The sequence below is a fragment of the Heterodontus francisci genome, chromosome 6 (assembly GCF_036365525.1).
Source record: "Heterodontus francisci isolate sHetFra1 chromosome 6, sHetFra1.hap1, whole genome shotgun sequence".
In the NCBI taxonomy this organism is placed as follows: domain Eukaryota; kingdom Metazoa; phylum Chordata; class Chondrichthyes; order Heterodontiformes; family Heterodontidae; genus Heterodontus; species Heterodontus francisci.
Genome location: NC_090376.1, coordinates 114,887,501 through 115,031,679, shown reverse-complemented (window position 1 = coordinate 115,031,679; position 144,179 = coordinate 114,887,501). Strand labels below are relative to the sequence as shown.

Genomic DNA, 144,179 nt, shown 5'->3' with positions numbered 1-144,179 from the left:
CTGGAAATCTGAAAGAAAACAAGAAGTGCTGGGAATACTCCACAGGTCTGGCAGCATCTGTGGAGAGAGAAAGAGAGTTGATGGACCTGATTTTATTCCAGCAGTGGGTTCCCGGCGGTGGGCCAGAAGGCGAAACACCGCCTCAATTGGCCTGGGGTGGAAAGGCCTTCCCCATCCCGGACAAAATGTAACAGGCCAGGGCAACATTAGCAACAGCACCCATTGCCATTGCCATTTTTGTCATCCAGGGAACTCTGGATTTGTTTGCCCTACCTTTCCCCTTCCATCCCCGCCTCCCCTGGGATCGGACATCCCCCTCTTGGGTCAGGGGCTGGACACCCTCTTCCCCCTGGTGTTGGGACTCAAACCCCATTCTGGCATTGGACCTCTCCCCCACCACCAGGGTTATAAATTGGAACTGCCTGCCCCTGTAACCAGCTCCTGTGGCTTGCTCCAGGGTGCTCGTGGCCCATATGGAAGCCAGGCCTATCAGTCAGGCTGACTTCCAGGTGGAGAACCTGTCAGGGCCAAATAATGCACGCTGGGGAGTTAAAACTCCACAGCATTTGAGGAAACTTAAACTTCTGGGTTTCCCTTCTGAAACTCTGCTCCCCCTGTCTATGTAACTCACCCTTATTAATATCCAGGCCATTATTTCATGTTAAAATATAACAGCAGGACAGAAGGACGCAGGAACAAACCAATATAAGGCCAATTTTGGACTGTCAACAGTGTTCTTCTTTACACAAAGAGTGATCAACACATGGAATGGATTTCCAGGTAAGAGCAACTGCCCTGGAATCATTTTGGCCACTTAAGGGCCTCAATTGGCCTGGAGCAGAAAGGCCATCCTCAGCCTTTCCCACCCTGGACTAAATTCAAAGGCATCGGGAAGGCAATGAGCACGCCACCCTGTGCCTTCCTATGGAATTTAATGGGCCCTGCAACCTCTGTTCCTGTCCCTAGGGGGCCCATAAAATTCAGCCCAAAGATTGGGAAAATGTAAGTGGGATAACCTTACATTCCTAAGAAATGCCCACTTCTTCCCAACCCTCAAAAATATGTTATTGCCAGGTTTTACCAGGAATTTCAGTAGCAGGCAACTGGTCCTTTATGACATCATTGGGGTGCCTTACGGTAGCAATTTCCACATTCTAACTACTTTCTAGGTAAAGAGTTTTCCCCCAAATTCGCTATTGGATTTTTTAGAGACTGTCTTACATTTATGGCACTTAATTTTGGTCTCCCCTACAAGTCTTCTCTACATCTACCTGTAGAAATGAACCACAGTGCTTGGTTTGCTTTCTTCATGGCCTTATTAATCTGTTTTACTACCTTTAATGATTTGTGCATTTGAACCCCTACATTCCTTTGCTCTTCTACCCCATTTAGATTCTTATTTTGTAAGGAATATATGGCCTCCTTATTCTTTTTACCAAAATGTACCTCCTCAATATCATTACAGTACATATCTGGATATTGGACTCCTCCAGACTACCCAGATTTAAATGTAATGTAAGGACATAAGTGGGAACTCATTTTGATGGTAGTGTTCTACTAGCTTCTAGTTGAAAGCCGATTCACTGAGGTCTCTGTCCCTACCACTTAGTAGGAGGACACAACATGCAGGGAAACTGCCTGGTAGCTGCTAGGTCCTTGTAATCCCCAACATTGCTATTCCTTCTACAATGTACTTAATATTTAATTCTGTGCTTTCTCCTCCTCATCCCCGTCCATCTGTTGCAATGAAAAGAAAAAAAGGGAGGAAGATGAAAGACTAGCATTTATATAGCACCTTTCATGATCAACAAATGTCTCAAGCACTTTACAGCCAATGAAGTAGTTTTGAACTGTACTCACTGTTGTAATACAGAAAATGCGGCAGCCAATTCGTACACAAGATCCCACAAACAGCACTGTAATAATGAGCAGATAATCTGTTTTTGTGATGTTGATTGAGGGATAAATAATGGCCAGGACACTGGGGATAACTCCTCTTCTTCAAAGTAGTGACTTGGGATATTTTATGTCCACCTGAGAGACAGACAGAGCCTTGGTTTAACATCTCACCCAAAATATAGCAGCTCCAACTGTGTAGCACTTCTCACTCCTGCACTGGAGTATCAGCCTTGATTTTTGTGCTGAAGTCCTGGAGTGGGACTTGAATCCATGACCTTCTGATTTAGAAGTGAAAGTGCTACCAACTGAACCATGGCTAACACCAGTGCTCATGTTGGATGTTAGATGGGAGAGTTGACTGTTTCTGTCCAGTTGTATGGTGCCCTTTGGATACAGCTGGTGGCCTACCATGCTCTCCTTCCTTCTTGAAGACAGCAGATGCTGCATAAGTACATCTATGGATACAGGTCCTTCATTGTCATTACATGCACTATATTTGCTTGCACGCAGTTGTTGTACAAGTCATAGAATGTCTAATAGGTACAGCCACCACATGCCAAGATGCGGGACAAGATACAGATTCAGTGTGGGCAAAGACATGTTTAAGAGAAATTCCAAGAAGTATTTCTTTAAACAAGTCATCAACAGCTGGAACAGGTTGCCAAGAAATCTGATTGAAGCCAGGACTCTGGACTCATTAAAAGCAGAGCTAAATGTTGTAATGATAACAGTAGGGTTGATAATGTGGAAGGATGAAATAACATGGGCCTTGTTTCCATCAGATCTGTCGAAGGTTGAGCCTTTTTGTTATGTTTGAGTTTTACCTCTAAACATGAGAACAATGTGGATTGTGGCGTTAAGGCCAAGATCAGATCAGCCATGATCTTATTGAATGGCTGAGCAAGCTCAAAGGGCTATATGGCCTACTCCTGCTCCTATTTCTTATGTACTTATGATCCGATCCATGGAATTTGCTTCCTGCAGTAGATTCACAAACTGTCTCCCATCATGCAGGTAAAATGCCCTCTGAAGCACTTGGGATATTGCCCTACATTAAAGGTGTTATATTAGTGCAAATTATAGTTGTTGCATGCTGAATGAGCCCTGAACCAGGAAAATAGATCAGTATCATGGTGGGTTGAGGCAGAGAGCAAATGTCCCATTTGACACACCTCTGGTACTGAACCCACCTTAGAGAGAAATTTAAGCCTCCGGGGCGAATTTTATAGACCCCCCTGACCTTGGGGGTCATGGTGAGGGCAGGGGTTGGAAAATGCCCCGGGAGAGACCCGCCATGGACCTTGACACCGGGATGGCTCAGCTCGATATTGACGGCTGCGGCGAGTCCTTGTGCTGGCAGCCCCCCTGCCACTCGGCACTGGGAGCCCAATTTAAATATTTAAGTTAATTTAAATAAACAAATACCTTTTCACTCCCGCCGTCTGTCCCGGTGCGATATTGGTGCCAGTGGCCAGCACTCTCGTGCCTTCATATCCCCAAAGACTGGTGCGGAGGGGGGAGCAGGTAAGTTTCTCTCTGCGGGAGGTGGGGGAGCGGGGTCACGGTCATATCATTGGTTTAAGGGATGGTGGGAAGGGATAAATTGTAAAATTGATGCAGTTTGTGGGGGGAAGGTCAGGTGCACAAGCTAAGTGTTTTGGTGGGGAGAGGGCAGATAGTTAAATCTATGGTTATGGGGGGTGTGGGAGAGGGACAAGATCAATTTATTTAATTTTTAGAATCAATCTCTCTTCAAATATTTACATTGAAATGTAGGGCTTGAAGCCCTATAAAAATGGCGTCAGCACCTGCACAAAGGCAGCTGACGCCATTGCCAGGGACAGACAGTATGCCTCCTCCACATCATCGAGGTGGGTGGTCTGCCCTGGCTATTTAAATGAGCCACCACACTTAATATTGCGGCGGGATTATAAATATTGGCCCTCCATCTCTAGTTGTCACTACAACCAATCCTAGTCCCAGCCAACAGTGACACCAAAACTTTACTGAAGATTGAGTAAGACAAGTATGAGATCATGTTTACTTTACAATTACCACTTTTAATGTGTTTTGTAGTTTTTCATAGACAAATATTTAGATATGTATTCAGCATTCAGTATGTCTTTATTCCAACTTAAAATGGGTTCACTGATTAGCAGATCCTTTGAATAGAATACTAACAGAACATAAATTACAGAAACCCATCATTTGATATGTAAAATTCAAACTACAGACATATGCAAAGTAATCATCCAGCCCTGTGGTTTGGGCCTTTTCAGCACATTGTGCAGTCACAGTTGAATGACACAGTCTGCTTAAGAATAGCTGCCATAGTTCTGATCAGCAAACTATGTGGTTTTTAATAAGTACTGCTTCTGTGGCGAGGAAAATAGTAGAGAGATAAACAGATGTTGACATGCAGGCCTGTGACACTGGAACTTGCTAGCCACATTCTATTACTGTAAGCTCATATTTCACTTGACATTTGGTGACCTGTTTTGGGTAGCTCCATGTCATGACCTACAAAGATCATAAATATTTTGTAAGAATTGTGTTACTTCAAAGTACTAAGTCTTCACAAAGGAAATGAATGACACAAAAGTTACACTAAAAGAGGAGAAGGAAGTTATGGACAGGATAGTAATAAATAGAGAAGATGTACTAAAAAGATTAACATTATAGCAAGCTGTCAGGGTACCTAGGAATGCATCCTAGGTTGTTGAAAGAAGCAAATGTAGAAATAGCAGAGGCGTTAATCACAATCTTTCAGTTCTTATTAGATAAGGAGTAGTGCCAGAGGACTGGAGGGAAGGCTACTGTTACACTACTATAAAAGAGAGAGGGATAAATCAGGATACCAGACTAATCAGCCTAACATCAGCAGTGGGGAAGTAATTAGAAACCAATCTCAGGGCAAAATAAATTTTTGTTTGGAAAGACATGGCTTAATCATGGATTTGCAAATTGCGTTTGACTAATTTGATTGAATTCTTTGACGAGGTAACAGAAGGTTGATCAAGGTAGAGTAGTAGATGTTGTATATGTGGACTTTCTGAAGGCATTCAACAAAGGGCCACACAGGAGGCCTGTTAAGAAGATGAAGCCCATGAAATTAAGGTCAAAGTAATGGTATGGATACAGAATTGGCTCAGTGACAGGAAGCAAAGGATGGTGGTGGGTGAATATTTTTCAGACTGGGAGGTGGTTTGCATGGTATTCCCCAAGAGTCAGCTTTTGGTCCATTACTGTTTTCAATCTTTCTTAACAACCTAGACTCAGGTGTATGGAGCAGCATGATAAGGTTTGCAGAGGATGCAAAACTTGCCAAAGTAATAATGAGGATAGTTGTAGACTTCAGGATGACATAGATAGGATGCTGAAGTGGGCAGAAGCTTGGCAGATGAAATGCAATATGGAGAAGTGAGATGGATGAACCATCCATGGCTACTAAGAAGGATAAGGATGGTATTAAATTGAAAGAAAATGCATAAAATGTTGCAAAGATTAGTGGTAGGCAAGAAGATTGGGAAAATTTTAGAAACCAGCAAAGGATGACTAAAAGAAAATAAAGAGGAAGAAAATAGATTATGAGAATAAACTGGTAAGAAATAGAAAGACAGACAGTGAAAGCTTCAACAGGTATATAAAAAGGAAGAGAATATCTAAAGTAAACTTAGAGAATGAGATTGGGGAATTAATAATGGGAAACAAGGAAATGGCAGAGAATTTGAAAAAGTATTTTGTATCTGTCCTCATGGTAGAAGCCACTAAAAGCATCCCAAGAATAGTAGAAAGTCAGGGGGCAAAAAGAAAAGAGGAATTTAAAACAGTCATTATCACTAGAGACAAAAATACGAGGCAGACTTATGGGTCTAAAGGCTGACAAGTCCCCAGGACCTGATGGCCTGCAACCTAGGGTCTTGAAAGAAGTGGCTGCAGAGATATTGGATGCATTAGTTGTAATTTTCCAAAATTCCCTAGATTCTGGAAAGGAATTGGAAAACCACAAACCCATTCGAGAAAGGAGGGAGGCAGAAAGCAGGAGACGAAAGGCCAATTAGCCTAATATCTGTCATTTGAAAAATGCTGAAATCAACTAAAGTAGTAGCAAAACAGCAGGGAGATGGTGACATAGTGATAATGTCACTGTAGTAATCCAGAGGCTTGGGCCTTTGCCCTGGGGACATGGGTTCAAATCCTGCCATGGGCGCTGGTGGAATTTTAAATTCGGGGGTGGCACAGTGGTTAGCCTCACAGATCCAGTGACGTGGGTTTGGTTCTAGGTATTGCCTGTGTGGAGTTTGCAAGTTCTCCCTGTGACTGAGTGGGTTTTCTCCGGGTACTCCGGTTTCCTCCCACATGCTAAAGACTTGTGGGTTGATAGGTAAACTGGCCATTGTAAAAAATTGCCCCTAGTGTAGGTAGGTGGTAGGAGAATTGAGGGAAGGTGGGGATGTGGGAAGGAAAATGGGTTTAATGTAGGATTAGTATAAATGGGTGGTTGATGGTTGACACGGACTTGGTGGGTCAAAGGCCCTGTTTTGGTGCTGTATCTCTCTATGACACTTAGAAAATCATTATACAACCAAGCAAAGTCAGCATGATGTTATGAAAGGGAAATCATATTTGAAAAAGTATTAGAATTCTTTGAGGATGCAATGAGCAGGGTGGATAAGGGAAACCTGCAGATGTAGTGTATTTGGATTTCCAAAAGGCATTTCATAAGGTGCTGCATAAAAGATTACTACACAAGATAAGAGCACGTGGTATTGGGGGTATTATATTAGCATGGGCAGAGGATTGGCTAACTAACAGGAAACAGATTTGGGATAAATGGGTCATTTTCACACTGGCAAATGGTAACTAGTGGAGTGCAAGAGGAATCAGTACTGGGGCCTTAACTATTTACAATCTATATTAATGACTTAGATGAAGGGACCAAGTATAATGTAGCCACATTTGCTATTGATACAAAGACAGGTGAAAAAGCAAGTTGTAAGGAAGACCACAGGGCTGAATTTTAGCGTCGGGGGAGGGACCCCGAGCAGGGATGGTTTCCGGGTCGTGAACCCGCCCACCTGTGGGAAATGGAAATGATGCACAATATTCATGGGGATGACTCCTTAATTGATATGGAGACGGGTTTGCCATCCAGTTAGCAATCATGGGAGTGGGAACGGCGGCAGGAATTTAAAATATGAGTCCGATTTAAACAGACCACGGCAGCCAATACCGTGGCTGCTGTTTAGTTTGATCTGCTGTCATCTCCAAGATGTCCCAGGAGAGTTGGAGGCCTGGAACCCAGAGCAGGGCTGCCTCCCTATTCTCTGATGCAGATCTTGAGGCTGTGTTGGAGGCCATGAGCTAGAGAAGGGAGATTCTCTTCCTGGACGGTAGCAGAAAGGGGACACCCACACAAATGAAACAGGCCTAGCAGGACATCGCTGTGATTGTGAGCGGCAGAAGTGTCACTTGGAGATCCTGGATCCAGTGCCCGAAATGGTTTAATGACCTCATATGCTTTGACAACGAGTGCCACTCCCAATCCTCAGGACAGATCCCTGAGTGTTCACCCTCCATCAGACACACAACCAGAGGAGCCTGAGGCTGCATGCTGCTCCTGAGCATAGGAGGAGCACATGCCCAGGGAACGTAATGACCCTGAGAATGGCTTAGAGCCATAGTGCAGCTGGGGACCTGTCACCACTGAGACATGCAGCTGTTAATGAATAGCAGCAAATCACATTGATCATATAGGACAGCAGCCTTATCCTGCTCTCTTTTGTCCTTGCAGGAGAAACGAGCATGTAATGCATGGAAGAGGGTCCAAAAGGGAGGAGGTGTCCGCTACATTCAGGCGATAACACTCAAGGAGGATTGAGTGATGGAATAGCCAGGATCGCTGACCAGGAAGTAGTTGGCAAAATGGGCAATCGTGGTGGAGATGGTGATTAAAAAGGGCAATACGCTCATCAAGTGGGTATATTGCACTCCACTGTGTCTGACAGCATTGTTGTGAAGGAAATCAAAGGTTCCTCCAGGGTGAGGGCAAAGCCTCTGGGCAAGTATGAATCCTTCATTGGTGGTAAGTGTTTAGATGTTCCAGGCTGTGTCATGAATGGATGTGTTACCACAGGTTTCTCACACGGACTTTCCTATCGTTCCCTTCATTCTGGGTCAAATGGACTCAGCTGAAGCGTTCCTGAATCAATGACTAACATTCATGGCATCCTGTCGAGACCTTCGCTCCTCATCCAGTGCCCCGCCACCATCTTGTGCAATCTCGGTGTTCAGCATCCTCCACCTCCGCCTCCAGTTCCTCCACCTCCCTTAATTCCTGTTCCTCCTCTTCCTTGAGCTATCTGATTCCATGTACTCACTCTCCACATGGTCCACACCTTTCTAGAGGGCCATGTTATGGAGAGCGCAGCAGACAACCACATTGACTAAGGCCCTGCAGGAGTTTATTGGAGGGCGCACAACCGGTCCAGGCACAATGACCTGTTTAATGGTTATCCTATTGAGCAGGTGGCATTGGTTCTTTTGCCTCTGTGCCACTGTCTGGGGCTCCCAGAGAGGTGTAAGTAGCTACCACTTCAAGGGATATCCCTTCTCCCCTTGGACCCATTCATGCACTTTGGGGGATGGAGTGAATATCTGAGGCAGCCTGGACTGGCAGAAATATGAAAAAGTTCAAGGCCATAGTGACTTTGACAGCACATGGCAAAGCATGGCGACCAGTGCTGTGAGGTGCAACATCTTCAGCGATGAGGGCACAGATGTCTGTGACCATCTGCCTGGTGAGTCGCACTGGGTCTCGGTCATGTCACAGTCGCTCCTGCTTTAGCAGTAGATCCTATGCTGAGGGTACAGCCTCCATTACTTTCCTGCCTCTCGTTCCTCTTCCCTGCCCTCCTGATGCCCAAAGTTCTGTCCTTCCTGCAGAGGGTGTTGCCCCTCATCGCCACTCGGCCCAAAATCTTAGAGTCGTAGCCCCATTGTCAGCTGCTGCCTTCCTTGTGGTTAGCTGGTTGTCCAATTGACCTTGGCAGCCTTGCCCTCTTTTCTTCTACTGCCACGATGCCATGAGAGCAACAATCCCCTCACTGCCTGAGCACTTGCTGCCAACTCTCACCGGCCCCTGCGCAGTGCAAAGGGCACCTGTTTGTCAACATCCAAGTTGGCCTCTTTGCCATTTAATCTTCTATGGGTTCGGGGCAATTCTCTGGGGCGGCCATGATTGGTTGTACATTCTGTACCTGCCTCCCTTCATCTGGTCTGTCCCAGACAGCAGGATGTAGCCCGTGTGTTCCCGTGAAACTCTGAACACCCTCTCTTAATGAGTTCTCCAAGCACTTTAATTGACCTTTATGGGGGATGTGGTGGGAACATGATCCTGCTGTCCCTCCACCCGAGTGAACATAGCCAGCATCGGGAACAACGTTGGGAAACTGGTAAGCCAGTCAGAGCCGATATTTTTGGGCCCCACCGCCAACATTCCCTTTCCCAGCAGGGCCCAAAATTTTAGCCTAAAGGGTCTGTAAAGGGTTATAGATAGGTTAAGTGAGTGGACAAAAATTTGACAGGTGGAGTATAGTGTGGAAAAATGTGAGGTCATCCACTTTGGTAGGTAAGCACTTTGGTAAGCAAAATATTATTTGAATGGAGAGAATGCTACAGCACAGAGGGACCTGAGTGTCCTCGTACATGAATCACAAAAAGTTAGCATGCAGGTACAGCAACTAATTAGGAAGGCAAGTGGAACTTTGGCCTTTATTGCAAGGGGAATAGAATATAAAATCAGGGGAGTCTTGCTACAACTGTACAGGATGTTGGTGAGACCACACCTAGAGGACTGTGTATAGTTTTGGTCTCCTTATTTAAGGGGCGACATACTTGCATTGGACGCAATTCAGAGAAGGTTCACTATCCCCTGGGATGAAGGGGTTGTCTTATGAGTGGCGCAGTGGTTAGCACCAAGCCTCACAGCTCCAGTGACCCAGGTTCGGTTCTGGGTACTGCCTGTGCGGAGTTTGCAAGTTCTCCCTGTGACTGCGTGGGTTTCCGCCGGGTGCTCTGGTTTCCTCCCACAGCCAAAGCCTTGCAGATTGATAGGTAAATTGGCCATTGTAAATTGCCCCTAGTGTAGGGTACACTACCATAGTGTAGATAGGTGATAGGAGAATGGTGGGGGTGTGGTAGGGAATATAGGATTAATGTAGGATTAGTATAAATGGGTGGTTGTTAGTCGGCACAGACTCGGTGGGCCGAAGGGCCTGTTTCAGTGCTGTATCACTCTATGAGTCTATGAAAGGTTGAGCAAGTTGGGCCTATGCTCATTGGAGTTTAGAAGAATGAGAGGTGATCTTATTGAAATATAAAAGATTCTGAGGAGGCTTGTCAGGGTAAAGGCTGAGATGATGTTTCCCCATGTGGGGGAGTCTAGAACTAGGGGGCAAAGCTTCAGAATATGGTGTCACCCTTCTAAGATGGAAATAAAGAGGAATTTGTTCTCTCATAGAGTTGTGAATCTTTGGAATTCTCTATCCCAGAGAGCTGTGGAGGCTGAGTCATTGAAAGTATTCAAGGCTGAAATAGATTCTTGAACTACAGCAGATTTCAAGGCTATGGGGAACAGGCAGGAATTGAGGCCAAGATCAGATCAGCCATGATCATATTAAATGATGGGGTTGGCTTGAAGGGCAGTATGACATACTCCTGTTCCTATTTCTTATGTTCTTCTGTTGTAAATGATGCACTTTGGAAGGACTAATATAGAAAAGCAGTATACTATAAATGGCATGATTTTGAAAAGTATAAATGAGCAGAGTCCTTAGTGTCCATATGCACAAATCCTTAAAGGTAGCAGGGGAAGTTGCTAACGTGGTTAAAAAAAAAGCAAATAAGTCACTTGGATTTATAAATAGATGCATAGAATATAAAAGCAAAAGGTCATGCTAGAATATTCTAAATTACTGGTTAAACCTCCATTGGAGTATTGTGCACAATTCTGGGCACCAAAAATCAGAAAAGATGTAAAGGCCTTAGAAAGGGTACAGAAGAGATTTACCAGGATGTTCCTAGGGATGAGGAGAGGTTGGAGAAGCCCTTGTAACAGGAAAGGTTAAAAGGTGACCTAATAGAGGTTTTCAAGATGATGAGCGATCTTGATCCAGTAGATAGAGAAAAACTATTCCCTCTGGTGAGTGGGTCAATATCCAGAGGTCATACATTTAAAATCAATGGCAAAAGATCTAGAGGGGAGATGAGGAGAAATGTTTTCAGTAGAGAGTTGCCGGGATTGGGAATGCTGTACCTGAACAGGTGGTGAAAGCTGATTCCATAAATAATTTGAAAAGAGAGTTGGACAGGTTCTTAAGGATAAGGTTATGAACAAAAAGCAGGGATGTGAGACGAAGCACAACTCTTTCAAAGAGCTAGCAGAAACATGATGGGTTAAATGGCTTTCATCTGTACCATAAGTTTCTATGATTCTATGAAAGTGCTGTGGCTCATAAATCGTCAACAGTTAGGACCCTGGGAGGAAAAGTCTGAGAGAAAGGGATGGAATATTTTACAAGATAACTTTTCCAACTACCTGACCAATCGCTATGAATGCAAAATATCACATGGCACCTCAGAAACTGAACCACTCCTATCATGGTCGGAAATTGATGTTGATCTGAGAATATAAAGCTTTAAGATGTCCAAATGCAGACATATTTAAAAAAAAGATTTTGCCTTTTTCTACAGGTCATTACATACTTTCTCGTTTGTTGTGTTCTCTCCTCCTTTCTCAAGAGAGATTAAGTTTTATTCCAGCCTTAAAACAGGGTTATACAAGCTCCTTGGGAGCAGCTGCGACTAGTTACTTAGGAGCTGGCTTAAACTGGTTTTCAGAAGCTTGAATCAATTGTTTTTCAGAAAGTATAACAGAAGGGCTTCCTCAGTGCTGTTTTGTTTGCACTGAATGCTGCTTTGAGTATACAGAGTATAAAGTGGGAGTTTGGTGAGTGTGGGGGGTTTGGTGAGGAAAGAGCTCCATTCTTTGTTTTTCTACCTTTTTTCAGCCTCCAGTAGCTTGCTTTTTCTTCGATACAGGGTAAGAAACTGATTGTTGAGTAACTGGTAAGTTATTCTACTTATTCTAATTGTAATAAATAGTTTTTAAAGTTACAGTATGGCAGGTCAGCTCAGCCAAGGGTTGTGGTATGTAGGAAGTTATGGAGGCACCACGTGTCATAAACAAACACGTCTGCAGGACGTGTCACCGGCTGCAGAAGCTTGAGCTCTGGATTTTGGAACTCAAGCAGAAGCTGGAGTCACTGTTGTGCATCTGCGAGGTGGAGGACTACATGGATAGCATATTTAGGGAGGTGGACACACTGCAGGTGAGGAGCATGCAGGCAAAGAGGGAATGGGTGACCACCAGGAAGTCCAGGAGAACCAGGCAGGTACTGCAGGAGTCCCCTGAGTTTATCTTGCTTGCTAATCGGTTTTCCATTTTGGATACTGGTGAGGGAAATGGTTCCTCAGGGGAGTGCAGCCACAGCAAAGTTCATGGTACCATAGATGGCTCAGCTGCACAGGAGGAGAAGAAGAAGAGCAATAATGATAGGGGATCTGGTAGTCAGAGGATCAGACACTCTTTTCTGTGGCGGTAAACGTGACTCCAGGATGGTGTGTTGCCTCCCTGGTGCCAGGGTCAAGGATGTCATGTAGCGGCTGCAGGACCTTCTTCTGGGGAAGGGTGAACAGCCAGAGATCGTGGTCCACATTGGTACCAATGACATAGGTAGGAAGAGGGATGAGGTCCTGAAAGCAGATTTCAGGGAGTTAGGAAGGAAATTAAAAAGCAGGACCTCAAGAGCAGTAATCTCAGGATTACTCCCAGTGCCATGTGGTTGTGAGAATAGGAATAGGAGGACTGATCGAGTGAACACGTGGCTGAAGAATTGGAGGGAGGGCATCAGAGTTCTGAGGCACTGGGGCTGGTTCTGGGGCAAGTGGAACCTATACAAAATGGACGGGCTACACCTTAACTGGACCGGAACTAATATCCTCGCAGGAGATTTGCTAGTGCCATCGAGGAGGGTTTAAACTAGCTTGTCAGGGGGATGGGAACCTGAGGGGTAGCTCAAATTGTAAGGAAGTAAAACTGGTAACAGGAGGTAGAAAAGTGGCAAGCGACATTAGAAGGCAGGCGAAACAAAGGCGAGCATCAACGAGGCTTAGAATGCAGAATAATGTCAAGAAGACAAGGTTAAGGGCACTCCACCTGAATGCACGCAGCATTCGCAACAAAGTAGATGATTTAAAGGCACAAATAGAGATAACTGGGTATGATCTAAGTGCCATTATGGAAAAGTGGCGACAGGGTGATTAAGACTGGGGACTGAACATTTAAGGATATTCAACATTTAGGAAGGATAGGCAAAAAGTAAAAGGAGGTGGTGTTGCACTGATAATAAGAGATGGGATCAGTACATTAGTAAGGGAGGATCTCAGATTGGAAGAACAAAATGTGGAATCTGTTTGGGTGGAGCTGAGAAACAGCAAGGGGCAGCAAACATTGGTAGGAGTTGTTTATAGGCCACCAAATGATAGAGGTAGTGTGGGGCATGGTATTAATTAGGAGATTAGAGAAGCATGTAGCATGCGTAATGCATAATACAGTAATCATGGGTGAATTCAATCTACATATAGACTGAGTAACCTAATGAGCACTAAAGCTATGGAGGATGAGTTTCAGAGTGTATTAGGGATGGTTTTCTGGAGCAGTATGTTGAGGAACTGACTAGAGAACAGGCTATTTTAGATCTAGCATTATGTAATGAGAAAGGGTTAATTAATAATCTTGTTGTAAAAGAACCTTTAGGGATAAGTGACCATAATGTGATAGAATTTTACAATATGGTTGAAAGTGAGGTTGTTCATGCGCAGAGACAGTTGACATCGTTCACGGTATCACCGAGGCTGCCTCAACCACATGATTGGGAGGGGCAGCTGCCCCGCAGCATGGCAGCACGCGGCCTTTGCGTGTCAGCCTCCATTTTTTACACCCGCCACTGCTCCTGGTGGCGGGAAAACAAAATCCAGCCCCATTATGGGTGAGTGGAAGCCCTTGGTGTCGATGAATGTGCCTGGTTGATCTGAGGGTGCTCAGATTGCTACATGTGCTCAGCCATGGCAACCTGCACCTGTGAGAAGCCAGCCAGACCCAAAATTATGAGTGTCCACTAATTGGGACTCATGTCTGACCCAAATTTTTGATTCCTCTCTGGCCGCGGGGGAGGTGCTGGAGGACTGGAGAACAGCTAATGTGGTCCCACTGTTTGGGAAAGGTTGTAGAGATGGGCCGGGGAACTACAGACCGGTGAGTCTTGCGTCGATGGTAGGGAAACTATTGGAGAAACTTCTGAAGGAGAGAATCTATCTCCATTTGGAGAGGCAAAATTTGATTAGGAATAGTCAGCATGGCTTTGTCAGAGGGAGGTCGTGCCTAACAAATTTGATTGAATTTTTTGAGCATGTGACCAGGTGTGTAGATGAGGGTAGTGCAGTTGATGTAGTTTACATGGATTTCAGCGGGGCTTTTGACAGGGTCCCACATGGGAGACGTATCAAGAAAGCAAATGCACATGGGATACAGGGTGACTTGATAGGGTGGATTCAGGATTGGCTTAGCTGTAGGAGACAGTGAGTGGTGACAGACGGCTGTTTTGGTGACTGGAGGCCAGTGTCCGGTGGCGTGCCGCGGGGATCTGTGCTGGGTCCCCTGTTGTTTGTCATTTATATTAACAACATAGATGACTATGTGGGGGGTAGGATCGGTGAGTTCGCGGATGCCACAAAGATTGGCCGAGTGGTTAACAGTGAGGTTGAGTGTCTTGGGTTACAGGAAGATATGGACGGGATGGTCAAATGGGCGGAGGGGTTGCAGATGGAGTTTGACCCTGAAACGTGTGAGGTGATACACTTTGGAAGGAGTAATGTGACATGGAATGGCCTGACACTGGGAAGTTCCGAGGAACAAAAGGACCTTGGTGTGTTTGTCCATAGATCTCTGAAGGCAGAAGGGCAGGTTAATGGGGCATTGAAAAGGGCATGTGGGACACTTGCCTTTGTCAATCGAGGTATAGATTGCGGAAGCAGGGAGGTCATGTTGGAGTTGTATGGAGCTTTGGTGGGGCCACGGCTGGAGTACTGTGTGCAATTCTGGTCGCCACATTATAGGAAGGATGTGGTTGCACTGGAGGGGGTGCAGAGGCGATTCGCCAGGATGTTGCCTGGGATGGAACATTTAAGCTATGAAGAGAGGTTGGACAGGCTTGGGTTGTTTTCGCTGGAGCAGAGAAGACTGAGGGGTGACCTGATCGAGATGTACAAGATTATGAGGGGCATGGACAGGGTGGATAGGGAGCAGCTGTTCCCCTTAGTTAAAGGATCAGTTACAAGTGGACACAAGTTTAAGGTGAGGGGAAGGAGGTTTAAGGGGGATTTGATGAAGAACTTTTTTATTCAGAGGGTGGTGACGGTCTGGAATGCACTGCCTGGGAGGGTGGTAGAGGCAGGTTGCCTCACATCCTTTAAAAAGTATCTGGATGAGCACTTGGCACGTCATAACATTCAAGGCTATGGGCCAAGTGCTGGCAAATGGGATTAGGTAGACAGGTCAGGTGTTTTAATGTATCGGTGCAGACTCGATGGGTCGAAGGGCCTCTTCTGCACTGTATTATTCAGTGATTCTGTGATGTCTTCATAGGCGATGTTGATATAATTGCTGGCCCTAGCAAAAAAATAATCAGTCTTACACATCTATAGGATGCCAACTGGGTGATCCTGGCTCCATCTCTGGTAGACCCCTGGAAGATACGGAAGCAAAAAAGTTGAGCACAGTAGTGACTTTGACAGCCAAAAGGAACAGGTGGCCACCAGGTCCAGCAGGAGGCAGTCTGCTTCTAGCAGGCTGTGATGTCTGTCACCAGCTGATGCAATGACACTGAGACACTGTTCACAAATGGAAAGGAAACTTAGCCTCTGCCTGTACACCCCTGTGTCGAGGGCAGTGGCTCCCCTCGATGTTGGTGCCCTCTCCTATGCAGCTACAGATCAGTGGCCAGCAGAATGTTGGTGTTGGTGTGGCTTCTGCTGTTCATGTTGCTGCTCATATGAGGTCCAATCCACAGCAGGCAAACACTGCCCATCCTGATGTGATAGAACAATCCTCCAAAATGTAGAAAGTAAACTCTCAGCAACAGTGCTATGAATACACTTTCCTACAAGCAGGTAAGAAAGCAGCTGAGTATTGCCATATTTCCATGGAATTGATTGGGCTCCTCCCATGACTGCCACTGGGTTCTTGCCTTGCTTCCAATGGTGAGATTCAGGAAGCTGGAGAAACCCATGGATCACACACAAACCGAAACGTCTGTGTCTATGTCACTGTAATTGAGTTGATAGGAAAACTCCTCTACTGAGATGGATGCATGGACCCAGATTAACATACTTAAGTGAAATGTGGAAGGGGGTGGATTAGAGCTGGCTTCCTGACTCACTGTCATTTTCCTCAGATTTAACACCCACCCACACCCAAAACCATGCACTCCACCATGTCAAAATTACCCTCACTGTGTCTGTGAATTGGGATGATGGGGGGTTGAGGACAGTGATGTGCATCTATGATCTTTGCAGGGGAGATGGGATGGTGGGAGAGGGTACCATGCTTGGAAAGATGGATACAGGGAGATATTGGGTTGAATTTTCCCAGCCCTGCAGAGGTATCTTGGTGGGGTGGGAGGAGGAATATGCAATCAACTCGTGTCCATCCAGCGCCATGACACGTTCCCATCTTTGTGCACATTTCCCAGAGATGAGATCCCAACAGCAGTAGGTTGCCAATTAGGGCACTTAATGTTTAGTTTAGTTTAGTTTAGTTTAGAGATACAGCACTGAAACAGGCCCTTCGGCCCACCGAGTCTGTGCCGACCATCAACCACCCATATATACTAATCCTACACTAATCCCATATTCCTACCACATCCCCACTGTCCCTATATTTCCCTACCACCTACCTATACTAGGCCAATTTACCTACCAACCTGCAAGTCTTTTGGCTTGAGGGAGGAAACCGGAGCACCTGGAGAAAACCCACGCAGACACAGGGAGAACTTGCAAACTCCACACAGGTAGTACCCAGAATTGAACCCGGGTCGCTGGAGCTATGAGGCTGCGGTGCTAACCACTGCGCCACTGTGCCGCGGGAAATTAGCCCCAATTGTGGAATTGAATCTCAATGTTTCAAATGTTTCACGGGTTCTCCCTTCACCACCACCCCCCCCCCCACCCCACCCCCCACTGCTGTGACCTTATGCTTGAAGGAAGGTCATTGATGAAGCAGCTGAAGATGGTTGGGCCTAGAACACTACCCTGAGGAACTCCTGCAGTGATGTCCCAGAGCTCCGATGATTGACCTCCAAATTCCATTCCGAAAAACCATTTTCGGCCCTGGTGCTGGAACTTCAGCTGTTGTGGGAGAATTCAACCCCTGGACCACATTCAGACAAGTGACAAGCAACAGTGATGCCACACAAGTGCCAGGCAATGACAATTTCCAACAAGAGAGAATCTAAACATCTCTCCTTGACGTTCAACAGTACTACTGTCGCTGAAGCCCCCTCCATCAACATCCTGGGGGTTACCATTGACCAGGAAGGAACTTAACTAGACCAACCATATAAATACTGTGGCTACAAGAACCAGTCAGAGGCTGTGAATTCTGCAATGAGTAACTCTTCCCATGACTGCCAAAGCCTGTCCATCACCTACAAAGCACAAGTCAGGTGTGTGATGGAAAACTCTCCACTTGCCTTGTTGAGTACTGTTCCAAAAACACGCAAGAAGTTTGACGCTATCCAGAACAAAGCATTCTGCTTTATTGGTACCCCTCCACTATCTTAAACATTCACTCCTCAACTGCTGACACACAGTTGCAGCAGTGTGTACCATCTATGAGATGTACTGCAGCAACTCGCCACAGCTCTTTTGACAGCAGCTTGCAAGCCCACAACCCCGACCACCTAGAAAAACAAGGGCAGCAAACTGCATAGGAATACCACTCCCTGTCATTTCCTTTCCAAACCATACAGCATCCTGACTTGGAACCGCATTGCTGTTCCTTCACTGTCGCTGGGTCAAAGGCCTGGAACTCCCTCCCTATCAGCACTGTGGATGTACCTACCCCACAACAACTGCAGCAGTTCAAGAAGGTGACTCACGACCACCTTCTCAAGGGCAATTAGGGGTGGACAATAAATGCTGGCCTTGCCAGCGACACTCACATTCCACAAATTAAAAAAAAGAAATTTCTTGGGTAAAACTGTTGGAATTTGTGAAACTGTCCCTAAGCAAAATCAAAGCAGGGGTGTATGTTTGCAAAAAGAAACAATTTCAAAAAAGAACTTGTTTTCTTGTCATGACTTATTGGGTTATATTTTCCTCTTTGTAGTGGCATATTGTTGTGGAAGAGGACAGGACTTCCAACTGCTGCCTAAACACAATTGTAACACCAATCCATTACCCTGGACTGGGGCTTATTTAGCATATGATGCAGTGTCTTGGCTAGACTACTGACACCAGAGGGAGCCTTTCACTGCCACTGATGGAAAATCCCAGTAGTGCTGGAGCAAGACTGCTGTGGAGCACCAGAGAAGGTGGCTCATGAATTAAAGAGGCAAAAAAGCCCCATAGAAGAGAAGGGAAAACTAATTTTTAGCTCTTGACCAAGACCAAACACAAAAAAGGTCAGTAGGTTGAATCCAAATGAAGAGAGGAGAGGCCTACACTTACATTTATCCATCCATTTGAGTACATCAGGGCCATTATTGTGAATAACCAAGGCTTAAGGTCACTGTCCACCAGGTGGTTCTGGGAAATGTTGGTAACTGAGGCAGATAGCAAGGAAATCTGGCAGGAGCTTAGCTCATAGATATGATCAATTCAGTTAGGGATCAGCAGTGATACTCCTGGTGAAAGAAGGAAATTGAGGTCATGATAGACCAGGCAGAAGTAGGCCTCATCACCTCAATTTCCCACCAATTGTGCACAATCTCACCTGATTTGGAGTGGAATAATCAAAGTTAACCCAATCTATCATGTCCACATTCTGTTTAACAGCCAGTGAATTTCTTCCTGAAAATTGATGACTTCTGGTGGTTATTGTCACAATAAAGGGTGGTTAGCCCTATAACAATAACTTCTGCATGGTCTTGACCTGAGTGGTTTTAAACAACAAGCTTTACAATACTGACTAACAACAGTGTTGTTCTTACACAACTGCTCTACAGTATTATATTAAATGACAAGCAATTAATACAACCCAGATTCCCTGCAGATTTCACCTCTGAGGACTGTTGTCAAGGCAATAAACGTTTGGCTGTTCCAAGGGCTCTAACATTTGGGTGTATTATGCCCTGTCTTTAAAATATTCAGCGGTTTTGTTCTTGATGTACACATCTCTGCCCTTACCTCTTATTAGTTTTCCACCAAGCTGATGTCATGTCAACAATTACACTTTACATAGTATCTTAATCACTTTGACCTCCATCTCTGCTCCTTATTATACTCAGGAATGGGTAGGCCAGTCTTTTTCTATGTACAAGCCTCCTTATGCGCTCTAGGGTCTTCACACTTCTGACTACCTTAGCAGTATTTCAATGAAATCGGTTTCCATGGTATGTTGGTGTCCCTTCCACCCTCACCTCTAACAATAAGTGCGAGGAGCTCATGGACTTCTTTGCCATTAAGATCGAGACCTTCCAATCAACTGCCTCTGCCGTGTCCCTCCCTTCCATTAGCCCACCGGGCCAAACTTCCTATAACGCTTCCCCTGAACTCTCTCCAACCTCCCCTCATGCCCTCTTGGAGCTCATCTGCAACCTCACTTTCCTCTCCAAAGTCCTTGAATGGATTGTTATCTCCCAAATCCGTGTTCATCTTTCCCTGAACTCCATGTTTGAATTCCTCCAATCAGATTTCCACCCCGCCATGGTACCAAAACAGCTCTTATCAAAGTCATAAATGACATCCGAAGTGACTGTGACAAAGGTAAGCTTTCCGTCCTCATCCATCTTCACCCATCTACACCCTTTGACACAGTTGACAGCATCATCCTCTTCCAACGTCTCTCCACTGTTATCCAGCTGGGTGGGATGGCTCTCACCTGGTTCCATTTGTATCTATCTAATCATATCCAGTGTATCACTTACAATGGCTTCTCTTCCTAGTCTTGCACCATTATTTGTCTGTCCTATGTCCCCTCCTATTTCTCACCTACATGCTGGTCCTTGGCTGCATTATCCGAAGCACAGCATTAGTTTGCACATGTACACTGACGATATCCAGCTCTACTTCACCACCATCTCTCTTAACTTCTCCACTGTTGTTGAATTATCAGATTGCTTAAGTGACATCCAGTACTGGATTAGCAGAAATTTCCTCCAGTTAAATATTGGGGTGACTGAAGCCATTGTTTTCACTCCCTGCTCCAAATGCTGTTCCTTAACTACAGCCTGAGATTAAACCAGTCTGTTCGCAACCTTGGTGCCATATTTGACCCTGAGATGCGCTTCCGACCACATATGCGCACCATTATTAAAACCGTCTAATTCCACCTCCATAACATTACCTGACTTCGCCCCGGCTCAACTCATCCACTGTTGAAATCCTCATTCATATCTTCAGTACCTCTAGACTTAACTATTCCAATGCATAAAATAAAAGCAAAATACTGCAGATGCTGGAAATCTGAAATAAAAACAAGAAATGCTGGAAATACTCAGCAGGTCTGACAACATCTGTGGAGGGAGAAGCAGAGTTAATGTTCCAGGTCAATGACCCTTTGTTCGAACTGGTAAAGGTTAGAAATGTAATAGGCTTTAAGCAAATAACACGGGGTTGGGCTAGAGATAACAGAAGGGAAGGTGTAGATAGCACAGGGGCACCGAGAATAACTGACCAGAAAGTCATGGAGCAATGGCAAACGGTATTTTAATGGTTTGCTAAAAGACAAAGTGTTAGTGCAGGGAGGGCGTTAATTGACAGAAAAATGAACAGCCCTGACCCAAAGCACAAACATGAAAAAAAATGTGGGCAGGCACATGGTAAGAAAAATGAATGATGAAACAAACTAAAATAAAATAAAATAAAGAGAAAAAAGAAATGCATTCCTGGCTGGCCTCCCACAGTCTACCCTCTGTGAACTAAAACTCTGCTGCCAGTGTCTTAACTCCCACCAAATTCCAATCACCTATCACTCCTGTGCTCGCTGGCCTACATTGGCTACTGGTCAAGCAACATCTTGATTTTAAAATTCTCATCCTTGTTTACAAATCTATCCAGGGGCCTCGCCCCTCCCTATCTCAGTAATGTCCTCCAGCTCACAACCCTCTGAGATATTTGCACTCCTCTAATTCTGGCCTCTTGTGTATCCCCGATGTTAATTGCGCCATCAATGATAGCCTTGCCTTCAGTTACCTGGGCCCTAAGCTCTGGAATTCCCTCTGTACAGCTCTCCACCTCTCTATCTCACTTTCCTCCTTTAAGACACTCCTTAAAACCTACCTCTTTGACCAGCTATTGATTATCTGACCTAATATCTCCTTATGTGGCTCAGTGTCATATTTTGTTTTATAATGCACCTGTGAAGCACCTTTTATTACATTATGCTATGTAACTACAAGTTGTTGTTATTAGCAACTATAACTGAGAAGAGAGACTTGCATTTATATAACGTCTTCCATAATCTCAGGACTTGCTAAAGCATTTTACAGCCAATGAAATACTTTTGAAGTGTAGTCAGTGATGTAATGTAGTAAACACAGCAGCCAATATGCACACAACAAACTTACACAAACAGCAATGATAAGGACCAGATAATCAGATTTGTTACTGATGTTGATTGAGGGATAAATATTGACCAGGACACCAGGGTTAACTCTCCTGCTCTTCTTTGGGGGATGACTAGGAAAGGTTTTCCCCTGGGGAACCAACTAATAAATGAGAGCAAACTCCTCTGCCAGAACTGCCGCTTGCCGGGCTCTATGAACCTTCTGTCCCTCTACATGTGTCTTTATGGAGAGTGGGAGAGAGTTTTTAAATTGCTCAAGCAAAATTACCTCTCTGTGATTTTCATAGCTGGACTGCACTTTAAGAGCTATCAGCCACTGGTCAAAAGCCAGCTGCTTACTTCTCTCAAACTCCAAGTAAGTTTGATCAGCTTGCTTCTTGAGGGTTCTAAACTTTTGGCGATAGGCTTCCGGTACTAACTCATATGCCCCAAGGATAGCAATTGTTTGTCAGTTCATAATTGGATGAACTCTCATCTGGCAACAGGGAATAAACTTCATGGGCTTTACCGGTTAGTTTGCTTTGTAGCAGGAGAGTCCAAGCCTCAGCTGGCCACTTTAACTGCCTTGCCAGTTTTTCAAAAGATGCAAAAAATGTTCCATGTCTCCTTCATTGAATTTTGGAATCAATTGGGAAACTTTTAACAATTCTCTACCCAGCCTGAATTACACTCCTCCATAGTGGCCACGTTTTCACTGGGGTTACTCTGTCACCCCCTAGTTAACTCAAGACACCTCAGCTCTCTCTCTTTGCATTCCTACTGGGTTCAGTGAGAGGGCTACAAGACACTTGAACCTCCCTGCAGTTGCCCCTTCCCCTCAGGGAGACCGGCAGGTCCCATTGTACACCCAGATGGAGGAGGGGCGCATGCCAGCTGACCCGGAGCCTTGCTCCCAGGACACCCCCAGGGTGAGCAGCATCTCCTTTCCCACCCCAACCCCCCCGACATTGACCCCCTTACCTCCAGCAGGCAAGGCCAAGGGGGATGCTCTTGCACCAGTGCAGAAGACCCTCAGTGGGAGCTTGACATTTATTTCCACCATCCTCCATACATCGGAATCCTACATTATTTAAAAATTATGCCTTGCTTCTCGGCATTTTCCGAATTCATACTTCATAATTCATACATCCACACTAACCTACAGTTTTTTTATAACAATAATGGTTCAACTTCACCTGTCTTTAATGAGGCCACATTCTGTCTTTCTCTTAATATATTTATAAAATATTTTTACTGTTAGCTTTGATATTCCTTGTAAGTTTTCTTCATGCTCCCTTTTTGCACCTCTTATCACTTTCTTCATAAATACTTCCCTGGTTTTCGTAGACGTCTCTCCACGACATGACTACTTTCAGAAGGTCCATAGCCAAATCCCACCAGAGTTCAGCATCCTTTGCTGTTCCTTAGTACTACCCATACTTACCTGGCTGTCAGTGTCTCTTTATCAATATTGCTTCTCTTCCTCTTTTAAAAATTTTGTTGTCCATTCTAACAATCCTATAATTAGCTCTCAATCATGCACAGTTTGTTGCCAGGTTTCTGTAATGGTTACCTCATCAACATTTTTTAAGCTGAATTTGTCCTTTATTTCTTATGTAATGCACATTCTTACACATAACTTTTATTTTGGTTACTGTCTCTACACTGCCTTGATACCATATGCTAAAACTCCCAAAATGACTAAAGATGTTTGGATCAAGCTTCCACTTTGGGTACAATTTGGACATTGTGTGCAAAATGCAATTGAAATGGCACTGATTAGGTTCGCGCTCCAGTTCCAGTTTCTACTTATTTTACCAGTCCCCCCGGCGTCAGAGATCATGGCAGGGGGGTGGGGTGGGGGCCCGGAAAATACCTATCATTGGCCTCGATGCCGGGAAGGCCCCACCCCATTTTACCAACAGCGGCAAGGCCTTGGAGTAGCCACGCCCCCCCTGCTGCTCGGCGATGGACGCTAGATTTAAAAATGCAAATAAATGTTAACTGTTGAATAATTACATAACTTGTCATGACGGCCATCCCATGCCGATATTCCGGCTGGCTGCCGGAACTCCCACGTCTTTGGATCTCTGTTCGGAGATCCGAGGCGGAAGACTGTTGGGGAGGGGAGAGGAGTGAGGTTTTCAGGGTGGGATGGGGGGGTGGTGGGTAGAACAGCAAAAACTAACACGATTGGTTGAGGGGATGGTGTGAAGGAGTTGAAGGTTAAAGTAGAGAAAGTTCGGCGGTGGGGGGAAAGGTCAGGATCGAGAATTTATTGTTTTGGGCAGTAGAGGGCAAATTATAAAATGATTATTCATTGAAGGGGGTAGAACATAGATAGAACATAGAACAGCACAGCACAGTACAGGCCCTTCGGCCCACGATGTTGTGCCGAACCATTAACCTACTCTAAGATCAAACTAACTACCTACCCTTCATTCTACTATCATCCATGTACCTATCCAAGAGTCGCGTAAATGCCCCTAATGTATCTGCTTCTACTACCACCGCTGGCAGCGCATTCCACGCACCCACCACTCTCTGTGTAAAGAACCTACCTCTGACATCTCCCCTAAACCTTCCTCCAATCACCTTAAAATTATGCCCCCTGGTGATAGCCCTTTCCATCCTGGGAAAAAGTCTCTGATTATCTACTCTATCTATGCCTCTCATCATCTTGTACCCCTCCAACAAGTCACCTCTCATCCTTCTTCGCTCAAATGAGAAAAGCCGTAGCTCCCTCAACCTTTCTTCGTAAGACATGCCCTCCAGTCAAGGCAGCATCCTGGTAAATCTCCTCTGCACCCTCTCTAAAGCTTCCACATCCTTCCTATAATGAGGCGACCAGAACTGAACACAATATTCCAAGTGTGGTCGAACCAGGGCCTTATAGAGCTGCAGCATAACCTCGCGGCTCTTAAACTCAATCCCCCTGTTAATGAAAGCCAACACACCATACGCCTTCTTAACAACCCTATCAACTTGGGTGGCAACTTTGAGCGATCTATGGACATGGACCCCAAGATCCCTCTGTTCCTCCACACTACCAAGAATCCTGTCTTTAAGCCTGTATTCCGCATTCAAATTCGACCTTCCAAAATGAATCACTTCACACTTTTCCAAGTTGAACTCCATCTGCCACTTCTCAGCCCAGCTCTGCATCCTGTCAATGTCCCGTTGCAACCTACAACAGCCTTCCACACTATCCACAACTCCAGCAACCTTCATGTCATCGGCAAACTTGCTAACCCAGCCTTCCACTTCCTCATCCAAGTCATTTATAAAAATCACAAAGAGCAGAGGTCCCAGAACAGATCCTTGTGGAACACCACTGGTCACCGAGCTCCATGCTGAATACTTTCCATCTACTACCACCCTCTGACTTCTATGGGCCAGCCAATTTTGTATCCAGACAGCCAACTTTCCCTGAATCCCATGCCTCCTTACTTTCTGAATGAGCCTACTATGGGGAACCTTATCAAACGCCTTGCTAAAATCCATATACACCACATCCACTGCTCTTCCTTCATCAATGTGTTTTGTCACATCTTCAAAGGATTCAATAAGGCTTGTGAGGCATGACCTGCCCCTCACAAAGCCATGCTGACTGTCTCTAATCAAACCATGCTTTTCCAAATAATCATAAATTCTGTCTCTCAGAATCCTCTCCAATAATTTGACCACTACCGACGTAAGACTGACTGGTCTATAATTCCCAGGGTTATCCCTATTCCCTTTCTTGAACAAGGGAACAACATTTGCCACCCTCCAATCATCCGGTACTACTCCAGTGGACAGTGAAGATGCAAAGATCATCGCGAAAGGCGCAGCAATCTCTTCCCTCGCTTCCCGTAATATCCTTGGGTATATCCCGTCTGGCCCCGGGGACTTATCTGTCCTCATATCATTCAAAATTTCCAGCACATCCTCCCTCTTAACCTCAACCTGTTCGAGCATATCAGCCTGTTCCACGCTGTCCTCACAAACCAGGTCCCTCTCACTAGTGAATACTGAAGCAAAGTATTCATTTAGGACCTCCCCTACCTCCTCCAACTCCAGGCACAAGTTCCCTCCACTATCTCTGATTGGCCCTACCCTCACTCTGGCCATCCTCTTTTTCCTCACATAAGTGTAGAACGCCTTGGGATTTTCCTTAATCCTACACGCCAAGACTTTTTCATGTCCCCTTCTAGCTCTCCTAAGTCCATTCTTCAGTTCCTTCCTGGCTACCTTGTAACCCTCTAGAGCCCTGTCTGATCCTTGCTTCCTCAACCTTAAGTAAGCTTCCTTCTTCCTCTTGACTAGCTGTTCCACATCTCTTGTCATCCAAGGTTCCTTCACCCTCCCATCCCTTCCCTGCCTCATCGGGACAAACCTATCCAGCAGTCGCAGCAAGTGCTCCCTAAACAACCTCCACATTTCTGTCGTGCATTTCCCTGAGAACATCTGTTTCCAATTTATGCTCCCCAGTTCCTGCCTAATAGCATTGTAATTCCCCCTCCCCCAATTAAATATTTTCCCATCCCGTCTGCTCCTGTCCCTCTCCATGACTATAGTAAAGGTCAGGGAGTTGTGATCACTATCACCGAAATGCTCTCCCACCGAGAGATCTGCCACCTGGCCTGGTTCGTTGCCAAGCACCAAGTCCAACATAGTCTCCCCTCTAGTCGGCCTATCTACATATTGAGTCAGGAAACCTTCCTGGACACACCTGACAAAAACTGCTCCATCCAAACTATTTGCACTAAGGAGGTTCCAATCAATATTAGGGAAGTTGAAGTCACCCATGACAACAACACTGTTACTTCTGCACCTTTCCAAAATCTGCCTCCCAATCTGTTCCTCCATGTCTCTGTTGCTATTGGGGGATCTATAGAAAACTCCCAATAAACTGACTGCTCCTTTCCTGTTTCTGACTTCCACCCATAATGACTCAGTAGACAAACCCTCCTCGACGACCTCCCTTTCTGCAGCTGTGATACTATCCCTGATTAACAATGCCACCCCCCCACCTCTTTTACCTCCCTCCCTATTCCTTTTGAAACATCTAAACCCCGGAACATCCAACATCTATTCCTGCCCCTGTGATATCCACGTCTCCGTAATGGCCACAACATCGTAGCTCCAAGTACTGATCCATGCTCTAAGTTCATCACCCTTATTCCTGACACTTCTTGCGTTAAAATAGACACACTTCAACCCATCATACTGGCTGCAATTTTGCCCTGTCAACTGTCTCACCTTCCTCACAGACTCTCTGCACTCGGTATCTGCCTGTTCAACAGCTACCCCATCCACTGATCCGTAGCTCCGGTTCCCATCTCCCTGCCAAACTAGCTTAGGAGAGGGGATTGGAAGTGTGAATAAGTCTTTATTTTACTTTCTTTCCAAACCTGTGCCTTTAAACATTTCAATGAAACGCAAGGGCCTGAAGCTCGTTAAAAATCACGCTGGCACCTGTGCGGTGGTGCTAAACGCCACTGCTGGGTTAGGACCACCCGTCCCTTTACTTCATCGGGGGCAGGTGTTCTGCCTCCTCCATGCTAACGACCCACAGCGTCGTTTTTGAAGCTTGCTACCGAGATTGGCAGCGAGCTGTAAAAATATGAGTGTAAGTGGTTTTGGGCCTAACTCACTTTATTTTAAGATTTCCCAATCTTTTGTGTGGTCAATTCCGCACAGATTATGTAGATATTACTGAAGTAAACAAGTGGAATCTCTACCTCATTGTGATTAAAATGAAACAGAAAAACAAAGATGCTTATGTTAAAATGTCAGCCTCATAATAAAATAGCAAAGCAAACGGAATATAGTAAATGTGAGGGGAACTGAAAAAGTGAATAAAGGAGACAAAAAGGGGGCATGAGAAAAGGTCTGGATGGAATTTATCCGAGGTTACTGAGGGAAGTAAGTGTGACAATTGCAGAGGCTCTGGCCACAATTTTCCAATCTTCATATAAGAGCAAAGTACTGTGGATGTAGGACATCTGATATAAAGATAGAAAATGCTGGAAATACCCAGCAGGTCTGGCAGCATCTGTGTAGAAAGAAGCAAAGTTAACATTTCAGTGATGGTACTAGAGGATTGGAGAATTACCTATTTAAACCCAGAATCTGCAGACTAGTCAGATCAATAGTAATCCCATATTCCCTACCACCTACCTACACTCGGGGCAATTTACAATGGCCAATTTACCTATCTGCAAGTCTTTGGCTGTGGGAGGAAACCGGAGCACCCGGCGAAAGGGGGGTAAAGGGGGCGTTGGGGGTGGCACAGTGGCGCAGTGGTTAGCACCGCAGCCTCACAGCTCCAGGGACCCGGGTTCGATTCTGGGTACTGCATGTGCAGAGTTTGCAAGTTCTCCCTCTGACCGTGTGGGTTTTTGCCGGGTGCTCTGGTTTCCTCCCACAGCCAAAGACTTGCAGGCTGATAGGTCAATTGGCCATTATAAATTGCCCCTTGTATAGGTAGGTGGTAGGGGAACATAGGGACAGGTGGGGATGTGGTAGGAATATGGGATTAGTATAAATGAGTGGTTGATGGTCGGCACAGACTCGATGGGCCAAAGGGCCTGTTTCAGTGCTGTATCTCTAAATAAATAGATGTTTTGCAGAGCCTCCGTATAAGTTTGATGATCTTGTTTTCATGCAGGACTTTTTTGATCATTGTCCAATTTCTCTTCAGTCTAGCCTTGACACTTCCTTAGTCTGCACTCAGGAGCACCTTTCTTTACTTCCACTGCCTTGTCCTTCAGCTTCCTTATGTAACATCTTATCTACTTCTCACCTGAACTATCTTTATCCTGCCTGAGCAACTCTTTCTGAGCTGCTGAATGTGACTGAATGGGTCAATGACAGTGTTAGTAACAATTAGCAACCATTCTGCACAAACCAACTGTAGATACAGGCCCTCCCATTTCTCCACTCCCTATTGCCTCAGCCAGAGTCTGTGATTGGGTGGAAGAAGCAATTAAAATGATAAGTGGGAAGATGGGACAAGGCAAAATGGGATGGTAATGGGACAAGTGAAGAAATAAAAGATGGATCTAGAGGAGGTGTAAATGGTAATAGCAGAATCATTACCAGCAGCTGCTATCTGAAAAAACCCAGAGCAATGGATATGATTTGAAATGATTAAACTCATTGTTGAGTCCTGAGGCTGTAAAATGCCTATTCCAAAGTTGAGCTTCTGTTGAGCTTCCTTACTATAGGCTAGTATGCCACGGACAGAGAGGTCAGCGTTGGAGGGGGGCAGAGAATTAAAATGAGAGGTGAATGGAAACTCAGGGTCTTGCTTCAGGACTGAATGAAGGTTTTCTGCAAAGGAAACACCCAATATGCATTGGTTTCCCCAGTGTAGAGGAGACCTCATTGTGAAGAACAAATACAATATGCTAAATTGAAAGAAGCACAAGTATATGGCTGTTTCACCTGGAAGAAGTGTTTATAGCCCTGGACAGTGGGAAGGGAGGAGGTAAAAGGATAGGTGTTGCATCTCCTGCACTTGCATGGGAAGGTACCATTGGAAGTGAAGGACATGTTGGGTGATTGAAGAGTGGACCAAGGTGTCACAGAGGGAATGGTCCCTTTGAAATACTGAAAGAGCGGGGAGGGGAAGCTATGTTTGGTGGTGGCATCATGTTGGAGGTGACGGAAATAGCGGAGGAGGGATAACTTCAATAGAATGAGACGGGATCTAGTCAGGGTAAAATGGAGCCACTGCACATGCTGGAAATCTGAAATAAAAACAGAAAGTGCTAGAAATACTCAGCAGGTCAGGCAGCATCCGTGGAGCGAGAAGCAGAGTTAACATTTCAGGTCTGTGACCTTTCATCAGAACTCTGCTTCTCTATCCACAGATAATGTCTGATCTGCTGAGTATTTCCAGCACTTTCTGTTTTTATTTATAATGGAACCAAAGACTGACAGGAAAATCTGTAACAGAACAATGGGTGATCTTTAAGGAAGAGATGTTTCAGGTACATGCTGGGGACATTCCAACAAGAAAGAAAGGTAGGGGAACCAAACTAGGGCTCTTTTGATGACAAGGGAGCTAGAGAATATGAAGAAACAAAAAAAGAGGGTGTATGATGGATGTCAGGTGCATTCTTCAAGTGAGAACCAGGTCAAATACAATGGCCTGGAGTCTGTGGCCCTGTCGAATGCTGAGACATTCGCTGCTATTGAGGGTCGGAACGGCACCACAACTGCTGGTGTGCGCACATGTGCATACTTACACCAGCATTCAGAAGTTGTGGTGCTCAAGAATACACTCACCGAAGCATCCGATGATGGTCCCACCAGCTTGCTCTTTAAAGCGGTAGGGACCCATAGTTTGACAATTTGGGCTAATTGTTCACAACTTACCCTGATTTTTATGAGGGGTTGGATTAGAGCTGCTACCAACAGACACAGGGACTGCTCAAGAAAGGTGTTTCTGTTCATACAACAACTCCACGATTCCAGGAAGGCACCAATAACAGCAGGAATGAACTTTCAGAGGTGAGTCCCGACTTCTTAATGTTGAAATAAAAGCAAATAACTGCAGATGCTGGAAATCAGAAATAAAAACAAGCAATGCTGTAAATACTCTGTGGGTCTGGCAGCATCTGTGGAGAGAGAAGTAGAATTAATGTTTCAGGTCAGTAACCTTTCATCAGAATCATCAATATTGAGTTTTATTTCTTAATTGTTTGTAACTTTTTAGACTGGCTTATCAGACTTCTTAAATGTACATCTGACCTTTTTTAAACAAGATTGAAGTAACTTTGAAAAGATCTCTAAATGTAATTGACTTTTTAAGATTTATCCAACTTCTTTGTAAAGACTATTTAGCAAGATTGAAGTGACTTTTAAAATCTATCTGATCTTTTAAAATCCTGCTTAAATGCATATGACATTGTAAGATGACATCAAAATAACTTAGATGAACTTTCTAACAGGTTCTGGAATGCCTTAAGGATTAAACCTGTGAGGGAGTGACATGTCTTTTCAACTCTGTGCTTTTTATTCTTTCTGTTATGTGAGGAACACAAAAGTCCGCGTGTATCAAGCCTGTGTCCTCAGTACTTTGCTCTACGGCAGCGAGGCCTGGACAATGTATGTCAGCTAAGAGTGAGGTCTCAATTCATTCCATCTTCGCTGCCTCTGGAGAATACTTGGCATCAGGTGGCAGAACCACATCTCCAATACAGTAGTCCTCGAGGTGGCCAACATCCCCAGCTTATACACACTACTGAGTCAGTGGCGCTTGAGATGGCTTGGCCATGTGAGCCGCATGGAAGATAGCAGGATCCCCAAGGACACATTGTACAGTGAGCTCGCCACTGGTATCAGACCTACCGGCTGTCCATGTCTCCGCTTTAAAGACGTCTGCAAATGTGACATGAAGTCCTGTAACATTGATCACAAGTCGTGGGGGTCAGTTGCCAGCGATCGCCAGAGCTGGTGGGCAGCCATAAAGGCGGGGCTGAAGTGTGGCGAGTCGAAGAGACGTAGCAGTTGGCAGGAAAAAAGACAGAAGCGCAAGGGGAGAGCCAACTGTGTAACAGCCCCGACAACCAATTTTATCTGCAGCACCTGTGGAAGAGTCTGTCACTCTAGTATTGGCCTTGATAGCCACTCCAGGCGCTGCTCCACAAACCACTGACCACCTCCAGGCGCTTACCCATTGTCTCTCGAGACAAGGAGGCCAAAGAAGAAGTTATGTGAGGGCATGATACAGGGAACAACAAAGAAGAGTCAGGCACCATTTCCATAGGCTGATCAGGAAGCACTATTACCCACCCCAGAAAGGATATTGTTAGATGATGTTGGAGGAGTTGTCTGTGAGATGGCTATGCTTCAATAAGGAGGCAATCGGCTGCCTCTGTGATATCTTACAATAGGACCTGAAGCCTTGTTCTGGATCCCGGACTGCAGGAAGGACTGAACCTTCACCTGCAGCCGAGATTGCACTAAAAATTGATGAAATGGAGGTTCCCAACATGGATGTCGCTGGAGCCATCTCATGGAGCACCTGAGGAAACCCTGGTTGCAGCCATCAGGGCAGCTAGAGAGCAGCTGGTGGCTGATGCATTTGGACATTGAGAGTGGCAAAATCCATCTCCTTTCCCCAGGAAATCAGATAAAAGAACAGTGTAGATGGAAAGTGAAACAAGTGACATTTTATTTTCGCAGCTCGTTGCAAACATTTGAGGTAGTTATTGCTGAACAATGTCAATTTCAGCTGCTTGTGGAAGACTTACTCCAATTTGTGTTAATTAGCTATTTTTCTACTATTTTGACCATTGAAACATTAAAATGTTTCATGTTAATAAAATTATTTTGAACAGTTTGGAATGACTGCAGTCTAATGTGTAAAAACAACAACAGACTCAAATAGAACACAAACAGTAAATCATAAATGTAACTCAATAAATAACACAAACTTTTACTCAAAACAAAACACCTAAAAATTCACCAAGTTATCTCTGCCTGGGGGTTACTATCACAAAATTGTTTTGGGTGGGGGGGGTGGGTGCGGGGGCGGGTGTTGCTGAGAAAAAGAAGTCCACTCTGCAAGATCTGGCACCCTAATGCCCCTGTGTCTTTCCCGTGACTGTGACCTAGCCCTCTTTGCCAGAAGCATGTCCAGCAGTAAATAATTCATAGCTGGTGTGCTGCTGCCCCGAAGCTGCATCTATTAGAGGTGCAGCTGCTGGCTCGTGGGCCTGCACTGTTTCTGTACTTGTAGTCGTCAGGAGAAGTATTACTGCTGTACCAGCTGAATACAACTTATGTGTTTGTAATGGTATCTGGCTAAGGTAACTGATTGAAATGGTTCTGCATTATAGCAGTCAATGTATCAGTAAGTACTTGATTAGAAACGACCAGCTGCTGACAAAGACTTGTCTTCAACTCCCTCACTTCCTGGCAAAGACTTGTAATCTCCTGCCCTATCAATCCCAGAGAGTCCACCTGCCTGTCATGTTGAGCTACCAGTACATCCTTCACTCCTGCAACAAGCATCTCTTCCTCCAAATATCTCAACATGGAGCTGATGTGATCCACATGTCACTGAAGACCGTGGAACAAGTACTTGAATTGTTGCAGGTCCCTCACCACCTGACAGTTCGGACCAGTCTGTCAGACATTCTTCCAAGGACCCCATGGCATGAGCTTTAGGGCTGCCCGTTGGGCATCTATCTGCCTCTCTCAGAGCAAGAGAGGCCAGAAGATGGAAAGGTTGCGATCTGAGTATTGTCACAGAATCACGGCCCCCCAACATCAGCATTCTTAAGGTGCAACATGGGGACAGCTGTAACAACACCACTTTGCCTGCCTTCCCACCAAGGGTGCACACCATCATGTTTGTCTGGATGCCACTCCCCTTTCTCCTCTGACTCAGTTACTGTCTCACTTTTCTCTGTGACCACAGCTCGTTATCCTCCCCCGGGCCCCTTTTGACACTCTCGGCTGCTGCTGCTGACTCACTGCCATCACCAACCAATGTGTCCAAAGACAGCTGTGCAGCTGTCAGAAGAAAATTTGCACTGATGATACATTTCATTTGTCACATTACAGAAGCTCATTTGCTCATACATTGTTTAAACATTAAGCTGCTGATACTCACTTATCCTCACTCAACTGTCTATTGAACACCAGTCACTAAAGGTTAACTGATTCCCAGCAGCTGCCTGCCCCTCTCTTCATACTAATTGAGATCCTTCAGAAAGACCACACTTCCCCCAGTCAACGAATGCTCCCGGGCATTATAAGCCATCTCACGCTAAAGAAACATGCAAAATAAATATAACTTTGTGCTTTTTTGTTGGCTTGTGTTGGACATTTTAGGAAGTTTGCAGACAGTTGTCATTCACTAAAAGCAATTTCACACCTCCGCTTTGTTGGGTGCAGGGAAGGGATCTTTACAAGTACTTAGTGAGCTCTGTCTCCAAAGGCAATTGAATTTTACCACCAAGTGACTGAACAACCCATCCACAAACAAGATCTTCACTTCATGGCCTTTAAACCTTTTACATTTTAAAAGAAAAATTAAATGAAAACATTTTCAATATCACATTAAAATCATTCAAATTTTTTGCAACATTGCTCTGCGGTCCATGACACAGTGTTATGAACAGTCACAGCCTCTGTGACCTCCTTCTACACCAGGATGCTAAATGTTCTAGGTACCCTGCACTTTTTACTACCAGTAAGACAGAGACACTTTGGGATGAAATTTATATATAATTGGCGACAGATGTAAACAATGGTGGTCCGGCTGCGCAAACTGCAGGTCGCGGAGCTGCCGCGATATTAAGTGCGGCGGCTCATTTAAATCGTCGGGGTGGACTTCTCAACTTGATGATGTGGAGTGGGCGGGCTGTCCGTTCCCGGCAATGGTGTCAGCAGTCTTTGCACAGGTGCTGACGCCATTTTTAAAGGGTTTTGAGCTGTACATTTCAATTTAAATATTTAAAGAAACATTGATGTAAAATTAATAAAAATTAAATAAATTTATCTCCCACCCCCGCAATAACCATAGAATTAATTATCTGCCCTCCACAAAACACTTACCTTGTGCACAGGACCTTCCCCCCCAAAAAATTCAAACACTTTACACTCTAACCCTTCCCACCATTCCCTACACCAACGAGATTACTCTGACGTCGCTCCCTCCCCTCCCACACTGAAAAACCACAGTGGCGCAGTGGTTAGCACCGCAGCCTCACAGCTCCAGGGACCCGGGTTCGATTCTGGGTACTGCCTGTGCGGAGTTTGCAAGTTCTCCCTGTGTCTGCGTGGGTTTCCTCCGGGTGCTCCGGTTTCCTCCCACATGCCAAAGACTTGCAGGTTGATAGGTTAATTGGCCATTATAAATTGCCCCTAGTATAGGTAGGTGGTAGGGAAATATATAGGGACAGGTGGGGATGCGGTAGGAATATGGGATTAGTGTAGGATTAGTATAAATGGGTGGTTGATGGTCGGCACAGACTCGGTGGGCCGAAGGGCCTATTTCACTGCTGTATCTCTAAACTAAACTTCTCCCCCCTCCCACCAGTGTTCCACCTCTGATCCCCGGACAGTGATTTGAAGGCGCAGGAGTGCCGGCCACCGGCATGAATGTCGCACTGGGATGTATGGCGGGACCGTGAAGGTACTTTATTCATTTATTTGCCTTAATCCACATATTTAAATTGGGCTCCTGTCGCTGAGCAGGGCGGTGGGGCCACCACAAGGCCATGCCGCTGCCGGCAATATCGGCCGGGTCTTCTGGCGTCGAGGCCGTGGTGGGCCGCGGGCAGAGGCATTTTCTGGCCTCCCTGCCACGACCCCCGATGTCGGGGGGTCTGTAAAATTTGCCCCTTTGTCTCCACATCGTTGAGAAGTATGTCGAGTTCTTCATCGCTAAAATTATGACACCTGTTCCTGTCATTTGCCTTTTGCGCAAATCTTCTTGTCTGTAAGCAAGTAAATAAGTATTTTTCAATTAAGTGTTTATTTTTTTACTGAGTTTGTCTTTTTATGTCCTGTACAATACACTTTCTGATTTATTTTAAAAGTTTTAACAGGTTTATTACATTATATCAAAGGTTTCATTAGCTTGTAAAAGTGTTTAAAAGAGTTCAAAAGTATTAAAAATCATTACAAAGCACTCAGCTGTTTTTGAGCTCCACTGCCCTCAATGCGAGAGGCTTCAGCTCATGACATCATCAGGGGCGTGGCCTTGCTCGTTATGCAGCTCCAGACAAAGCCTCGTTGCTCCTTTCATTGGTCGACCCATGCTGCAGCCAGAAGTTCAAATTCTCAATGCTGACTACAAAATCCAGGCCAATGAGATGACAGGGGAAGTGAAGAGGAAAATAAGACTGGAAAAGAGAGAATATGAAATAGAATGGCAGTTAACATAACCCAAAAATCTTCTACCGGCATGCAAATAGTAAAGGATAGTAAGAGGTGGAGTGATGCCTATTAGGGAGGAACCATAGAAAAATTACAACACAGAAGGAAGACATTCACCCCATCATGTCCGTGCTGGCCGAAAAAAAACTAGCCACCCAATTTAATTCCACCTCCAACACCTGGTCCATAGCCTTGCAGGTTACAGCACTTCAGGTGCAGGTCCAGGTACCTTTTAAAAGAATTGAGGGTTTCTGCCTCCACCACCATTCCTGGCAGTGGATTTCAGACACCCAACACCCTCTGGGTGAAAAAGTTTTTCCTCATGTCCCCTCTAATCCTTCTACCAATCACCTTAAATCTGTGCCCCCTGGTAATTGATCTCTTTGCTAGGGGAAGCAGGCCCTTCCTGAAAGAGAGTGATATATGCTTACAGGAACTCGGTAATGCTAGAATACTTAATGGATAATTTGTATTGATGCTTACTATGGAAGAGGATGCTGACAAAATAACAGTAGAAGCAGAGATGGTGGAGGTAATGCATGGGTTGCAAATTGAGAGGCAGATGCACTGGAAAAGCTGTCTATATTTAGAATGGATAGATCGCATGGTCAGGAATACTTGCATCCCAGGTTGCTAAAGGTAGTGGGTGTGGAGATAATGGATTGGTTTGCCATAATCTTCCAATTTTCCCTAGATACGGGGATGTGACAGAGGTTTGGCGAGTTGGAAATGTGACACATTTATTCAAAAATTACATTCCTAGTAACTACAGCTGGTCAGTGTAAATTCAGCAGTGAGTAAGGTTTTGAAAACAATAATCATGAAAAAAATCAATGGGCATTTGAACAGGTTAGAGTTAATTAAGGAGAGCCAGCATGGATTTGTAAAAGGCAGATTGTGCTTGACTAATCTAATTGAATTTTTTGATGAAGTAACAGAGAAGGTTCATGTGCATCAATCTTTGAAGGTTGTAGGACATTCCGAGAGAGTAGTTAGCAAAGCATATGGGATCTTAGGCTTCATAAATAGAGGTATTGAGTACAAAAGCAGGGAAGTTGTACTGAACCTTTATAAAACTCTGCTTAAGCCACAACTACAGTATTGCGTCCAGTTCTGGTCCCGCACTTCAGGAAGGATGTGAGGGAATTTAGCTACAAAGTTTGGTTGGAGAAGTTGGGGGTTGTTCTCCCTGGAGCAAAGGAGATTGAGTAGAGATTTGATTGAGGTGTACAAATTTATGACAGATTTAGATAAGTTAGACAAGGAAAAACTGTTCCCATTAGCTGATGGTACAAAGGGGACACAGACTTACGGTTTTGGGCAAGAAATGCAGGGGGTTTGTGAGGAACACCTTTTATATGCAGTGAGTGGTAATGACCTGGAACTCACTGCCTATCAGGGTGATGGAAGCAGAGACAATCAATGATTTCAAAAGGAATTGGATAAGCACTTGAGGAAAATAAATGTGCAGGGTTCGAGGGATAGAGCAGTGGAATGGGGCTGGCTCGATTGCTCAACAGAGAGCTGGCATGAAATTGATGGGCCAGATGTCTTCCTTCTGTGTTGTAATGACTCTATGGACAGGATTTTCCTTCCGGGGTGGAAAATGGATGTTGGGACTGTTGCTGGGTCCTGATGCCACTCATGAGGGCAGACTGTTAATTGGCTAAAGGGTGGGTTGAGCTGCCAATTAGCGGCCACAAGGGATTGGAGGAAGGACTGAAAGAGAGCAGACCCAGTTTAAACCCACCACAGCAGCCATTACAGTGTTTGCTGTTTCACTGCATTTCTTGCTGGATTGAAGGTGGAGCAGGAGAGGCAGACTACTGGAACCAGGGCAGGGTGGCCCTTTGTTTTGTGGAAACTGACCTGAAGGTCCTCCACTGAGGTAGTGAGGGAGAGGTGGTAGGTGCTGTTCCCAGAGGGTGACCATAAGATCGCAAGTTCATAAGAAATTGGAGCAGGAGTAGGTCATCTGCCCCCTTGAGCCTGATGAGTCATTCAATAAGATCATGGCTGACCTGATTGTGGCCATATCTGCAATTCTCGGCCTGCCTCCATAACCCTTCACTCTCTTGTAGATCAAAAATCTGTCCAACTCAGCCTTGAACATAGTCAATGACCCAGCCTCCACTGCTCTCTGGGGAAGAGAATTCCAAAGCCTAACGACCCTCTGAGAGAAGAAATTCCTCCTCATTTAAATCTTAATTGGGAGACCCCTTATTTTTACGCTGTACCCTCTAGTTATATACTCCCCCACAAGGAGAAACAGTTCTGCAGTGTGTGTCCTGAAGTTTGACAGTACTGCAGTGTGTGTCCTGAAGTTTGACAGTACTGCAGTGTATGTCCTGAAGTTTGACAGTACTGCAGTGTATGTCCTGAAGATTGACAGTACTGCAGTGTGTGTCCTTAAGTTTGACAGTTCTGCAGTGTGTGTCCTGAAGTTTGACAGTACTGCAGTGTGTGTCCTGAAGTTTGACAGTACTGCAGTGTATGTCCTGAAGTTTGACAGTACTGCAGTGTATGTCCTGAAGATTGACAGTACTGCAGTGTGTGTCCTTAAGTTTGACAGTTCTGCAGTGTGTGTCCTGAAGTTTGACAGTACTGCAGTGTGTGTCCTGAAGTTTGACAGTACTGCAGTGTATGTCCTGAAGTTTGACAGTACTGCAGTGTATGTCCTGAAGATTGACAGTACTGCAGTGTGTGTCCTTAAGTTTGACAGTTCTGCAGTGTGTGTCCTGAAGTTTGACAGTTCTGCAGTGTGTGTCCTGAAGTTTGACAGTACTGCAGTGTATGTCCTGAAGATTGACAGCACTGCAGTGTGTGTCCTGAAGTTTGACAGTTCTGCAGTGTGTGTCCTGAAGTTTGACAGTTCTGCAGTGTGTGTCCTTAAGTTTGACAGTACTGCAGTGTGTGTCCTGAAGTTTGACAGTTCTGCAGTGTGTGTCCTGAAGTTTGACAGTTCTGCAGTGTGTGTCCTTAAGTTTGACAGTACTGCAGTGTGTGTCCTGAAGTTTGACAGTATTGCAGTGTATGTCCTGAAGATTGACAGTACTGCAGTGTGTGTCCTGAAGTTTGACAGTTCTGCAGTGTGTGTCCTGAAGTTTGACAGTTCTGCAGTGTGTGTCCTTAAGTTTGACAGTACTGCAGTGTGTGTCCTGAAGTTTGACAGTACTGCAGTGTATGTCCTGAAGATTGACAGTACTGCAGTGTGTGTCCTGAAGTTTGACAGTTCTGCAGTGTGTGTCCTTAAGTTTGACAGTTCTGCAGTGTGTGTCCTTAAGTTTGACAGTACTGCAGTGTGTGTCCTGAAGTTTGACAGTACTGCAGTGTGTGTCCTGAAGTTTGACAGTTCTGCAGTGTCTGTCCTGACTGTTAACAGTACTGCAGTGGGGTCCTAATGATTGATAGAATTGCAGTGTGCATCCTGAAGCGACTTTACGGCAGTATTATCCTGAAGTTTGACAGATCTATTGTGGGGTACTGACATTTGACGTTACTGCAGTGGGGTCCTGAGGATTGATAATTATGCAGTGTGTCCTGAAGATTGTCAGTACTACGGTGTGTGTCCTGAAGTTTGACAGGACTGCAGTGGGATCCTGAAGTTTGACTTTACTGCAGTGTGGGTCCTGAAGTCTGACTACACGGCAGTATTGTCCTGAAGTTTAACAGATCTATAGTGGGGTCCTGACGTTTGACATTACTGCAGGGTGTGACTTGGAGTTTGACTTTACTGCAGTGGGATCCTTAAGTTCAACAGTACTGCAATGTGTGTCCTGAATTTTGACAGTTCTGCAGTGGGATCCGGAAGTTTGACAGTTCTGCAGTTTGGGTCCTGAATTCTGAGAGTGCTGCAGTGTGTGCTCAGACGTTTGACTTTACTGAGGTGTGTATTCTGAAGTTTGACAGTATTGCAGTGTGTGTCCTGAAGTTTGACAGTTCTGCAGAGGGGTCCAGATCTTTGATAGTACTGCAGTGTGTGTCCTCATGTGTAATAGTATTGCAGTGTGTTTCCTGAAGTTTGACACAACAACATTCTGTGTCCTGAAGTTTGACAGTGCTACAGTGTGTGTCCTGTAGATTGACAGTACTACAGTGTCAGGCCTGACGTTCAACAGTTCTGCAGTGGGTTCCTGAGGTTTGACAGTACGGCAATGTGTGTTTTTACGTTTGACAGTACTGCATTGTGTGTCCTGACATTTGACAGTATTGCAGTGAGATCCAGAGGTTTGACATAACTGTGGTGTGTGTATTGACGTTGGATAGTATTGCAGTGTGTGTTTTTAAGTTTGACAGAAGTGCCTTGTGGTCCTGAAGTATGACAGTGCAGTGCATGCCCTCAAACTTGGGAGCTCTGCATTAGATCCTGACGGTTGTCAGGATTGCAGAGTGAGTCCTGAAGATTGACAATACCACAGTGTGTGTCCAGAAGGTTGAAAGTACTGCAAATTAGGTACTGAATTTTGATAGTACCGCAGTGTGTACCCAGATGTTTGAGAGTTCAGCATTGGGTACTGAGGTTTGACAGAGCTGCACTGTGTGTCCTGACGTTTGACAGTATTGCAGTATGTGTCCTGAAGCTTGACACTTTAGCAGTGTGTGTCCTGAAGTTTGACGGTATTGCAGTGTGAATCCTGAAATTTGACAGTATTGCAGTGTGTGTCCAGAGGTTTGACAGTATTGCAGTGTGTGTCCTGAGATTTGACAGTATTGCAGTGTGTGTCCTGAAGTTTGACTGTATTGCATTGTTTGCCCTTAAGTTTGTCAGTTCTGCAGTGTGTCCTGAAGTTTGACAGTATTGCAGTGTGTGTCCTTATGTTTGACAGTATTGCAGTGTGTGTCCTGAAGTTTGACAGTTCTTCAGTGTTTGTCCTGAAGTTTGATAGTTCTGCAGTGTGTATCCTGAAGTTTGACAGTATTGCAGTGTGTGTTCTGAAGTTTGACAGTTCTGCAGAGTGTCTGCTGAAGTTTGACAGTTTTGCACTGTGGCCTGAAGTTTGACAGTATTGCAGTGCGTGTCCTGAAGTTTGACAGTATTTCAGTGTGTGTCTTGAAGTTTGACAGTTCTGCAGTGTGTGTCCTGAACAAAGAACAAAGAACAAAGAACAAAGAAAATTACAGCACAGGAACAGGCCCTTCGGCCCTCCAAGCCTACGCCGATCCAAATCCTCTATCTAAACCTGTCGCCTATTTTCTAAGGGTCTGTATCTCTTTACTTCCTGCCCATTCATGTATCTGTTAAGATACATCTTAAAAGACGCTATCGTGCCCGCGTCTACCACCTCCGCTGGCAATTCGTTCCATGCACCCACCACCCTCTGCGTAAAGAACTTTCCACGCATATCCCCCCTAAACTTTTCCCCTTTCTCTTTGAACTCGTGTCCTCTTGTAATTGAATCCCCCACTCTGGGAAAAAGCTTCTTGCTATCCACCCTGTCTATACCTCTCATGATTTTGTACACCTCAATCAGGTCCCCCCTCAACCTCCGTCTTTCTAATGAAAATAATCTTAATCTACTCAACCTCTCTTCATAGCTAGCGCCCTCCATACCAGGCAACATCCTGGTGAACCTCCTCTGCACCAAGTTTGACAGTATTGCAGTGTGTATCCTTAAGTCTGACAGTACTGCAATGTGAATCCTGGAATTTGACAGTTCTGCAGTGTGTGTGCTTATGTGTGACAGGTCTGCAGTGTGTGTCCTGAGGTTTGACAGTATTTCAGTGTGTGTCCTGAAGTTTGACAGTATTGCACTGTGTGTGCTGATGTTTGACTGTATTGCATCGATTGTCCTTAAGTTTGACAGTTCTGCAGAGTGTGTCCTGAAGTTTGCTCGTTCTGCAGTTTGTATCCTGAAGTTTGACAGTATTGCAGTGTGTGTTCTGAAGTTTGATAGTATTGCAGTGTGTGTTCTGAAGTTTGACAGTATTGCAGTGTGTGACCTGATGTTTGACAGTATTGCAGTGTGTGACCTGATGTTTGACAGTATTGCAGTGTGTGTTCTGAAGTTTGACAGTGTTGCAGAGTGTATCCTGAATTTTGATAGTTCTGCAGTGTGTATCCTGAAGTTTGACATTATTGCAGTGTGTGTCCTTAAGTTTGACATTGCTGCAGTGTGTGTCCTGAAGTTTGACAGTATTGCAGTGTGTGTTCTGAAGTTTGACAGTTCTGCAGTGTGTGTCCTGAAGTTTGACAGTATTGCAGTGTGTGTTCTGAAGTTTGACAGTTCTGCAGTGTGTGTCCTGAAGTTTGACATTATTGCAGTGTGTTCTGAAGTTTGACAGTTCTGCAGTGTGTGTCCTGAAGTTTGACAGTATTGCAGTGTGTGACCTGATGTTTGACAGTATTGCAGTGTGTGACCTGATGTTTGACAGTATTGCAGTGTGTGTTCTGAAGTTTGACAGTTCTGCAGTGTGTGTCCTGAAGTTTGACAGTATTGCAGTGTGTGACCTGATGTTTGACAGTATTGCAGTGTGTGACCTGATGTTTGACAGTATTGCAGTGTGTGTTCTGAAGTTTGACAGTTCTGCAGTGTGTGACCTGATGTTTGACAGTATTGCAGTGTGTGTCCTGAAGGTTGACAGTATAGCAGTGTGTGTTCTGAAGTTTGACAGTATTGCAGTGTGTGTCCTTAGGTTTGACATTGCTGCAGTGTGTGACCTGAAGTTTGACAGTTTTGCAGTCTGTGTCCTGAAGTTTAACAGTATTGCAGTGTGAATCCGAAAATCTGACAGTTCTGCATTGTGTGTCCTGAAGTTTGATAGTTCTGCAGTGTGTATCCTGAATTTTGACAGTTCTGCAGTTTATGTCCTGAAGATTGACAGTTCTGCAGTGTGTCCTGAAGTTTGACTATATTGCTTCGTGTCTCCTTAAGTTTAACAGTTTTGCAGTATGTCCTGAGAGTTTGACAGTTCTGCAGTGTGTGTCCTTAGGTTTCACAGTTCTGCATTGTGTGTGCTTATGTTTGACAGTTCTGCATTGTGTGTGCTTATGTTTGACAGTAATGCACTGTGTGTCCTGAAGTTTGACAGTATTGCAGTGTGTTCTGAAGTTTGACAGTATTGCAGTGTGTTCTGAAGTTTGACAGTATTGCAGTGTGTGTCCTGAAGTTTGACAGTATTGCAGTGTGTTCTGAAGTTTGACAGTTCTTCAGTGTTTGTCCTGAAGTTTGATAGTTCTGCAGTGTGTATCCTGAAGTTTGACAGTATTGCAGTGTGTGTCCTAAAGTTTGACAGTATTGCAGTGTGTGTCCTTAAATTTGACAGTATTGCAGTGTGTGTTCTGAAGTTTGATAGTATTGCAGTGTGTGTCCTGAAGTTTGACAGTTCTGCATTGAGTGTCCTAAAGTTTGACAGTATTGCAGTGTGTGTCCTTAAATTTGACAGTATTGCAGTGTGTGTCCTTAAGTTTTCCAGTATTGCAGTGCGTGTCTTGAAGTTTGACAGTATTGCAGTGTGTGTCCTTAAATTTGACAGTATTGCAGTGCGTGTCCTGAAGTTTGACAGTATTGCATTGTGTTCTGAAGTTTGACAGTATTGCAGTGTGTGTCCTGACGTTTGACAGTTCTACAGTGTGTGTCCTGAATTTTGATAGTTCTGCAGTGTGTATCCTGAAGTTTGACAGTATTGCAGTGTGTGTTCTGAAGTTTGAAAGTTCTGCAGTGTATGTCCTGAAGTTTGAAAGTTCTGCAGTGTGTATCCTGACGTTTGACAGTATTGCAGTGTGTGTCCTGAAGTTTGACAGTACTGCAGTGTGAATCCTGAAGTTTGAAAGTTCTGCAGTGTGTATCCTGATGTTTGACAGTATTGCAGTGTGTGTCCTGAAGTTTGACAGTATTGCAGTGTGTGTCCTTAAATTTGACAGTATTGCAGTGTGTGTCCTTAAGTTTGACAGTATTGCAGTGTGTGGCCTGAAGTTTGACAGTTTTGCAGTGTGAATTCTGAAGTTTGATAATTCTGCAGTGTGTTTCCTGATGTTTGACAGTATTGCAGTGTGTGTCCTTACAGTCTTGCCTCAGCCAATTTCTGCAAGTGGCAGACGGCAACATGTTTGGTCACTCCATTCGTGTTTTATGAATGAGCTATTGAGAGGCAGTTAAGTAAGTTATTTAAGCAATTGACCGTGATTTAACAGGCCCATTTAGATTTTGTATTAAGTGTACAGGAGACACTGCCATTGCAGCATTTGGGAACTGTGCAATAAGTCTTTTCTTGTTATTCAGTGGAAAGCAGTTGGGAAGCCATTGATTTGGGATTGAGGACTCCTTGATGAGATCGTGCTTCTGGCGGGAGGCTCACTAGAGAGGGGCAGGAGAGGTGGGTGGGTTGGAGCAGCTACTGGCAGGGTGTGCAAGTTGGAGTGGCTGTGACCAAGTGCCGTGGGCATCTTGTATTCTGGAGGAGCGTCTTCCAGTAAGGAGGAAAGTCTCAGAGGAGAGGAGGTCCGGCTCACACATTGGAACTGCAGAACCCCCCTGGGCAGCTACACAGGCAGCCTCCTGATAGGAAAGTGTCAGAAGGCAATAGAGCAGCCCATTAGCAGGCACCAGCTCAGAGAAAATGGTACCCTGCAGCAAGTGTGCACAGTCGGAGGAGCAGCTACCTCTAGATGTTGGAGAGGACGTGTTGCCATAGACTGTGCCTCTCATGAGAGGCCATAACCACTCTGTGTTCCATGATGGAGGTGATGAGCTCTGATTACAGTGGTTGTTATCCGATGCCAGTGGCCATCAAGGTCACAATGGCCCTGAATTTCTATGCGTCAGGCTCATTCCGGGGGCCCATTGGAGGCATGTGTGGCATCTCCCAATCAGCTGCACATCAAGGTGGTGACAGATGCCCTCTTCAGCAGGGCCAGCCAGTACATTCATTACCAAACTGATGCAGACAGTTAGGCTCAGAGAGCCAGAGGTTTCGCCATCAGGGCAGGGTTTCCCCAGCAGCAAAATGTGATAGACTGCACGCATGTGGCCATCAAGGCACCTGCAGGCCTGCCAGCAGCATTCATTAACCAGAAGGGAATTAATATCCTCAACGTGCAACTCGTCTGCAACCACAGTCAATGGATCCTGCAGGTGTGTGCACAGTACACTGCCATGATGCTCACATTCTCCGGCACTCCCAGGTGCCACAGCTTTTAACCCCCCACCTGCTTTCAAGGATGGATACACAGGGCAATGCACACCACTGTCAAGCAGACCTTTGGTTTCCTCAAGATGAGATTCAGGTGACTGGATTATTCCGGGGGAGAACTTCAATATGCACCAGTTAGGGTCTCCTGGATAATGATGGTTTCTTGCTCTTTACACAACCTGCACTGCAGAGGGAAAGGCCTTGGCTGGTGAAGACTTAGTGGTGAGCAAGGAATCCTCAGACGAGAAAGAACATGAGGAATCTGATGACCAGCTGCAGCATCCTGAATCACGTGAGGACCACATGGAGGGCACAATGAAGTAGGTGCAAGGGAGACTTGAGAATCTCTTAGACTCACTCATTTTGCCTGACCCCCTACCATAACAGTCAACCATCCGAATAAAAAAACACATTCCAATCATAGTAATGCCACTTAGCTCTTCTCTGAGTCCAGAGCCCCTCAGCCAATAGTAACTGGTGCTTCAATGATATGCAAAGGATGAACATATAAGCCCTGGTCGCCCCTAGCAAGACTTTGGGTCAATCCATGCCGCTTTTGCACCGACAGAGGGTCACCAACAATGGATGGAAACTTAAATAGGCCAAATCTAACATTTATTACAAAAATCATCTGACACAAGTAGAGAGTATTTAACTGTCCATTCACCCGTGAGGCCCGAGTGCATCTAATGCTTTTTCTTAATTATTTTACAAGTGCACCTACGTGGTGCTCCCCTTTCGCTGCCAGCGGCGATGGAAACAGGCTGATTACCTTATCGGCCCATGGCCTGGGATGACCTTGGTGGCTGTCCTCTGGCTGTCTGTGGCCTGCCAGGCCCAGGCTTGCTGAGGAGCTACTGCACAGGTACAGAAGCCTCCTCTGTCATCACAGCAATTAGACGCATTGGTGTTACTGGCAGAGGGGCTGAGGTGCTGCTTTCCACTCCAGGAGCGCCTGAGAGGAGCCCCCAGAAGCAGAAGGCAGCTACTCCTCCTCCCTTGTCAGGCACAATTCCATCTCCCTGCTGACCTGAGAAGGTAAGGATCTGGTCCTCCTGGTGCCTCATCCCTCTCTCGCCTTGGCACTGCTGGATAGAGTATGACTGGCAGGTCTGTGTACTTCTCCAGCATCCACTGACTGGCCTGTTGGATGTGGCTCTCCATCAAAATCACCAATCTCTCAATGGAGGAGGCCACGTACTCAGAGGAGAGGGAGATCGCAGCACTCAAGGCCTGGATGGAGTCCTGCACTGTCCAAGTCAGGGTGCACACACCCTCTGGAATCCCCACCAGATCTTCACACACCTCACGCTGGACGTCCAGCATCTGCTGCCTCACAGATGACTCCAGAGGCATGTCATCAGCCTGGTGCTCAGCATACGCCTGGCCTCCCACACTCCTCCGAGTGTCAGTGGCCGCGGCTGTCACAGCCTCCGACAGCTGGTCAGGTGTGTGTGTGGTGCTCTCACCAGGTTATGACCCTGATTCATCTCACAAACGCATACTCACCAAGGTGAAAGTATCTGCACTGGTGGAGGTGCAGCAGAATGTGGTGATGCTGTGCCCACTGAGGTCCCCTTCACCTGCTCAGAGATGGACAACTGTTCCCCAGAGCGAGCAACTCTATGTTCTTGGGCTTGACCTGCATGCAGGAACAGAACGATCAGCACACCTCGTCTCTCCAGACAGGAGCCCACAGAGGTGCCTGCATCTAACATTGATGTCTGCACATGGGAGGACACAAGAACACCATCCTTCATGCTCACCCGAGGCTTCCCTCATGCCTGCTGCTGAGACAACTCACCCTCCTGCAAATACATTCCGGCATCACCATCCACCATGGGAACCTGTCAGCTCTAGAGCCTCATTCTCCATGGGCATCAGGATGGCGATCACTGGGAGTCTGCACCGGTCCGGGCCCTCTCCTTGCCATTCTGGGCCCTCTTCTCGTGTGGGAACATGGAAGAAGAATGCTAATTGCCGCACTAGAGCAAACACAATGCCTAACCTACTTACACGCTTGCTGCAGTGTCAGGGAACAATGGCATACATGTGCCATTAGATCTCTTTTGAGCCACCTGGCCAGGGTTGGCAGTGCGAGAATCACTCCCCTATACAGAGCTGCATCCATTCCATATTAAGGAGATGTTGCAGCCTCCACTCATTGCCAAAACATGGAGGGCTCTCCTTCTCAACAATCTACACCCTCACACATCCATTTGCTGCACCCCCAAAGGGGGTACTCACACTTGCAGAGCAGAGAAGGTCATTGACGTGCTTACGGCACTGCAGCCAGGTTCTCCAGATGACCCCACGGCTACTGACTTCCTCTGCAATCTCCATCTAGACTTGCTTGGTTAGGTGAAGAGGTCTCTTCCCTCTGTTCCTGGGTAGACAACCTCCAGCCTTGACCTGAGTAGCCTGGAGGAAACATGCAAGGAGCCATCACTGAATCTTGCTGCCACCCGGGATCTTGCTTTGGCATGCCTACAAGCATGTGTCTCCTGCGCCTTTCTTCGGAGGATGCAGGAGGGTCTCTGGCAGCTGGGTGCTGGAGGGTCTCTGGCAGCTGGGTGCTGGAGGGTCTCTGGCAGCTGGGTGCTGGCAGGCCTGAGTCCTTTGACAGCATTTGCTGAGATGACAGCTGCAAGAACGAACGGCTGCATCAAGGCTTGGGTGCGGGTGGCCTTTTAAACATGACACCGTAAATTCCTTTTGTGTCAGGTGATGATGCGGCCTCGGACTGAAAGCTCGCCTTCTGGCGCTGAATGGCCGGTCACCCGCCCTCCGGCCGTTAACTGATGGTCCAGTGCAAAATTATTATGGGAATGGAAGTCAGAGCGGGAGGGCCTTCACCACCTGCATCCACTTACTCCTTTTCTTTCCCGCCATATCCCATTAAATCCCAGCCGCTGTATGGGACTGGTGTCAAGACACTGCATTTTTGGAGATGATCCAACTCCTGTCCGCGGTGGTCCAGTTCTCATTGTCCGTGTCTCCCCCGCTGTTACTTCATGTATGAGTTCGAAGTCCACTGCCGCTCAATGTTAGTCTTGAGTCCTCACTCACCTCTTCAATAAGCTTGAGTCACATGGAATCACCCTGTAGACCACTAATGAAATGATCCCATGGTTTTTCATCCAATTTGTCCCAGTAGTAGCAATTTAGCAATAAGTAATTTAACTGCACAACAAAATTTCTGGTTGACTCTCTGCCTGCCCTTGATCTCAACCAATAAATTTTCTTCTCTCATCCACTGTCATTGGTGTTTTTTCACGGATTTCAATAGCACCGTCTTCAAATTGTCATATGATTTGTTGCTGTGTGTCTGGCGGAATCAAGTCTTGTACTACTCCATTGTAGTGTACTCCTATCGAATTCACCAGAATAGCCACTACCTGTGAGTTGTTTGCATTATTATCTGCACTAGGCCCCTTCAAGCCATTTGAGATGAGTTACAACTCTAATCATTCAAAAAACCAATATCTCAGTCCTCCCTATCTTTGTAATTTACTGAAAACGGTGGTAAAAATTGGCGGATTTGCGATGTATTTGAACCTGCTGTGCCCTGCATTTTGTCCAATTTGTTAAACATCAGTTTTGAATCCCGATTCCTCGCCAATATGTTGGGTTCGTATCTTCCGAAGAATGACACAGCACACAGGCTGTAAATGGCTTCCAGCACAATTTACAGTGAGAATCATAAAAATAAAAACATAATGACACCAACCAGACACGCACACACACAAAGATTCCCAGAGCAAGAACAGAGCTCCACTAAATACATACACTGTTAAAATATAGGGAACTGTTAAGCACATGACAGATCATGATAAAATAAAAGCTACATTCACAACAGCAGTATCAGCTGGGGATTGGTGCTGCATATGCTGCCTTAGGTTGGACCTCCCAGACCCGTCGCTCCACAGGAGGGGGGGGCCGCAGAAAAGAGGAGAGCAGCAGAGAGGAGAGCAGCAAAGAGAGTAGCAGAGAGGCAATCACCTGACAGTGGGCTAGTAGAGAGGTGCAGCTCACAGGAGGCACTACTCATGAAGCAGGGTCCAGAGGCAGAGGCTGAGTTGTCTGAACACTAATGTATCAGCAGGCTCAGGATATCACATCAATTTTATTTTATTCATTCATGGGATTTGGCCATCACTGATGGATGTTGCCCATTCTTAGCTGCCCTTGAGAAGGTTGGTGGTAGGCCACCTTCTTGACGTGCTGCAGTGTGTATGATGTGGGTAAACCCATAGTGCTGTTAGGTAGGGAGTTCCAGGATTTTGACCCAGCAGCAGTGAAGGAATGGCGATATAGTTCCAAGTTAGATTGGTATGTGACTGGAAGGGGAATTTACAAGTGATGTTGCCATGTGTCTGCTACCCTTGTTCTTCTAGGCAGTAGAGGTTGTGGGTATTGGAAGGACCTGTCAAAGAAGCCTTGCTGATTTGCTACAGTGCATCTTGTAGATGCAACCACTATGTGCCGATGACGGAAGGAGTGAATATTTGATGGTGGATGGTGTGCTCATCAAACAGAATGCTTCACCTTGCATGGTGTTTAGCTTCTTGAGTGTTTTTGGAGCTGCACTCATCCAGGCAATTGGAAGGTATCACACTCCTGACTTGTGCCTTGTAGATGGTGGAAAAGCTTTGGGGAGTAAGGAGGTGAGTTACTCGCCACAGACCTCCCAGTCTCTGACCTGCTCTTGTAGCCACGGTATTTTGTGGCTGGTCCAGTTACGTTTCTGGTCAATGTTAACCCCCCCAGGAAGTTGATCGTGGGGAATTCAGTGATGGTAATGTTGTTGAATGTCAAGGGGATTAGATTCTCTCTTGTTGGAGATGGTCATTGCCTGGCTTGAATGTTGCTTGTTTATGATCCTGTAGTTTTTTTGGGGGAAGAACGTGTCTTTAAGGATGGGAAAAGGAGCTGTACTGCTTTAAGGCAGCAGGCTCCAGAAGCTGAGTCAAAGAATGCATTTTCGTTGCCCCAGGATACAGCCATTCGGAGACTGCGATTCAAAGGGTGCATTCTCATTGCCTTGGATGCAGCCACTTGGACTGAGCATCGAGAGATACATTTGTTACAATTTAATTTTGAACTGGCTTATAGTGAAAAAAAGCCTGTTCTAACAGAGGACACAGATAGAGAACTGTGTGTTCGTACCTGAAAGAACTTCCCAAATTAAAGAAAGACCCAACCAAATTGTACCATTTATTAACCCATTTAAACTGAAGGAAGAGAATTTACTCTGTTTATTATTATTCTCTTTGAAAATTTTAAAAAGTCAAGCCAAAACAGAGATCTCTGATAACTTAAACTGAAGGAACTGAAGATTTCTACCGATTCCCATTGACTTCAATTTTTATACTACACTTGGTTGAATGCTACCTTGATGACATAAGCAGTTAAAGGCCTGCTTAAGTTGGGAAATAGAACCGACTCGAACTTGACCAATCCACAGCGGATCTGGCCCGAGTCCCTCCAATTTTGCCCTGAGCCTGACCTGACCAGAGCCCGACCCAACCATCCCTTTAAAGGCCTACCTAAGTCAGGAAAAAGAACCCAACATGAAACCGACCGATCCACAGCGGACCCGAGCCCAACCAGGCCTGAGTCCCTCCAATTTCGCTCCGTGCCCGACCCGGCCCAAGCCCTACCCAACTCGGCCCGAACCGCACCCTACCCGACCATCCCTTTACTTACCTTACGACTGGGAGTCTCCATGAAGCTGCAGCGTATGCATGATGATATCATAGTGATGTCACTCACTCACTGCTCAGACTCAGTTTCATCCCAGACTCCCAGCTGAGGAAAGTTTTTTTATTTTTAATACTTAACGGCAAAACGCTTACCATGTGTGTCCAGCCCGACCTGACCCGGACTCGACCCGACGCGAACCGAGCCCGAACGCCGGACCTGGAAGAGGGGCCTGACCCGACCCGACCCAAACCCGGCACACGTCGTCCGGTCCCGTCGGGTTCGGGTAGGGCAGCAGGCCTTTATAGGCAGTCACCTTCATCTGCTGGAATTAAGCTCTTTTATCTGTGTTTGGACCAAGGCTCTAAGGAGGTCTGAAGCTAAGATTTTGTCATGGGTCTGCTGCGGACACATCCAGGATCTTCCAGTTGGCCACCCACAAATGCATAAGACAGGTGACTGATAACTTGTTATGTCAACTCTGCCAATGATTATGCCAGTCAGAATGTACGGGCGCTTGGTTGTAGCTCTGGCTGACTTCTCACAGGTGCAGGGTACCACTGACTGCACAGACATGTCAATCTGGGCACCTCCAGAATAACCAGGAGTATTCAACTGCTTGTTCTTCCACTTTATCCATCTGCATCTTATGTGCAGCCACAAAATGATGTTTATGCAGGTATGTGTAAGATTCCCGGGCAGCTTCCATGATGCTTTCATCCTGCGGCCGCCCAAGCTCCCCGATCTCTTTGGACCTGGAAGCAGTCTTAAGGCGTGGCTGCTAGGAGGCAAGTGATACCCACTGCAAACTTGGCTCATACTCTCATGAGAAACCTGATTACTGAGGCCCAACAGCGCTACAATGAATGTCACATTGCCACCAGATGTATGATTGAACAGACCATCTGCATCCTGGAGATATGCTTCAAGTGCCTGGACAGATCTGGAGATGCCCTGCACTAGCCAGGATCTACAGACTGTTGTAGTGTGCTGTGCTGTGCGCAACATTGTATAACAGTGAGACTTGGACCTGCAGGAGGAACAAGGCAAAGTGCGCAAATCCTCTTTGGAAGATTCTGAACAGGAGGAGAAAGGAGGAGGTAGAGGCAGAGGGTGATGAGGGCAGTGGACTTATTAACGAAAGATTCACTTGAGTTGCACTGTGGATCCATGTTTCAAAGAAATGCGCATGCCAGTCTTCCTGCTCCCATCTCCACTAATGCCACCAACACAAAGCAATTCTGCAACCAACAACTATTCAACAATTACCCCATTGTTCACTATCAATTCATGTCCTCACATTCATCATCAAACAACTTAAAAGGCTACTTACCACCCAGCACCAAGAATGGACAAGATAGGAAAGTGGTGAAAATGAATATTTATGTGACATAAAGATCAGAAACCCATCAAAACTTTCTCAGAAACCCTTGTGCAGTTATAAAGCCCTACTCTTTACTTTTCAGCTAGTCCTTCATGGTTCAATCTGTGTGGCTTCAGCAGAGGTAGTGGCAGGCGGCTCAGATCTCTGATCTGACTGCTGAGATGCTCTTGGCTGACATTGACTGGGTGTTGGAGCCCATGAGCGCCCCACCAAACACTACTCCGCCTGCACCTGTGTAGGGACAATTCAGCCATCAGAAGATAAGGCAACATGACTGACTGAGAGGTGAACTGTGGGTGAGAAGTGGAAGCGCTTTGAGAGTCTCCACTTCCATGAATCTTTTTGCCATCATCCTTCTCGTGACACAGCTGCATTTCACTGCTGCAACTGTGCTAGAGAACAGTTTGGTGCAGTTCAGTCCAGCGCTGGAAGACCAAGCCTAAGGTAGGTCACCTATTTAAGGTGCAGACATTTTGGCATCCTGAGTCTCCAGATGGTGTTCTAGACATGCATGTACTCATGTAATTGGAGTGTTTGACAGTCCAAGGTACTGGCCATTCTATTCAAGGCCTCTGACATCACCCTACTCATGGTTGAGATGGCCACTCCAATCTTTGTACAATTGTGGTGAGTCCAATTTGAGGCCGGTCGATGCACCCCACGTTATCTGCTGCTGATCAATAATTTTCCCTCTTTATTGACAGCCTCAGGGTACAGCATCTGTGCTGAACTGAACAGAGCTTGAAGAGGAATCTGATGTGGAACCTCCACATCTGCCCCTGTCTCCATCATACAAACATACGAACATACAAATTAGGGGCAGAAGTAGGCCATTCTGCCCTTCGAGCCTGCTCCGCCATTCAACAAGATCATGGTTGATCTGTTTGCGTCTCAAATTACTCATTCCCATCTAACCCTGATAACCTTTGATTCCCTTGCCTAAAAATAATATATCTACCTCCGCCTTAAAAATATTCAATGACCCCACCTCCACCACCTTCTGAGTCAGAGAGTTCCAAAGTCGCACAACCCTCTGAGAGAAAAAAATTCTCCTCATTCTGTCCTAAAAGGGCGACCCCTAATTTTAAAACAGTGCCTCCTAGTTCTGGACTCACCCCCAAGAGGGAACATCCTTTCCACATCCACCTGGTCAAGGCCATTCAGGATCTTATGTACTTCAATCAATTCTCCCCTCACTCTTCTAAACTCCAGTGAAAATAAGCCCAGTCTGTCCAACCTTTCCTCTTAAGACAACCCGCTCATTCCAGGTATCAATCTAGTAAACCTCCTTTGAACTGCCTCCAATGTATTTACATCCTTCCTTAAATAAGGAGACCAAACTGCACATAGTGTTCGAGATGTGGTCTCACCAATGCACTGCATAACTGAAGCATAACATCCTGACTTTTATTTTCAATATTTTCATTGTCTTGCTCTTGCTCACTTGTGAAGTGTGAGTCAACAGGTGAAAATCCAACTATCTGCCTTATTGGTCCCACCGATGTGTGAGTACCTGAGCTGAGCAGGCCTACATGAGTCCTCTGACAGTGCACCCTCAGATGGACCCAGCTCCTCTGAGGACTTGTTGACGACCACATCCATTGATCTCTGCTGCAAACATGAAGGCCCTGTGGGAGATAAAAGACACAAATGAATCATGTCAAGGTAAGAATGTTGCAAGTTATCATGATGCAGATGAACAGATTTTATTTCCTGATGAAACCAAGTCAACATGACTGAGTGCCATATGACACGTGGGTGACCTTTATTTAATTAAGTCAACTGGTAACTGGGAGATTCCCATCTCCGCATCTCAGACAGCCAGGGAGGCGATAACTGCACTGATCTCCAGTATCTCCTCCTCTGCAGTTGTCAGCTGCATGATCTGTGGAGGAGGCCATCTAGTTCTCTCTCTTTCCCTGGTGTTTTGTGCACTGTTCTTCTTTAGGAAGAGAAAGAAGTGACATATGAGTGAGTGCAATGGTATGTGTTCATCCAATGGATGTAGTGCATTTGTTAAAGGTGACTATGAGGGGCAGGCAACATTTCAAAAGGGTGAGGCGGAGGACCAGCACTGGATGGATAGATGGAGTTATGAGGAAATGGATACTAAGAGAGGGATGGGTGAACCTTAAATGTAATTGTGTGTGAAGAGTGATGTGATGGAATAGGCTCAAGCAGGCAAATTGTGGGGGTGGTGTGTTGTGCACAGTGGGTTGTAGGTAAATGTAGGTTCCTAAGGCTTAGAATCACTTCACAACTCCATGCAAATTCTGAAGTGAACACCCTCCTATATTCAGTAGGAGCGATTGTGGATGATGTAATTGTCCGACAAGGGTCAAAAAGTTTGGATGCGTGACCTAGGATGAGAAGGTACAGTAATCCATGAAGACTATCAGCGATCGTACATTATACAAACAAATGAAGGGAACATACGAAGGAATTGGAGCAACCACCAATAATCTATCTGCAAGATCCAGATGAAGACGAACAAACCCAATCCGAACGGAATACTACAACCCATAGAAATGAAAAACCAAGTCAGCAACCCAGACTTCCTACGAAGGCTACTGATCGTCCCAGACAGATCTCAACCAGATCAGGGAGAGTTGTCAAACCTCCGATAAGACTGAATCTGTGAAGTCAGAGACTTGGGGGCAGAGAGAGAGTTGTAGAGAAGTTATAAATGTATATATGTTTGGAAAAATGTTGGATAAAGACTTGGTGGGAGATGTAGTATAAGGATGCAAAGGGTTAATACTGAAGACAGTGAGAGACCCTCCCACTGTACAAGTGATGTTCTAACAGTCTCATGAGATAGGCTTGAGAAGAAAAGGTTTGGCAGCACGAAGGATGCTAGGTGGCTTGCTCAGAGTGCATATAACAACTATAAATAATAACCTTTACCAGAGTCTAAGATTTTCTCTAGAACACCCAACAATGCTACTAAGACAAACCCAACAACATAACACCTCCTTCTGTCTGTTCCTTCTTTTCCAAGCTGCTGGGGATACCATTTTTTCAATTCCATCTCTAACATATATTTAAGGAATGTCTCTAAAAATGAATTTGACTTAAAGAATAGGCTAGCTAGGACTCGACTCTTTGCATTTGAAGGAACAATTGCTGAAATTTATACAACGGCGTAGTCAGTGTTTTATGTTTTGGGTGGATTCCAGAGAATTCTTTTCTCTTCTCAGATGATGGTGTGACATCAGATTAAGTAGGTAGTATTTCGCACCTGATGAAAGGTCACTGACCTGAAATGTTAACTCTGATTCTCTCTCCACAGATGCTGCCGGACCTGCTGAGTATTTCCAGCATTTCTTGTGTTTATATTATATGAGTATTTCAAACCAATGTTCACTAAAATGTAGAGTCCCCAAACTGAACTTATGGAAAGGGCTCCTGCATGGCATGGGTAACTTGCAATTTATGTGCTTCCTGTTTACAGCTTTTCATTATCCTGAATTCGGATACAGTGTTAATTGTGTCTGGTTAGTGCCCTGCCTGATTTTTCGGTTATTAAGAGCGGTGGACCACGGATTGGGGGCATTAACGGTCACACCTAAATTCCTACTATTATCTCCAAAGCTCTGCTGGGAGTGCTACATTGCAAAATAGTTTAGATTATATGTCAGAAAAAGAAGCATTCAAAGGAATCAACTCAACTAGAATATTAATGATAAGGAATACATGAATTGATATTCCATATGCTAATCTCAAAGTTCGTAATAATGAAGCTATAGCCTGGACCTTCCTTAAATGAGGACAAGGTAAGTGCAGCAGACTGTGCTCATTTAGTGTTTTGGTTTAGAGTAGTCTTCAGACTTGTCTGAATCACTGAACTACCACACTTGTAGCAATTCCACAATTTTTCTTTTATTAATAATTTTATTGAATTTTTACATGCAGTTCACATGATTATAAACTGAGTGCACACCACTTACAAAGATACGCAGTCTTACTTTCATATAAGAGCTAATTTAAGTCACACCCTAGAGCAGTTAACCTGAGTATAAGTAATATTTCTGTAATGTGTTCTTGTGGATGTTGTTTGTAGATTTGAGAAATTAGTGGTGGAAATGAAGATATTAGCAAGCACCTTCATTAGTAACTTCTACAAGTAATGAAGGCAAATTGGAAGCAGAGTATTTGTAGGCTGCAGAGATATGCTTGCTTTAGGAGCTACATAACTTAAATGATTGCTTAAATCACCCAATTTCCATGTTCTGTCAATACATGTGTTATTTCTTTTTGTCTGAAATTTCAATTTAAAAATAATGTTGAAATGCATGTCTCGGCCTTTTCTGGGGGTTTTGATGGGGGCTTTGTACAGGGCAATGCCACCACCCACCCTAAAAAAAGTCCAGTGGTGCAGTGGCTAGCACTGCAGCCTCACAGCTCCAGTGACCCAGGTTTGGTTCTGGGTACTGCCTGTATGGAGTTTGCAAGTTCTCCCTGTGACCGCGTGGGTTTCCTCCCATATGCCAAAGGCTTGCAGGTTGATAGGTAAATTGGCCATTGTAAAAAAATTGCCCCTAGTGTAGGTAGGTGGTAGGAGAATTGAGGGAAGGTGGGGAAGTGAGAGGGAAAATGGGATTAATGTAGGATTGGGTGGTTGATGGTCAGCACAGACTCATTGGGCTGAAGGGCTTGTTTCGGTGCTGTATCTCTCTATGACTCTAAGTGAGGATGAAGCCAGTGGTGGGACTTCCAGGCATGGTGAAAAAAGAGGCTGGCATACATTAGGTGGGACCTCAACAAACGCACCCACCTAACCACAGAAGTGGCCTATCTTGGACATTTAAAGTTGAAGTTAAAAGGTCTCCTCAGTTCCCTTATAAAGGAACCAATAATCACTGTTGTAATTTTTTTGGGGGGTGAGGGGTGACCACGTTCCTCCTGTAGTGAATATCCGAAATCATATCTTAAGGCCTCAATATCATGGTGGGCATTCAAGATCTGCCCTCTACTGGTGCAGGAACTCACTCAGCTTATGCTTACACAGGTGACCTTCCCTTGACTTTGCAAGCTTGGCAGGGTCAGTGCTGAAGGTCATTGGTTGGTTCCCAACATTGATGCCAGGATCAAAGGCCCAGTGATCTTTGAGGCCATGGTCTCCAACCTTGTTCTTGAACAAAATAAAATTGAACTGACAGAAAAGGACATCATGGAACATGATCTGAGTCCTGAAGAGAGTGCTTGCATCTAAAGTAGGGGTGAAGATAGCATAAGGGCTATGAATCTTCCAATCTTTCCTCGATATTGCCAGTGAGTGGCAAATGTGATACCTTTATTCAAGAAAGGGTGTAAGGACAATCCTAGTAACTACAGGCCAGTCAGTTTAACATCAGAGGTAGGTAAGGTTTTAGAAACAATAATTAGGGAAACAAAAATCAACAGGCATTTGGAGATTCTGAAGGGAGAGAGTGAGCAGCCAGAGGTCATTGTACACAGTGGAACCAACAACATAGGTAGAAAAAGTGATGAGGTCATGCAACAAGAATTTAGGGAGCTAGGTAGCAGATTAAAAAGCAGGACCTCTAAGGTTGTAATCTTTGGATTACTTCCAGTGCCACATGCTAGTGTGTTTAGAAATAGGAAGATAGAGCAGATGAAGAGATGAGGCTGAGAAGATGGTGCAGGAGGGAGAGCTTTAGTTTCCTGGATCACTGGGTCTGTTTCTGGCAAAGGTGGGACCTGTACAAGTTGGACGGATTGCACCTGAGCCGGAATGGGACAAACATCCTTGCTGGGAGATTTGTTAGTTCTGTTGGGGGGGGGTGGGGGTTTAAACTAATTTGACAGGGGGATGGGATACAGAGTGGAGGTACAGTAGGGGGTAATATAGAACGGAAATTGAGTCTGCCTGGAAGGCAGAGCAAATATAGATCTGGTAAGGCACAAGGGAAAAATGCAAGGTTGGATCGCATCTATTTCAATGCAAGGAGTCTTACTAGTAAGGCAGATGAATTGAGGATGTTGATCAGCACATGGGATTATGATATTATTGCTATCACAGAGACATGGTTGAGGGAGGGACAGGACTGGCAGCTCAATATTCCAAGGTATATTCTTCAGGCACAACAGGGGAGGAGATAAAAGAGGAGGTGGGATTGCACTGTTGATCAAGGAGTCAATTACTGCAGTAAGGAGGGATGATATCTGAGAAGGTTCCTCAAATGAGGCCATTTGGGTAGAAACTAAAAGGGGGCAATCACTTGGCTGGGCGTGTACTACAGGCCTCCAAACAGTCAGGAAGAGATAGAGGAACAGGTATGGAGGCAAATCTCAGAGCGGTTGAAAAATAATAGGGTAATAATAGTAGGGGATTTCAACTTCCCCAATATCAACTGGGATAGTCTGAGTGCAAAAGGCTTAAAAGGGGCGGAATTCTTAAAATGCATACAGGAGAGCTTTTTGAGTCAGTATGTAGAAAGTACGACAAGAGAAGGGGCAGTACTGGACCTAATCCTAGGGAATGAAGACGCTCAAGTGGTAGAAGTCTCAGTGGGGGACCATTTCAGGCATAGTGACCATAACTCTGTACGATTTAAGGTAATTATGGAAAAGGACAAAAATGGACCAGAAATAAAGGTACTGAACTGGGGGAAGGCCGATTTCAATATGATAAAACAGGATCTGGCCAAAGTGGACTGGGAGCAGCTACTTGTAGGAAAGTCTACATGAGGCCAGTGGACGTCATTCAAAGAGGAAATAGTGAGAGTTCAGAGCCAACATGTATCCGTTAAGGTGAAGGGTAGGACCAGTAAGCCCAGGGAACCCTGGATGTCAAGGGATATAGAGGATTAGATCAAGAAAAAAAAGGAGGCTTGCGGCAGATCCCAAGTGCTAAAAACAGCGGAGGCATTAGAGGAGTATAGAAAGTGTAGGGTGGCACTTAAAAATGTAATTAGGAGAGCGAAGAGGGGACATTAAAAAACACTGTCGGGCAAGGTAAAGGAAAATCCCAAGGCATTTCATAAATATATTAAGGATAAGAGGATAACCAGGGAAAGTGTAGGGCCCATTAGGGACCAAGGTGGCAATCTTTGTGTATAGCCGGAGGTCATAGGTAAGGTTTTAAATGATTACTTTTCATCTGTGTTCACTATGGAGAAGGATGATGTAGGTGTAAAGATCAGGGAGGGGGATTGTGATATACTTGAATATATCAGCACTGTAAGGGAGGAAATATTAGCTGTTTTAGTGGGCTTAAAAGTGGATAAGTCCTCAGGCCCAGATGAGCTGTATCCCAGGCTGTTATGTGAGGCAAGGGGGGAGATAGAAGAGGCTTTGACACAAATTTTCAAATCCTCTCTGGCCACAGGAGAGGTACCAGAGGACTGGAAGACAGCGAATGTGGTACCATTATTCCAGAAGGTAGTAGGGATAAATTAGGTAATTACAGGCCGGTGAGTCTAACATCAGCAGTTGGGAAAATATTGGAAAAATTTCTGAGGGACAGGATTAATCTCCACTTGGAGAGGCAGGGATTAATCAAGGATTGTCAGCATGGCTTTGTTAGAGGGAGATCATGTCTAACTAACTTGACTGAATTGTTCGAGGAGGTGACCAGATGTGTCAATGAGGGTAAAGCAGTAGATGTAGTATACATGGATTTCAGTAAGGCTTTTGATAAGGTCCCGCATGGGAGATTGATTAAGAAGGTAAGAGCCCAAGGCAATTTGGCAAAATGGATCCAAAATTAGCTTAGTGGCAGGAGGCAGAGGATGATGGTCGAGGGCTGGTTTTGCGATTGAAAGCCTGTGACTAGTGGTGTACCACAGGGTCCGGTGCTGGGACCCTTGCTGTTTGTAGTGTACATTAATGATTTAGACGTGAATATAGGGGGTATGATCAGTAAGTTTACAGATGACACAAAAATTGGCGGTGTTGTAAATAGTGAGGAGGAAATCCTTAGATTACAGTGAGATACAGATGAGCTGGTAAGATGGGCAGAGCAGTGGCAAATGGAATTTAATCCTGAAAAGTGTGAGGTGATGCATTTTGGGAGAACTAACAAGGCAAGGGAATACACAATGGATGGTAGGACCCTAGGAAGTACAGAAAGTCAGAAGGACATTGGTGTACTTGTCCATAGATCACTGAAGGCAGCAGCACAGGTAGATAAGGTGGTTAGGAAGGCATATGGGATACTTGCCTTTATTAGCTGAGGCATAGAATATAAGAGAAGGGCGGTTATGATGGAGCTATATAAAACGCTAGTTAGGCCACAGCTGGAGCATTGTGTACAGTTCTGGTCACCACGCTACAGGAAGGATGTGATAGCAGTAGAGAGGGTGCAGAGGAGATTCATCTGGATGTTGCCTGGGCTGGAGCATTTCAGCTATGAAGAGAGACTGAAAAGGCTAGGGTTGTTTTCCTTGGAGCAGAGAAGGCTGAGGGGGGACATGATTGAGGTGTGCAGGATTATGAGGGGCATTGATAGCTTAGATAGGAAGAAACTTTTTCCCTTAGCAGAGGGGTCAAGAACCAGGGGGCATAGATTTAGGGTAAGGGGCAGGAGGTTTAGGGGGGATTTGAGGAAACATGTTTTCACACAAAGGTTGGTGGAGTTGCGGATAGTGATGAGGATTGTCAGAGGATACAACAGGATATAGATCGGTTGGAGACTTGGGCGGAGAAATTGCAGATGGAGTTTAATCCAGACAAATGTGAGGTAATGCATTTTGGAAGATCTAATGCAGGTGGGAAGTATACAGTAAATGGCAGAACCCTTAGGAGTATCGACAGGCAGAGAGATCTGGGCGTACAGGTCCACAGGTCACTGAAAGTGGCAATGCACGTGGATAAGGTAGTCAAGAAGGCATCCGGCATACTTGCCTTCATTGGTCAGGGCATAGAGTATAAAAATTGGCAAGTCATGCTGCAGCTGTACAGAACTTTAGTTCGGCCACACTTAGAATATTGCGTGCAATTCTGGTCACCACACTACCAGAAGGACGTGGAGGCTTTGGAGAGGGTACAGAGGAGGTTGACCTGGATGTTGACTGGTCTGGAGGTCATTAGCTATGAAGAGAGGTTGGATAAACTCAGATTGCTTTCACTGGAACGACGGAGGTGGAGGGACGACATGATAGAGGTTTACAAAGTTATGAGCGGCATGGACAGAATGGATAGTCAGAAGCTTTTTCCCAAGGTGGAAGAGTCAGTTACTAGGGGACATAGGTTTAAGGTGAGAGGGGCAAAGTTTAGAGGGGATGTGCGAGGCAAGTTCTTTACACAGAGGGTGGTGAGTGCCTGGAACTTGCTGCCGGGGGAGATGGTGGAAGCAGGTACAATAATGACGTTTATGAGGCATCTTGACAAATACATGAATAGGATGGGAATAGAGGGATACGGTCCTCGGAAGTGCAGAAGGTTTTAGTTTAGGCAGGCATCAAGATCGGCGCAGGCTTGGAGGGCCGAATGGCCTGTTCCTGTGCTGTACTGTTCTTTGTTCACCCAGAGGGTGGTTGGAATCTGGAAAGCACTGCCTGAAGAGGTGGTGGAGGCAGGAACCCTCACAATATTTAAGAAGTATTTACATGGCACTTGAAATGCCATAGCATACAAGGGTATGGGCCAAGTGCAGGAATATGGGATTAGGATAGTTGGGTGCTGTATGGCCGGCACTGACACGATGGGCCGAAGGGCCTTTTTCTGTGCTGTCTAACTCTATGACTCTAAGTTTGAGTTAGCCAGCATAGATATGTGAAAGGCAGATCATGCTCGACTAATCTAATTGAAATTTTTGATGAAGTAACAGAGAAGGTTGATGAAGGGAATGTTGCCTACATGAATTTTAAGAAAGTGTTTAATAAAGTACCACATAAAAGGCTGGTTAACAAAATTGAGGTTCATGGAATAGGAGGGTCAGTGTCAGCTTGGATAAAAAAAATTGGCTTAAGGACAGAAAACAGCGAGTCATGGTAAATGGTTCTTTTTCAGACTGGAGGATGGTAGAATTGGTGTTCCCCAAGGGTCAGTGCTAGGACCACTGTTTTTTTATATATAACAATGACTTGGATCTTTGAATAGAGAGGAATATTTCAACATTTGCCAGTTATACCATATTTGGAGGAGTGGCAAACAGTGAGAATGATACCAATCGACTACATTAGGAAATAGGCTAGCAGAATGGGCAGACAAGGGGCAAATGGAATTTAATACAGAGAAATGTGAGGCAATGCCTTTTTTCAGAAGGGATAGGGAGAGGCCATATAGACTTAATGGCTCAGTTCTTAAGAGCGTGTATGGACTGAGGAGCCTGGGGGTGCATGTGCATAGATCTTTGAAGGTTGCAGGGTATAGTAATAGAGTGGTTACCAAAGCATCTGGAATCTTGGGCTTCATAAATAGAAGTATTGAGGACAAAAGCAGGGAAGGTATGCTGAACCTTTACAAAGCCCTTGTTAGGCCCCAACTAGAGCATTGCATCTCGTTCTGACCATCACAATTTAGGAAGGATGTGAGGGTCCTTGAGAGGGTGCAGAGGAGATTTACAAGAATGGTTCCAGGGATGATGGATTTTAGCTACAAGGTTAGGTTGGAGAAGGTGGGGTTGTTCTCCTTGGAACAAAGGAGAATGCAGGGAAATTTGACAGAGGTGTACAAGATTATGACAGATTTGGATAAGTTAGACAAGGAAAAACTCTTACCATTAACTGATGGTACAAGGATTAGGGGACACAGATTGAAGGTTTTGGGCAAGAGATGCAGGTGGAATGTGAGGAAGAACTGTTTTAAGCAGTAAGTGGCAATGAGCTGAAACTCACTGTCTATGAGAGTGGTGGAAGCGTAGACAATCAATGATTTTAAAAGGAAATTGGATGAGCATTTGAAGGAAATAAACTTGCAGGGCTACGGGAATTGAACAGGGGAAAGGGACTGACTGGATTGCTCTAAGGAGAGCTAGCATAGACTCTATGGGCCAAATGACCTCCTTCTGTGCTGTAAATGACTCTATGACAAAGTTACAGTAACTTATGTCGTAAAGAAAGCTGCTTGAAACTTCTACCCCTCCTGAAAACCATAACTTATGCAAGAGTGAAGTTCAACAAGCACTGGCAGCAACATAGCCTCTAATTTTCTTTTGCAGTGCACAGGCGATTTGTTTGAGAGCATGTGCCCCTTAGACCTTTTAGCACAGCTGCGCATGCATGGTAGCTCTAAGGGGCTGACTTTTTTGCAGCCTACGCAGGACCTTTCAGGTTGCTGCACAGCTTAGAGGAAACATTGACTGGCAGCCCCTTTGGTACCTGCCCAAGTTATCATTCTTCAGTGTCTAGATACTGCGTAGCTGCAGACTACTGAAATGTGGAGGACATCACGGCCAAGCCTAATCCTGTCCTCATTAAACACCCAGATGTTTCAGCCTGAACTCATCATGACAGTGATTGGGAAGGGAACGTGGTTGAAATTTCCTGCCTTAATAGGAATCTGTTTGACTATGGTTTTAGAAGCCAAGACAGAGGCTTGAATCTGTAAATCATCAACACGGGGAAGTAAATGCCAATCTAACGCAGTGTTTTAATGAGCAAATCTCCTTATTGTTCATACCCATTATGATTCTTGATGAGACACAAGTCTTGATCCTGATTCAAGCCTATAAGTATACTTGTGCTATAGTGTATAGTGTCAAAAATACAAATATGCTGTTCTGTGACACGATCATAAAATTATACTATTTTCCAAATATATACAGGTCAATAACATTGCTAAAGGAAAAATGTCTTTTGCATGTAAAATAGCCCAAAAACTTTTACTGAGTATTTGGTCTTGATGTATTGTAAATTGAGTTGATTCTTTCATAATAATCATGCTCAGAAACGACTTCATTTGGTGCCTTGGGGAAACAGAACAGATTGTTAGTTTCAGATAGTAAAAAAGCAATTTAAAGTAACATGATTCAACTCCTAATCATACTTCTATAGATTTATAAATACCATGGATAGAGCTAGAGGCACAAAGTCTCAAGAGGCTCTGTACCCTGACATGCTCTTTGAAAACTGTCAGTGTTAACTTTTAAATGACTGACAGAAATGGAGGAGAAACTAGCAGGTACTGACTACATACGTTTTAGATGTTTTGCATTGAGAGAACATTAGCATTGATTAAATAAGAGAAGAAGCAAGTGAAACTGTCACTAGTATTTTCAAACAGTTGTATGCCAGGTATGATTAATGCAGCAGCACCAGTTGTTTTCTTTATTAAAGCAGAATGTAATTTGATGTTAAACTAAACCAGATGTCTGCCCCTTCAAGGTGCATGGGAAGGGTCTCTGGACTCTATGAGAAGAATAGGGGATTTCTATTTATCCTTCAACTATCACTAAAAAAACATTCATTTTACTGTTTGTAAGATCTTTCTGTATGCAAATTGGGTACAAAATAGTGACTAGACTTCAAAAGTCTTTGGGAGACCCTGAGGATATAAACAAATGATTCCTCTTTTTGGCTCTTTAATTGTTTAATAGTAGGATTAGGTTGTGATAACTTTCTTTTGATAGAGTTACATATGTCTGGAGACCTTATAAGGGCACAATTGCCAGACCTCTATAGCGTGAAGCCTCGCAAGGCCCAAGTGCACGTGGCTTTTTAAAAAAAAATTTCATGGGATGTGGGCATCGCTGGCTAGGCGTACATTTATTTCCCATCCCTAATTGCCCTTGAGAAGGTGGTGGTGAGCTGCATTCATTAAACCACTGCAGTCCATGTGGGGTAGGTACACCCACAGTGTTATTAGGAAGGGAGTTCCAGGATTTTGACTCAGCGACAGTGAAGGAACAGCGATATAGTTCCAAGACAGGATGCTGTGTGGCTTGGAGGGGAACTTGCAGGAGGTGGTGTTCCCATGCATCTGCTGCCCTTGTCCTTCTAGGTGCTGGAGGTCGCGGGTTTGGAAGGTGCTGTCTAAGAAGCCTTGGTGCGTTGCTGCACTGCATTTTGTAGATGGCACACACTGCTACCACTACGTGTTGGTGGTGGAGGGAATGAATGTTTGTGGATTGGGTGGCAATCGAGCAGACTGCTTTGTCCTGGATAGTGTTGAGCTTCTTGAGTGTTGTTGGAGCACCCATCCTGGCAAGTGAAGAGTATTCCATCACACTCATGACTTGTGCCTTAAAGATGGTGGACAGGCTTTGTGGAGTCAGGAGATGAGTTACTCACCGCAGGATTCCTAGCTTCCAACCTGCTATTGTAGCCAGGGTATTTATATGGCTGGTCCAGTTCAGTTTATGGTCAATGGTAACCCCTAGGTTGCTGAGAGGGGGGATTCAGCGATCATAATGCTATTGAATGTCAAGGCGAGATGGTTAGATTCTCTCTTGTTGGAGGTGGTCATTGCCTGACATTTGTGTTATACGAATGTTACTTGCCACTTATCAGCCCAAGCCCGAATGTTGTCCAACTTCAGTATCTGAGGAGTCACGAATGGTGCTGAACATTGTGCACTCATCAGCGAACATCCCCACTTCTGACCTTATGATTGAAGGAAGGTCATTGATGAAGAAACCGAAGATGGTTGGGCCTAGCACACTACCCTGAGGAACTCCTGCAGTGATGCCCTGGAGCTCAGATGATTGATCTCCAACAACCACAACCATCTTCATTTGCACTAGGTACAACTCCAACCAGCAGAGAGTTTTCCCTCTGATTCCCATTGACTCCAGTTTTGCCAAGGCTCCTTGATGCCATAGTTGGACAAAGGTTGCCTTGATGTCAAGGGCGGTCTCTCTCACCTCACCTCTTGAGTTCAGCTCTTTTGTCTATGTTTGAACCAAGACTGTAATGAGGTCAGGAGCTGAGTGGCCCTGGCGGAACCCAAACTGAGTGTCGCTGAACATGTTATTGCCAAGCAAGTGCCACTTGATAGCACTGTCAACAACACCTTCCATCACCTTACTGATAATTGAGAGTAGACTGTTAGGGCAGTAATTGGCCAGGTTGGACTTGTCCTGAATTTGTGTACAGGATATACTTGGGCAATTTTCCACGTTGCTTGGATAGATGCCAGTGTTGGAACAGCTTGCAGGGGAACTTGTAGGTGGTGGTGTTCCCATGCGTCTGCTGCCCTTGTCCTTCTAGGTGATAGACGTCATGCATTTGGAAGCTGCTGTTGAAGGAGGCTTGATGAGTTTCTGCAATGCATTTTGCATATGGTACACACTACTGCCACTGTGGTGGAGGGAGTGAATGTTGAAGGTAGTGGATGGGGTGCTGATAAAGCGGGCTGCTTTGTCCTGGATGACGGTGAGCCTCTTGAGTGTTGAAGCTGCACACATCCAGGCAGGTGGAGAACATTCCATTACACTCCTGACTCATGCCTTGTAGATGGACAGGCTTTGTGGAATCAGGAGATGAATTACTCTCTGCACCATTCCCAGCCTCTGACCTGTTCTTGTAGCTACAGTATTTATATGGCTCATCCAGTTAAGGCCCTGGTCAACGGTAAGCCCCAAGATGTTGATGGTGGAGGATTCAGCAATGGTAATGCCATTGAATGTCAAGGGAGATGGTTCATTTCTCTCTTGTTGGAGATGGTCATTGTCTGGCACTAGTGTGATGCTAATGTTACTTGCCACTTATCAGACCAAGCCTGAATGTTGTCCAGATCCTGTTGCATGTGGACAGGGACTGCTTCAATATCTGAGAAGTTGTGAATGGTAGTGAGTACAATCATCAGCGAACATCCTGACTTTTGACCTTATCATGGGGTAAGATCATTGATGAAGCAGCTAAAAATGGTTGGACGTAGGATACTACCCTGAGGAATTCCTACAGCGATATCCTAGGCCTGAGATGATAGGCCTCCAACAGCCACAACCATCTTCCTTTGTGCTCATCTTTTTGTGGAGACAGAGGATGTTTCTGAGGTACAAAATGAAAAATTTGCATCTGTCCTCACTACAGAAGTTGCTGCTGCCAAAGCAGCAGGAAAGAAGTGGGCAGTAGTGACGAAAGATCTGATGAAAAATCCTCGACCTGAAATGTTAACTTTGTTCATCCCCCCCCACAGATAATGCCTAACCTGTTGAGTATTTCCAGTATTTTCTGTTTTTATTTTTGAGGCAGCTGCAATATTGAATCGGATAAAAATAGATAAAGAAGATATATTTAAGGATGATATGAAAATTTGTGAAGCGTTCCACAATTTATGCCAGCATAGACACAACAGGCTGAATGGCCTCCTTCTGTGCTATGATTCAATGAGCACAGTAACTACGGGTGAGCCAGCATTACAACAGTGGTGGTGAAACATTTAGAGACAATAATCCAGGAGAAATTAAATTGGCATTTGGAAAAATATGAGCTCGTAAATGAAAGTCAGCATGGATTTGATAAAGGCAAATTGTGTTTGACTAAATTGATCAAATTCCTTGATGAAAAAACAGAGCATTGATGAGGATAGTGCATTTGATATTGTGAATATTGACTTTCAAAAGGCAGTTGGTAAAGTATCACATAATAGACTTGTTAGCAAAACCACAACGGATTGGTTGAATAGTGGCAGCATGAATAAAAAATTGGCAAGGGACAGAAAGCAGAAAATAATGGTGAACAGTTGTTTTTCAGATTAGGGAAGCATACAACAGTGTTCTCCAAGGGTCAATATTAGGAAAATTCCTATTTTTGATACATGTTCATGACCTGGACATGGGCATAATTTCAAATCTTGCAGTTGCTACGAAACTTGAAAATGCAGCAAACAATTAAGAGGATACACTTCAGGAGAACATAGATTGGTAAAATGGGCAGATGAATGGCAGACGAAATTTAATGCAAAGAAATGTGAAGTGATACATTTTGGTAGGAAGAATGAGTTGAGGCGATATGAGCTAAATGGTACAATTTTAAAGGGGATGCAGAGAGATGTAGGAATGTACGTATACAGATCTTTGAAGGTGGCAGGACAAGTTGAGAAGGCTGCTAAACAGCATAAGGGATCCATGGTTATTTAAAAGAGGAATAGAGTAAAAAAGCAAGGACATTATGTTAAGCCTTCATAAATCACTGGTTAGGCCTCAGATAGAGTATTGCGTTCAATTCTGGGGCTGTGGAGAGGCTGCAGAAGAGATATACTGGAGTGGTATTAGAGACTTCAGTTATGTGGATAGACAGGAGAAGCTGTGGTTGTTCTTCTTGGAGCAAAGAAGATTAAGAGGACATTTGATAGAAGTGTTCACAATCATGGTTATAATCGAGTAAATAGGAGAACCTGCTTTCAGTGGCAGATGTGTTGGTCACCAGAGGACACAATTTTAAGGTGACTGACAAACAAACCAGATGCTACATGAGGAAACATTTGTTTACACAGCAAGATTTTGTAATCTGGAATGCACTGCCTGAAAGGGTAGCGGAAGCAAATTGAACAGCAACATTCGAAGAGAATTCGATAAATACTTGAAGGGAAAACATTTAAAGGGCTATGGGGTAAGAGTAGGGGAGTTGGATTAATTGGATATCTCTACCAAAGAGCCAGCACAGGCACAATGGGCCGAATGAACTCCTTCTGTGCTGTCCTTTTCTATGGATATATAAGTTTTCCCCACAAGGTGGCACTAAGCACTGACAGCTATTCAGCTTCTCTCTTTGAACTTGTGGTGACAATTATTTCCAGTCCCCAATCAGATATTTTTATTGCTATCCTCCCAAGGCTGTTCAGGAACTACTAATCTTCTCAAAACCTCGACAAGAATTGTCACATTCTTCTCAACACTGTTTGATTACTACTTATCTTTTGAGGCCATTTTTGTACAAAGCCATCACTAAAAAAGTGACTAGTTTAATAGCAAGCATTTGATCCTTGGAATGCCTCCCCAGTTTAAAAAAAACAACAATCATTTCCTTTCTAAGCCTGTGAGTGTATATTCCTCACATAGAAGCAACCTCCCTGATATAAATAGAGATGCCAATCACACAACAAAGACGATGTGCAGCTTCAGTAGTAATGCAAAAGTCAGTGGGGAATTTGGTCTGATGCAATGGAATGGAAAGAGTATTCAAAGAAAAGTATGGGTATAGTAGTGTGGTGATTAAGTTACTGGATGAGGGATCCAGAGGCCTGGACTAATCATTCAGACAGGCTGATTTCAAAACCCACTATGGCAATTTGAAAATTTAAATTCAAGTTGAAAACATTCTGGAAACAAAAAGATGGTGAGGGAGAAATTTCTTTGCTTCTAGAAGCACTATACCGACTTATGTCAATTCCCCAGAGGCAAACAGTTCCACATTCACTAGAAGCGGTGCTAAAAAACAAATTTCTCCCTGTTTTCTGTAAAAATGACCGTGAAGCTGTTGGGTTGTTGTGAAATCCTATTAATATCCTTTAGGGGAGGAAACCTGCCTTCCTTATTTGCTCTGGCCTTTAAGTGACTCTGGTCCGACACCAATGTCATTGACTCTTAACTGTCCTCTGAAGTGACCTACCAAATTTTCACAGGCAGCGATTCAAGAAGATGACCCACCATCATCACCTTTTCGGGGTAACTAGGGAAGGGCAATGATTGTCAGTTTTGCCAGTGCCACTCACATCCCAATAATGAACGATAAAAAATATTTCAGTTTTGAGTCAGATTATCATTTGCTTGCAGAGTTAAATATATTTCATGACGTTCCATTCTTTGCACTCTTGGTACTCAAGACTAAAACTAATTATAACAGCTAAATCTCATCCAACATCTACCATTGAGATAAAAATATTGCAGAAAGAGTTGTCAATAAATGGGAGGCAACAAATCAGCAGTCAGCAGGAATGAAACAAACTAAAATTAGAAAGTAAAAGAAACAAACATAAAAGCTATATAAATACGTACATATACATATATAAGCAATGGAAAAGACAGAGTACAGGTTTGCTGGGATACGATTTAAGATGATTTTACAGTTGTGAAAATAGACGAGATGTTAGAACATTCTCTAACGTTGAGAAGATTAAGAGAGCATATGATACAGTCCTTCAAGATTCAGTAAAATCTCACAAACAGCAATGAGAAAGTGACCAATTGATCTGCTTTCCATGAATGATGGCTAAATAAGGAATGTTGGCTAGAACACCAGAAGAACTCCTGTATCCCTTTTTGAGAGTTGCATGGTATTTTTGACATTCACCTAAACAGGACCTCAGTTTATTATAATAAAAGCAAAACACTGCAGATGCTGGAAATTTGAAGTGAAAACAAAAAGTGTTGGTTATTTTTCAGGAGGACGATTTTACAGTTTTAGACAATGTGAATTTGCTCTGTAAAGAGCAGTTGCTCCTTGAAAAAGTTTCGAGTTCTTAGAAGAACCAGCAGACCTCAATGTTTCAGGCAGCGTACTCCACTCATCATCTGGAGAAATAGCTGGAATGGCTGGAAACAGTGGGTTTATATGTGGTGGAGAATGGGAATGTGTACGGGATCTTAGGTCATTATATGTTCTTGTTCTTGTGGCTATTGGTCAGTTAATTGTGTTCTGTGTTAGGTCGATCACTTTAAATTGAAGCTAAATAAGACAAATGTTTAACATAGAGAGCCTCTCTGTTCTTCTTAGCTAGTCACCAGCTTGACAATTGTGTAAAGGAAAATGAAAGGCAAAAGATGTGGTTTTTGAGTGATTCTCACATCCCTAATAGATTTCACATTCTCAGGTAATGATATGACCTGCTAAGCAAGATAATACCAGTGAGACTGAAAGTGATGCCAGGTTGATCAAAGACCAGAGTTTTTGCTGTGATTCCAGCATTGTCAAATGAAGAAATAGAAACACAAGGAAGGAAGACAGAGCAAATAAACGAGTAGCACCTGGAGCTGATTAAAATTTACAGAGTTACCGAGAGGATAAAATTGCATTGAACTGTCTCTTGGAAATGCCTCCATGCTTTTTCACTCTTGCATGGAGGGATTTCCTGTATGGGCTGCTCCTTCACACTCTCCACTTTATTGACCTCATCTTCCATCCAGACATCATCTTGCTGTCTGGCTGAGGGGAGGAGCCCTTTAGAGGGTTCTGTACATGGGAGTCCTCCCCTGTACCAATGGGGATCTGGGGTGGAAAGTGTTGCATGGAACAGACCCATCCAATAGGTTTTTAAGTCACCTTTTGACTTCTGCTTTCTGGATGAGTCCATACATCACATTTAAGCCGAGTGTGACAAGTTGCATCCCTTGTTCTACTTTTTGAAAAGGCTGCTTCTCAACTTTTGACTCCACTTCAGACCCACGCTCCTGATCTTTGGCTACCTGGTGCCAGGCAAGTGGGCGGGGTGATTGCACCTTGGAGGACTTTCTCATGGGTCTCCTCCTGGGCCTGGCCAAGGTGGCCAACCACTGCTCCACATTTAATGCAGCCTGTGAGGGTTTTCACTCTGACTACCAAACTCTCTTTCGTAGATTTGTCGGTGATCAGGTGACCCTGGAGAAGAAGCACATGAATTGCAGTCAACATAAAAATCATCTACCAACATGTAAATAGAAATTAGCTCTAAGAGGTGGATTAGGGCCTATTAGGGACAAAGTGGGTAGTATATGCTTAGAGGTACAGAGCAAGGCTAGAATACTTAATAAGTACTTTGTATCTATGTTTAATAAGAAAGAGGAATCTGACAAAATATTGGTAGAAGTGAAGAGAGTAGCAGCAATGGATCAGGTAATAACTGAGAGTGAGGAAGTCCTGGAAAGGCTGGCTATGCTTAGGGTAGATAAGTCACCTAGTTCGGGTGGCTTGCATTCCAGGTTGTTGAAGAAAGTGGGGGTGGATATAACGGATGGGCTTGCCATAATGTTCAAATCTTCCCTAGATATGGGGAAGGTGTCGGAGGATTGTAAAGTGGCAAATGTGACACCCTTATTCAAGAAAATTGTAAGGACGACTTTGTTTGCACTGGAGTGCTGACTTGGGTTGCAATAGAGTGCTACAGTGGAAGTTTGGTAACTGAGGATAATTAAGGGTTAATTTTATCTTAAATCTAATCTGTCTTTTATTTAGCAGATTAACTTAACAGTTGTTGTTAGGGTTGGAGAAGGTGAGTTTTAGACCAGCTTCAAACAGGGTTCACTCAGGTTCTGCTTGCAGCTGCACCTTGTTAATTGGAGAAGCGGCTTAAACCAGTTTTCAGGGGACTAGAGTCAGTCAGTATAAAAGTGAGCCATCTTACAGTGCTGACTTTGTTTGCACTAGAGTGCTGACTTTGTTTGCACCAGAGTGCTGACTTGGGTTGCAATAGAGTGCTACAGTGGAAGTTTGGTAACTGAGGAAGTTCGGTAAGGAGGGAGCGAGGAGCTCCTTTCATTTCCTCCCTGTCCTCAGAGTGAGGGGAGCCGAGAGCTTCCAAAGAGCACAGTGACTGGGAGAAGACTCGGAGGGCGGAGTTCCGGACTGGTAAGTATAAAAAACTTACCTCTGGTAAAAAAAAACTGAAAGTGACGTCACAGAAAACTGTGACCTGATTGGCCGGTAGGGAATTTTTTTTTTTACTGAATTTGAATATAAAACATTGATAAAAATTGATTAAAACCCTAATTAACTAATTAATAAGTAGAGTAACTAAACCAGAGGGAGGAGATTACTGTATTTAGTTAGCATTTAATATTTATAATAGGAATCTAGCACTAGGGACCATATAGTTATTATAACAATTTAGTAAGGATTTAATAAGTATTTATTTATCTTAAATTAATTTATTAATTAGTGCTAGAAATGCCAGTTAGAGGGGTGTAGTGCTTCACCTGTGAGATGTGGGAGGTCCGTGACGCTTCCAGCGTTCCGGACAACTATATCTGTAGGAAGTGCATCCCAGTTGCATCTCCTCACAGACCGCATGGATCGGTTGGAGTGGCAACTGGATGCACTTAGGAGCATGCAGGTGGCAGAAAGCATCATTGACAGGAGTTTTAGAGAAGTGGTTACACCCAAGGTACAGGCAGATAGATGGGTGACCGCTAGAAGGGGCAGGCAGTCAGTGCAGGAATCCCCTGTGGCTATCCCCCTTTCTAACAAGTATAGCGTTTTTGATACTATTGGGGGGAATGGCCTATCAGGGGAGAACAGCAGCAGCCAGAGCAGTGGCACCACGGTTGGCACTGTTGTTCAGCAGGGAGGGACAAAGCACAGAAGAGCAATAGTTATAGGGGACTCTATAGTCAGGGGCACAGATAGGCGCTTCTGTGGACGTGAAAGAGACTCCAGGATGGTATGGTGTCTCCCTGGTGCCAGGGTCAAGGATGTCTCTGAACGGACAGGGAGCATTCTGAAGGGGGAGGGTGAACAGACAGAAGTTGTGGTACACATCGGTACCAATGACATCGGAAGGAAGAGTGACGAGGTCCTGCAGGGGGAGTTTAGGGAGTTAGGTAGAAAGTTAAAAGACAGGACCTCTAGGGTTGTAATCTCGGGTTTACTCCCTGTGCCATGTGCCAGTGAGGCTAGAAATAGGAAGATAGTGCAGCTAAACACGTGGCTGAACAGCTGGTGTAGAAGGGAGGGTTTCAGATATCTGGGCCATTGGGATCTCTTCAGGGACAGATGGGACCTGTATAAGAAGGACGGGTTGCATCTAAACTGGAGGGGCACAAATATCCTGGCTGCGAGGTTTGCTAGCGTCACTCGGGAGGGTTTAAACCAGTGTGCAGGGGGGTGGAAACCAGAGCAGTAGGACAGCAAGTGAAGTAAATGAGGGGGAACTAGTAAATAAGGCCAGTAAGACTAAGAGGAAGAACAGGCTGGGAGATGTTGCGGAGCACAGCGGGACTGGTGGTCTGAAGTGCATTTGTTTCAATGCGAGAAGTATAACAGGTAAGGCAGATGAACTGAGAGCTTGGATTAGTACTTGGAACTATGATGTTGTTGCTATTACAGAGACTTGGTTGAGGGAAGGACAAGATTGGCAGCTAAATGTTCCAGGATTTAGAAGCTTCAGGCGGGATAGAGGGGGATGTAAAAGGGGTGGGGGAGTTGCATTACTTGTTAAGGAGAATATCACAGCTGTACTGTGGGAGGACACCTCGGAGGGGTCATGCAGCGAGGCCAAATGTGTAGAGCTCAATAATAGGAAGGGTGCAGTCATGATGTTGGGGGTTTTCTACAGGCCTCCCAACAGCCAGCAGGAGGTAGAGGAGCAGATATGTGGACATATTTTGGAAAGATGTAAAGGTAACAGGGTTGTAGTGGTGGGTGATTTTAACTTCCCCTATATTGACTGGGACTCACTTAGTGCTAGGGGCTTGGATGGGGCAGAATTTGTAAGGGGCATCCAGGAGGGTTTTTTGAAACAATATGCAGGTAGTCCAACAAGGGATGGGGCCATACTGGACCTGGTGTTGGGGAATGAGCCAGGCCAGGTGATCGAAGTTTCAGGAGGGGAGCATTTCAGGAACAGTGACCATATTTCCATATGTTTTAAGGTACTTGTGGATAAGGATAAGAATAGTCCTCGGGTGAAGGTGCTAAATTGGGGGAAGGCTAATTAAAACAATATTAGGCAGGAACTGAAGAATTTAGATTGGAGGCGGCTGTTTGAGGGTAAATCAACATCTGACATGTGGGAGTCTTTCAAATGTCAGTTGATCAGAATCCAGGACCAGCATGTTCCTGTGAGGAAGAAGGATAAGTTTGGCAAGTTTCGGAAACCTTGGATAACGCGGGATATTGTGAGCTTAGTCAAAAAGAAAAAGGAAGCATTCGTAAGGGTTGGAAGGCTAGGAACAGACGAATCCCTTGAGGAATATAAAGACAGTAGAAAGGAACTTAGACAAGGAGTCAGGAGGGCTAAAAGGGGTCATGAAAAGTCATTGGCAAACAGGATTAAGGATAATCCCAAGGCTTTTTATACGTATATAAAGAGCAAGAGGGTAACTAGGGAAAGGGTTGGCCCACTCAAGGACAGAGAAGGGAATCTATGTGTGGAGCCAGAGGAAATGGGCGAGGTACTAAATGAGTACTTTGCATCAGTATTCACCAAAGCCAAGGACTTGGTGGATCGTGAGCCTAGGGAAGGGAGTGTAGATAGTCTCAGTCATCTCATTATCAAAACGGAGGAGGTGTTGGGTGTCTTGCAAAGCATTAAGGTAGATAAGTCCCCAGGGCCTGATGGGATCTACCCCAGAATACTAAGGGAAGCAAGGGAAGAAATTGCTGGGGCCTTGACAGAAATCTTTGCATCCTCATTGGCTACAGGTGAGGTCCCAGGGGACTGGAGAATAGCCAATGTTGTTCCTTTGTTTAAGAAGGGTGGCAAGGATAATCCAGGAAATTATAGGCCGGTGAGCCTTACGTCAGTGGTAGGGAAATTATTAGAGAGGATTCTTCAGGACAGGATTTACTCCCATTTGGTAACAAACAAACTTATTAGTGAGAGGCAGCATGGTTTTGTGAAGGGCAGGTCGTGTCTCACTAATTTGATTGAGTTTTTTGAGGAAGTGACAAAGATTATTGATGAGGGAAGGGCAGTGGATGTTATCTATGTGGACTTCAATAAAGCCTTTGACAAGGTCCCTCATGGCAGACTGGTACAAAAGGTGAAGTCACACGGGATCAGAGGTGAGCTGGCAAGATGGATACAGAACTGGCTCAGTCATAGAAGACAGAGGGTAGCAGTGGAAGGGTGCTTTTCTGAATGGAGGGATGTGACTAGTGGTGTTCCGCAGGAATTAGTGCTGGGACCTTTGCTCTTTCTGGTATATATAAATGATTTGGAGGAAAATGTAGCTGGTCTGATTAGTAAGTTTGCGGACGACACAAAGGTTGGTGGAGTTGCGGATCGTGATGAGGATTGTCAGAGGATACAGCAGGATATAGATCGGTTGGAGACTTGGGCGGAGAAATGGCAGATGGAGTTTAATCCGGACAAATGTGAAGTAATGCATTTTGGAAGGTCTAATGCAGGTGGGAAGTATACAGTAAATGGCAGAACCCTTAGGAGTATTGACAGGCAGAGAGATCTGGGCGTACAGGTCCACAGGTCACTGAAAGTGGCAACGCAGGTGGATAAGGTAGTCAAGAAGGCATACGGCGTGCTTGCCTTCATCGGTCGGGGCATAGAGTATAAAAATTGGCAAGTCATGCTGCAGCTGTACAGAGCTTTAGTTAGGCCACACTTAGAATATTGCGTGCAATTCTGGTCGCCACACTACCAGAAGGACGTGGAGGCTTTGGAGAGGGTACAGAAGAGGTTTACCAGGATGTTGCCTGGACTGGAGGGAATTAGCTATGAGGAGAGGTTGGATAAACTCGGATTGTTTTCACTGGAACGACGGAGGTGGAGGGGCGACATGATAGAGGTTTACAAAGTTATGAGTGACATGGACAGAGTGGATAGTCAGAAGCTTTTTCCCAGGGTGGAAGAGTCAGTTACTAGGGGACAGAGGTTTAAGGTGTGAGGGGCAAAGTTTAGAGGGGACGTGCGAGGCAAGTTCTTTACACAGAGGGTGGTGAGTGCCTGGAACTTGCTGCCGGGGGAGGTGGTGGAAGCAGGTACGATAGCGACGTTTAAGAGGCATCTTGACAAATACATGAATAGGATGGGAATCGAGGGATACGGTCCCCGGAAGTGCAGAAGGTTTTACTTAAGGCAGGCATCAAGATCGGCGCAGTCTTGGAGGGCCGAATGGCCTGTTCCTGTGCTGTACTGTTCTTTGTTCTTTGTTCTTTGACATTCCCGGTAACAAAAGCACTGGTCAGTTTAATATCAGTAGTGGGTAAGGTTTTAGAAACAATAATCAGGGGATAAAATCAACAGGCGCTTGGAGAGGTTTGAGTTAATTAAGGATAGCCCGCATGGATTTGTAAAAGGCTGATCATGCTTGATTAACCTCATTGAATTTTTTGATGAAGTAACAGAGAGGGTTGATGAAGGAAATGCAGTGGATGTAGTAAAGTACCACATAAAAGGCTGGTTAACAAAATTGAGGCTCATGGACTAGGAGGGTCAGTGTCCAATTGGTTTAAAAGATTGACTTAAGGATAGAAAACAGTGAGTGGTGGTAAATGATTGTTTTCCAGACTGGAGGATGGTTGACCATGCTGTTCCCCAAGGGTCAGTGCTGGGATCACTGCTTTTTTGCGATATGTAAATGACTTGGATCTTGGAATACGGAGCAGAATTTCAAAATTTGCAGATGATACCAAACCTGGAGGTGTGGCAAACAGTGAGGATGATTTGAACAGCCTGCAACAGGACATAGATAGGCTAGCAGAAATGGCAGACAAGTGTCAGATGGAATTTAATACAGAGAAGTGTGAGGTGATGGATTTTGGCAGAAGGAATAGGGTGAGGTAACAGACATAATGGGCTGAATTTTACATTGGGCAGACGAGAATTTACCACCGACGTGGGAATTGAGGGAGGAGGTCCCGCCTCAGTAAGCGGTGGCCACTGCTGGGACTGCAGCCCAGCCGATGCCATGGACCCTGGAGAGTGAGTGAGTTGGGCTTGCCTGACCACGGGGATCGGTCCTTCCCTGGTCATGCTGGAGTGGTAGTTTGGGGGGAGGGGGGATGTCTTGGGTCCCGGGGGTGGGTTGGGAGGCGGGGGCGGTCCTCAATCTGGCACCCTGTGCCTGACTACCATGCGCACCCCCCTCTCCCACCCACCGGGGTGCGGAAAGGCCGGCAGCTATCGCTGGGTGGCCTTTCACATCTCCTGCACGCCTGCTTGCCACAGGTAAAGTACCCGTGGAGGCTGGCGCGGGCCCTTAAGTGGCCGTTAAGTGGCCACTTAAGAGTCTTGATTGGCCTCGGGTGGGCGGGCCATATCCCCCCCATGCCCAACCGCCGTAAAGTCGACCGGAGGCGGGAGCAGGGCGGGTAGGCCTCCCAGAGCCTCAAGCACAATTTTACGCCACCCCCACACCACCAACTGACCTGCTGGGGCGGCGTTAAATGTAGCCCTATGGTACAGTTCTAAATGGTGTGCAGGAATAGAGGGACCTGGGGTTCATGTGTGCCGATCTTTGAAGGTGGCAGGACATGTTGAGAGATGGTTAGCAAAGCATATGGAATCTTGGGCTAAGTGAATAGAAGCATTGAGTATAAAAACAGGGAAGTTATGCTGAACGTTTAGGCTACAACTAGAATACTGCATCCAGTTCTGTTCACCACACTTTAGGAAGGATGTGAGAGCCCTTGAGAGGGTGCAGATAAGATTTACCAGAATGGTTATTGGGATTGGGGATTTTAGTTACAAGGTTAGGTCTGAATAGCTGGGGTTGTTCTTCCTGTGCAAAGGAGATTAAAGGGAGATTTGATAGAAGTTTACATGATTATGGGCGGCACAGTGGCGCAGTGGTTAGCACCGCAGCCTCACAGCTCTAGGGACCCGGGTTCGATTCCGGGTACTGTCTGTGAGGAGTTTGCAAGTTCTCCCTGTGTCTGCGTGGGTTTTCTCCGGGTGCTCCGGTTTCCTCCCACAAGCCAAAAGACTTGCAGGTTGATAGGTAATTTGGCCATTATAAATTGTCACTAGTATAGGTAGGTGGTAGGGAAATATAGGGACAGGTGGGGATGTTTGCTAGGAATATGGGATTAGTGTAGGATTAGTATAAATGGGTGGTTGATGTTCGGCACAGACTCGGTGGGCCGAAGGGCCTGTTTCAGTGCTGTATCTCTAATCTAATCTAATTATGACAGACTTAGGTAAGTTAGACAAGGAAAAACTGTTCCCATTAACTGATGGTACAAGGACTAGGGGACACAGATTGAAGCTTTTGGGCAAGAGATGCAGGGGGAATGTGAGGAAGAACCTTTTTTACGCAGTGAGTGGTAATGACCTGGAACTAGCTGCCTATGAGAGTGGTGGAAGTGGAGAAAATGATTTCAAAAGGACTGAGCACTTGAAGGAAATAAACTTGCAGGGCTACAGGGTTCAAGCGGGGGTGTAGAACTGACTGGATTGCTCCATGGAGAGCTGGCATGGACTCGATGGGCCATCTTCTTTGCCATACCTGATGCTATGACGAGTCTATGTCCATCAGTATGCTTGAGCCTGTCCGCAACCAGTGGTACTGCAGTGACTGGACTGCATGGTGGATAATGCAAATAACATTATCATTTAATTTCACAAATTTCCCTTTTTTATAATTTGGATTTTAATTAGTTATGGCTGACTAATCTTTTGGGCTCTTATATCTCCTTACAGGTTGTAAAGAAATGGCATAATAGTGGCGCAGTGGCTAGCACTGCAGCCTCACAGCTCCAGCGACCTGGGTACTGCCTGTGCGGAGTTTGCAAGTTCTCCCTGTGACCGCGTGGGTTTCTGCTGGGTGCTCTGGTTTCCTCCCACAGCCAAAGACTTGCAGGTTGACAGGTAAATTGGCCATTGTAAATTGCCCCTAGTGTAGGTAGGTGGTAGGAGAATGGTGGGGATGTGGTAGGGAATATGGGGTTAATGTAGGATTGGGTGGTTGATGGTCGGCACAGACTCGGTGGGCTGAAAGGCCTGTTTCAGTGCTGTATCTCTAAATAAACAAATAAATAAATGACTGCATACAGGTAGTTAATCATTACCAATGTGCGTTCACCCGAGGGTCCATCTGGAACACTGCACTGCTCCTGGTTCCTATATTTTGGAAAAATGTGGAAAATATACATTAACTCAGTAACTCATCATTTATAATGGGGGCAAGTGTAAAGAAAAAGATGTGCTACACATCTAGCTATATGTCTGTCCTTCGTTATGTCTATCGATCTCTTTCTCTGTCTAGTTATCTAAAACAGAGCAGGAATACATTCCAGGGACATTTCAGCAGATGGCACTTCCCCATTGCATTCATTTCACTGGGGCACCTGGATCACAATGAATAGAACAACATTGATCCTTGTCTCTGGTGAGGGGATGTTTGTCTGCAAAAGTTATTGTAAGTCATGGTGTGAAGCACTAGGGATATTCAAATATGATATAAGTCTTACCAACTCAACTGCCTTTCATACCTCATCATTTGTCCCCAAAGAAACACCTCCCTTACATACTACTGTTATTTGGCAACAGGACTTGAGTGGATTTGGCCCTCCATTGATGCCCCTTTGGGGAACTCTGGCCCTGGACCAATTCAGAGGTCCCAGGTCGTCTCTACATAGATTGGTGTATTCATATTGCTTAATTGTAGTCATTTCATCAACGAATTGGGACAAGACTTTGTTCTGCCCTTGGAGGCCGGACAGGAGATGAGGCTGCAAACAAAATGGCAGGGGGCATTGTTCCTGTCGTTGTCCAGTACCCCTGCCATTTTGTTTGGGATGGGGAAGGCCAAGGACGACCTTCCTGTCCCAGGCCAATTGAGGCCCTTAAGTGGCCAATTAATGGCCACTTAAGGGCCTCTTCCCTCCTCCACTGCAATTTTGATGAAGGCGGAGGGGCCCGCTGCCACAGGGAGATGCAGACAGGTAAAGCCTAGCAGCGTCCTAGTGGGGTCAAGGGGGTTCCCTCCTTTTCGGGTAATCAGGGCCTTTGGAGGGCCACCACTGCAGCGATGGCAGCAACCCCCCCCCCCCCCCCCCACTCCACCCCACCCGTGGAAAGATACCCCCTCACTCTCACTAACACCCCACTCCACCCCGTCACCGGGGTCTGATTGAATGGCCCCATGACCCCAACCCCACATACCTCTCCTGGTGTCTTCATCATTCTTTTCTTCTACAGAGGCTCCTGTAGTATCTGCAGTATTGCTGATCTGCCTGCCCTCTGATTGGCCAGCTGTTCTGGAGATCGGGGCTCTTCCCTACAGCATACTGGATGGCAGGCAGTTAATTGCCTGCCTGCTGTTAAATAGCAGTAGCTGTCCAACAGAGGGCCAAGGTAGGGTCTCCACCCATCTTCCAGCCCATCGCCGAGGACCCCATCGCTGGAATAAAATCCAGCCCTTGGAGTAAGCTTTCTTCAAACATGATGGATAAATCCTTCTTGTCAGCTACCAGCAGGTGTTCAGTTCACCGTTCTCTTCCAGTGGGCTTGTCACGGTAGTTCTTTAATTTCTCGCATGACGTGAACTGTTGTGCTATTAGGTCCCATCCAGATTGGGCAGGGGTTGAAGGGGACATTCCTTTACATCTTCAGTCTGTGCTGCTGTAACATTCAGGCAGAATTCCTTGGTTCCCACTACAGCATCAGGCAGTTGCTAGCTTTAATTTAGCAGAAGGGACTTGAAAACAATATAATTGTTGCGCTTCATTCTGGATGATTCTTTAAACTACTAACTGGGACCATTTATTTCCAGTCAGACTCAAACTGCGTGAGTAAAACAACTTTGTGCTTGTCCTTATTTGGAGGTAAATCTTTGTCTTCCTTATTCCCGGAAGAGTTTTGTGTACGTCGGAGGTTTGGGAGTGGGCTGTCCCACACTTTACCCTCTGCACCAGGGTGTTGAAGCTAAAAATTATCCCATGATTTGCACCAAATTAATTTAGATACTCCTGATTTTTTCTTCTCTTTTCCCTTCATGTTGAGGAACCCCAATTATGCTTCTTGTTGGCTAGAGGAATATGTGTCATCTACTATAGATGATACAAGAATTGGCTATGTGGTTGATAGTGAGGAAGAAAGCCATAGACTGTGGGAAGGTGTCAATGGACTGACCAGGTGGCAGAAAAGTGATATCTGAAATTCAATTCGGAGAAGTGTGAGGTAATGCATTTGGGGAAGGCAAACAAGGCAAGAGAATTTGTAATAAATTGTAGGTACTGAGAAGTGTAAAAGGACAGAGGGACCTTGGAATGCATGCCCGCAGATCACTGAAGGTAGCAGGACAGGTAGATAAGGTTGTTCATAAGGTATACAGGATACTTTTCTTTATGAGCTGAGGCCTAGAATATAACAGCAGGGAAATTATTCTCGAACAATGTAAAATACTAGTTAGGCCACTGGCTTCCTGGACAGGAAAGATATGATCATACTAGAGAGGGTAAAAAGGAGGTTTATGAGGATGTTACCAGGAATTAAGAATTTTGGTTATGAGGTAGGATTGGATAGGCTGGGTTGTTTTCTTTGGAACATAGGAGGCTGAAGGCAGATTTAACTGATGTGTATAAAATTATGAGGAGCCGAGATAGCGTGGACAAGAAGTACCTACTCCCCTGAGCAAAGAGGTGCCCTTCTTCTGTGCTGGGGGGCGTAGATTTGAAGTAATTTGTGAAGGATCAGAGGGATCAAATTTTCTTCAGCTAGAGGGTGTTGGGGGGTGGGGGTGGGGGTCTGGAACTCACTGCCTGAAAAAATGGAAGCAGAAACCCTCATCACATTTAAAAATACTTGGATATGCACTTGAAGTGCCGTAACCTACAAGGCTGCAGAAGAAGGGCTAGAAAGTGGGACTAGTCTGGATAGCTCTTTTTCAGCTAGCCTTGGCATGATGGGCAAAATGCCCTCCTTCTATCCCATAAATTTCTATGATTCTACAATTATATTCACAAGCACATGAGTGATTATAATGTAAATGCTGCAATGTTCAGCGATTTCTGCAATGTCTATACATGGAATTGAAATAATGCAGTGACATCAGTATTCCTTGGGTGACGTACACACCACTTGAACAAAACCTGATGTTTTCTGAATGTCAAGAGTACAATTAAATAAAATTATTCAAATTAATTTCCTCCTTCATATTATTTTTGAGGACCTTTTTGAGTCAATTTTGTGACTGTCTTTCAGTGTCTTGTTTTCCAACGTGCAAAGCCACCTTGGAACTGAGTTAGTCTGGCACTTTACACCTTTCATACTTTTTATCCTTTCAGCAAATTAGATTAGAGATACAGCACTGAAACAGGCCCTTCGGCCCACCGAGTCTGTGCCGAACATCAACCACCCATTTATACTAATCCTACACTAATCCCACATTCCTACCAAACATCCCCACCTGTCCCTATATTTCCCTACCACCTACCTATACTAGTGACAATTTATAATGGCCAATTTACCTATCAACCTGCAAGTCTTTTGGCTTGTGGGAGGAAACCGGAGCACCCGGAGAAAACCCACGCAGACACAGGGAGAACTTGCAAACTCCACACAGTCAGTACCCGGAATCGAACCCGGGTGCCTGGAGCTGTGAGGCTGCGGTGCTAACCACTGCGCCACTGTGCCGCCCCACATTACGACATGCCAATTTGCAGGAGATCGCGGAACAAATCCAAAGAGAAGACACTTTCCTGGGTCCTGGATCAAGATAATCAGATCATCTGAATGCAGTGGGAAAGCGCTCGAACCTGCCTGATTTTCTGATGCTCACAGCATCCAGATAATCCATAGCAATATTAGGTTCGTTCCTGCAGTTCATTGCTAGACTGTGTGCTCATATGAATTTATCTCTATGCTACATTATTGCAGATACTAACTCACTTAAATTAACAGATATGTATTACAAAATATTCTGGGAAACCAGAGAAAGAGAGAGAACACAGAGGGAGCAGAGATTTAAAAAGTGCACCAAAAGGAAGAGTCGGAGACCAGAGAGACAAAGAGAGGAGGTGACGAGAGCAGGAATAGTGGACCTGTTTGACCAACAAAAATCAAAGTGTGATGTCACAGGAGAGCTGGCAAGTGATTGATGGATATTTCTTCAATGTCTATTTTTTGTTTTGGCCAAGTGATTTAAATCAGGAGACGTCATTACAGGTTAAAAGTACACTTAAATAATTCCTTTTTTTTAGTACGTGGGAACTGGTGGACCCTAGTGCGATCCACGGTGACCACATCTGCAGCAAGTGTTAGCTGCTCGAGGACCTGCAGCTCAGAGTTGATGAGCTGGAGTCTGAGCTGCGGACTATGCGACACCTCAGGGAGGGGGAGAGTTACATAGACACTGTTTCAGGAGACAGTCACACCCCTTAGATTAATTACATCAAATTTGGACTGTGGTCAGGGACAGGAGGATGTGACTGCGATTGAAGCAGGTAAGGGGATCCAGAATTTAGCTTTGGAGGAGCCTCAGCCAGTGCCCTTATCCAATAGGTACGAGGTTCTTGCTCCCAGTGTGGATGAGGGCACAGACTGCAGGGAGGGTGAGCGAACTGACCACAGCAGCGTGATTCAGAGTGCCATTCAAGTGGGGGGAGAAAAGAGAAATGTAGTTGTAGTAGGGGATCACATAGTTAGGGGAATAGATACTGTTCTCTGCAGCAAAGATAGAGAGTCCTGAAGGCTGTGTTGCCTACCTGGTGCCAAGGTTAAGGACATCTCTTCTGGGCTAGAGAGGAACTTGGAGTGGGAGGGGAAGGATACAGTTGTCGTGGTCCACGTAGGTATCAATGACATAGGTAGGACTATAGTCCCTGCTGAGGGACTATGAGCAGCTCGGGGCTAAATTAAAAAGCAGAACCACAAAGGTAATAATCTCTGGATAACTACCTGAGCCACGTGCAAATTAGCGTAGGGTAAATAAGATTAGAGAGGTAAATGTGTGGCTCAAAGATTGGTGTGGGAGAAATGGGTTCCGATTCATGGGACATTGGCACCAAAACTGGGGAAAGAGAGAACTGTTCCGTTGGGATGGGCTTCACTTGAACTATGCTGGGACCAGGTGTCCTGGCGAATCCTATAACTAGGGTTGTAGATAAGGCTTTAAACTAAATAGTGGGGGGGGGGTGCTCAATTGACGGGGAGTTTAAAAAGTCGAAAAGTAACGAGAGAACAGAGGTGCAGGGTAATGAAGGAACATACATTAATCAGAGTGTGACAGGAAGGGACAGACAATACAATCATAAGAGTACAGCAGAAATTAGAATCACAGAAGGTAAAAATGGTAAAAAGTCAAAGCTTAAGGCTCTTTACCTGAATGCATGTAGCATTTGTAACAAGATAGATGAGCTGACAACACAGATAGAAATAAATGAATATGATTTGATAGCAATCACTGAGACGTAGTTGCAGGATGACCAGGACTGGAAACTCAATGTTCAAGGATATTTGATGTTCCGGAAGAATAGGCAGAAAGGAAAAGGAGGTGGGTTAACTTTGTTAATAAAGGAAGGGAGCAGTGCAGTTGTGCATAATGATATAGGTTAATAGATCGTGATGTAGAATCAGTTTGGGTGGAAATAAGGAATAGCAAGGGAAAGAAATCACGGGTGGGAGTGGTCTATAGGCCCCCGAGGCGTTGCCTGTATGTAGGGAAAAGTATTAATCAGGAAATAATGGAGGTGTGTAAGAAGGGTACTGCAATTATCATGGGTGACTTTAATCTGTGTATAGACTGGATAAATCAAATTGGCAAGAGTAGCATGGAAGACGAATTTGTAGAGTGCATCAGGGATTGTTTCTTAGAACAATATGTTACAGCATCTACCCGGGAACAGGCAATTTTAGATTTGGTAATGTGTAATGAGTTAGGATTAATAAGAGATCTCGTAGTTAAGGATCCTCTAGGGGGAAGCAATCATAACATGATAGAATTTCAAATTCAGTTTGAGGGTGAGCAACTCGGATCTCAAACCAGTGCCTTCAACTTAAACAAGGGCAGTTACAAAGGTATGAAGAAAGAGTTATCTAAAGTGGTTTAGGAAAATAGTCTAAAGGGAAAGTCAGTAGATGAGCAGTAGCAGAATTGTAAGCAGATATTTCATAACACTCAGCAAACGTTTATTCTGGTCAGAAGGAAGTACTCGATGAGAATGATGAACCACCTGTGGATAACAAAGGAAGTTAAGGAGAGTATCAAATCAAAAACAAAGGCATACAAAGCAGTGAAAGCAGTGGTAGACCAGAGGATTGGGAATCTTTTAAGAAACCAGCAGCGGATGACTAAAAATCTAATAAAGAGGGAGAATATTGATTCTGAGAATAAATTGGCAAGAAATATAAAAACAAACAATAAGAGCTTCTATGGGTATATAAAAAGGAAGGGAGTAGCTAAAGTAAGTGTGGGACCCTTAGAGGATGAGACTGGGGAATTAATAACAAGGAACAGGGAAATGGCAGATAATTTAAACCAATATTTTGCATCGGTCTTCACTGTAGAGGACAATATAAACATCCCAACAATAATTGATGAGCAAGGTGTAAATGGGAGGGAGGAACTTGTAACAATCTTTATCACGAGGGAAAAGGTGCTTGATAAACTGATGGGACTAAAGGCAGACAAGTCACCAGGACCTGATGGCCTGCATCCAAGGGTTTTAAAAGAACCGGCTGTAAAGATAGTGGAGGCATTGGTCATAATATATCAAAACTCACTGGATTCCGGTAGGGTACCAATGGATTGGAAAACCGCTAATGTGATGCCCCTGTTCAAGAAAGGAGGGAGACAGAAAGCAGGAAACTGTAGACCAGTTAGCTTAACATCTTGTCATTGGGACAATGCTAGAGTCCATTATTAAGGAAGAAATAGCAGGACATTTAGAAAAACATAATGCAATCAAACAGAGTGAACATGGTTTTATGAAAGGGAAATCATGTTTGACAAATTTGTTAGAGTTCTTTGAGGATATAACAAGCAGAGTGGATAAAGGGGAACTGGTAGATGTAGAGTATTTGGATTATCAGAAGGCGTTCAATAAGGTGCCACATAAAAGGTTATTGCACAAAATAAGAGCTCAGGGTATTGGGGGTAATGTATTGGCATGAACTGAGGATTGGCTAACACACAGAAGGCAGAGAGTCGGGATTAATGGGTCTTTTTCAAGTTGGAAAGCCATAACTAGTGGAGTGCCACAAGGATCGGTTCTAGGGCCTCAACTGTTTACTATCTGAAGGAAGGGACAGAGTGTAGTGTATCCAAATTTGCTGATACAAAATAGGTGGGAAGGCATGTTGTGATAAGGACACAAAGAATCTGCAAAGGGATTTGATAGGTTAAGTGAGTGGACAAAAACTTGGCAGATGGAATTCAATGTGGGAAAGTGTGAGGTCATCCACTTTGGTAGGAAGAATAAAAAGGCAGATTATTATTTAGATGGCGAAAGACTACAAAATACTGCAGTACAGAGGGATCTGGGTGTTCCTATACATGAAACACAAAAGGTTAGCATGCAGGTGCAGCAAGTAATTTAGAAGGCAAATGAAATTTTGGCCTTTATTGCTAAGGGGTTGGAGTTTAAAAATAGAGAAGTCTAATTGCAACTGTACAGGGTGTTGGTGAGCCCACACCTGGAGTACTGCATACAGTTTTGGTCCCCATATTTAAGGAAGGATATACTAGCATTGAAGGCCTCTTAAGATGCAACCTGTCCATCTTGTCCCACCTGCCCCAGAACTGGTCCCAATGCCTCAGAAACCTGATGCGCTCCCTCATGGAACAGCTCTCCAGCCACGTGTTCAAACGCTTAATTCTCCTATTCCTGTACTCACTCACACATGGGACTGGGAGTAATCCTGAGATTAATGCTTTTGAGGTCCTGCTTTTTAATCTCCTTCCTAGCTCCCTAAAATCTGCTTTCAGGACCTCATCCCCCTTCCCACTTATGTCATTGGTGCCAACGTGGACCACGACCTCTGGCTGTTCCACCTCCCCCAGAAGAATGTCCTGTAGCCGTTTAGTGACATCCTTGACCCTAGCACCAGGAAGGCAACACACCACCCTGGAGTCACGTCTACGGCCACAGAAACGCCTGCCTGATCCCCTGACAATCGAATCCCCTATCGCTATTTCTCTTCAACTCTTTTTCCTCCTCTCCTGTGCAGCTGAGCCACCTGTGGTGCCACACACTTGACTCTTGCTGCACTCCTCTGAGCAACCATCACCCTCACCAGCATCCAAAGTGGAATATCAATTAGTAAGCGAGATCATCTCAGGGGACTCCGGCACAATCTTCTTGGTTCTCTTAGACTGCCTGGCAGTTATCCATTCACTATTTGCCTGCCTGCTCCTAACCTGTGATGTGACTGCCTGACATAGACACAACGGACCGAATGAACTCCTTCTGTGCTGTATCATTCTTTGATTAGATCAGGTAATGTCGATCCCTGCACTCACTTCATGAAGATAAAAGCAATCAGAAGTTGGCACGACAGGAAAAGTAGCTTCCATGCTAAACAAGTTGTATGGCTCTTTCCGGGAGTTCATCAAGAATGAGTACATATTGGAAGTGGCACAGTGATCCCTTCCATACACCTGACACTCACTAATCGCCCATATATTACAGTCTAAGTATGTAGACCAGGTTTTAAAATATGCTTACCTTTTATAAAACCATCTTCGACAGCAAATAAACACCATCACTGAGATTATTATGATTCCAATGAGTGGAGGAATTGAGCGCAAAGGTTTTAACATCCAATTAATTCCATCTGGAAAATGGAGACCATGTGAGTTGTTAATAGAAGTGAAACCAATACAAATTGAAAACAATACAGCATTTACTGCGCAGCGATCCCAATTGCAAAACCAGGAATCAAAGACTTTTCTAAATATATAGCTCTAAGTGCTCTGAGTGAAGTGAACAACCATGTTGATAAGGCAGTGCACCCCGTGTGACACTGCAGGGCACTGCACCCTGTGTGACACTGTTGGACCCTGCACTCCATGTGATACTGCTGGACACTGTACCCAGTGTAGACACCGCTGGACACTGCTCCTTGTGTGACACTGCTGAACATTGCACCCAGTGTGACACTGCTGGATATTGTACTCCGTGTGACACTGCTGGACACTGCAACCCGTGTGACATGCTGAACACTGCACCCAGTGTAATGCTGCTCAGTTGATGCAACTGCCATCTCAAATTTTTGTCAGAGTGTGTGTGTGTGCATCCAGCTATTTTTCAAACTATTTTAGGATATTAAATTAACAAGATTATTATGGGAGTTGTCTTGGGTGTGTTTAACGGTGCATCAGAAGAGCAGGACCATGACAAACCATGGAAGCAACAATGGCCAAAATTTTATGTCTTCCAGGAGCAGGCTGGAAGCGAAGGGAGGGGGGCATGAAATCGAGTGGGAAGCAGTGGGGGGGGGGGGGGGGGAGGGGGCGCCATTGCTGTTGCCTCCCCGCCTCCACTGCAGTTTTATCAGCAGTGGGGGAGGTGGCAAACTTCCCACCAGCCGTAATTAATTGCCACTTAAGGGCCTCTTCCCGCCGCTGTTATATTACTAGCGGCAGGTGGCCACTTCCCCACCTGGGAATGGCAACCAGTTAAACCTGGCAGCCTCCTTGTGGGTTGGGTGGGAGGGGGGGGACTCTCCTGATTGGGCACCTTGTGCCGCATGGAGGGCCCCCACAGCAGCACAAGCTGGCCCCCCCCACCAGAACAGCTCCCCCGCACTCTTGAGTGATCTCCATCGCCCTCACCAGCTGATTGTCCCCAGCGAGTTCCCACACACTTACATCTATTCCAGGGCGTCTTCCATCTTGCCAGTCCTGGCTGGGTGCAGACTGAACAGTGGCCACCACTGATTGGCTGGCAATCTTGGAGGTGGGACTTCCTGCCTCAGAGGGGCAGAAATCCTGACCAAGGTCAATTAAAGGCCTGGGACACGCAAAATCGCTGCATGTCTTCCAGGTCCGACGGAGGCTCACCCTGACTTTTTTTGCCTGTGGGTGGGGCCTCCACCACAAGGTAAAATCCCAGCCAATGTGTTTGTTCTGCTGGCGTCAGCATGTGCACAGGAATGAGATGCACAGAACAGTAGACAAGGTCACAGAACGTAATACCCATGTCACAGGGTTTTTGACACACTTGGCTTCCTTGACCTCTCAGTAGAGCAGTGCTTCTGCAGGTTGAGATTGTCACGTCAGGTGGTGATAGACATCTGCAGCCTTCTACAGGACCTGGTGGTCATGCATTGATGTAGCTGTGAAAGTGACCACCATCCTCAAATTATCACCTTTGGATCCTTCCAGAATGCTATATATCCAGGATCTCCCAGGTAGCAGCAGATAAATGCATAATGATGGATTGTTTGCCAAGGTGAATAATTATGTAAATTTGCCCTGTGATGACAATAGTCAGAATGAGCCAGCACTCAGACGTCTGGCTGCTTTCTCCCAGCTATCGGGTACCATCAACTGCTCGCATGTTGCAATCTGAGCACCGCCTCAACAACCAGTTTTTATAAACTGCAAGGGATGTTTGTCCATTAATGCGCAGCTGGCGTACAACCACAAGAAGAGGTTCATGTGGTGACCAGATTCCCTGGGAGCTGTCATGATGCCTTCATACTGTGGCAGTCCAACATCCAGACCTTTATGTTCCAGGAAGCAGACTTAAGGTCTGGCTTGTATGAGACAAGAGAAACCCAAATCAAACTTACCTCATGACACCTGTGAGGAAATCCAGCAATGTGGTGCAGGACATCATTACAAGTAGAGATTGCGACATAGTGGAAATGTCACCGAACTAATAATCCAGAGGCCCAGACTAATGTTCTGGGGACACGAGTTCAAACCCTACCATGGCAGGTGGTGGAATTTAAATTCAAGTAATTAATAAAAATCTGGAATTGAAAGCTAGTCTCAGTAATGGTGCCATGAATTGTCCTAAAAACCAACCTAGTTCACTTTAGGGAAGAAAATCTGCAGTCCTTACCTGGTCAGGCCTACATGTGACGACAGACCCCCACAGCAATGTAGTTGAATTTTAACTGCCCTCTGAAATGATCTAGCAAACCACCCAGTTGTCAATTAGGAATGGCCAACAAATACTGCCTTGCCAGTGACATCCACATCCCATGAAAGAATAAAAAAAATGACCACCAGATATGTGATCAAGCAAGTCTTTGGACTGTTGAAGATGCGCTTCAGGTGTCTAAATAGGTGTGGAGGTGCCCTTCAGTATACGGCAACCAGGGTGTCCGGAATGTTAGTGTTGTTCTGTGTCCTGCACAACACTGCAGGTTGAGGAAAACAAAGAAGCTTATTATTTATCTTTGGAAGTGGAGAACATGCAGGAGGCAGAGGAAGAGGAGGAAAATGAGGCACCCACCATCAAACAAGCTGCTTACATTGCTGCCCAGAACGTTCTATTATCGCAAAGGTTCACCAAGTATGAAACATGACAAATCCTGCATCCTACCTCCAGCACCAGGCCTCTGTCCCTTCTACTAAAGTTTCCTTCAACCACTCATCCACACATTGTACATCCACCCAATGGGTCCCATCATGTATTGACATTCATTATGAAACAAGTGAAATGGCAGGTTGGCTGTCAGATACAATAATATGGAAGTGATACTAATTTTGAAATTTTATGTGCAATTATACAAAAAGAAAATTTAACAGCATAACATTGACAAACACCCCTGTGTGTATGTGTAGCCTTGATGAATTCCAATTTCTTCAACTTACACGTCCTGCAAACTTCTAACATGGTGCAACCTTTGTGGTTTCAGCTGAGGTAGAGGCAGGCTGCTCAATTTCCAGCCTGACTACTGAGATGCTTTTGGCTGACAAGCTCTGGGTGTTGGAACCTGTGATGATCCCATCAAAGTCTGTTCCACCTGAACCTGTACAAGAGCAGACTCAGACATCGGGACAGTAGGCAGCATGTCAGGCGCTGGCTGAGAAGGATGGAGGGGCAACAGTTGAGAAGTGGGAGCATTTTGACTGGAGTTCCATGTTCCCTTTCACCATCATCCCTCTCATAGTCCAGCTGCACTTAGTGATGTGCTTTAAGGTGTCTATCATGTTATTTAAGACATCGCATATGTTGGCATCCAGAGGTCACACAGCTGTGCTCAAGACCTGCACAGACTTATTAGATTGCTGTGATTGATGTTCCATGGAGTTGGCCAATCTATTAACAATAACAAAAACAACTTCCATTTGTATAGTGCCTTTAATTTAGGAGGGTTATCAAACAAAATTTGACACTGAGCCACATAAGGAGATTTTAGGGCAGATGATCAAAAGTTTGGTCAAAGAGGTAGGTTTTAAGGAGCATCGTAAAAGTGTAAAGGTTTAAGGAGAGAATTTCAGAGCTTAGGGTCTCAGCAGCTGAAGGAATGATTGCCAATTGTAGAGCGATTAAAATTGAAAATGCGCAAGAGGCCAGAATTGGAGGAGCGCAGGTATATCAGAGGATTGTAGGATTGGAGGGATTTGAAAACAAGGATGACAATTTTAAAATCAAGGCGTTGCTTAACCAGAAGCCAATGTAAACTGGCAAACACAGGAATGATGGGTGAACAGTACTTGGTGTGAGTCAGGACAGAGTCAACAGAGGTTTGGACGACCTTAAGAAGATGGGAGGCCGGCCGGGAGCGAGTTGGAATAGTCAGGACTCTAGGTAACAAAGGCATGGATAAGGGTTTCAGCAGCAGATGAGCTGAGGCAGGAGCAGAATTGGGTGATATTACATAATTGGAAACAGGCAGTCTTGGTGATGGCACAGATATGCGGAAGCTCATCTTGGAATCAAATACAGAACAAAGTTGTGAACAGTCAGGTTCAGACTCAGATAGTTGCCAGAGAGAGAGATAGAATTCGTAGCTGGGGAACAGAGTTTGTGGTGGGGATTGAAGACAACTGAGGGAATTTTAACTTGCCAGCATGGGCGTGTTTCATGTGTGCAGTAGGTTAAAAGAGCAAAAACATGCCGGCGTGTCGGGTAGCCAGGAGGAACCCACTGACTTCCACATATAACCCAAGAGCATTTGGTTGTGCATAGGAGTTTGTTGATCAGATGGGTCTGCTATGAGCATATGCTAAAACGAAACTGAGTTAAATTTTAACCCTCGATTCTGTCTTTAATTGTCAGTACTTGGGATTCCCAGGATTCCTGGAATTCACCAGGCTGAATAAGGCAAGAGGACAGTGGGTGTTGACAAGGTTGAGAAGTTGACAGGCTTTAAACACTGAGATGTGATGACTGCCCTTTACCTGTGAAAGGCTTTTGCTCACCAATCTTGTTCTGAGAGTGCGCTTTCATTGCTTTGGTGGTTATTTCCAAGACTTTCAAGATCATTTCTGCTACCTTGGGTTTTTTTAACCTTTGATCTGCACTTCCCAGCTGCCAGCCTTCTCAGCAACATGGGAGCCACTTTATACAGATCTACCTTGGACCTCTGATGAGGAACACGAGGGGCATCAGCAGCAGATCCTTCTCCTCAATCACATGCCGCTGCGCAGGAAGGAAAGGATGAGCACAGAGATTCAGCAAACAAGAGGCGATACCCCAAACCCAGGGTATACAGTCAAAGGGTCACTGACCTGAAACGTTAACTCTGATTCTCACTCCACAGATGCTGCCAGACCTGCTGAGTATTTCCAGCATTTCTTGTTTTTATACAGGCAAAGGATTAACTTTCTGGACATGTCTGTGCACCAGTGACCAGGAGGCTCAGACTTTCCTGTCAGGCGGTTATTGACATTTGCAACCTCTTGGAAGAAGAGCTCCTGCAAAATGGATCAGGTGGGCATGGGGTCAAGGTCACCACAGCCTTGAATCCCAGCTACTTCCTGGGATTTGCTGGTGACATCTGCAAGATTTTACAATCTGCTACTCACAAGTACATTTGCAGGTGACAGATGCAGTGTGTTTGAATTGGCTGCCACTTACGATAACTTAGCTACGAATGATGCCAGTACAAATGAGAAGGCCCTTGAATTTGCTGTTCTGCCTGAATTCCCACAGCTACAGGGAGAGATGGTGTATGAGGTAGGGCTTCAGATTCTTGGGGCATTGGGATTGGTTCTGGGGGACGTGGGATCTGTACAAGCTGGGTTGCACCTCAACAGGGCTGTAACTAATATCATCCCGGGGAGGTTTGCTAGTGCTGTTGGGGAGGGTTTAAATTAGCTTGGCAGTGGAATGGGAACCGAAGCATGGATTCAGAAGGGAGAGAAGCAAAGCTAGAAATGAAAGGCAGAAAATTAGTAAGCGAATATGGTAGGCAGGGGAAACAAAGGCTAAAAATTAGACTGCAAAACATTTACTTCAATGCAAGGGATCTAGTGAATAAAGAAGAGGGCACAGATATACACTTTGAAGTATGACATCATATCTATTCCTGAAACATGCCTTAAAGAAGGGCAGGAATGGCAGCTCAACATTTCTGGTTAAAGGGTTTTCGGACAGAATAGGTGGGGATAAAAGAGGATTGGTTAAAGAAACAATTGCATCTATGAGGAGGGATGATATGCTAGAAGGATCAAATGAGGTCATATGGGTTGAACTGAGGAATGAGAAAGGGGCATTCATACTGCTGGGAGTATACAAGAGAGCTCCAAACAGTCAAAGAGAGATAGGAGAGCAAATGTGTAGGCAAATTGCTGAGAAGTGCAGAAACAATAAGGCAGTAATAATAGGGGATTTAACAACCTTCAGACTAACTGGGATAAAAATCAATGTAAAAGTTATAGAAGCCCCAGAGTTCTTAAACTGCATTTCGGAGAACATAGCAAGCCCAGATAGGCAGTAGTGGACTTTATTTTAGGGAAGGAAGATGGGCAGATGGAAGGGGTATCAGTGGGAGAGCATTTGGTAGTACTGATTATAATTCAGTTAGATTTAATGTAGTTACGGAAAAGGACACTGATAGACCAGGAGAAAAGTTCCACATTGGATTAAAGCCAGTTTTACTAAGCTGAGCTGTGATTTGGCAGAAGTGCACTGGAAACAGCTCCTTGAAGGTAAATCAATGTCAGAGCAGGAGGAGGCATTCAAGGAGGAGATAGAAATGGTTCAGAACAAATATGTTCCCACTAAGAAAAAGGGTGGGGCTCCCAAATCTAGAGTCCCATGGATGTCAAAGTTATACTGTCACAGTTATACAGGGCATTGGTGAGTCCACTTCTGGAGTACTGTGAACAGTATTGGTCACCTTATTTAAGGAAGGATGTAAATGCATTGGAAGCAGTTCAGAGAAGGTTTACTCGACTAATACCTGGAATCTGCTGAAGATTAAAAGGGTAAGAGGTGACTGAATTGAAACGTATAAGATCCTGAGGGGTCTTGACAGGGTGGACGTGGAAAGGATGTTTCCCTTGTGGGAGAAACTAGAACTAGGGGGTCACTATTTAAAAATAAAGGGGTCGCCCATTTAAGACAGTGATGAGGAGAAATTTTTTTCCCTCAGAGGGTTGTGAGTCTTTGGAACTTTCCCTCAAAAGGCAGTGGAAGCAGAATATTTAACTATTTTTATGGCAGAGGTAGATAGATTCTTGATAAGCAAGGGGGTGAAAGGTTATTGGGGGTAGATGGGAATGTGGAGTTGAGATAACAATCAGATCAGCCATGATCTTATTGATTGTCAAAGCAGGCTCGAGGGGCCGAATGGCATACTCCTGTTCCTAATTCGTCTGTTCATAATTCTCATGCGCATTCAGGGTAGGAATAGGCAAAAAAGGAAGCTTATGTCAGATACTGAGAGCTCTGTACTGCAGAAAGCTAGAGAAGTATACAAAGTGCAGAGTGTCATGCTAGACCCCCACCTGCCAAGAATGAGGCACATTAATTTTGTCATGAATCTTGATTTTAAAATTTTACTTGAGTGAAGAAAGGACTTGCAGCCATTCCCTGACTCATTCAACCCACAATGGACTTTTGATCACCAGACATTGAAAATGGGGGAGCTCGCATTCCAGGTTGACTGCTAAGATGGCCGAATACACAAATGGACATGGTCAAACCAGCTAGTCACATGACTAACCTGCTGGGCAACCTGAGTTTTTTGAATTTGTACAAACAGTTTGGGCAGAAAGCAGAATGCTCGTGGACTGAGAAGACCTCTCTCCTGTCTGCTCCCATCTCTTTCTCACAAGCCTCTGAATCCACTGAAGACACATGAACCCCAAGAGAGAAAAGTCTCCTACAGTGAACAAGGTTTAAGAAGAATACTGGGCCCCAATGAAAAGTAAGATTTACCTACAATCAAGGACTCTACAGTGAGCTCGAAGAGCTGTAACAACAACTCTTCAGATATTGCCTCAAACCTTTCGACTTTATTTTTCTTCTGCTCTTTTCTGTTTCTATTTGCATGTGTGTATTGTGTATGCATGCTAGCGTGGGGCACAGCGTGTATCCATAGGCATAAACTGAATTAGAGTTTAAGTTGAATACATTTCAACTTTTCTTCTTTAAACCTAAGAAAGCCAGTTTGCTCTGGTTTCTTTGCCTTATAATTGGAAAGCAGTAAACAAGAATTCACGAAGGGGGAGCTAAAACATGGTGTGTTTAAAATTCAACCCTGTTACAGTAAGACCAGGTGAAGGCTGAAAAGGAACCCTAGACCTCTTTCTCACCTGGTTGTAACAAGAGGTAAAATTCAAAAAAGAAATTGTGAAAGCAAAGAGAGGGCATGGAAAATATTAGCAAGTAAAATCAAAGAAAACTTGAAGATGTTTTATAAATACATAAAGAGACAAAATATAACTAAGGAAAGAGTAGGGCCTATTAGATACCAAAAATGTAATATGTGCGTGGAGGCAAAAGACATGAGCATGATTATCAATGAACACTTTGCACCTGTCTTCACCAAGCAAGACACGCCAACATTGTAGTTAAGGAGGAGGAGTGTGAAGTACTGGAGGGGATAAATATAGTAAGAGAGGAAGCACCTTTAAAAGTAGATAAGTCGCCAGGCCCAAATGAAATGTATGTCAGAAGCAAGGAAGAAAAGAGTAGAAGCTCCAGCGATCATTTTCCAATCTTCTCTGGCTACAGGTATGGTGTTGGAGGACTGGCGGACTACTAACATTATACCATTATTTAGAAATGGAGAAAGGGACTGTCCAAGTAATTACAGGCCAATCAGCATAACCTCAGTGGTGGGAAAGTTAGAAAGGCATGGATTAATCAAGAACAGTCAGCTAGGATTTGTTAAGGGAAGGTCGTGTCTGATTAAACCTAGAAGGACAAGGGCAGCAAATGCATGGGAACACCACAACCTGCAAGTTCCCCTCCAAGCCTCCAACCATCCTGACTTGGAACTATATCGCTGTTCTTCCACTGTCACTGGGTCAAAATCTTGGAACTCCCTTCCTAATAGCAGTGTGGGTGTATCTACCTCACATGGACTGCAGCGGTTCAAGAAGGCAGCTCATCAGCACCTTCTCAAGGGCAATTAGAGATGAACAATAAATGCTGGCCTGGACAGCGATGCCCACATCTCATGAAATTAATTTTTAAAAATCAGGAGGGATGTGATCGCATGAGAGAGGATACAGAAGAAATTTCTGAGGATATTGCCCAGAAGGGAGAATTTTAGCTAGGAGGAAAGATTGGATAGGCTGGGGTTGTTTTCTTTGGAACAGAGGAGGCTGAAGGGAGATTTAATTAAGATGTATCAAATTCTGAGGGGCATAGATAGAGTGGATAGGAAGGACCTATTTCCCTTAGCAGAGAGATGAATAACCAGGGAACATAGAGTTAAAGTAATTGTCAGATGCATTAGAGAGGAACTGAGGAGAAACTTTTTCACTCAGAGGGTGGTGGCTGTCTTCAACTCACTGTCTGAAAGGATGGTAGAGATAGAAATCTTCATTGCATTAAAAAAATACTTGGATATACACTTAAAGTGCCATAACCTACAAGAATACTGACCATGAATGGAAAGTGGGATTAAGCAAGCTTCCTTGGCCAGCATAGACACGATGGGCCAAAAGGCCTCCTTCTGTGCTGTAAGTTTTCTATGTTCCTATAAAAAAAATTCTATGAGTAATGGATGGCATCCCTGTGGCAATCAAGGTGCCCTTCGATCAACCAGCAGTATTCATCAATTGAAAGGGATTCTCCATTAATGTCCAGCTGGTATGCATCCACCAAAAGATTATCATGAATGTTTGTGCAAGATATCCAGGAAACTGCCATGATGCCTTTATTCTGCACCAGCCAGGTTTCCCACAGCAGAGTTAACAGATGACTCATTGGGGACAAGGGATACCCTCTAACATTGTGTCTGATGGCACCCGTGCGGAGCCCCACCACTAAGCCCAACTGGTACATTAGAATTCACATAAACACAGGAGTGGTTATTGAGCAAGCCATCAGGATGCTTAAGGTGTGATCTACATACCTGGACAGATCTAGCGGCGCTCTTCATTATGCACCAGCAAGTGTCTCCAGCATAGAACAGCAGAGAGGACTGAAGCTGCAGGAAGAGAAAGTTGATGACTGCTCTGCATTGCCAGAGGAAAAGGAGGAAGAGGAGGAATAACAGGAGGAGCAGGAAGAGGAGGAGGAGTCTTATGTGACCAGGGTAACTGTAGCCACTCATTTCGTTGCCAGGTGTGCTCGAGATGAAATAATTCAGGCCGCTTCAGCTAATCTGAGGCAGTACAGCCAGCTAGGACACTAATGCTGAACACAGTGTGTGCCATCTTTCCCAACCCCTCCTCACAGTCAACAATCCATCCATCTCACTGATACCCATTGCTCACCTTCTACTCTTCTTATCGCATTTTCCTCAAGGCAACTTGGCAGGTAGGAGGCAGCAATGAGGAGAAAAGGACAATGGGGCTTTGAAATAAAGTTTGATTCCTAAACATTGAACATAAAAGTGACAATTTAATGCACTGTTAAACACCCAATTGATTACACTTGTGCAATTACAAATTTTTTCTCTTCTTTTTACTATACTTCTAGGTAGTGCAACCCCTGTGGCTACAGCAGAACTAGAATTTGTTCCCCTTCAATGACTGGTCAGATCTTTGTGACCAACGTCCTCTGGATTTTAGAGCCCATGAGCGTCCTGTCAAAGACTGCCTCAGCTGCATCTGTGCAATGGCAGACTTAGCCATCTGAACAGGAGGCAACATGTGGGGCTCTGACTGACAGGGGCTAGTGGGGAAGAAGGGGATTGCTTTGAGCACAGTCCACAACATCCATATCCCCCCTCTCCATCTGTGCTCTCATAGCCCACATATATTTTCCTGTTAGCAGAGAACTGGAGAGCACTTCCTGCACTTCAGCAGGGAACTGAACAGCCATGGTGATGCTTTCCTCCATCTTACTTTAGCTGACAGACTGAATGTGCAGGCCATTGGTCAAAGCCAGCATGCACTCAGTTGCCTCAGATGCGTATGAAGCTCCATGCACAATAATAACTGAAAAATCTCCTCTCTCCATGCAGGTAGCTATCAGGGCAAAAGCCTGAGACAACATGGCATTCATGGTGGAGGCAACAACTCCAATCATTTTCCAATCAGTATAGTGCCTTTGGAAAGTACCTCACACATTTTCTGTTGCTGCTTCAGAATAATCCTCTTCATTAATGACCCTGGAGTGTCAACATCTGCATCCGGCTGAGCAGAACCTGAAGAGTCCTTCACCCTCTGGGGACTCTCCACTGCTTTACCTGTTTCCAACACCTGCACCTGCTCACTTGTGATGTGTGCTTCACCATCTATCAACTCAACTACTTGTCCTGGAGGCCCCACCGAGGTGTGTACATCTGAGCAGGTGGAGGTTGCACATGAGTCATGTAATGGTGCTTTCTCAGAGTGTGCAACTTCCTTTGAGGACTCTTCATCCTCCTCTGTCACCAGCCCCTAAGGGATGCTTGCTGGACCTGTGGGAGATGAAAGACGTGAATTAGAACTGAAAAGGTGAGAAGTATTTCAGTCATCATTGTGGATTTTTCATCATTTCATCGCCTGCTGATGTGTACTTGGTGGTGTGATATCTAATTCTATCATCAGGTAGATGGGAGACCTCTGAGCAGGAGGGCCTCAAGGCCGGCATATGACTCTATGTGTGCCCATTGCCAACCCTCACCCGAGAGAAGGGTGAGCCGGTGACGTAGTAGTAACATCACTGGACTGGTAATCCAGAGACACAAGCTAATGCCTTGGAGACATGGTTTCAGAGAAGGGTTCCTGAATCATGGCATCCCGTGTTTCTCTGCCATCATGGTCACTGTGTCGCTAGATGAGTCTGAATTCTGAATGGCCTTGCTATGCCTCCTGCTGTTCCTCATCAAAGTCCTCATCCTCCAACAAGATGGCATGCTCTACTCCATGGATTTCCTCCAGGTCCACTCCTCTCTGAATGACCATGTTGTGCAAAGTGCAGCAGACCACAACAATGCAGGAAAGCCTTGAAAGGCCATACTGGATCACACCCTCAACCAGTCAAGGCACCAGACCACATCTTCAGTATTCTGATGACCTGCTTCATGGTAGCTCCTGTGCTGAGATGGCATCAGTTATATCTCTCCTTTGCCTCAGTTGTGGGATTTTGCTTAGGGGTCTGCAACCATCTCTTTCCTGGGTATCGTTGTCTGCCAGGAGCCATCCACAGAGGCTGTGGTGGGATGAAGAGCTGCAGTACCTGTGACTGCCTCAGGATTAAAGAATTATGACAGCTGCCAGAAAACCTTGTGCTCACTTGAAGGTACCACTTATGATGGCCGCACACCAGCTGCACATTTACTGAGTGGAAGCCCTTCTATCCGGCCTGAGATGACAGGCTTTGACGACAACATGCGTGCAGTCGATCACATCCTGCAGCTGAGGGAACTCAGCTGCCAACCCCTGAAAAGAGCCTGAAGCTAGAAATTTCAAAGTCACTGACAGCTTGACAACTACTGGCATAGGGTGTCACCCTGCACCTTGCGGTATAAGGTCATCTTATAAGAATGTGCAAACTCAGCCACCATCTGCCTCAGTAGGTACAGCTGCCAGTGGCACTACTACTCCAACATGCTTAGGAAGCTAATCCTCAGGCATTATAGTTGATTCTGTAGGTATCGACTTCTTGTCCCTCCTGCCCTTCCAATAGCACTTTTGCATCCTTGCGCGCCAGGTGACTGCCTTTGTTGCTAGACCCACTATTCCAGCTCACCTCTGAGTAGGTGGCCCTTATATTCAAATACAGCCTGTTCTCCAAGACCCACCCTCTCAATCAGCACTCCCAAACCCAGAGCTCTGCTTACTCCGTGGCAAGTAAGTGGCTGTACATGAGCTCCTGTATGTTGATTCCCTCTTTTATACAAAGGATTTAATGTTTGTTGCTTTAGTCAAGAGACTCACGCTGTGCCACCTCATCTGCTTAGAAGAGGTGCTGATACAGTGTGGGGCTCATGTGGCTCTGAGAAAATCGAAATGTTCTCTCAAACAACCTCTCAAGTAGCAGCTTAATCAACCTAATTGCTTTCCCATTGGTAGTGGGTGGGTGCCATCCTCCCCGAGAAGCCACATTCAGAAAAATTGAAGAGAGGCTGCTGCGTGAATTTGCCATCTCGCCCCCCACCCCCTCTAATCTGGCTCTGCCTTCTTGGCATAATCTAGGTGGGGGAACCTGAAGCTTTTTTATTTATTATTATAAATGCTGAAATTAACACCCAGTTGTTAAAATGTAAAAATTAAATTCTTTAGACTACTTGTACAACATCAAGTCAGAACTGACTCTTCAACCTTCATTCTGAAGTCTAAAATTCAGATTCCCTGTTGCAAATGTCACTCCCTGTTCACTAACTCAAGCTGAATAAAACCATGCAAGACCTTGGTATCCTGTTGGATTCTCAGTTGATCTTTGAACCTCACTGACTCTTTATCACTGGTACCATGACTTCCATTTCTATAATATTACCTGTCTTTGCCCCTACCTTAATCTCTCCGTCACTAGAACCTCTTTCCACGCTTTTGTCATTTCCAGACCCTATTAGTCAATGCTCTTATTACCGGCCCTGTTTCATCAATACTTCATAAACTCTAACATCCAAAGTACAGCTACCCATATCTTGGCCCATACTAAGCATGTTAACCCACCACTCCCATCCTTGCAGACTTATAATGGCCCCTGGACCGCCCCGTCCAACCAGCTCCTTCTCATCACAAATTGTTGATTCTATGGTTGGGCTTTCCCAGAATAGCATGGTGCTTCCCAAGAGCATGTCAGAAAATAAGGCACTGTAGGTCCACAATTTCCCAACTAGTACTCCCACTGAGTGCTATTCCATGTCAGAATGATCCAATCAGGGAGGCAGTCTTTGAATGCCAAAAACTGCACAGTGCTGTGGTCAGACTGCACCCAGAGCACTATGTTCAGTTACTGTCACCCAAAATATAAGGGTAGAATTCAGGGCATGGATGTAGTGCAGAGAAGAGCTACAAGACTGATACCAGTTATCAAAGATTTTACATATGGGGAAAGACTGGAGAAACTGGGCTTCTTTTGCTTTGAATAGAGATAATTGAGTTAATTATAGAAGTGCTCAATGGCACAGATGAAAAGTTAATCTAAAGCACTACTTCAGGTTTTAGTGGGATAGTAGAGAAAGGGGGAATAGGCTAAAACTTGGGAAGGGAAGCTATAGTGCAGCTGAAAGGAAGTAGTTAATGCCAAGAGAGAACAACACTTATAATGGTTTCCAAGCAGGATACTGGAGATAGAAATCTGATACTCGTTCAAGAGTCAGTTATATGTGGGGGGTGGGATCTATCTATTGTCTGATCTTATAAAATGGGTCATCATTTTAATTACTGACACAGAACTAAACATTTATTAGATGATCTAGGTATAATTTATTGACAGCTGCTGGTTAAATATTCAGATTCTTTTGGGAATGTGTTATTATGAACACTGGACTTTGGAGCATGATTATTTTTTAAAATCTATGATTTTTAATGTAGTGTAAAAATGGAGTCACAGGAGACATGTGACCTCACACCAACATTACCTAGAGACAAGACAGGGATCCTGGTTACCATGTGAACATAGGACCCAGATCAAAGAACTTATTGAAAGCAGAATGCGAGGCGGTAGCAACTGAAGAATGATGGATTACACCCTCTCAGGCTCTCAGATCGTAACCAGGGAGCCAGGAGCTCTGGAGGTGCAAACTTGAGTTGAAATTTTTAACACTTGGAAACAAAAGAAGGCCCAGGTGGTTCTGCTGGGCCAGACATGTGGAGTCTGCATATAGGAAAAGAAAAATGGCTATTGACTTTTGATTCTGGATAAATTCTACAGAATTTCAGAAGTCTGGAGGCTGTAAAGAAGACTGGAAGAAAAAGACCAGTAGGGGCAGCCTCGATAGAAAGAGAGAAAATACCTGCTCTCAGAGGACTGATACATGCAAGTCTCCTTAGACTTGAACCCAATATGAAAGCTGTGTTTGCGGAGGATAAAAAGATCAACAGAGTCACCAGAGATCGCCTTATTCATGGAAGTCAAGGTCAAAGTGCTTTGAAGAAGTGTGCAAAGAAGACATTGACTTTGAGAAGGACTGGGAGTTCTAACTCAAACTGGGGGGAGTCTGGGACTTTTAAATGCAAAGGTATCACTTCAATGAGGACTGTGTGACATATGTATGTGGTGTGGGATTTTCGAGTGTTTTGATAAGTAAAAGGGAAATACCTTTTTCTGTAATTTAGTGAATTAGCTACTTACTGTTTAGTTAAGGTTGATTTTTAGTTTAGCTTTTATAGTAAAAGTTTTAAAATGCGAAAGCTTGTCATGTACTTCTTTAAATTAGTCTGGGGAGTTCATAACTCATGGTTTTAACATTAACAGTCTCACTGAGGTTGTAACACTATCCATACCTCAAGCTTACAGAAGGGAATTTTTACCCCCCAAAACGAGTGGGTTAGGGTCAAGTGGTTTATAAAAGTGTTAAAAGTCTCAAACCCAAACCCAATCTGTCCTAAGTCTGGCCACTTCCAGCTTTAATGGAGAGGGACAGCGTTGCAGGGTGGGGGTGGGGGGAGAGACAGGGTTCTGCAGGCAATCAACATGCTATCAGGCAACAGGTTGCTCATTTAGCTATTTATCTTCATTGTAGATTTAACTCTGGCCAGCTGGGTTTCCCAGGAAATCTGGCAGCTAAAGGGTGGCAATGACTGCTACATAAAAGAGGTAAGTGCCTTTCCAGTACCACTTGTGGGCCAGGAGGAGCAGGTGTGCTTCCTTCTGGCCCCTCCAAGCTAAGCTACTTCCCGCTTCATGATCAGAACTCCCTGCGATCGGACCGTCCTACGATATCACTGCACTTCCCCTCAGGATCGGAACCCCCACCCTCGATCACTGATTCACCCACTCACAATAGGACCCCACCACAATCACTGAATAAACCCCCCAACTCTGCCTCCAATTTCTCTCTGAACCGCAGTGATCATCCCCAACCCTATGGTGGTGTAATGGTAATGCCAGTGGATGGGTAATTCAGATGCCCAGGCTAATGCCCTGGGGACATGGGTTCAAATCCCCATACGTCAGCTGTTGGAATTTAAATTCTATTAATGAATAAATTCAAATAATTAATGAAAGTATGGAATTGAAACCTTGTCTCAGTCATGGTGCAATGAAACTATCATTGATTGTCAGGAAAACCCATCTGATTCACAAATGCCCTTTAGGGAAGGAAATCTGTTGTCCTTACCTTGTTTGGCTTACATGTGACTCGAGACCCACAGCAACATGGTTGACTCTTAACTCCTCTCTGAAATGGTCCAGCAAGCCACTCAGTTGTCAAGAGCAATTAGGGAATGGGCAACAAATGCTGGCCTTGCCGTTGACACCTACATCCCGTGAAAGAATTAAAAAAACAAGCCACTCTGTATCCACCCTACTTCATGATCTTTACCCTAACATCATGAAATTACCTGCTCCTGGGCTGCGGCCTCTGCTACAATGTTCTCCACCTGACAGGAGGTCAAGCCTGTCAATCAGGCTGACTTCCAGGCAAGGATCATGTTTACAAAAAAGCTTGCCCGCAATCACAACATTTGGGGAAACGCAGCCTACCAGAATTCTCGACCAGAGCTCCTCCCCCATCCCCGAGTGGGAAATTCTGCACTTTTTAATATCGGGGCCATCATGTCACAGTTTATTATAGTTGTAATTTTTCTCTGTATATTGCAGTTAATTAAATTAAAAATTACAAACTTAGCAGCTACAAATTAGATAAAACAACACTAAAACTGATTTGTAATGTTTGTTCATGTTTTTCTTTTGATAAAGAGCGATGAGGAGATTGAAAGCAGGAAGTTCCTACCTGTTTTGATAATAACAAGGTGCCATTTGGAATGTTGTTGTAAATTAGCTCCACTCACTGTGCAGGTGTAATTCCCTGAATCAGAAATCTGCACGTTCTTTATCTGCAGACTGTAGGGTTCTTGGAGAGTCTGAAGTAATTCCAGTCTCTGGCTGTAATTGGATTTGTGTAACAGCTTGCGAGCATGGAAGTAAGTATAAACAGTTTCAGATTCATTGCTGATTTTTTTGATCCAGTTAACTTGAGTCAGATTTCCCAGTGAGACATTTTTACATTGAAGTTTTACTGTTTCTCCAACCAAAACTGTAACAGATTCTCGATCATCAGCATCTGCAAAGAAAACTGCAACCGAGAATGATTTCAATATTGGCCAAAAAATAGATTTACATTTCATAACAGAAACTGAGCAGAAGATATACAAATGTAAATTATGCTGTACAATTAAAATACAATCATTATTTCAAAATTTCATTGATATTGGAATCTTGTACAGCACAGGTAGCCAGATTTCTTCCCCCTCCAAACCACTGTTGAGTTAATAGTTTTGGAGGATCTTAACTCAGACTTTGGAACATATGATGATGCTCTTTGACTCCGGTGTACTTTGGCAATAGAAAAAAGACTGAAAGCCTTGTATCTATATAGTGTTTTTCATGAACTCAATACATCGCAAAACACTTTACAGTGAGGGAAGTATAGTTGCTGTTGTAGGAAATGCAACAAGAAGATGATGAGTTCTGCCTCAGCTGACACACAGCAATGTTAGCCATGATGTGTAAGGTTTTTGCATTGAGAGCTATTATCTGCTCAAGGATATAACATAGAAATAGGTCTTTGAGTAAGTCCGATAAGAGGTTGAGAAAAGGGGTGGATTTTGATTCATGGGGCACTGACACCAGTACTGGGGAAAGTGGAAGCTGTACCGTAGGGACGGTCTTCATCTGAACCTTGCTGTGACCAGTGTTCTGGCAAGTCGTATAACTAGGGCAGTAGAAAGGGTTTTAAAGTAAATAGTGGGGGTGGGAGGGTGGGGGTAGGATCACATGAGAAAAGATATGTTAGATTAGAGGGAAAGGACAAGGCAATACAACAAGGTAGCAATAAAGGTAATGATAATCAGAGCATGGCAGGAAGGGACAGAATGTACAAACTTAAAAGTGAGCCAGCAGATAAGGCAGAATTTGCAAAAACTAGTAAAAAGACAGGCTCTGTATCTAAATGCATGCAGCATTCATAACAAAATGGATGAATTGTCAGTACAAATAGAAATAAACATGTATGACTTAATAGCCATTACAGAGACATGGCTGCAGGGTGACCAAGGCTGGAACCTGAATATTCAAGAGTACTTGACATTTTGGAAGGACAGGAAGCTTAGAAAAGATGATGGGTAGCTCTGTTAATTAAGGATGACATTAGTACTATAGTGAGAGATGACTTTAGTTCTAAAGATCAAGACGTAGAACCAGTTTGTATAGAGACCCAAGGAATAACAAAGATAAGAAGTCACTTGTGGGAGTTGTTTATAGGCCCCCCTAACAGTAGCTACACTGTAGGACAGAGTAGATAGGAAGAAATAATGGGGCTTGTAAGAAAGGTACTGCAATAATCATAGGTGCTTTTAATCTACATATAGATTGAATGAATCAAATTGGCAAAGGTAGTCTTTGAAGATGAGTTTGTAGAGTGTAGTCGGGACACTTTCTTAAAGCAGCACATTCTAGCGCCAACCAGAGAGCAGGCAATTCTAGATCTCTTTATGTACAATGAGACAGGATTAATTAATGACCTCATAGTAAAGGAGCCTGTCGGTAGCAGTGAACATAACATGATTGAACTTCACATTCAGTTTGAGGGTTATAAATGTGGGCCTAAGACTAGTGTTTTAAACAACTGAAGTACTGCAAACAGTTTTGCTCTCCTTACTTAAGAAAGGATATAATTGCATTCGAAACAGCTCAGAGAAGGTTCACTAGACTGATTCCTGGGATGAAGGGGTTATCTTATGAGGAAAGGTTGAGCAGGTTTGGCCTGTATCCATTGGAGTTTAGAAGAATGAGAGGTGATCTCATTTAAACAAATAAGATCCTGAGGGGACTTGACAGGGTGGATGCTGAGAGGATGGGAGAGGCTAGAACTAGGGGACACAGTTTAAAAATTAAGGGTCTCCCATTTAATATGGAGATGAGGAGAATATTTTTCTCTCAGAGGTTTGTTAATCTGTAGAATTCGCTTCCCCAGAGAGCAGTGGAAGGCTGAGGTGGATAGATTATTAATTGACAAGGGAGTCAAAGTTCACAGCAGGTAGAGAGGAAAGTAGAGTTGAAGCCACAATCAGATCAGCCATGATCTTATCAAATGGCGGAGCAGGCTCGAGGGGCCAAATGGCCTACTCCTGCTCCTAAACGTATGCTCGTATGTTCGCAAGGAGTCATAACCTCCACATCTATACAAGCTGTCTGGATGAAGGTACAGGATGTCCTTACAAGAGATGAGCAGAGAACATTTCATGGGACTGGAACCAAGTTGGAAGGGATCTTCAGCATCTGTTCCCTGGTAATTGGACAATCAAATGAGTAAAGGTAATTCAATGAATGATTGTCCTGAGATATCCATCGGTCCTTAAAATAAGATATAAAAATAGGCAGTTGAGAAGGGAGAGCGGGAAGACGAGGGGATGCTTTCTGAGGTCCATGCTAGCTTTGGCTTAGCACCTTGATCAACTCAACCACAAGGTGGATTCATGCTAGCTTCAGCTTAACACCTCAGTCAGCTCGAGAGACGAAGGAAGAAGGAGAGATCATCACCGCAAGCTATAAAGATCTGCTCTGCTCCATCATCCATCCGTCCAATCTGGAATCAGTAAACTGTCCTCACTTGTTATGGGTAATAAGTCTACTGAATTTGAACTTTTGCTCCTCAATAAACTGCAATTAAAATTGATAGTTTAAACAAGATATGAACTAGATTGCAAAAGAGGGAATAGGGTGTTTTTTTTAGATTATAGATGGGCAGCTGAGATCTCTTGCTTGCAATTCCTATGCCATGTGGGAACTTCAGAACACTTCACGTGTCTTGGGGACCATGCGAATAGGAAGTGTCTCCAGCTGCTTGAGCTCGAACTCAGGATTTCCGAGCTTGAGGGGCAGTTGGAATCACTGTAGTGCATCAGGGAGATTGAAAGTTTCCTGGAATATACATTCACAGAATAATACCGTGCAGAAGAGGCCCTTCGGCCCATCGAGTCTGCACCGATGCATTAAAGACACCTGACCTGTCTACCTAATCCCATTTGCCAGCACTTGGCCCATAGCCTTGAATGTTATGACGTGCCAAGTGCTCATCCAGGTACTTTTTAAAGGATGTGAGGCAACCTGCCTCTACCACCCTCCCAGACTGTCACCACCCTCTGGGTAAAAAGTTCTTCCTCAAATCCCCCTTAAACCTCCTGCCCCTCACCTTAAACTTGTGTCCCCTCGTAACTGACCCTTCAGCTATGGGGAACAGCTGCTCCATATGCACCCTGTCCATGCCCCTCATAATCTTGTACACCTCAATCAGGTCACCCCTCAGTCTTCTCTGCTCCAGCGAAAACAACCAAAGCCTATCCAACCTCTCTTCATAGCTTAAATGTTCCACCCAGGCACCATCCTGGTGAATCACCTCTGCGCCACTTCCAGTGCAATTACATCCTTCCTATAATGTGGCGACCAGAATTGCACACAGTACTCCAGCTGTGGCCTTACCAAAGTTCTATACAACTCCAACATGACGTCCCTGCTTTTGTAACCTATGCCTCGATTGATAAAGGCAAGTGTCCCATATGCCTTTTTCACCACCCTATTAACCTGCCCTTCTGCCTTCAGGGATCTATGGACAAACACGCCAAGGTCCCTTTGGTCCTCGAAACTTCCCAGTGTCAGGCCATTCATTGAGTACTTCCGTGTTACATTCATCCTTCCAAAGTGTATCACCTCACACGTTTCAGGGTTAAATTCCATCTGCCACTTTTTGCCCACTTGACCATCCCGTCTATATCTTCCTGTAACCCAAGACACTCAACCTCACTGTTAACCACTCGGCCAATCTTTGTGTCATCCGCGAACTTACTGATCCTACCCCCCACATAGTCATCTATGTTGTTTATATAAATGACAAACAATAGGGGACCCAGCACAGATCCCTGTGGTACGCCACTGGACACTGGCTTCCAGTCACTAAAACAGCCGTCTGTCATCACTTTCTGTCTCCTACAGCTAAGCCAATTTTGAATCCACCTTACCAAGTTACCCTGTATCTCATGTGCATTTGCTTTCTTGATAAGTCTCCCATGTGGGACCTTGTCAAAGGCTTTGCTGAAATCTATGCAAACTACATCAACTGCACTACCCTCATCTACACACCTGGTCACATGCTCAAAAAATTCAATCAAATCTGTCAGGCATGACCTCCCTCTGACAAAGCCATGCTGACTATTCCTAATCAAATTTTGCCTCTCCAAGTGGAGATAGATTCTCTCCTTCAGAATTTTCTCCAATAGTTTCCCTACCACTGACGTGAGACTCACAGGTCTATAGAGACTCTAGAATTTTCCGCACTACCGACGTCAGGCTGACTGGTCTATAATTCCCTGCTTTCTCTCTACCTCCCTTTTTAAATAGTGGGGTTACATTAGCTTCCCTCCAATCTGTAGGAACTGTTCCAGAGTCTATGGAATCTTGGAAGATGACCAGCAATGCATCCACTATTTCTAGGGCCACTTCCTTAAATACTCTGGGATGCAGAGCATCAGGCCCTGGGATTTATTGGCCTTCAATCCCATCAATTTCCCCAACACCACTTCACTACTAATACTGATTCCCTTCAGTTCTTCTCTCTCACTAAATCCTGTGTTCCCCAACATTTCTGGTATGATATTTGTGTCCTCCTTTGTGAAGACAGAACCAAAGTATGCATTTAGTTGGTCAGCCATTTCTTTGTTCCCAATAATAAATTCCCCTGTTTTTGACTGTAAGGAACCTACATTTGTCTTCACCAATCTTTTTCTCTTCACATACCTATAGAAACTTTTACAGTCAGTTTTTATGTTCCCTGCAAGCTTGCTCTCGTACTCTATTTTCCCCTTCTTAATCAATCCCTTGGTCCTCCTTTGCTGAATTCTAAACTGCTCCCAATCCTCAGGTCTGTTATTTTGTCTGGCGAATTTATATGCTTCTTCCTTGGATCTAATGCTATCTCTAATTTCCCTTGTAAACCATGGTTTGGCTACCTTTCCTGTTTACTTTTGTGCCAGACAGGAATAAACAATTGTTGCAGTCTCTCTTTGAATGTTTGCCATTGCCTTTCCACCGTCGTCCCCTTAAGTAACGTTTCTCAATGCATCATAGGTATGGGTGGCGCTAAGAAACACCAAGGGGCAGAAAACGTTGGTGGGGGTTGTATATAGACCCCCAAACAGCAGTGGTGATGTAGAGGATGGCGGTAAACAGGAAATTAGAGACACATGCAAAAGGGTACAACTGTAATTATGAGTGATTTTAATCTACATATAGATTGGGCAAACCAAACTAGCAATAATACTGTAGAGGAGGAATGCCTGGAGTGCATACTTGATAGTTTTTTGGACCAGAGCATTGAGGAACCAAATAGAGAACAGACCATCCTAGACTGGGTATTATGTAATGAGAAAGGATTAGTTAACAATCTTGTTGTGCGGGGTCCCTTGGGGAAGAGCGACCATAACATGATAGAATTCTTCCTTAAGATGGAGAGTGAGAGAGATGATTCCAAGACTAGGGTCCTGAATCTAAATAAAGGAAACTATGAAGGCATAAGACACAAGTTGGCTGTGACACATTGGGGAACGTTACTTGAAGGGTTGACAGTGGATAGGCAATGGCTAGCATTTAAAGAGCGTATGGATGAATTACAACAATTGTGCATTCCTGCCATGTGCAAAAATAAAACAGGAAGGTGGCTTACAAAAGAAATTGGGGATAGTATTAGATCCAAGGAGGAAAAATATAAAACGGCCAGAACAAGCAGCAAACCTGAGGATTGGGAGCAGTTTAGAATTTAGCAAAGGAGGACAAAAGGATTCATTAAGAAGCAGAAAATAGAGTATGAGAGTAAGCTTGCAGAGAACATAAAAACTGACTATAAAAGCTTCTATAGATATGGGAAGAAAAAAAGATTAGTGAAGACAAATGTAGGTCCCTTACAGTCAGAAACGGAGGAATTTATAATGGGAAACAAAGAAATGGCAGACTAATCTAATACATACTTTGGTTCTGTTTTCACAAAGGAGGACACAAGTTACCTCCCAGAATGATGGGGAACATAGGGTCTAGTGAGAAGGAGGAACTGTATGAAATCAGTATTAGTAAGGAAATGGTGTTCAGCAAATTGATGGGATTGAAGGCCGATAAATCCCCAGGGTCTGATAATCTGCATCCCAGAGTACTTATGGAAGTGGCCCTAGAAATAGTGGATGTATTGCTGGTCATTTTTCAAAATTCCATAGACTCTGGAACAGTTCCAATGGATTCGAGGGTAGCTAATGTAATCCCACTATTTGAAAAAGGAGGTAAAGAGAAAACAGGGAATTATAGACTGCTTTGCCTGACATCAGTTGTGGGGAAAATGCTAGAGTCCATTATAAAAGATGTAATAGCAGAGCACTTGGAAAACAATGACAGGATCGGACAAAGTCAACATGGATTTTATGAAAGGGAAATCATGCTTGACTAATCTACTGGAATTTTTTGTGGATGTATCTAGTCGAATAGATAAGAGAGAACCAGTGGATGTGGTGTATTTGGACTTTCAGAAGGCTTTTGATAAGGCCCCACATAAGAGATAAGCGTGCAAAATTAAAGCACATGGGATTGGAGGTAAGGTACTGACATGGATAGAGAACTAGCTGACAGACAGGAAACAAAGAGTAGGAATAAACAGGTCTTTTTCCAAGTGGCAGGCAGTGACTAGTGGGGTAAGCAGGAATCAGTGCTAGGACCCCAGCTATTCACAATATATATTAATGATATAGATGAGGGAATTAATTGTAACATATTCAGGTTTGCAGATGACACAAAGCTGGGTGGGAGTATGAGATGCGAGGAGGGTGCAGAGAAGCTCCAATGTGATTTGGATAGGTTAGGTGAATGGGCAAATACATGGAAGATGCAGTCTAAAGTGGATAAATGCGAGGTTATCCACTTTGGTGGCAAAAACAGGAAGGAAGATTATTGTCTGAAAGGCGATAGGTTGGGAAAGGGGGATGTGCAGCGAGACCTGGGTGTCCTTGTGCACCAGTGGCTGAAAGTATGCATGCAGGGCAGCAGGCAGTTAAGAAGGCATATGGTATGTTGTCCTTCATAGTAAGAGGATTTGAGTACAGGAGCAGGGATGTCTTGCTGCAATTATACAAGGCTTTGGTGAGACCACATCTGGAGTATTGTGTGCAGTTTTGGTCTCCTTCTCTGAGGAAGGGTGTTCTTGCTCTCGAGAGAGTGCAGCGAAGGTTCGCCAGACTGATTCCTGGGATGGCAGGACTGACGTATGAAGAGAGATTGAGTCGATTAGGCTTGTATTTGCTAGAGTTTAGAAGAATGAGAGGGGATCGCACAGAAACCTACAAAATTCTAACAGGACTGGACAGACTAGATGCAGGAAGGATGTTCCCGATGGCAGGGGAGTCCAGGACCAGGGCTCACCGTCTAAGGATAAGGGGTTAGCCATTTAGGACTGAGATGAGGAGAGATTTCTTCACCCAGAGAGAGGTGAACCTGTGGAATTCTCTACCACAGAAAGCAGTTGAGGCCAAATCATTAAATATATTCAAGAAAGAGTTAGATATAGTTCTTAGGGCTAATGGGATCAAGGGATATGGGGAGAAGGCAGGAACAGGGTACTGAGTTTGGATGATCAGCCATGATCGTATTGAATGGCGGAGCAGGCTCGAAGGGCCGAATGGCCTACTCTTGCTCCTATTTTTCTATATTTCTGTGTTCAATGTTTCTGAAATGCAGATTTCAGTTGCAATTTTTAACACTTGGAAACAAAGGAAGGCCAGGTGGTTTTACTGTGTTTAGACTCATGTACCGGGATTTTATGAGTCCCACATTTCTGACCCTGTAACCGGAGGTTGGCTTACACTTTTGCCCATTTTGCATGCAATTATTCAAGCAAATTAACGGTGCAGTGACAGGTGTGGGAGACACTGGTGATCATGCTGTGAGGGCATACTTTCATCTGTGGAACCCACCATCATTCTGTGAAGCACCATGAACACTATAAATCATTCTGTGTTCCAAGCCTCAAGGATCAGCAACCTTACTGGTATTTAAGTGTCTGTGGATTTACCACAAATAAATCATTTACTTAGTTTTCAACGTTTTTCCTTCATTAATTTTTCAACCCCAGCACCAACTTCCCCTCATATATTCTTTCATTGGACCAAAGCAAGAGCTATAAATATGTCAGCCAGCAGTCAGCATCCTGCCTCATGGTTCAGTGATGCCTCCCTGCTGATTCTCCTCCAGGCCGTCAGGTCCTTTTCTCTGCAGATGGACTCAGAAGACCCTCCTGCCTGACCCAGGTGGCCTGGATGGAGGTGGCGGCGAAGATGTCGAACCATGGGGTTATGCAATGAACCTGGGTTCAGTGTCAGAAGCATATCAATGACTTGCTCAGATTGGCGAGGAAAAGTGCCGTTACATTGTTTTTCTCGCTGGCTCCGTGTGTTTAAGGCAGAGGGCAGACAAGGCATACGGTGGAATACGTGAGGATCCGTACTGTCATACATCAAATGATTGCGCAGAAAGTTGACATCTTGCATGTTTTATGTGCTTGATGTGCCATGTGAAAGTCACTCCAGAGTGATTGATGTCAATGCATGTAAACAATGGGTGGGATGCATCTTTTGACATGTCATTAAATCTGCACTGTCCCCTGCAGGATAAATGTACCCACAACAAGTGAGAGTGGGCAAAGACAGATGGAGGTGACCAAGACATCAGAGTCCTGACACCAGCTGAGGAAGAGGCTGCAGAAATTGTGAGAGAGGAGGGAGGCAGAGCCGTTTCAGATGGCAATGCAGGATCCTCAAGACATATGGATGAAGTGTCATCTTCAGTCTTGCAAACATATGTGGGCACTCAAGAGAAGTTCATGTTCTGATGATGCGTAATGTGCCTCTGTTCGTGTTTCCACCGCCCTCGAGGGATGGAACGCAGCGAGACCCAAGACCTGGGGAGGATGCTGCCAATGTCCCACAGGGTACATCGTCGCCTGCCTCTTCTTCCACCTCTGCCAGCGCAGATACTTCCACACAGTCCGCGAGGGTTTTAAGATTGAATCTGGATCACAATATGGTGTGCACAACACAGACATATCCCAGCAGCTGAGGGAGCATGTGCCAGCCGGGTACCCTGACAATCGGAGGACTACTGGGGACCAAGCCCCTGCTCAGCCCCACACGCATGATGATCCTCTGTTTGTTTTTACGAGAAGTCTGCTGGAAGTAGCAAACCCATGTGGAGAATATGTCAGAGTTTCCTGAGGTCATGTGTAGCTTTTCACGTGGCATCCAGGAATCCATGCAAGCCATGACATCTGCCATATCCCAGGCATATGAGCATATGGCTTCCTCCGTTGAGAGTTTTGTGAGCTCCGTGGTGAGTCTGCTTGAGCACTCGAGCCATATACACTCTGACCTGCACTCTGTCACTGTAGCCATGGGCTCCCTTTGGGTTCTCCTTCCCCTCAGGGAAACAGGCAGGTACCATCATGCACACAGATGGAGGACAAGCCCATGCCAGTTGCCCCAGGGCCTTCTTCTCAGGACATCCCCAGGGTAAGTGGTGTCTCATCCTCTCCCCCGTCATTGACCTCCTTACCTCCAGCAGGCGAGCACATGGGGGATACTCAATCATCATTACTGCAGTCCCCCAGTAGGACGTCCTCCAGAGGACGCTCACCATGGTATCCACAGCAACGGGACAGCGCACTGAGCAGACTGCCTCCACCTCAGCTGCTAATGTCGGGGTTGCACCCAGGCGTCGTGGCAGGAAATGGAAAAGAAAACCTTGAGCACGAAGGTGCACAGGTGTTGTAAATATTGAATGTAGATTAATGACATTTCAATACAGACTTATTTGCTTTAATATTTGATGCACTCTCATAAATCATTCACTTTGTTTCAGTTGAAAAGCAAAATAATTACTGGAGGCCTATGGCAGGAAAGCATTGATGCTTGCAAAGTATTTCTGAAAATGTCCAGTGTCCTGTTATCAATGACATTTGAGCTTTCAGTCTTCCATGATGGCTGTTTGTTGTTTGAAGATTTTGTAATCTTTTCCTTAACAACATGCCTTACAATTGAAGTTCTGTGGTCACCCCACTTGCACTCTTGTTGTTGCGGTTCCATTGTAACTCAGAAACGATTTGATCTGCCGGTAACATCAAAGTGCTGCAACATCCTCTGTGTGAGGAGTAATGGCGATGCATGACACTATTTCCATGGAGATGCAGGTCGCTTTCAATGAAATTCATAGCAGACAGGCCGTTGGGCAAATCTCCACGGCGGTTCACGTACTATTGTCAGAGAGCCCTTCTTTTAGCTTACAGCAATGAATAATATCTTGTATGTTAACATATTTTGAGATTTTTTTTCCTCCTCCCAACGTTCCTTTATTTAGTGCCTCAATGTTGGCTAAAACATCCAAATTTGAGGTTCTCCCTGATGTCCCTTATGGTCACATAGTCATCCTCATTTGAGAAAGCGGTTCCTCTGCATGCAAAATATGACCATGTCTAATTGCCAAGATGTGCAATGCACAGCAGATAACGGTTATTCATAAGATTCTCTGTGGCACGTACTCATGATCCACTCCAGACTGGTCAAGGCAGCGGAAGCGCATTGTCAACATGCCAATGCTGTGTTGGATGATGGCTCTGGTGAATGTGTCAGCAGCATTGCATTGCTTTTCAGCTGTGCTTTGGGAATACTGCATTGGTATTATCAACCATGTCCAAAGTGGGGTAACCCTTGTCACCCAGGATCCAGCAGTTTACTTTGTCTGGTTCGTCATAAATTCCTGGCAGCTATGAGTTCTGAAAAATGTATGAGTTGTGACAGCTTCCTGGGAAATGAGCACAAACGTGCATGATTCTTCTCATGTGGTTGCTAACCAGTTGTTCATTCAAAGAATAGAAGGCTTAGCGATTCACAAATACAACAGGCTGGTCCCAGGGAGCTCTAATGGCCACATGAGTACAGTCGATCACCTCTTGCACTCTAGGGAAGCCAGTGATGGTGCTGAAGGCTTCAGACCTTGCTGCCTGCCTGTCTTTGTGTATAGGTACATAGATGAAATCATTATCATGACGAAATTTAGGCATTGGTTACCTCTTTAATGCGCTTATGGATCGCAGACTGTGATATGCCACATATGTCACCTGTTTTTCCCTGGAAGGCACCGCTAGCAAAAAAAATCCAGAAGTACGGGTTTCCAGATGTCCTGTTATAATTAACAGCAAGATACCTTTTCAATTTTTTCACCATGTTTCCTGGCCAACAGCCAACCTGATTGACAGGCTGCTTGCCTATCAGACGGGAAAACCTGTGGCTTAAGGCCACAACTGACAAGCAGAGATGAAGCAGGGAGTGAGGGATAATGGGGAGGGGGTTGTAGAGGTTAGGTAAGAGATCGTGGCTTGCAGGGCCTTGGGGTTGATAGGGAGAGATCCACGTCGAAGGGGAAAGATCGTGGTTGAGGGAGAGCTAGTAGTTGAAGGAACAGATTGTAACTGTGGGGAGAGCATGGAGGTGGGGAGAAATTCGGGCTGGGGAGCTGGAGATTTCTGTGGGGTGGGAGAGATCAGGGGGGTTCAGATATCATGGAGGGTCACCTTGAGATTGGGAAGTCAGAGATTGCAGAGGGGTGGTGAAGAGATTGGGGGAACTGGAGAACACAGGGGACCAGGGTAAGGGGGGTTCGTAGATGGTGGAGTTAGGGTGTGCTAGCTGTTGATGGAGAGGGAGTCAGATAAATTGGTTGTGCCTATGAATAAATTCTCTTGCCTCTCTTAGCCACAAGCAGTTGTCAGGCAAACCCCCTACCTGCCAAGAATGAGGCAAATTTGTTTCGCCACATGAACATTGATTTTAAACTGCTGATGGTGAAGAAAGAACCTGCTTAAAAAACAATTGGAAACTTTAGCTGGAGAGAGACATGAGCATATCCACAGACAGTACTTCAAAGAACAAAGGGGCTATTCCCTGCTCCAATTTAATCTACAATGGGCTTTTGATGACCATATGTTGAAGGTGGAAAGGCAAGCATTCCAGGTTAACTACTAAGATGGCCAAATACACAAACATTTGTGGTCAAGCCAGTTTGGTCACATGACTGTTTGACTGTTGGAGTTTTTTGAATTTGAGCTTCCACCAAGGTATTTGAAATGAGAAGGCTGTTAGCTGAGACTGAGAACACCTCTCTCCTGTCTGCTCTCATCCAGCTCTCACCAGCTTCAGAAGCCATTGAAGACATATGAACACCAAGAGAGAAAAGTGTCTTACAGTGAACAAGGTTTAAGAAGAATACTGGGCCCCAACAAAAAGTAAGAGCTGTCTACAATCAAGGACTCTACGGCGAACTGGAACCAGAGAAACAGTAACAAGAAACTCCCTTTAGAGACTGCCTCAAACCTCTCCATTTTATTTTTCTTTTGCTCTTTTCTGTCCCGAATAGCATGTGTGTATCACATATTTTAGTTATTTATTTTTTATTTAGAGATACAGCACTGAAACAGGCCCTTTGGCCCACCAAGTCTGTGCCAACCAACAACTGCCCATTTATACTTCTTCTTTGGCCTCCTTGTCTTGAAAGACAATGGGTAAGCACCTGCAGGTGGTCAGTGGTTTGTGAAGCAGCGCCTGAAGTGGCTATAAAGGCCAATTCTAGAGTGACAGACTCTTCCACAGGTGCTGCAGATAAAATTGGTTGTCAGGGCTGTTACACAGTTGACTCTCTCCTTGCGCTTCTGTCTTTTTTCCTGCCAACTGCTAAGTCTCTTCCACTCGCCACGCTTTAGCCCTGCCTTTATGGTTGCCCACCAGCTCTGGCGATCGCTGGCAACTGACTCTCACGACTTGTGATCAATGTCACAGGACTTCATGTCGCGTTTGCAGACGTCTTTAAAGCGGAGACATGGGCGGCCGGTGGGTCTGGTACCAGTGATGAGCTCGCTGTACAATGTGTCCTTGGGAATCCTGCCATCTTCCATGCGGCTCACATGGCCAAGCCATCTCAGGCGCCGCTAGTTTAGTAGGGTGTATATGCTGGGGATGTTGGCCGCCTCGAGGACTTCTGTGTTGGAGATACGGTCCTGCCACCTGATGCCAAGGATTCTCCGGAGGCAGCGAAGATGGAATGAATTGAGATGTCAATCTTGGCTGACGTACATTGTCCAGGCCTCGCTGCCATAGAGCAAGGTACTGAGGACACAGGCTCGATACACTTGGACTTTTGTGTTCTGTGTCAGTGCGCCATTTTCCCACACTCTCTTGGCCAGTTTGGACATAGCAGAGGAAGCCTTTCCCATGCGCTTGTTTAATTCTGCATCGAGAGACAGGTTACTGGTGATAGTTGAGCCTAGGTAGGTGAACTCTTGAACCACTTCCAGAGTGTAGTCGCCGATATTGATGGATGGGGCATTTCTGACGTCCTGTCCCATGATGTTCGTTTTCTTGAGGTTGATGGTTAGGCCAAATTCATTGCAAGCAGGTCGATGAGTCTCTGCAGACACTCTTCAGTGTGAGATGTTAATGCAGCAAAGAGGAGTTCCCTGATGAGGACTTTCCGTACTTTGGTCTTCGCTTTTAGACGGGCAAAGTTGAACAACCTGCCATCTGATCTTGTGTGGAGGAAAATTCCTTCTTCTGAAGGCTTGAACGCATGTGAGAGCAGCAGGGAGAAGAAGATCCCAAACAGTGTAGGTGTGAGAACACAGCCCTGCCTCACGCCACTCAGGATTGGCAAGGGGTCCAACGAGGCACCGCTATGCTGAATTGTGCCTTTCATATTGTCATGGAATGAGGTGATGATACTTAGTAGCTTTGGTGGGCATCTCATAATCCCATATTCCCTACCACATCCCCACCATTCTCCTACCACCTACCTACACTAGGGGCAGTTTTACAACGGCCAATTTACCTATCAACCTGCAAGTCTTTGGCTGTGGGAGGAAACTAGAGCACCCGGCGGAAACCCACACAGTCACAGGGAGAACTTGCAAACTCTGCACAGGCAGTACCTAGAACTGAACCTGGGTCGCTGGAGCTGTGAGGCTGTGGTGCTAACCACTGCACCACTCAAATATCTGTAGCCATTAACTGTATTAGAGTTTAACTTTAAAGTTTAATATATTTCACTTTTCTTCTTTAAACCTAAGAAGGCTTGTTTGTGCTAATTTCTTTGGCTTATAATTAGAAAGCTGTGAACAAGGATTCACCAAAGGGGAGCACAAAACACAGTGTGTTTAAAAATCAAACCCTGTTGCAATAGACCCGGTGAAGACATTAACAGACCCCTAGACACCTTTCTTGCCTGGTCGTAACAGAAATTTGGGTGCTAGCGTCCAGCATTTTACCCACAGACAAACGAGAGAAATTGGAAGTGGCAAGCCAAATTGTTCCCAATCAAAAAGATCAAATTTCAATATAGATTTTCCTGTGGTTGTGTGTGCGTGAATATTAACATGTCTGCAACTGAAGCTAATAGCTCTCCAAGCCAGAGTAAAGTAACTTGGGATAAGTTAAAAGCACTGTCTATGAAGGAGTTGAGGAAAATGGCTGAGCAGTGTGGGATCACTCTACATGGCAAGGCTAGGAAGTCTGAACTCCTAAGGCTAGTGGCCAACCATTTTTCCTTTGAATCTGAAGAAGCAGAAACAGGGTTAGAAGTAGACTCCGACAGGGTATTGTTGACAAAGATAGAATTGGAACAGAGGAAACTTGAATTGAAGGAGAGGGAGAGAGAAAGAATATTCTGGAAGGAATGCGAAGAGACAGAGTTGAAGCAGCTTGAGTTAATTCGGGGGTGACAGAGTAACCCCAGTGAAAGCATGGGCAATATGGAGGAGCAGAATTCAGGGCTGGGTACAGAATTGTTAAAGCTAGCTCAACTAATTCCAAAATTCAATGAGGAGGCTGTAGAAGAATTTTTTGTGTCCTTTAAGAAACTGGCAAGGCAGCTAAAATGGCCAGTTGAGACCTGATCTCTCCTATTGCAAAGCAAACTAACCAGAAAAGCCCATAAGGTTGTTTCCTTGTTGCCAGATGAGAGTTCATCACATTATGAACTGACCAAAAATGCTATCCTCGGGGCATATGAATTAGTACCCGACGCCGATCGCCAAAAGTTTAGAACCCTCAAAAAGCAAGCAAATCAAACTTATTTTCAGATTGAAAGAAGCAAGCAGCTGGCTTTTGACCAGTGGCTGAGGGCTTTAAAAATACAGCTCAGCTATGAGACTCTCAGACAAGTAATCCTGTTAGAGGAATTTCAATCTCTCTTCCATTCTCAATAAAGACCCATGTAGAGGAGCAGTAGGTTCAGAGAGCCTGGCAAGCGGCCGTTCTAGCTGATGAGTTTGCTTTAATTTATAAGTCGGTTTCCCAAGGGACAACCTTTCCTAATCACTCCCACAAATCTGAAAAGGACAAAGGGTGGGAAGGTGATAGAAGCCCAGGCAATCCTGGAAGGCAAAGGAAAGCAGGAGACACAGGGAGCCTTCCTCTAGCCAAAAGGGAAGGTGCTATGAGGAAGAGTGAGGCCCAGAGACCTGTGTGCTTCCATTGTAATAAAGCAGTGCATTTAAAAGTTGACTGCTGGAGACTAAAGGGGGAACTGGTAAGGTTAATCAGGGAACACGCACTCAGTGATGACAGCGACCTGATGCAAAGCACAGCGGAACAAGCTTTGGCTGTAACTGCAGTAAGAGTGCAACCCAGGAAGCTTACTATAGCCAGTGCAGGAAAAGTTAATAGGATTCCTGAAGGTTATCAGGATTTTGTGTCTGAAGGGAAAGTAACCCCATACCCTTTGAGTGGGGCAAGCAAGCCCATAGTGATTGTCAGCGACACAGGGGCCATGAGATCCCTTTTACTGGGAAAGGCCTGACCTTTCCTCCAGAGAGTGCAGTGGACACCAAAATGGTGGTGAATGGTTTTGGAGGGCAGTGTATGCCTGTGCCTGTACACCGGGTGCTAAAGGCCTGCTCAGGTCGGGAAAACGAACCCGACCCGAACCAGACAGATCTACCGCGGGCCCAAGCCCGACCCGGCCCGAGTCGCTCCAACTTCGCCCCGAGCCTGACCCGATTCAACCTGACCCGAGCCCGACCCGACCATCCCTTTACTTACCTTCCGACTCTAAACCTCCAGTAAGCTGCAGCACATGTGTGATGACATCATAGCGACATCACTCGTTCACTGCGCAGACTCAGTTTCATCCCGGGCTCCCAGCTCATGTAAGTTTTTTAATTTCAATTTACCGTGTGTGTCCGACCCGGCCCAACCTGGACTTGGCCCGACTCAACCCGAGCCCGAAAGATGGACCCGGAAGAGAGGTCAGACCCGACCCAAATCCGACACATGTCATTGGATCCCGTCGGGTTTGAGTTGGGTAGCAGGCTTTTACCAGATGCACCCGGAGTGCGACCTAGTTTTAGGACCGGTGATCGTAGGGATTGTACCTAGTTTGCCTAAGGATGGGATTGACCTGCTCCGAGGTAAGGATCTGGCGGGATGAAGGTGGTAGCCACCCCCCCAGTAGTGGAAGAAAGACTGCAGGAGGTCAGAGAGACAGGGCTGTGGCAGGAGACGACCTCCTGCAGAGTCTTTGAATGTGTAATGAATCAGGCCATGATCAAACCAGCTCCCCCAGAGGAGACTGCATTGGCACTGCAGGCTGATGACCTTGAGGTCTGCCTGTCTGAGACTTTCTTTGGAAAGTTAGAGGACCCAGGGAATTAATTAAATGGATTTTCCCGAGCGGAGGCTCAGCGAGCCAACCCAGTATTGCGAGAGTTAGCACAGGCTGCCCAGTCTGAAAGTGAAACAGAGGGAGTCCCTGATTGCTACTATTTAAAGAATGAGGTACTGATAAGGAAATTGAGTTCTCCTCACAGACCTGAGGGCGGGGAGTGGACAGTAGTTCACCAGTTAATGATGCCACAGAGGTACCGGGGTGAAATATTAAGAAGGGCCCATGAGACTACAGAGGCTGTAGCTGACGGTATCTTCTTTGGCCTCCTTGTCTCGAGAGACAATGGGTAAGCGCCTGGAGGTGGTCAGTGGTTTGTGGAGCAGCGCCTGGAGTGGCTATAAAGGCCAATTCTAGAGTGACAGATTCTTCCACAGGTGCTGCAGAAAAATTTATTTGTCGGGGCTGTTACACAGTTGGCTCTCCCCTTGCGCCTCTGTCTTTTTTCCTGCCAACTGCTAAGTCTCTTCGACTCGCCACACTTTAGCCCCACCTTTATGGCTGCCCGCCAGCTCTGGCGAACGCTGGCAACTGACTCCCACGACTTGTGATCAATGTCACAGGACTTCATGTCGCGTTTGCAGACGCCTTTAAAGTGGAGACATGGACGGCCGGTGGGTCTGATACCAGTGACGAGCTCGCTGTACAATGTGTCTTTGGGGATCCTGCCATCTTCCATGCGGCTCACATGGCCAAGCCGTCTCAAGTGCCACTGACTCAGTAGTGTACCTGACGGTATACGAAACAGCAAAACCAACATAAGACAGCAGTTTGACTGGCCAAGACTGCACAAAGATGTAGTGGAGTACTGCAGGAGTTGCTACATGTGCCAGGTTGAGGGGAAACCCCAACCTACAGTGAAACCTGCACCCCTAAGTCCTGTACCGGTGTTAGGAGGACCCTCCAGCAGAGGGCTGGTGAACTGTAAGGGACCCAAGCCGAGAACAAAAGGGGACAGGCAGGCACATGGCTGGCAAAGGTTTAGAGACAGAAGGGGAAAAAGTGACCAAAGGGGCAGGTTAAAGGAAGTCCGGGAAAAATACCAGATGAAAACCCCTATTGTCCGGTCATCCAACCACGTAAAATGTGAAAAGTTAGACCCCACATCCTCCTATGTAAATACTGACTCTAGAAGCACCTCACCAGAGTTGCTAGCATTTACAGGAACCTGCAGAGACAAAGAGAGACCTCTAGGGGTCACAGAAACCATGAGGGTGATGCCTCACCTAGTCGAAGTGTCACAGGAGAGTGCAGTCAAGTCTGCACAAATACCTGCAGGTAGGAGTGTCCTAGATAACAAAGGGGAGAGTAACGAAGACTCCTCCCCCACAGTCAGAAGAAAAGGGAACCACCCATCCCCTGAAGTCAAACGTCTTTGCATGACTCAGACAGCTAGGGTAGACCTGCCCACTACTAACTCTTCTGAGATAAAAAGGAAAATTAAGGCAGCACTGGCCCCCAGAAAAGACCATTTTTAATAAGCTTTAAAATTGGTGAATGAATAGAAATGAATGAGAGAAATGCATGGTTTTTCTTTCTGTATCTCATATCTCTCTCAAACCCTGTAATGAAATGCACCATTTTTTCATATTTCATTTCATTTGCCTTGCTGTGGAGGTGTCATGCTAGGTCCCCACCTGCCAAGAATGAGAAAATTAATTTTGCCACATGAACATTGATTTTAAACTGCTGATGGTGAAGAAAGAATTTGGTTAAAAACAATTAGAAACTTTGGCTGGAGAGAGACAATAGCATATCCACAGTACTTCAAAGAACAAAGGGGCTATTCGCTGCTCCAATTTAATCCACAATGGACTTTTGATTACCAGACGTTGAAGGTGGAAAGGAAAGCATTCCAGCTTAACTACTAAGATGGCCAAATACACAAACATTTGTGGTCAGGCCAGTTTGGTAACATGACTGTTTGACTGTTGGAGTTTTTTGAATTTGAGCTTCCAACATGGTATTCGAAATGAGAAGGCTGTTAGCTCCTGGACTGAGAACACCTCTCTCCTGTCTGCTCTCATCTAGCTCTCACCAGCTTTGGAAACCATTGAAAACATATGAACACCTAGAGAGAAAAGTCTCCTACAGTGAACAAGGTTTAAGGAGAATACTGGGCCCCAACAAAAAGTAAGAGCTGTGTACATTCAAGGACTCTACGGCGAACTGGAACTAGGGAAACAGTAACAAGAAACTCCCTTTAGAGACTGCCTCAAAACTCTCCATTTTATTTTTCTTCTGCTCTTTTCTGGCCCTATTTGCATGTGTGTATTGCATGTGCATGCTAGCGTGGGCATGTCGTATATCGGTAGCCATTAACCGTATTAGAGTTTAAGTTTAAGATTAATAAATTTCACTTTTCTTCTTTACACCTAAGAAGGCCTGTTTGTGTTCATCTCTTTGCCTTATAATTGGAAAACTGTGAACAAGGATTCACCAAGGGGGAGCTCAAAACACAGTGGCCGGAATTTTACGCCGCACCAGTGGGTCGGATGGTGGTGTGGGGGCGGCGTAAAATTGAGCGGCAAGCTCCGGGAGGACTATTTGCCCCGATCCGCATCCGGACAAGTTTACAGAGGTCAGGCGGGGGGGACGGGGTTTGGGAAACGGCCCGCCACCCGAGGCCAATCAAGACCCTTAAGTGGCCACTTAACGACCCTCGTCCGCCTCCACGGGTGTTTTACCCATGGTAAGCGGCTGTGCCGGGGATGTGAAAGGCTGCCCAGCGATAGCTGCCGGCCTTTCCGCACCCCAGGTGGGGGTGGCGGTGGTGGTGGCATGGCAGTCGGGCACAGGGAGCCTGATTGAGGGCCGCCCCTGCCTCCCAACCCACCCCCGGGACCCAAGACACCACCCCCCCTCCCCCCAAGAGACCTCCCCAGCCTCACCAGGGCACAACCGATCCCCCTGGTGAGGCAACCAAAACTTACCCACTGTCTCGGGTCCATGGCGTCGACTGGGCTGCAGTCCCAGCAGTGGCCAATGTTCCCGGTGGCGCTGCTCAAACTAAGAGCTGCCGGCCCGCTGATTGGCCAGCAGCTCACTGAGGCGGGACCTCCTCCATCAAGTGGGTGGAAATCCCGCCTCGGCACAATTAAAGCCTGGGGACCCGTAAAATACGGGACGGATCCCCAGGCTATTCGGAAGCGGGTTCGTCACCGACATTTACGTCGGAGTCCGGCTCCCATCTGCCCACTGTAAAATTCCGGCTAGTGTGTTTAAAAATCAAACCCTGTTGCAATAAGACAGTAACAGGCCCCTAGACAACTTTCTCACCTGGTCGTACCAGAGTGCTTTAAATTCACTTACCTGGTCTGGTCCTTCTCACCTCCTTTTACATTTTGAGTTTACAAGACCCAGGAAATAGGGCCAAAATGGATAGAAAAAAATGCCTGTAAATATCGAGGCACACATCCTCATTAAAAGATTTTACCAATCGGCATGCGGTCTGAGAACAGATTGATCACACGCCCCCTCAATCTGCCTTCGTTAAAATCAGAGGTGGGCGCGTTGGGTTTGGGATTACATGTTTTACCTCTTAGCTGACTCAACTCACATATTCCAAGGGTTTAAAATTTATTCCTTGGAGTCATGCACAGCCAGTGGGATAAGTGCGTGCAACCCCACCGAAAACAAACTCAGGTCAAAGTGTAACGGAACAGTTTAAATTTGCTGGTGTTACACTGTTATTAGTTTCTTTTTATAATGTAGGAATGGTAAATTTTAGCCTTTGCCTGTTAAACAGAGTCAAAGTAATGCACAATGGGTTCTTTAGCCAGGTCTAACCTGAAAGCAGTGTCCAGCTTATTCACTTCAGTCAACCTAATTAAATAACATGTCAGTGCATTCTGATTCATATATTTCAGAGAACTATAATTAGTTGATGAAAAGTGCAGCAAAAACAGTTACTACTGCAAAGGAAAATGTCTGACTGGAAGTCATATTTTTCAATTGATACTTCAGAAAGACAGGAGATTAGTATGAAATATTACTGAATCAAAGACAGGCTTAGAATTAAAGTTTCACTTAATTGAATAACAATTATATGTAACAAGTTAAAGTATTGATAATATAGCAAAATAAGGGAATCAATTGAAAAAAGAGCTTGGTAATTAAGGAAAGTTAAAATTATTGATGAGGGTTAAACAATTAAATTCTCCTTACAAGGAATTGTTTTGTAACTTTTATATAATTATGTAATACAGAATTGTGTGGAATGTATGAAACTGACTGTATTGAGTATTTGGATTTGAAATGGCCGAATGTACTGAGCTCAGAACTGTAACACATTTGAATCTCTAACCAACCATTATTAGGCTTGGCTGTAAGTATTATCTTTTAGTGTATGCATTTGAGAACTGCTGCCAGTTTTCCAACAATTATCAGCTGGTGGGGAATGGAAACATTTCATTTTTCCTTCCTTCCTGAAGAGAAGTGGGAGACTTCTGCTTGGAACACAGAGACATTACTGAAAATGATTGAAAGATTGTTCAGGTCAGACAGCATAGATTGATTAGAATCATGCCAGGAATAAGAAACTATCGTTATGAGAAGAAATGTAAGATACTGGGGCTGTATCCAATGCAGAGAAAGTTAGAAGAGATTGAATAGAGGTTTTAAAATGTATAATTACTTTAGTAGGATAAATAGGGAAAGGTTATTGATTCTGATTAGGGAGTCAGATGAAGGCTCATCAATTTAAAGTTGTCACTAAGGGATTAAAGAAAGAGGTTAGAAGAAATTGCTTTATGAGGAGAGAGTTATTATAACTTCAAATGTTTTGCTACAGCCAGTAGTTGAGGCAGAGAGTGTTGCATTATTTAAAGCGTAAGCAGATTAAGTTTTTAAGCTGAGGGCGATATTAGACTATGGGGGGATAGGAGAGGAGCGGGATTTGTTTTGGATTGTGCAGGCAAGAGGCACAGACATGATGGGCTGTATGGTGTTCTTTTGTGCCGTAAGCTTCTAGCTTCCTCTGTATGTTCTATTTTTTTTCCCCACAGATTTGATCAATGCAAAATAAACATGCTAACCATTAGTCTAAAAATACCACAAATAGAAATATGTATGAAGTCATAGAGTCATGGAGTTATACAGCACAGAAACAGGCCCTTCAGCCCATCGTGTCTGTGCCGGCCATCCAGCATCCTTCCTATAGTGTGGTGACCAGGACTGTACACAGTACTCCAGCTGTGGCCGAACTAGCGTTTTACTTAGCTCCATCACAACCTCCCTGCTCTTATATTCTATTCCTCGGTTAATAAAGGTAAGTATCCCATATGCCTTCCTAACCACCTTATCTACATGTGCTGCTGCCTTCAGTGATCTATGGACAAGTACACCAATGTCCTTCTGAGCTTCTGTAGTTCCTAGGTTCCTACCATCCATTGTATATTCCCTTTCCTTGTTAGTCATCCCAAAATGCATTACCTCATACTTTTCAGGATTAAATTCCATTTGCCACTGCTCCGCCCATCTTACCAGCTCATGTATATCTCCCTGTAATCTAAGGATTTCCTCCTCACTATTCACAAACCAGCAACTTTCATGGCATCTGCAAACTTACTGATCATACCTCCTATATTCACGTCTAAATCATTAATGTACACTACAAACAGCAAGGGTCCCAGCACCGATCCCTGTGGTACACCACTGGTCACAGGCTTCCAATCGCAAAATCATCCCTCGACCATTACCCTCTAAGCCAATTTTGGATCCAATTTGCCAAATTGCCCTGGATCCCATGGGCTCTTACCTTCTTAACCAATCTCCCATGCAGGACCTTAACAAAAGCCTTACTGAAATCCATGTATACTATATAGAGTCATAGGGTCATAGAGTCATACAGCATAGAAACAGGCCCTTCGGCCCATAACGTCCATGCCGACCATAATGCCTATCTATACTAATCCCACCTGCCTGCATTAATTCTATATCCCTCTATGCTTTGCTCATTCAAGTACCTGTCTAGATGCCTCTTAAATGTTGCTACTGTTCCTGCCTCCACCACCTCATTTACTGCTTTACCCTCATCGACACATCTCGTCACCTCCTCGAAAAATTCAATCAAGTTAGTTAGACACGATTTCCTCCTGACAAAGCCATGCTGACTATCCCTGATTAATCCCTGCCTCTCCAAGTGGAGATTAACCCTGTCCCTCAGAATTTTTTCCAATAGTTTCCCAACCACTGATGTTAGACTCACTGGGCTGTAATTACTTGGTTTATCCCTACTACCCTTCTTGAATAATGGTACCACACTCGCTGTCCTCCAGTCCTCTGGTACCTTTCCTGTGGCCAGAGAGGATTTGAAAATTTGTGTCAGAGCCCCTGCTATCTCCTCCCTTGCCTCACATAACAGCCTGGGATACAGCTCATCTGGGCCTGGGGATTTATCCACTTTTAAGCCCACTAAAACAGCTAATATTTCCTCCCTTTCAATGCTAATATGTTCAAGTATATCACAGTACTTGTATGTGAACTATATTGATCAAAACTTTTATCCAGTTAAGTTCATTGATGTCTTGAAGCAGTGCATTACTTTAACAATGAATCATTGAATCTCAGGTCCTCTGATCATGTTCATCTACTGCGGATGTCATACCAGCACATTCAGGACACATACATGAGAATCACGGATCAGAATTTCAACCTCGTCTCCTGAGGTGGCAGAGTGCATTAACTTTCCAGTAGATATGGAGCAGAAAGGGGAATTTAATACAAGCACTCATACATGACGCTGGCCTAGGAGATTGTGGGTTTAAGTTACATTCCAGGCCGACACTTCAATGCAGTACTGGGGGAGTGCCCTATTATCAGAGGAAGTATCTTTTGGATGAATTGTTAAAGCTTGCACCTTCTACCATCGTGGATGGAAGTAAAAGATCCTATGATGCTACGTGGAAGAGAAAGTAGTTCTTCTGCTTTGCTGCCAATATTTATCCCTCATTCAACATTATTAAAGCAGATTATCTGGTCATTTATTTTACTTCTGCTTGTTTGATCTTGCAATGCTCAAATTGACTTATGTTTCTTTACATTACAGTAGTGACTACACTTTAAAAGTTCTTAATTAGCTGTGAAGCCCTTTGAGGTGTCCCAAGTCAAGAAGAAGAAGAAGAAGTCATGAAAGGTGTTATATAATTACAGGTTCTTTATGTTGTTATGATTTTACAAAAGAGTCTTTTACAACGACCACATAATCAAGAACTAATTAAAAAAGTACAGAGCATGCACTCCAAACAACCAAAGCAAAATTAATGGGGAAAGCACTGGGAGCTTCGTGTTAACTTTGCATACAGTCACAGATTATCACAAACCACAGCTAGACTAAATTGTTTGTTCTTTTCTCCACAAGGTTAGCAATATTTTGCTCAGATTTCTGCAATGCATTGATACAATGGCCCAGAATTTGCTGGAGCTAGACTTGTTTGTGCATGTTTAGCTTTTAAATATTTTTGCACACAAAGTTGCTGGAAGTGCAAGCTAATAACAGTGCGACAAAGCCAAAAGAGCATCTAGGACGTTGGTATATAATGGGACAAACAGTGTATTTCCTTAACTAATGCAGTTTTAGGATTAAGAAATAAACAGAAGAAGGACTAAAAATGAGGATGAATTAGAGTGGGTATATTCAAGAAAGATTGAATTCAGAGAGAGAAGAGAAACAGAAACAAAAAAGTTCACTTTCTGGGCAAGAAAACTTTATCGGCAGTGATTAACAATTATTACATTGTTAAAAGGGTATTAATTAAAAGCCTGTAAATCACTAGACTTATCTTAGTATGCCAAGTTTAATGGCCAATTATTGAACAAGTGCAACAGCTTCATGAAAATTATGGGGAGTTTAAGCATGAGATGCTGTTTACACAAATGTAACAGCAGAGCAGCACAAATCAGTCAACAATTTGCTAATTTACAATTCATGGAGTAATCCTTCCTCATCCTAAATTGCTGGTTGATTTGCGCATTAATAACAGCATGTTTGTGATTTAGATGCTGTTATTTTTTCAGCAAAACTTGGGCAATTATTTCTTTCTCCTGGTCTGTTAAACCACATGCTGTTGTGAACAGGTAGTTATCAGATCTGAATAGCGTAGGGGCACATTCAGGTGCTTGGAAACTCTTTCCAAGATTGTGGGTTTGTGAATTATAAGAATTAATGATGTATCAAAATAGCAAACAGGGAAATCTCACTCAAAACTTGTTAAATGATTCATCAAAACTAATGCAGGTAAATTGGAACTTATGGCATTTAGCTGATAGGTACCAGAACATATGCAATCATTTATAATCGCACATCAAAACAAAAAGGTTCTTAAAAAACAGCAGCTTATCAAAGTAATCCAGTAAGGAAATGAATTTCCTGCCCATGCTCCGTGGAGGAAACTGCACATGGATGGAAAATGATAAGCTGTGGATGCAAAGTTTCCCAAAATGGAAATTTACGTTTATATTCCCCATTATAAAACAATTAACTGGATTTAGATCATTATGTCACTGTTAATAAAATTACTCATAGTCTGAGGACTGGTTTACATTCAAAATGGTTTGTGTGAAACTAAATTCATTAATAATAATGGAACAGCTTCATTGTATAAATGCAATAATAGATGGAGGTTAAGGACCTTACCTGAAGCAATGAGCAGAATCAGAATTATTTCAGAATGGAAGGATGATTTACAAGAATGAAAAGACTTCATCTTGCAGTTGGAAAGAGCACATCGCTTAATATGGCATATCTTTGTACAACAGTGATTCAAAGCTTGATAATGCCGAAACATGTGGTTTCTCTTTCCTGTGTGACACAGAACATAGTTGCTTCCTCCCTCCCTCCTTTAATGAATTTGGATTGCTAAAAAAGAACTCAAAGTAGTACTGTGTCTCCCATGACTAAGTGGGCCACGTGGTGTAGCAAATATTTGGAAGACTGAAGGCATTTGGCTTCAATCCCCACTATAAACTCTGTTCCATAGCCACTGACTTCATCTCTCTCCCTGGTTACTGTCTGAGGCTGAACCAAATTGTTCACAACCTTGGAATCCTACTTGATCCTGAGGTGAGCTTCCAAACACAGATCCACTCCATTCGCCAAGGCTACCTACCTCCACTGCTGTAACATTGCCATCTTTGCCCTTGCCATAGCTCGTTTGTTACTAATACGCGTATCCATGCCTTTGTTATGAGTAGACTTGACTATTCTAATGCTTTCCTGGTGGGCCTCTCCACCCACCAAAAACCTGAGCTCATCCAAAACTCTGCTGCCCATATCCTAACTTATACCAAGTCCTGTTCAGCCATCATCCCTGTATTTGCTGATCTACATTGGCTCCCATTCTGGCAATGCCCCTATTTTAAAATTCTCATTCTTGTTTTCAATCCCCTCCATGGCCTCACCCAAATCCCCACCTCTGTAATATCCTCCTACCCTAGAACCATTTGAGATATCTGAGTTCTTTCAATTCTGGCCTGTTGCGCATTCCCGATTTCCATCGCACTACCATTGGCAGCCGTGTCTTCAGCTGCCCAGGCCCTAAGTTCTAGAAGCTCCTGCTTAAGCCTCTCCACCTTGTTATCTCCCTCTCCTTCTTTAACTTGGCTTAAAACCTGCCTCATAGATCAAGATTTTGGTCATCTGTCTTAATATCTCCTATGTGACTTGGTGTCTATTTCGATTTGATAACAATCCTATGATGTGATTAGGGAGGTTTTTCTATGTTTTTTCTTCTTCTTCTTTGGACTCCTTGTCTCGGGAGACAATGGGTAAGTGCCTGGAGGTGGTCAGTGGTTTGTGAAGCAGCGCCTGGAATGGCTATAACGGCCAATACTAGAGTGACAGACTCTTCCACAGGTGCTGCAGATAAAATTGGTTGTCGGGGCTGTTACACAGTTGGCTCTCCCCTTGCGCTTCTGTCTTTTTTCCTGCCAACTGCTAAGTCTCTTCGACTCGCCACACTTTAGCCCCGCCTTTATGGCTGCCCGCCAGCTCTGGCGATCACTGGCAACTGACACCCACGACTTGTGATCGATGTTACATGTCGCGTTTGCAGACGTCTTTAAAGCGGAGACATGGACGGCAGGTAGGTCTGATACCAGTGGCGAGCTCGCTGTGCAATGTGTCCTTGGGGATCCTGCCATCTTCCATGCGGCTCACATGGCCAAGCCATCTCAAGCGCCGTTGACTCAGTAGTGTGTATAAGCTGGGGATGTTGGCCGCCTCGAGGACTACTGTGTTTGAGATGCGGTCCTGCCACCTGATGCCAAGGATTCTCCGGAGGCAGCGAAGATGGAATGAATTGAGATGTCGCTCTTGGCTGACATACGTTGTCCAGGCCTTGCTGCCGTGGAGCAAGGTACTGAGGACACAGGCTTGATACACTCGGACTTTTATGTTCCGTGTCAGTGCGCCATTTTCCCTGAGGCACAGTGTGGCTTTCGAGCAGAGAGATCTATGTTAAAGGCACAATATAAATGCACAATGTTATTGTCATTGTTGTGAAATGCGGGAGAGTCGCAAATATGTTCCCTGAAGTGGGCAAGTCTTTGGAGGGCTGCTGTTAGCCTCTTTGGCCCTGAATTACAGAAGGGGAGAAGTTGATTAGGGTTCTGCTCCTGATCATCCAGCATGGTCATTACATGAGAGCAGGTGGAAGTTCCAGCTGTAGGAGTCGCCATTTGTGGAAAATCTTTTTGCCACTCTCTTGCACGGTTCATAAATGAAGAGTAGGCTCTCCTGACCATCCTCCCACCCTTACCCTCCATAAATTCGAACTCATCCAAAACTCTGCTGCCTGTATCCAAATTCGCATCAAGTTCCATTCACCAGTCACCCCACTGCTTGCTGACGTGCTTTGGTTCCCGCTTGAGCAAAGTCTTGATTTTAGGGTTCTCATCATTGTTTTCAAATCTCTCCATGACCTCAACCTTCCCTATCTCTGCAACATGCTGTAACCCTACAACCTTCCAACATATCTATGCTCCGCCGATTGTGGCCTCTTGCGCATTCACAATTTTAACTTTATTCTCTTTCCTCCTTTTAAGATGCTCCTTAAAACCCATCTTTTTGACCAAGCTTTAGTCTCCTGTCTTGATATCCCCTCACGTGGTTTTGTATCAAATTTTGTTTGATAATACACTGTGAAAAGTCTTGGGATGTTTTACTACATTAGAAGGGCTACATAACTGCAAATTGTTGCAGCAGATATTTGCATGGATTTACCTGTTTGTTGCATTCCCATGTGTAGTGGAAGAAAAAAGGGTGGAGACTCACTGAAGGGTCTGCAAAGGTTCCAGAGGTGCTTGAAGATCAAAGAGGGACCATCCAAAAGGACTTTCAAGGGTTTTTTCTTTACCAATCTCCCACAGGACAATTTGAGGTCTTTAGGCTTTCTGGCTACGGTTTTCCTCTAATGGCTGCAGGCATGCCCTTGTGTCCTGCCCTGCTTTCCAGATGCAACTAGGCCACAGGTACCAACATTGGTGTCACTTCAGTTTGGGCAGGGGCTGGCTGACCACACGTGATTTTCTGGTGGCTGGACAATTAACAGTATGAAGGTGCGTGGAGGCGAGAAACAAGGCAAAGGAGGTGGTGTCACCTGACATCATGACAGATGCTGGCACCATTTTTAAAGGGCTTCCAGCCTGCATTTACTTCTGACCACCTGCCTGCCTCTAATTGATAGAGTCATAGTGTCGTTCACGGCACAGAAGGAGGCCATTCGGCTCATCGATTCCATGCCAGCTCTCCATAAACCAATCCAGTCAGTTCCATTCCCCCACTTGATCCCTATAGCCCCTACAAGTTTATTTCCTTCAAATGTCCATCCGATTTCCTTTTGAAATTGTTGATTGTTTCTGCTTCCTCGACCCTCATAGGCAGTGGGTTTGAGGTAATTGTCACTCGCTACGTAAAAAAGGTTCTTCCTCACATCCCCTCTACACCTCTTGTCCAAGACCTTAAATTTGTGTCCCCTAGTTCTTGTAACCATCAGTTAATGAGAACAGCTTTTCTTTGCCTACCTTATCCAAACCTGTGAGAATTTTGTACACCTCTATCAGATCTCCCCTCAATCTCTTTATATCCAAGGAGAACAAGCCCAGCTTCTCCAGCCTATAGTTGGAGCTAAATTTCTCCATCTCTCAAAGTATTCTGCTAAATCCCCTCTTCCCCCTCTTAAGGACCCACTACCCTTCCAAAAGTGTGGTGACCTGAGCTGGACACAATACCCTGGTTGTGGACGAACCAGAGTTTTGTAAAAGTTCAGCATAACTTCCCTACTTTTGTACTCAATACCTCTATTTATGAAGTCCAAGAGCCCATATGCTTTGCTGACCACTGTCTCAATATGTCCTGCCACCTTCAAAGATAAAGATCTATACACATGCATGTCCAGGTTCCTGTGTCCTTGCACACTCTTTAAGTCTATATGAACTTTCCCCATTCCTTCTGCCAAAATGCATCACCTCACACTTCTTTGTATTAAATTCCATTTGTCAATTGTCTGCCGATTCTTCTAGCCTATCTAAGTCCTGTTGCAGTTGATTTGTATCATCCTCACTGTTTGCCACTCCTCCTAGTTTGGTGTCATCAGCAGATTTTGAAATATTACCCTCTGTTCCAAATTCGAAGTCATTTATATATATCAATAAAAGCAGTGGTCCTAGCATTGACCTGGGGGAACACCGCTAGCTACCATCCTCCAGTCTGAAAAATAATCATGTACCACGCTGCTATCTGTCCTGAAGCCAATTTTTTTATCCAAGCTGGCACTGACCCTCCTATTCCACAACAAGCCTAATTATGGCATTGAGGTTGCTGATTTCCCACTGCCTGTGTATGGACTTCTCTCCCTCTATGCTGCTCCCCCTCCTTAACAGGGGCTCCTAAGCCAGGATGAATGAAGCCCATTGCAGGTGGCCTCTCTCCATGTGTAAGGCTTTTTATGCAAACAACCCCCCTCTGCCCCCAATTTTCCCCCACCCTTTTTCCTTTTGCTCAATTGCCACTATCTTGATGGGGCTCTGGAAGCATGTCCCCACAATGCTGGCACTTTAACTCTCTCTCCTGGCTTCATTTGCTGCTGCCTGCACTGCTCCACCCTGGCTCTCTTGATAGCTGCTGGAGAGAGCCAGCACTGAGCTCCCACTTGCTTGCCACTTCCTTTTACCAGGGGAGGCTCTGTAGCCTGTGTTTCCCGTGCACCATTAGTAAAATTAAAAAAGCACAATAAAATTGCAGTCAATTGGCAAGTTAATTGCCTGAATTACCTTCCCATTGCGTTGATGTGGGAAGTCCGCCCTCCATGTCAGCTGCCATTGGTAAAATGAAAAAATGACCTGAAAATTTTACATCCACCTCCCCCCTGTTCAAAAAGCTCCCATAAAATTCTGGCTCAAGATCTGTTGGAGATGGTTGTCTACCCAGGAGTTCACACAGTCCATGTAATTTTAAGGCTTTTATCTTCTGACAAAGCTAGCGCACTTCAAGTAAACTGTGCCCGTGTACCCTTTGAAAGGCCCCAAGAGCAAATTCTACTCTTTTCTTCGATATTTTCTGTTCTGGGCCAGAGGTATCAAATTTAGGTATATGTACCACAGTCTTTTAAAAATCTTTGCTATGCAGTTGAGGCTCCTTACGAGCACCAAATTGAAATATTGCCTCTTTGATGCCAATAATGCTAAAGACTAACTGGTAAGAGTAATGTTAACTTACACCATCAAAAGGGGCCTTAACCAATTACATGTGCATTTTTCCTCTTCCAATTATAGCTGTAACATCTGACTTCTTTAAAATGTATCTGATACTAATTGCAAGACAACACCACAGAAGGATAAGTAGAGAAAGAGGCCATAGGAAAAGGTGCAGACAAAAGGTAGGTAATGCAGAGGCAGAAAAGGAAAGAAATTGCATCTACATTTTGTCTTATATAAGGTGTGAAAAGCTGATGGCCTAATGACAGCAGATGTTACTACCTGTGAAATGTCAATGGTGAGTGCCAGGCAGGGTTAGATAACACAGTCACCCCCAGAAAGTGCCAATGGCTCCAGGCAGTGCGTGCTGGAGGAGGAAGGTGGAACCTCTGTTGGCAGGAAGGCCATCATAAGGCAGGTGAGCTAATCTTTGAATTAACCAAAGCATTCACAACCTGCAAGCACCTTACATAACAAGTCAATGAGAGTTATAGACTGTGCAAAAACAACACCAAGATTCAAACCCTTGCCTTAAAGAGATGTAGAGGATAGTCACAGGTAGATGATGAGTCTAGGGAAGGGAGTGCAGATAGTCTGGGTCATGTCGCTATCAAAAAGGAGGAGGTGTTGGGTTCTTGAAAAACAGTAAGGTAGATAAGTCCCCAGGGCCTGATGGGATCTACCCCAGAATACTGAGAGAGGCAAGGGAAGAAATTGCTGGGGCCTTGACAGAAATCTTTGTATCCTCATTGGCTACAGATGAGGTCCCAAAGGACTGGAGAATAGCCAATGTTGTTCCTTTGTTTAAAAAGGGTAGCAAGGATAATCCAGGAAATTACAGACCGGTGAGCCTTATGTCAGTGGTAGGGAAATTATTGGAGAAGATTCTTCGGGACAGGATTTACTCCCATTTGGAAACAAATGGACTTATTAGCGAGAGGCAGCATAGTTTTGTGAAGGGGAGGTCGTGTCTCACTAACTTGATCGAATTTTTCGAGTGACGAAGATGATTGATGAAGGAAGGGCAGTGGATGTTGTCTACATGGACTTCAGTAAAGCCTTTGACAAGGTCCCTCATGGCAGACTGGTACAAAAGGTGAAGTCACACGGGATCAGAGGTGAGCTGGCAAGATGGATACAGAACTGGCTCGGTCATAAAAAACAGGGTAGCAGTGGAAGGGTGCTTTTCTGAATGGAGGGATGTGACTAGTGGAGTTCCGCAGGAATCAGTGCTGGGTTCTTTGCTGTTTGTAGTATATATAAATGATTTGTAGGAAAATGTAACCGGTCTGATTTGTAAGTTTGCTGACGACACAAAGGTTGGCGGAGTTGCAGATAGCGATGAGGATTGTCAAAGGATACAGCAGGATATAGATCGGTTGGAGACTTGGGCGGAGAAATGGCAGATGGAGTTTAATCCTGACAAATGTGAGGTAATGCATTTTGAAAGGTCTAATACAGGTGGGAAGTACACAGGAAATGGCAGAACCCTTAGGAGTATTGACAGGCAGAGAGATCTGGGCGTACAGGTCCACAGATCACTGAAAGTGGCAACGCAGGTGGATAAGGTAGTCAAGAAGGCATACGGCATGCTTGCCTTCATCGGTCGGGGCATAGAGTATAAAAATTGGCAAGTCATGCTGCAGCTGTACAGAACCTTAGTTAGGCCACACTTGGAATATTGTGTGCAATTCTGGTGGCCACACTACCAGAAGGATGTGGAGACTTTGGAGAGGGTACAGAGGAGGTTTACCAGGATGTTGCCTGGTCTGGAGGGTATTAGGTATGAGGAGAGGTTGGATAAATTCGGATTGTTTTCACTGGAACGACGGAGGTGGAGGGGTGACATGATAGAGGTTTACAAATTTATGAGTGGCATGGACAGAGTGGATGGTCAGAAGCTTTTTCCCAGGGTGGAAGAGTCAGTTACTAGGGGACATAGGTTTATGATGTGAGGGTCAAAGTTTAGAGGGGATGTGCGAGGCAAGTTTTTTACACAGAGGGTGGTGAGTGCCTGGAACTTGCTGCCGGGGGAGGTGGTGGAAGCAGGTACGATAGTGACGTTTAAGAGGCATCTTGACAAATACATGAATAGGATGGGAATAGAGGGATACGGACCCCGGAAGTGCAGAAAGTTTTAGTTTAGACAGGTATCAAGATCGCCGCAGGCTTGGAGGGCCAAATGGCCTGTTCCTGTGCTGTACTGTTCTTTGTTCTTTGTTCTTTGAGCTCCGACGATAGTTGACCGATGATGATAATAGAAGGGCAAATATGTTCAAAGTACTACCCACATTTCCAATGAATTTCTGTAATTTCTAAGAATAATTACTTCAGATGGATCGAATAAATCTCTGATCTAGACAACAAATAGCCTTTTCAAAATTAAATAAACCTTTTAAGATGTGCTATTTCCTTGCTATTCTATTTATACACTGAAATTAGTCTTTAGTGGCAGCACAAAATCGGTAATACTGAATCAACAGCCCTCTCAATTTTATTTTCCATTGACTGTGGTGGCTGATTTGCTATTGTCTGGTTTGTTCTACCACCTGAGGGCAATTTCACTCCTCCCCCGTATCTTTAGTTTGAGCACCTGATGAACTAGAACATGTGATGAACACACTTGGCAAAAGCAAGACCCCTGCCACAAGTCATCACCATTTGTAGATTCCATCAAAACCACAAACCACTTCACAACTTGCATAAAGGTCAAATAACAAGTTTGCACTGCATTGGAAAAATAGTCCCACCTACAGTGATAAACTGTCAGATAAATACTCGAGCAGAGAATTGCCTTAAAACTATACTCCCCTTGCTGTATGCAATTGTAACTCTTTTAAGACCCCAGTCTACTGAAAGCCCATGTGTTTTTTATTTGTTCTTAGGATGTGGGCATCTCTGGCAAGGCCAGCATTTGTTGCCCATCCCTAATTGCCCTTGAGAAGGTAGTGGTGAGCCACTTCTTTGAAATGCTGCAGTCCATCTGGTGTAGGTACACACACAATGCTGTTAGGAAGGGAGTTCCAGTTTTTTGACTCAGCCAGAGTGAAGGAACAGTGATATCGTTCCAAGTCAGGTTGGTGTGTGGCTTGGAGGGGAATTTGCAGGTGGCGGTGTTTCCATATGTCTGCCATCCTTGTCCTTCTAGATGGTAGAGGTTGCGGGTTTGGAAGGTGCTGTCGAAGGAGCCTTAGTAAGTTGCTGCAGTGCATCTTGCACATGGTACACACTGCAGCCACTGTGCACCGGTGGTGGAGGGAGTGAATGCTTAAGGTGGTGGACGGGGTGCCGAGCAAGCGGGCTGCTTTGCTCTGGATGGAATTCCTAGCCTCTGACCTGCTCTTGTAACCATAGTATTTATACGACTGGTCCAGTCCAGTTGCTGGTCAATGGTAATTCCCACGATGTTGATGGTGGGAGACTCAGCCGTGGTAATGCTTTTGAACATCAAGGAGAGATGGTTACATTCTTTCTTGTTTGAGATGTCATTGCCTGGAACTCATGTGATGCGAATGTTACTTGCCACTGATCAGCCCAAGCCTGATGTTGTCCAAGTCTTCCTGTACGTAGGCACGAACAACTTCAGAATTTAAGGAGTCGTGAATGGTACTGAAACTGTGAAATCATCAGCAAACATCCCGATTTCTGACCTTATGGTGAAGGGAAGGTCATTGATGAAGCAGCGGAAGATGGTTGGGCCTAGGAAACTACTGTGAGAATCTCCTACTGTGATGTCCTCGGGCTGAGATGACTGGCCTCCAACAACAACACCATCTTCCTTTATGTTAGGTGCAGCTCCAACCAGTTTTCCCCCTGATTCCCATTGACTCCAGTTTTGCTAGGGCTCCTTGATGCCACACTTGGTCAAATGCTACCTTGATGTCAAGGGCAGTCATTCTCACCTCACCTCTGAAGTTCAGCTCTTTTATTCATGTTTGGACCAAGGCTGTAATGAGGTCTGGAGCCAAGTGGCCCTGGCGGAACCCAAACTGAGCATTGGTGAGCAAGTTGTTGCTGAGGAAGTACTGCTTGATAGCACTGTCAACGACACCTTCTATCACTCTGTTGATGACCCAGAGTAGACTGATGGGCTGGCGATAGGCCAGATAGGATTTGTCCTGCTTTTTGTGGACAGGACATACCTGGGTAATTTTCCATATTGTCGGTTAGATGCCAGTGTTGTAGTTGTAACGGAACAGATTGGCCAGGGGCGCAGCAAGTTCTGGAACACAAGTCTTCAGTACTACAGCTGGTATATTTTCTTGGCCCATAACCTTTGCTTAAATAGTAATTTTCCCTCAATGCACTAAGAGGAGAGGGGAAAAAGAACAAAATGTTCAATCACAACAGCAAACTACTGAAGATGCTGGAAATCTGAAATTATAACAAGAAGTGCTGGAAATACTCCAAAGGTCTGGCAGCGTCTGTGGAGAGAGAAAGAGAGTTGATGGACCTGACTTTATTCCGGCAACGGGGGTCCCAGCAGTGGGCCAGAAGGCTGGGGGAAACCTCATCTCAATTGGCCTGGGATGGGAAATCCGTCCTCGGCCTTTCCCGCCCTGGACAAAATGCCAGGGGGCCCGAGCAACATCGGGAGTGGCACCCATTACCATTTTGTTTGCTTCGCCGCCCACCCCCCCCTCCCCGCCTCCATTCCCATCTCCAAGGGTAGAATAATATCCTGCCCGGTGTTGCAGATCGATACTGGATGAAAGGCCATTGAGCTAAAATGTTAACTCAGCTTCTCTCTCCACCAGTGTTGCCAAATTGCTCAATCACCTGAGTAACCCAAGAATCTATGTAATTCCAGGTAATTTGAGTGAGCCAAGTGGAACACACTGACTCTTAAAGTACTTTTTTCACCTCTGACAGAAAAAGTGAACATAGACCCAGTTTTTAAGTCTTACACTTTCCCGACCACTGATGTCATGCCAACTGGCCTGTAGTTCCCTGTTTTCTCTCTCCCTCCTTTCTTGAAAAGCAGTGTTACATTTGCGAACTTCCAATCTGCTGGGCCCATTCGTGAATCTAGGGAATTTTGGAAAATCATAGCCAACACATCTACCATCTCTGCAGCTACCACTTTCAGAACCCTAAGGCCATCAGGTCCTGGAAATTTGTTGGATTTTGTTCGCTTGAGTTTCTCCAGTACTTTTTCTCTGCTGATGCAAATTACCTTAATTTCTGCACTTTTATTAGCCCCTAGGTTACCCTCTGTTTCTAGTATGCAACTTGTGTCATCTACAATGAAGATAGCCACAAAATATTTCTTAAATGTCTCTACCATTTCCTCATTCTCCATGGTAATTTCCCCCGCCTCTGCATCTAAGAGACCATCAACCATCAAGCTACCATCTTCCTTTTTACATACTTGTTAAAAGCTCTTACAACCTGTTTTTATATTCCTGGCTAGTTTATTCTCATGTTCTTTTCTTTCCCCCTTTTTAACAACTTTGGTAGCCCTTTGCTGGTTTCTAAAACATTCCCAATCCTGAGACTTACTACTGTTCTTTGCAACATTATAAGCCTTTTCTTTGAATCTAATACTGTCCCTAACCTCCTTAGTAAGCCACAGATGGATCTTTCTCACTCAGTTTGTTTTTCAATCGAATATATTTTTGTTGAACATTTTGAATTGTTTCTTTAAATATTTCCCACTGTTTATTTACTGCCATACCTTTTAGTTTATTTATCCAATCAACCTTAGGCAGCTCTTCCCTCATACCTACGTAATTGGTTTTGTTTAAGTTTAAGGTTCTTCTTTGTGATTGGAGTATGGCTTTCAAATTTCATGTGGAATTCAATTCTATTATGATCATTATTTGCCAGTAGATCTTTTATTATGTCATTACTAATTAACCCTGCCTTGTTGCACAATGCTAGATCTTAAATAGCTTTAACCCTAGTTAGTTCCAACACATATTGCTCCAGGGAACAGTCACAGAAGCATTCTACAAACTCATCTTCTAGGCCATCTTTGGCAATTTGATTGGTCCAGTATAAAGGAAGTCAGTATGATTAGAACAAGCCAACATTGTTTGACAAATTTATTTGAGTTTTTTGAGTATGTAGCTAGTAGGGTAAATAAAGGGAAACCAGTAGATGTAGTACACTTGGATTTCCAAAATGCATCTGATAAGGTGCCACACAAAGGTTAATACACAAGGTAAAGGCTCATGGAGTGGGGGTGATATATTAGCATGGACAGGAAGCAGAGAGTCGGGATAAATGGGACATTTTCAAGTTGGCAGGCTGTGACTAGTGGCGTGCTGCAAGGATCAGTGCTGGGGCCTCAGCTATTTACAATCATATTAATGACATGAACGAAGTTACAGAAGTAATGTATCTAAGTTTGCTGATGATACAAAGCTAGATAGGAATGTAAGCTGTGAGATTAATATAAAGAAGCTGCAAAGAGATACAGACAGGTTAAGTGAGTGGGCAACAAGGTGGCAGACAGAGTATAATGTGAGGTTATTCACTTTGGTTGTAAGAAACTTGTAAATGTTGATTTTCAGAGACACTTGGATGTACTTGTACAAGGAACACAAAAAGTTAACAAGCAAATACAGCAAACAATTAAGAAATCAAATGGCTTGTTGTTGGTCTCAACCTCCAGCAAAAGCACTACTGAGAACCCCACATCGCCCCTTCTGTGGGAGGCCTGCCAAATCAAAATCCAATTATGCATTTAACTGGACAGTGGCGGGTCCTCCATGGGATGAAGGATGCTAGTGATGGAAGTCCAGCCCTCTGAGAGCTGCTGGCCAATCGGAGGCCATCAGCTGTTTCATTGAGCATCGCCATATGGAGGTGGTGGCTGCTGCAAGTGGACCCAGCCCACAGGCAGGCTAGGGCAGTAGGGGTCTTGTGGGGTGGGGGTCATGGGTGAGGGGGTGTGGAAGGGTCAGCAGCAAGGGGAGGGGCGTGGCTCTCAGCAGGCCCCCACTTCCCGATGTTGGGTCGCTCGCTCAGGCACTGTGCCTTTTAACAAGGGACTCTTTCCTGCCCCAGAGCTGGTATGAAACCCATAAGGTTTTCTTGTACTTCCCATGCAGTAACAGGCCCACAAGCTGCTTGGCTAATTGCGGCGGCAGTGGCGGGATGAGGCCCTTAATTGGACATTATTGCCCATTTAAGGGCTTCAATTGGTGGCAGTAGGTGGGATGGCTGTTCACAGGTCTTCCCACCCCAGACTTAATTTTGGCAAAGGTGGGAAGATGGCGGGACCCCCCATCCCTGCCACCATTTCACCCGATTACTTGCTCTCCCCACCTCCAAACCTGCCATGGGGGAGAGCATGAAATTGCCAGCACCCACCCCAGTGCCCTAGTCAATATTTATCCCTCAATTAACACCTTAAACAGATTATCAGATCATTTATTTTGTTTGTGGGACCTTGCTATGCACAAATTGGCTGCTGCGTTTCTTTTTTACAACAGCTGAAGCAAGGTGAAGATTGCTTCAGGGTGAAGGTAAGTACTACCTCCCGGCCTCCCAAACTCTACCCATCAGACTCCAGAGATGCTTTTGGTCAGGGACGAGCCAGGCACTCCTGGGATTTGACACCATCCCCCGTCTCCCCTGGGGTCAAACATTCCCCTACCAGGTCAGGGATTGGACACCTTCTTCCCCCAGTATCAGAGATCAAACCCCACTCTGGATCGGACCTCTCCCCCACTACCAGGGTTATAAATTGGATCCACCTGGCTTTGTGGCCATCTCCTGCAGCTTGCTCCAGAGTGCTCCAAGCCCAATTGGAAGCCATGCCTATCAGTCAGGCTGACATCCAGGTGGGGACCAAATGATGCACACTGTGGAGTTAAAACTCAACAACATGCAAGGAAACCTAAACTTCCAGGTTTCCCTTCTGAAACTCCACTCCCCCTGCCTACATAACCCACACCTATTAATACCTAGGCCATTATATCAAGGTATAATGTAGTGTGAGGACAGGAAAGCACATGAACAAACCAATACAAGGCAAAGTTTGGACTCTTAACAGTTTTCTTTTTAACAAAAATAGTGATCAACATATGGAATGGATTTCCAGATAAAAGCAAATGCCCTGGAATCATTTAAGAAACAGTTAGATTCAGTGAAGGGGAAAATACAGGTTTGTTTTGGATGGATAAACGAAGATGAGCTGCAGTGTGCTGTGCCATCGATATATAGCTCATAATCTTATAGGAACATAGGAGCAAGAGTTGGCCACTCATTCCATCGAGCCTGCTCCACCATTCAATGCGATCCTGGCTGATAATCCACTTCAATGCCTCTTTTTCCACACTATTCCCATATCCCTTTATGTCATTGGTATTACAAATCTGTCAAACTCTGCTTTAAACATATTCAATGGATGAGTTTCAAAAGCCCTCTGGTATAGAGAATTCCAAAGATTCACACCCCTCTGAGTAAAGAAATTCTCCTCATAGTGGTTCTAAGTTGCCCCCCCACCCCCCACTCTATTATTTTGAAATTGTTTCCCCTGGTTCTCGAATGCCCAACCAGGGGAAACATGTTAGCTGCATCTACCCTGTCTATCCCTTTAAGAATTTTGCAGGTTTCAATGAGATCACCTTCCATTCTTCGAAACTCTAAAGAATACAGGCCCAGTTTCCCCAATCTCTCTTCATCGAACAGTCCTGCCATCCTGGGAACAAGTCTGGTGAACCTTTGTTGCACTCCCTCTCTGGCAATAATATCCCTCCTAAGGTAAGGGGACCAAAACTGCACACAGTACTCCAAGTGCGGTCTAACCAAG

General features: G+C 44.9%; 1 protein-coding gene across 1 annotated transcript; it reads right to left on the bottom strand.

Moving 5' to 3' along the window:
• Positions 1-56,862: 56,862 nt before the first annotated feature.
• Positions 56,863-130,994, bottom strand: LOC137371599 (uncharacterized). The gene is made up of 8 exons (XM_068034433.1): positions 130,831-130,994; positions 130,359-130,561; positions 104,673-105,014; positions 87,980-88,088; positions 79,382-79,433; positions 71,125-71,296; positions 69,883-70,060; positions 56,863-57,184 (listed from the first exon to the last, which is right to left on the bottom strand). The coding sequence occupies exons 1-8, from the start codon at positions 130,992-130,994 to the stop codon at positions 56,863-56,865; spliced, it is 1,542 nt and encodes a 513-aa protein (XP_067890534.1).
• Positions 130,995-144,179: the final 13,185 nt, after the last annotated feature.

Bases quoted from the DNA above. Each gene is read 5' to 3' on its own strand.
- LOC137371599 (XM_068034433.1), bottom strand. From the start codon at position 130,994: ATGGGCAGCAGAGTTTTGGATGAGCTCAGGTTTTTGGTGGGTGGAGAG. The intron at 130,562-130,830 runs GTAGGTAGCCTT...AATTCATTAAAG, and splicing joins GCAATGTTACAGCAGTGGAG to GAGGGAGGGAGGAAGCAACT. The intron at 79,434-87,979 runs GTAAGCATATTT...TCCAAAATATAG, and splicing joins CGAAGATGGTTTTATAAAAG to GAACCAGGAGCAGTGCAGTG.